This window comes from Acinonyx jubatus, unplaced genomic scaffold, assembly GCF_027475565.1.
Source record: "Acinonyx jubatus isolate Ajub_Pintada_27869175 unplaced genomic scaffold, VMU_Ajub_asm_v1.0 scaffold_22, whole genome shotgun sequence".
Lineage (NCBI taxonomy): Eukaryota > Metazoa > Chordata > Mammalia > Carnivora > Felidae > Acinonyx > Acinonyx jubatus.
Genome location: NW_026463941.1, coordinates 151,132 through 279,727, shown reverse-complemented (window position 1 = coordinate 279,727; position 128,596 = coordinate 151,132). Strand labels below are relative to the sequence as shown.

Sequence of the window (128,596 nt, the reverse complement as noted above, 5' to 3'; positions counted from 1 at the left end):
CCGAACCCTAACCCTAGCTAAGCCTCTCTCCCCATGGGGACTGAATTCCTACGTCTTACAACACCACTCGCCTGGGGTTCAGAAGCGGTGCAGGCTCACTAGGCATGGAACCTGGAAGCTCACCATGTCGTTTCCCAGGCCAGGCTGCAGCTGCCCGAGAAGATTCTGGATGCCTCCTAGGCCAGGGGCCCATCGACGTGTGTGGCCTTGGCAGCCAAAGACTGATCCTGACCTGCTCTTCCGTTGCCCTCAACTCAGCGCACAGTGTGTCGGAAATGTTATTTGGACTAACCTCTTGCTTCACCGAGTTAGAACTGTTGGAACAGAGAGGCGTAGCTTTATAACAAAAGTGCTGTGTAGTCAAGTTTCTAAAACAACACTTTAGAGAACACATCCTTCAACTCACGTGTTGTTTCACTATGGGCGGAAAGCTATGTAGGGAACTTTAAAGATTTCTGGTATATGACATACTGAACTCGGGGAAACAGAACCATTCTTTCAATTACCATCTTGTATCGCTTGGTTAGAGGTCTTTGAACACCTATTCAGGGATGTAAGGAAAGTGCCATATACTTCAATCTGAAACTCCACTGTGAAGAAACCGTCATTTAACCAATATCTTGTTTCGCTTTGTGAGAAGTGTTTGATACTCATGTGGGTAACCCGAGTTGAAAGATGATTTCCCCACCGTGTTTTTTCACAGAGATGAGTATGTGCCACTATCCTTATTGTTCTCCATCTGTGTCGGTAGGGTTTCAAGCACTTCTAAGTTAGTAAAACGAGAAGTCAGTTGAAAGATCGTTTCTCCTCAGTGTGGTTTCACAGAGTTGAGCAAATGTCAACTCTGTGACATTTAGGCACTCTGTGATGCTTCTAGGCCTAGGTTTTCCAACACTTCCTAGTTAATGAAATGATGCTTTGAGTCCATGCTGTTTCAGAGAGTTTAGTCCTTGGCTCTTTCCTTCCAGTTTGCCAGTAGGTTTTCAAACAATTGCAACTTAGGGAGAATGTAGGTTCGTTGAAAGATGCATTCTCCACAACGTTCCTTCACAGAGTTGAGGCTATGGACACTTCCTTAGGGTTCCCCGTCAGGTTTTCAAACACTTCCTATTTACTGAACCAAGATGTTACATGAATGCTGGTTTCCCCATGTTGTCATTTCACAGGGCTGAACACACGGGGATTTCATTAAAGTTATCTGCACAAGTTTTCAAAACAGTGAATGAAACAAGTTGTGCGTAGAAAGACAGTTTCTCCATACAGGGCGGTTTCAGAGTGAAGTGTATGGCACTTTCCTTTCTAGTCACCTGCATGGATCTCCAAACACTTCTACCTTAGTGATACAAGACGTTAGTTGAAAGACAGTTTCTCCAGAGTGTTTTCTCACTAAATTCAGTATAGGACACATTCCTCGTAGTTCCCTGCACAGATGTCCACACAGATTTCTTGTTTATTTGAGTGAAACAAGAAGTTAGTTGAAGGATGCCTTCTCCACGGTCTCGTTTCACACGAGTTGAGTTGATGACACGTTTCTTATACTTCTAGGCCTACGTTTTCTTCTGAGGGACGCAAGAAGTTAGTGAAAGATGGTTTCACCAGTGTGTTTTCACAGAGTTGAGTGTACAGAACTTCCATTACAGTTACCTGCAGCAGTTTTCAAACACTTCTGTTAGTGAAACAAGCTATTGTTTTCAAAAACGGTTTCTCCACAACGTTGTTTCAGAGTTGCGTATAAAGCACCTTCATTCCACTTCTAGGTCTAGGTTTTGAAACACTTCTCACTGAGTGAAACCAGCACTGAGTGGAAAGGTGGCTTCTCCACAGTGTTGCTTCAGTGTTGAGTCGACATCCCTTAAGGTTGCACTTCTAGGTATAGGTTTCCAAACCCTTCTAAGTGAAACTAGATGTCAGTTGAAAGATGTTTTCGTGACAGTGTTGTTTCATAGAGTTCAGCCTTCCTAGGGCAACGTCCCTCTGGTTCCCTGCTAGGTTGTCAAACACTTCTGACTTAGTGAAAATATATGTTCGTTGGAACATACATTCTCCAGCATGTATTTTCCCAGAGTTGCGTATATGCTAATTTCCTTATACTTCCCTGCATAGGTTTTCAAACATTTCCCTCTTACTGAAACAAGGTGTTACTGGGATGCTGGTTTCTCCACATTATTGTTTCACAGGGTCGAGTAAATGGGACTTTCCTTACAGTCCTTTCCTAACGTAGTGACACAAGATGTTAGGGGAAGGATGCTTTCTTCACAGTCTTGTTGCACTAGGGTTGAGTTGGTGACCCTTTCCTTACACTCCTAGGCTTACGTTTTTCCAAAGCTGCTGACTTAGTGAAGCAAGAAGTTACTGAAAGATGGTTTTGCCACAGTGTTGTTTGTTTGTTTGTTTGTTTTCTTTCACAGCGTTGAGTGTACGGAAGTTCCGTTACAGTTACCTGCATGAGTTTTGAAATACTTCTAAGTTAGTGAAACTAGCCATTAGTTTTTGTTTTTAACATAATTTATTGTGAAATTGGTTTCCATACAACACCCAGTGCTCATCCCAAAAAATGCCCTCCTCCCTGCCCATCTGCTATTTTTAAAACGGTTTCTCTACCATATTGTTTCAAAGAGTTGGGGATAGGGTACATTCGTTATAGGTCTAGGTTTTCAAACATTTCTAACTTAGTGAAAAAAAAATTACTTGAATGATGGTTGCTTCACAGTGTTACTTCAGAGTGAAATATATGGCACTTTATATCTATATCTATATCTATCTATATCTATATCTATATCTATATAGAGAGATAGATATATAGATATAGATATAGATATAGATCCTTGAATAGATTTTCAAAGATTGGTAACTTAGAGATATCAGATATTACTTGAAAGACAGTGTCTCCACTGTGTGTTTTTACAACGTTCAATACATGATACCTTCCACATAGTTCTCTGCATTGTTTGCTACACACTTTTCTGATTTAGTGAAACAAGATCTTAGCTTCAGGATGGTTTCTCCACTACCTGTGTTCACAGAGTTGATCATAGGACGCTTTCGTTCTATTTCTAGGCCTAAGTCTTCAAAATCTGTTACAAAAAGGAAAACAAAACAGTGCTTTTCAGAGTCGAATGTATTGAACTTTCATTACAGTTACTTGCATAGGTTTTCCAACAATTATACATTTGTGACACCAAAGTTCAGTTGAAAAATGTTTCCTCCATATTTTTCTTAATGAGTAGAGTACATAGCACTTTCCTCATGGTTCCCGTATAGGTCTTCAATCATTTCTATCATAGTGAAACAAGATTTTATGTGAACGATACTTCCTCCACTGTGTTCATTCCCAGAGTTCGGTTTCTGTCACTTTCCTTATAGTGTGCGCACATATTTTCAAACGCTTTTAACTTATTGAAAAGAGATGATAGTAGAAAGATGGTTTCCTCACATTGTTTCACAAAGGTGAGTATAGGGCAATTCCCTCTAGTCCCCACATGGGTTTTCAAACACTTCTTAGTGGAACCGGAGGTGAGTTGAAATATGGTTTACCCTGTGTTTATATCACTGAGTTGAGCGTATGGCACTTTCCGCAAGGGGCCCGCATAGTTTTCAAACATTGTATCTTAGTGAAACCAGATGTTAGTTGAAAGACGGTTCCCATACTGTGTTGTTTCACAGAGTTGAGTATATGGCACTTTCCATGTAGGCCCTACGTTTTCAAGCACTTCTAACTTAGTGAAACCCGATGTCAGCTGAAAGAAGGTTTCCTCAAAGTGTTGAGAATATGGCACTATCTGCACAGGTCCTGCAAGGTTTTCAAACACGTCTAACTCAGTGGAAGCAGATAGGAGTTGAAAGGTGGTTTTGCCACAGTGTCGTTTTACAGAATTGAGTATGGAGCACTTCTCTGACAGTTCCTCGCATCAGTTCTCAGGCACTTCTAAATTAGTGAAAGTGGATGTTAGGTGCAAGATGGTTTCTCCACAGTGCTTTTTCTCAAAGACGAATTTATGCCCCTTTCCTCACAGTTCACCGCTCGGGTTCGCGAACATGTCTAACTTGATGAAACAAGATGTTAGGTGAAAGACGGTTTCCCCACAGTGTTTCTTAGGGTTTGAGTGTATGGCGCACCTTCGCCTTAGGTCCCACATGCTTTTCAAACACTTCTGAATTAGTGAAACCAGGTGTACGTTGAAATATCGTTTCCCCACCGTGTTGTATCACTGCCTTGAGTGTATGGCACTCTCCGCATAGACCCTGCATGGTTTTCAGACACTTCTATCAGGGTGAGAGCAGAGGTTAGTGGAAAGCTGGTTTCCATACTGTGTGGTTTCCCAGAGTTGAGTCCATGGCCTTTCCATGTAGGCCCCTCATACGTTTTCGAACGCTTCTAACTTAGTGAAACCAGGTGTCAGTCGCAAGACGGTTTCCCCAAAGTGTTGTTTCCCTGAGTGGCACCTATGGTACTGTCTATCCCCATAGACCCCGCATGGGTTTGTCAAACCCTTCTATCTTAGCGAAACCAGATGTGAGTTGAGACATGGCTTCCCACAATGTTGTTTCCCAGGGATGAGTACATGGCACTTTTAATGGAGGACCCGCATGGGTTCACAAACGCTTCCAACTTAGTGAAACGAAATGTGAGTTGAAAGATGCTTTCACCACAGTGTTGTTCCACAAAACTGAGTGCGTGTCACTTTGTGCAGAAGCGCCACAGAGAATTTCAAACACTTGTAACTCTGTGAGAAAAGATGTTAGTGGAAACATGGGTTTTACCGCAGTGCTGTTTCACAGAGTTCAGTTTATGCCACTTTCCACTAGGCCCTGTATAATGCGTTTTCACAAACTTCTACCTTAGTGAACCAAGATGATGGTTGAAAGACCGTTTCTTCCCTGTGTCGTTTCATAGAGTTGAGTGTATGGCACTTTCCGCATAAGCCCCACAGGAGTTTTCAAACACGCCTAACTTAGTGAAATCATATGTTAGTTGGAAATTGGTTGTTTCAGAGCGCCGTGGTGTTTCAGAGAGTTGCGTATATGGCACTTCCGTGTACATACATACCTCTAGGCCTACTTCTAAAGTAGTGGAAGAAGAAAGTCATGGAAAAATGGTTTCTTCTCACGGTCCTTTGTCAGAGTTATAGCATACAGCACTTTCTTTATTTATAGGTCCACAAGTGTCTTCAAGCACTTCTCACTTTGAGAAACGAGACATTGTTTAAACGATGGTTTCTCCATATTATGCGTTCACAGAGTTGAGTGTCTGGCCCTTTCGTTTTATTCCTCTGGGCTTAGGTTTTCAAACGCTTCCAGTGAAACACGGGGTGAGTTGACAGATGGGTTCTTCACCGCGTTGTTTTAGAGAGTTGAAGACTTGTAACTGTCCTGACACTTCTACATCGACGTTTTCCAATACTTCCAACAGATGGAAACAAGAAGCTATATGAACAATGGTGTCTTCATGAGGTTGTTTTACAGCGTTGAGGGTGTGGCACTTTCCTTTTAGTTCCTCGCATACGTTTTCAGGTACTACTAACCCAGCGAAACAAGATGGTAGTTGAAAGACAGCCTCGCCACAGTTTTAACTCACAGAGTGGCCTAAAGGGCACTTTTCTCCTACTTCTCAGCTTAGGGTTTCACACACTTCTAACTTGCAGAAACAAGGTGCTGGTTGAAACATTGTTTCTCCACAGTGTTTCACGGATGTGAGCATACTGAGCTTTCCTTAGAGTTCCTCACAGAAGTTTTCAAACACTTCTCAGTGAAACAACATGCTTGTTGAGAAATTGATTCTTCACAGTGTTGTTGTACAGATATGAGTGAAATGCACTTTCCTTATTGTTCCCCGCCTAGATTTTCAAACCCTTGTAACCCGGTGAAAGATGGTGCCTGCAAGGTGGTTTTCCCGTGGTGTGGTCCGTGTCTGGCAGTATCATTGCACTTTGCGGCCAGGGGCGGCAAACACTTGCAATTCAATGAAACGAGACGTTAGTTGAAAAGGGGCTTTCACAGCGCACTGTGTTCTTTCACAGAGTTGAGGGAATGGGAATTTCGTTACCCTTGTCGGCCCAAGATTTCAAACACTTTTAGAGAATCAAGACGTTAGTTGAACAGTGGTTTCTCCCCAGCATTGTTTCACAGAGAGGAGTGTTTCGCACTTTCCTTCAGTTTCCTGCAAAGCTTTGCAAACACCGTTATCTTAGTTGACACAAAGGTGTTCGTTCAAAAGTGGTTTCCTTGCACAGAATTCTGTGTCCAGCATTTTGCTTCTACCTCCCAGCATATGTTTCCGAAATCTTCTAAATCAGCGACACAAGAGGAGTGTTGAACGATGGTGTCTCCAGTGTTTCACAGAGGTGATTTAATGGCACTTTAGCTCTACTACCAGGCCAAGGTTTCCAGACACTTCTTACCTACTGAAACAAGATGTGATTTGAAAGACGTCTTCTCCACAGTGCATTTTCTTCACAGAGGTGATTATATAAGACGTTCCTAATAGACTTTCCTGCACACGTTTTCTAGACCTTTTGACTGAGTTACAGGTTAATTCAAGAGGTTGCGGTTGAGAGATGTTTTCGCTGCAGTTTGTTTCACAGAGTACAGGACACAGCTTTCTCGTTCTCACTCTCAGCATTTCTCTTTTAGTGACACAAGATGTTGTTGGTGGAAACATGGTTTGTCCTCAGTGTCTTTTCACAGAGCTCGGTCTATGGCACTTTTCTTATGGCTCCCTGCAAATGTTTCCAGACGCTTCTAACTTAGTGAGTGAAATAAGATGTTACTCTGGTTTCTCCACAGAAGTCGAGTGGCTAGACCTTTCTGAAGCTTCTACGCCTAGGCTTTTTCAAATGCTGCTAAGCTAGTGACACGAGATGTTGAAAGTACATTTCTCAACAGGGTCCTTTCCCAGAGTTTAGCATAATGGCCCTTTCCGCAGCCTTCCCTGCAAGGTTTTCAAACACCTCAAACTTAGGGAAAGATGCTTGTGGAAAGAGGTTTCCTTAAAAGTGTTGCTTCACAGGACGAGTACATCGTTCTTTCTTCTAGTGCCCTGCATGGGTTTTCAAACAACCTTAACTAACTTAGTGACGCAAGATTTTGGTCAAAAGAGAGTTTCTCCACAGCTTCATTCCATAGAGGTGAGTATATGGCACTTTACTTATAGTTCCCCCATAGGTTTTCAAAGAATTCGAACTCGGTGACACAAGACGTTCACTGAAAGGTGCTTTCCCCACAGTGTTGTTTCACAGAGAAGTGAAGTGTTGGAAAACCTATGGCGTTAACTGTAGGTAAAGTGCCGTACACTCAACTCTGGGAAACGACACTGTGTCGAAAGCATCTTTTAACAAACTTCCTGTATTCCTAGGTTCGCACAGAAGTATCACAGAGGTTCTAGGTCATCAGCCCTGTGAAACGAACACATTGGAGAAACCATAATTGAAGAAACACCTTGTTTCCCTTAGTTACAAGTTCACCTCCGCCTAGGCCTAGAACTATACCGAAAGTTCAATACACTGAACTCTGTGAAACATCACTGCTAATGACCAACCTTTCCAGGAACATCTTGTTTCCCTTAGGTAGACATGTTTAAAAGCCAATGCAGGAACTATATAAGGAACGTGCCATACACACATCTCTGTGAAACGACACCGTAGAGCGCCAAGTCTAAAGAACCTCTTTCACAAAGTACCAAATGTTTGAACACCTATGCACGGAACTCTAAGTAAGGACGCTGCCGTATACTCAATTCTATAGAACCAACCTTGGGGAAACCACCTATGACCTGAAATCTTGTAACACAAAGCTAGGAAGGATACAAGACCTGTGCTAGGAGCCATAAGGAAAGTACTGTAGACTGAAATCTGTGGAACAACACTGTGGAGAAGCCACCTTTCAAGTAATGCCTTGTTTCACTAAGTTAGGCGTGTTTGAAAACCTACGCCTGGAATTATAATGAAAGTGCCATATGCTGACCTCTGGGAAACAATACTGTGAACAAACCACTTTGAAGCACCTTGTTTCCCTAAGTGAGAAGTGTTTGGAAACGTATGCAAGGAACTGAAAGGACAAGTACCCTAAGCTCAAATTTGTGGACCCACGCAGTGGAGAACGTATCTCTCAACTCACATCATGTGTCGCGAAGTTGGATGTGTCTGTCTGAAAACCTATCTGAAAAACTGTCAAAACAAAACAAAACAAAACCAAAACCAAAAACAGCGACATATATGCATCCCCGTGGGGAGAAATCACCGTGAAGAGAACAACTTTCAATGAACATTTAGTTACGTTAGAATTGCTTTGAAACGACGGGCGGGGTACTATATAGTAAGTCCTATATAATCATCTCTCAAAACAACACTATGGAGAAACGATCTTTGTAGGATTTTCTTGTGTCACTGTGGTAGAGTTGTTTGAAAACCTACTCACGGAACGATAAGGAAAGTGACATATACTCAACTTTGGGAAGAAACATGGCACGGGAACCGGCTATCAACGAACTACTTGTTTCACTCTGTTAGAAAACCTTTGCTGGGAACTGTAAGGAAATTGGTATCTACTGCCGAACAACACGGAGGAGAAACCATCTTTCAGCAAAATCTTGTTTCACTACCTCAGAAGCGCTTGAACGACTAGGCCTAGAAATATAAGGAAAGGGCCATATACTGAACTTCAGTGAAACAACAATGTGGGAAAACCATCGGTCAATTATCATCTCGCTCCACCGAGGTGAGAGCGTTTGAAACCTTTTGCACGAATTATAAGAAACACGTCGTGTACTGATATCTGTGAAGCAAGTGTGGGGAGAAACGATTTTACAACACACCTCTTTAACAGTCAGAAGTGTTTGAAAAACCTATGCAGGGAACTCTAAGGACGGTGCCATATACTGATCTCTGTGAAGCAGCAATGCAGCAAAACTTACTTTCGACTCACTTTTGGCGTCACTAAGTTAGAATTGTTGGAAAACCAAAAGTGCCATAGGGGGAAGTCTGTGAAATAACCCTGTGTAGCACAACGTGGTTTCATCAGGGTCTCATCTTTCAAGGATCATCTTGCATGACCAAGTTAGACGCGACTGAAAATTTTTGCAGGGAAGCTAGGAGGAAAGTGCACCGTACTCGTCGCTGTGGAAAAAACACCGTGGAGAATCCATCTTTCGGGTAACATCGTGTTTCGCTCAGTAGTGTTTGAAAGCTTCTGTGGGGAATGGCGAGGCAAGTACCACATACTCGCCTTTCTGAAACAACACTGCGAAGAAAGCTGCTTTCAACGAATATCTTTGGACACTCAGTGAGCAGGGTTTGCAAACTTACGCCAGTGACTGTAGGGGAAGTGTCATGAGCTCAGTTCCGTGAAGTAACACACAGAAACAAGCTTGTGACTTCTTGTTTCACAACGTTGGAAGTGTTGGGAAAGCTAGGCATAGACGCCTCACCAAAGTGCCGTATCATCGACTGTGTGAAATGAGACTGTGGAGAAACCATCCCTCAACTGACATCCTGGTTCGTGAAAACAGAAGCGTGTGGAAAAACCCGTGGAACTCCGTGTAACAACAAGGAAGAGAAACCCTCTTCCAAATAACAGCTTGGATGACGTAGTTAAGAGTCTTGGACAATCTTTGCGGGGAACAGGAAGGAAATTGCCATAACTCAACTCTGTGAAACAACACGTTGGAAAAGGCACCTTTTAGCTAACATGTTCTTTCACTAAGTTAGAAGGGTTTGAAAAACTAAGCGGGTAATTAATTATAAGAATACTCTATAGCCCTATCTTTGAAAACCGCCCTTCTCCTAAGTTTAACTGGGAGGCTTGAAAACTTATGCAGGGAACTCAAAGGAGAGTGCCGTATACTCAACTCTGTGATTAAGCGCACCATGGCATGCATAATCATCATTGAGGTAACGTCTGTTTCACGAAGTTAGAAGGGTCGGGAAAACTTCATGCAGAACTATCAAGAAAGTGCCATGTGCTCAAGTCGCCGAAGCAAAACCGTGGACAAACGGTCGATCACTCAGAAGTGTTTGAAAACGTATGCGGGGAAACAGAGTCAGTGCTATATACTCATCTCTGGTAAACAACATTGTGGAGACATGCTTTTTGAACCAATCGATTGTTTCACCGAGCTCGAGGTGTTTGAACACCTATGGGGGAAGGAAGGGTAAGGAAAGTGCCGTAAACTGACCTCTGTGAAATAACACAGTGGAAAAGCCATCGTTCAACTGATTTCTTGTTTCACTAAGTTAGAACTGTAGGGAGACAAAGGCCTACAAGTATAAGGAGACCGTGGCAGCTACTGAACTCCGTGAGAAACAGTGAGGAAAAAAAAAATCTTTCAACTATCATCTTGGATCACTAAGTTGGAAGTGTTTGCAAACCTATGCGGGGACTATAAGGAAAGTGACCTGTGAATCAACGCAGCGGGAAAAAAAAGTAGCTTTCAACTAACATACGGTTTCCCCATGCTAGAAGTGACTGAAGACGTATGCGTGGAACTATAAGGAACGTGCTGCTTATTCACCTCTGTCAAAGAACGCTGTGGAGAAAACATCTCTCAACTAATAACTTGTTTCACTAAGCTAGAACAGTTGAAAAACTTTGGCGGGTAACTCTAGTGAAAGTTCCATACACCCAACTCGGTGAAACAAGGCTGTGGAGAAACCATCCTTCGACTCACATCTTGTTTCATTGAATTGGAAACGTGTGGAAAGCTGAGCAGGGAACTATAAGGATGGTGTCCTATACTGAACTCTGTGTAAAGCAACCCTGTGAAAAAGTCGTCTTTCAAGTAACACCCTGTCTCAGAAGATTGAACCCTAAGGTGGGTGATGGCAACGAAAGTGCCATATATTCAACTCTGTGGAACAACAGTGTTGGAGAGACCACCATGCAAGTCACACTGGAATCAGTAGGTGGGAGGCGTTTGCAAACGTATGGGGGGGGGACGGTGAGCAAATGTCCATATACTCAACCCTGTGAGGCAACATTGTGGAAGAATGCCTCTTTCAGCAAACGTATTTCTTCCCTAGGTTAGAGGTGTATGAAAACCTAACAGGGAACTAGAAGCAACTTACCACATGCTAAACTCTGTGACACAGCCCTGTCATGAAACCATCTTTCAACTACCCTCTTGTGGTCTTGTGGCACTCAAGTTAAAAGGGCTTGAGACACTAGGCCTGTAAGAATAGCCAATACTCACTCTGGGACAAAACAGGGTGGAGAAACCATCCTCCAGTCAACATCCTGTTTCACTAAGACAGAAGGGTTTGAAAGCCTATGTGGGAAACCAAAAAGAAACGTGGAATGTGTATACTCAATACCGTGAAATAAAATTGTGGCGAAACCATCTTTAAACTAACATCTCGTACCAGTAAGGCAGAGGTCTAAAATCTGGAGGAAAGCATAAGAAAAAGTGCCATATCCTTCAATCTGCAACAACACTGTGGAGAACACGTCATCCACGTAACGTCGGGTTTCACTAGGAAGTGGTTGAAAACTTATGCGGGGACCTGTAACAAAAAGCCGCAAACTTAACGTTGTGAAGCCACAGTGTGTCGGAAATGTTATTGAACATCTAACTCTTGCTTCACCGAGTTAGAACTGTTGGGATAGAGAGGCGTAGCTTTATAACAAAAGGGCTGTTGTAGTCAAGTTTCTAAACCAACACTGTAGAGAACACGTCCTTCAACTCACGTCTTGTTTCACGACATTGGAAACGGGCGGAAAGCTATGTAGGGAACTTTAAAGATGGCTGGTATATGACATACTGAACTCGGGGAAACAGAACCATTCTTTCAATTACCATCTTGTATCACTAGGTTAGAGGTCTTTGAGCCCCTATTCAGGGACATAAGGAAAGTGCCATATACTTCAATCTGAAACTCCACTGTGAAGAAACCGTCATTTAACTAATATCTTCTTGTTTCGCTTGGTGAGAAGTGTTTGAAACTCATGTGCAGGTAACCCGAGTTGAGAGATGGTTTCCCCACCGTGTTGTTTCACAGAGATGAGTATGTGCCCCTATCCTTATAGTTCTCCATCTGTGTCGGTAGGTTTTTCAAGCACTTCTAAGTTAGTAAAACGAGAAGCCAGTTGAAAGATCGTTTCTCCTCAGAGTGGTTTCACAGAGTTGAGCAAAGGTCACTGAAGGGATACTTCTAGGCCTAGGTTTTCCAACACTTTCCGAGTTAACGAAACGATGCTTTGAGACCATGCTCTTTCAGAGTTTAGTCCTTGGCTCTTTCCTTCCAGTTCGCCACTAGGTTTTCAAACAATTGCAACTTAGGGAGACTGTAGGTTCATTGAAAGATGCATTCTCCACAACGTTGCTTCACAGAGTTGAGGCTCTGGACACTTCCTTAGGGTTCCCCGTCAGGTTTTCAAACACTTCCTACTTACTGAACCAAGATGTGACATGAATGCTGGTTTCCCCACGTTGTTGTTTCACAGAGTTGAACACACGGGACTTTCGTTACAGTTATCTGCACAAGTTTTCAAAACTTAGTGAATGAAACAAGTTGTGCGTAGAAGGACGGTTTCTCCACACAGGGCGGTTTCAGAGTGAAGTGTATGGCCCTTTCCTTTCTAGTCACCTGCATGGATCTCCAAACACTTCTACCTTAGTGATACAAGACATTAGTTGAAAGACAGTTTCTCCAGAGTGTTTTCTCACTCAAATCAGTGTAGGACATATTCCTCGTAGTTCCCTGCACAGATGTCCACAGAGATTTCTTGTTTATTTGAGTGAAACAAGAAGTTAGTTGAAGGATGCCTTCTCCACGGTCTCGTTTCACACGAGTTGAGTTGATGACACGTTTCTTATACTTCTAGGCCTAGGTTTTCTTCTGAGGGACGCAAGAAGTTAGTGAAAGATGGTTTCACCAGTGTGTTTTCACGGAGTTGAGTGTACAGAACTTCCATTACAGTTACCTGCAGCAGTTTTCAAACACTTCTGTTAGTGAAACAAGCTATTGTTTTCAAAAACCGTTTCTCCACAACGTTGTTTCAGAGAGTTGGGTATAAGGCACCTTCACTCCACTTCTAGGTCTAGGTTTTGAAACACTTCTGAGTGAAACCAGCACTGAGTGGAAAGGTGGCTTCTCCCACAGTGTTGTTTCAGTGTTGAGTCGACATCCCTCAAGGTTACACTTCTAGGTCTAGGTTTCCCAACCCTTCTAAGTGAAACTAGATGTAAGTTGAAAGATGTATTCGTGACAGTGTTGTTGTTTCATAGAGTTCAACCTGCCTAGGGCAACGTCCCTCTGGTTCCCTGCTGGGTTGTCAAACACTTCTGACTTAGTGAAATATATGTTCGTTGGAACATACATTCTCCAGCATGTATTTTCCCAGAGTTGCGTATATGCTAATTTCCTTATACTTCCTTGCATAGGTTTTCAAACATTTCCCTCTTACGGAAACAAGGTGTTCCTGGGATGATGGTTTCTCCACATTGTTGTTTCACAGGGTCGAGTAAATGGGACTTGCCTCACAGTCCTTTCCTAACGTAGTGACACAAGATGTAAGGGGAAGGAAGCTTTCTTCACAGTCTTGTTACACTCGAGTTGAGTTGGTGACCCTTTCCTTACACTCCTAGGCTTACGTTTTTCCAAAGCTGCTAAGAAGTTACCGACAGACGGTTTTGCCACAGTGCTGTTTGTTTCTTTGTTTGTTTGTTTTCTTTCACAGCGTTGAGTGTACGGAAGTTCCGTTACAGTTCCCTGCATGAGTTTTGAAATACTTCTTAGTGAAACTAGCCTTGTTTTTAACATAATTTATTGTGACATTGGTTTCCATACAACACCCAGTGCTCATCCCAAAAAGTGCCCTCCTCCCTGCCCATCCGCTATTTTTAAAACGGTTTCTCTACCATATTGTTTCAAAGAGTTGGGGATAGGGTACATTCGTTATAGGTCTAGGTTTTCAAACATTTCTAACTTAGTGGAAAAAAATTACTTGAATGATGGTTGCCTCACAGTGTTACTTCAGAGTGAAATATATGGCACTTCATATATAGATAGATAGATAGATCCCCGAATAGATTTTCAAAGATTGGTAACTTAGAGATATCAGATATTACTTGAAAGACAGTGTCTCCACTGTGTGTTTTTACAACGTTCCATACAGGATACCTTCCATTGTTTGCTACACACTTTTCTGATTTTGTGAAACAAGATCATAGCTGCAGGATGGTTTCTCCACTGCCTGTGTTCACAGAGTTGACCATAGGACGCTTTCGTTCTATTTCTAGGCCTAAGTTTTCAAAATCTGTTACAAAAAAGAAAACGAAACAGTGCTTTTCAGAGAAGAATGTATTGAACTTTAATTACAGTGACTTGCATAGGTTTTCCAACAATTATACATTTGTGACACCAAAGTTCAGTGGAAAAAGGTTTCCTCCATATTTTTCTTAATGAGTAGAGTACATAGCTTCAAACTTAATGAATAAGACGATGGGAGAAAGATATCCCTAGAGTGTTTTAGGTTATTGAGTATAAGGCACACTCGGTGTAGGTGCTGCATTTGCTTTGACACATTTTTAACGTGGTGAAACATGATGTTAGTGGAACGATGTTTCCCTCACACTTTTCTGTTTCACAGAGTTGAGTGCATGGCACTTTCCCCATAGGACCCACATGGGCTTTCCAATTGTACTTGGTGAAACAAGAGGTTAGTCACCAGCTGGATAGCCCACAGTGTTTTTTTTCACGGAGTTGAGTGTACGGGCCCTCTCCGCCCAGGCCCTGCAAGGGTTTTCAAACTTCTCACTCTGGGAAATCAGATAGATGTTACTTGAAAGTCGGTTTCCCCACGGTGTTGTTTCACGGAGGTGACTCTGTGGTCCTTACCCTGTAGGCCCCGCATAGGTTTTCAAAGAGTTCTCACTTACTGAAACCCAATGTTAGGTGAAAGACTCTTTCCCCGTAGCTGTTTCACAGAGCTGCGTGGAGGCGTTTCCGCCTAAGCCCCGCAGAGGTTTGCAAACGCTTCCAACCTACTGAAACAGGATTTTAGTTGGAAGGTAGTTCCCCCACAGTGTTTCATACACTTCAGCCGATGGCGCTCTCTGTTTCGTCCCCACATGGGTTTCCAAACACTTGAAAACCTATGCAGTGAAAGCAGATGTTAGTTGGTAAAAGGCATCACCACACTGGTGTTTCACAGCGCTGAGTACATGGCAGTGTCTTTGTGGCCCCGCAAGCATTTGCAAACATTTCCCACTGAGTTAAACCAGAAGTTCGTTGAAAAGTGTTTTTTCTACAGCGATCCTTGACAAAGTGAGTAAAGTGCACTTTCCTTGTTACTTCTATGTCTAGGATTCCAACATTTCTAACTTTGTGGAACAAGTTGTTAGTTCAAAGATGTTTCTGCACAGTGATTTTACACCGCGTTAAGTATGTGACACTTTTCATAAATAAGCCATTTATCAACTAACATCTTGCTTCGCTAAGTGCTTGAAAACCTATGAGGAAAACGAGATACACTCCACGCTGAAATCTTACCGTGGAGAAACAATCGTTCAACTACCATCAGATCTCACTATGTTAGAGGTATTCGACAACCTATGTGGGGCCTAGGAATAAAGTGTCATATACACGAGTCTGGCAAATAACACTGTGCGGAAACCATCTTTCAACCAGCATCCTGTTCCAGTACATTAGACCCCTCTTGGTTTGAAGACCCATGGGGGGCCTACAACGAATGTGCCTTGCAATCAACCCTGGGAAACAACCGTGTGGTGAAACCATCTATCCGCCAACGTCGGGTTTCACCAAGTTAGAAGTGTTTGAAGACCCCTGCGGGGCCAACACAGAAACTGCCGTAGGCACGACTGTAGGAAACATCTTTCAACTGACATCTGGTATCCCTACGGTTAAAAACATCTTTGAAACCTATGCGGAGCCTATGCGGAAAGTGCCATACACTCAACTCTGCACAAGAGTCTGCTCAAACCCTCAGTCAACTGACTTCTTGTTGCACAAGGTTGGAACAGTTTCAAAATTATGCGACACCTACAGGGAAAGTGCCTTATACTCAAATATGGGAAACAACATTTTGGGGAACCCTCTTTCAAGAAACATTCAGTTTCACTAATTTGGACGGGATGGAAATGTACGCGAGCAACGATGAGAGAAGCACCATAATCGCCACTCTGTGAGACAACACTGTGGTGAAACCATCTTTCAACTACCATTGGATGTCACTAATTTGTAACTGCTAGAAAACCCACGTGGGCAACTCTATGGAAAGCGCCATCACTCAGCTCTGTGAAACAACAGTGTGGTGAAACCATCCTTCAACGAACATCTTGTTTCACCGTTAGAAGTTTCCGTAAACATTTTCGGGGAATTACGATGAAAGTGGCATATACTGGATTGTGTGAAAGAGTATTATGGAGAAACGGTCTTTCAACTAATATCTTGTTTCACGAATAGAAGTACTTGAAACCCTATGCCGGGTCTATGAGGAAAGGGCCGTCTACTCAACTCTGTGAGACAACACGGAGGTGAAAACCTCTTTCAGCTACCATCTGATTTCAGAAATTTAGAAAAGCTTGAAAACTTATGAGGGACCTAGAGGAAGGTGCCATATACTCCACTCTGTGAAACAATATGGTGGGATAAAAATCTTTCCATTAACCACTTGTTTCACTGTTAGAACTGCTTTAAAACATACACTAGGGACTATGGGGAAAGTGACATACACCCGACTCTAAAAACCGCTGTGGGGAAACCATCTGTCAACTAAGGTAACGGTTTCACGTTGCTAGGCGTGTTCCAAAACCTATGCATAAAGCCTATGAATAAAGTGCCACATAGTCAACTCTGGCAAACAACACATCTTTCAACGAATGTCTTGTTTCACGACACTAGAAGTGGCGAAAAACTCATGCGGGGACTACAGCCAAAGTGCCCCGTATTCAACCCTGTGAAACGTGTGTGTGGTGCAAACATCTATCTGTTAACATCTGGTTTCGCTAACTTAGTGTGCTTGAACACCCATGCGGGGGGCGACATCAAAAGTGCCACATACACACCTGTCTGATATGTTGCGGGGGAAACCATCTTTCAAGTAACAGCCCATTACGCTAAGGTGGAAGTGTTTGAAAACCTATGAGGGGCCTAAGCGGAAGGTGCTAAATAGCCACCTCCTTGTGAAACAACACTGTGGGGCAACCGTCTTTCAACGAATACCTGGTTTCACAAAGTCTGAAGTGTTTAGAAACACTTGAGTGGCCTCGGCAAAGTGCCATATACACAACTCTGGGAGGAGACCACTGTTCGATTAACATCAGGTTTCACCAAGGTTCAAGTGTTTGGAAAACTGTGCTTGGGATACATGAAAGTGCCCTATACTCGATTCTGTAGAGCAGCAGTGTAAGGAAAACCATCGTTCAACAACCATCCTCTTTTGCGAGGTTCGAAGTGTTAGAAAATCAATGCAGGGCTTAGGGTGAAAGTGCCACATTCTCAACTCTGTCAAAAGGCACTTTGTGGAAAGAGTCTGTCAAGTAAGCTGTCGGGTGGCATAGATGTCTGTGAAGGTCTAAGTGGAGGTCAGCAGGGCATTTGCAAACACTGCTTCAGCTGCCCGAGAGGATTCCTGTGGCCTGCCTTACCAGGGAACCACCGATTCTTGTGGCATATGCAGCCAAAGTCTGAAGCTGACCGGCACTCTCCCTTGAGACCTCAGCTCAGGCTTTCGGGGAACAAGTGCCCTGCTGTGCGTGCAGCGCCTGGAGCCTCCTGGGACGTAACCCTAACCCTAACCCTAGCCCAAACCTGGACCCTCCTGGGGCAACCTAAGCCTGCCTCGAACCCTAACCCTGCACTTGAACGCCTGGTCGCACGGGCCCTAACTTCAGGCCTCAACGGATATCACGAGACCAGAGTAGGTTCGCCCTGGCGACGTCCCTGGGCTGAAACCTAACCCTAGCTAAGGCTGTCTCCCCGTGAGGTACCAATTCCAACGTGTGACAAAACCACGCGCCTGGGGTCCAGAAGAGGTGCAGTCTCACTCGGCATGGAACGGGAAAGCTCAGCATGTGGTTTCCCAGGCCCGGTTGCACCTGCCCGAGAGGATTCCAGAGGCCTCCTTGACCAGGGGCCAATCGACTTGTATGGGCTTGGCAGCCAAAGGCTGAATCTGATCTGCATTGTCCCTTCTGCCCTCCACTGAGCCCTTCGGGGAGACGACTGCCCGGCCGTGCGTTCGGCGCCTGGAGCCTCCTGGGACCTAACCCTAACCCTGTCCCCACCCGGAACTGGGAACCTTCACCGCACCTAAGCCTACCTCGAACCCTAACCCTGAACTTACGCCGCCAGGTCGCATGGGCCCTACCTTTAGCCCTGGTGGGAGGTCACGAGACCAGAGTCGCTTCGGCCCTGGCGACGTCCCTGGGCCGAACACGAACCCTCGCTAACGCTGTCTCCCCGTGCGGACCCAATTCCAACGTGTGACAACACCACGGGCCTGGGGTCCAGAAGCGGTGCAGGCTCACTCGGCATGGAACCTGGAAGCTCAGCATGTGGTTTCCCAGGCCCGACTGCAGCTGCCCGAGAGGATTCCGGAGGCCTGCTCGACCAGGGGCCCATCGACGTGTGTGGCCCTAACCCTAACCTTAGCTAAGGCTCTCTCCCCATGGGGACCCAATACAAACGTGTGACAACACCACGCACCTGGTGTCAAGAAGCGGTGCAGGCTCACTCGGCATGAAACCTGGAAGCTCAGCATGTGGTTTCCCAGGCCCCGGCTGCAGCTGCCGAGTACTTTCCGGAGGCATCCTCCACCGGGGGCCCATCGATGTGTGTGGCCTTAGCAGCCAAGATGGATTCTGACCGGCACTCTCCCTTGTGGCCTCTACTCGGCTCTTCGGAGAGACTTCTGCCCTGCTGTGCGTTCAGCGACTGGAGCCTACTAGGGACCTCACCCTAACCCTAACACTACCCCGAACCGGGACCTTCCAGGGAAACCTAAGACTGCCTCGAACCCTAACCCTGCACTTGAGCCGCCTTGTCGCATGGGCCCTCACGTCAGCCCTCGAGGTAGATCACGAGACAAGTGTCGCTTCGGCCCTGGCGACTTTCCTGGGCCGAACCCTACCCCTAGCTAAGGCTGTCTCCCCGTGGGGACCCAATTCCAACGTGTGACAACACCACGTGCCTGGGGTTTAGAAGCGGTGCAGGCTGACTCGGCATGGAACCTGGAAGCTCAGCATGTGGTTTCCCAGGCCCGGCTGCAGCTGTCCGAGAGGATTCCGGAGGCCTCCTCGAGCAGGGGCCCATCGACGTGTGTGGCCTTGGCAGCCAAAGACTGATCCTGACCGGCACCCTCCCTTGTGCCCTCCACTCAGCCCTTCAGGGATACGACTGCCCTGCTGTGCGTTCGGCGCCTGGAGCCTCCTGGGACCTAACCCTAACCCTAACACTACCCCGAACCAGGACCCTCCAGGGAATCCTATGCCTGCCTCGAACCCGTACCCTGCACTTGAGCCGCCTTGTCGCATGGGCCCTCACTTCAGCCCTCGACGGAGATCATGAGACCAGAATCGCTTCGGCCCGGGTGACGTCCCTGGCCCGAACCCTACCCCTCGCTAATGCTGTCTCCCTGTGAGGACCCAATACAAACCTGGCACAACACCACGCGCCTGGGTTCCATAAGCGGTGCAGGCTCACTCGGCCTGGAACCTGGAAGCTCAGCATGTGGTTACCCAGGCCCGACTAGAGCTGCCCACGAGGATTCCAGAGGCCTCCTCGACCAGGGGCCCAGCGACGTGTGTGGCCTTGGCAGCCAAAGACTGATCCTGACCGGCACCCTCCCTTGTGCCCTCCACTCAGCCCTTCCGGGGGACTACTGCCCTGCTGTGCGTTCGGCGCCTGGAGCCTCCTGGGACCTAACCCTAACCCTAACCCTACCCCGAACCGGGACCCTCCAGGGAAACCTAAGCCTGCCTCGAACCCGTACCCTGCACTTGAGCCGCCTTGTCGCACGGGCCCTCACGTCAGCCCTGATCTCGAGGGAGATCGGGAGACCAGAGTCTCTGCGGCCCTGGCGACGTCCCTGGGCCGAACCCTAATCCTAGCAAAGGCTCTCCCCGTGCGGACCCAATTCCAACGTGTGACAACACCACGCGCCTGGGGTTTAAGACGCTGTGCAGGCTGACTCGGCATGGAACCGGGAAGCTCAGCATGTGGTTTCCCAGGCCCGGCTGCAGCTGCCCCAGAGGATTCCGGAGGCCTCCTCGACCAGGGGCCCATCGACGTGTGTGGCCTTGGCAGCCAAAGACGGATCCTGACCGGCACCCTCCCTTGTGCCCTCAACGCGGAGACGAATTTATGCCACTTTCCTCACAGTTCACCACTCGGGTTCGCGAACATGTCTCACTTGATGAAACAAGATGTTAGGTGATAGACGGTTTCCCCACAGTGTTTCTTAGAGTTTGCGTGTATGGCGCACCTTCGCCTTAGGTCTCACATGCTTTCCAAACACTTCTGAATTAGTGAAACCAGGTGTACGTTGAAATATCGTTTCCCCACCGTGCTGTATCCCTGACTTGAGTGTATGGCACTCTCCGCACAGACCCTGCATAGTTTTCAGACACTTCTATCAGGGTGAGACCAGAGGTTAGTGGAAAGCTGGTTTCCATCCTGTGTGGTTTCCCAGAGTTGAGTCTATGGCCTTTCCATGTAGGCCCTTCATACGTTTTCAAATGCTTCTAACTTAGTGAAACCAGGTGTCAGTCGCAAGACGGTTTCCCCAAAGTGTTGTTTCCCAGAGTGGAACATAGGGTACTGTCTATCCCCATAGACCCCGCATGGGTTTTTCAAACACTTGTATCTTGGCGAAACCAGATGTGGACGGTTTGGACGGGATGGAAAATGTACGCGAGCAACGATGAGAGAAGCACCATAATCGCCACTCTGTGAGACAACACTGTGGTGAAACCATCTTTCAACTACCATTGGATGTCACTAATTTGTAACTGCTTAGAAAACCCACGCGGGCAACTCTATGGAAAGCGCCATCACTCAGCTCTATGAAACAACAGTGTGGTGAAACCATCCTTCAACGAACATCTTGTTTCACCGTTAGAAGTTTCCGTAAACATTTTCGGGGAATTACGATGAAAGTGGCATATACTGGATTGTGTGAAAGAGTCTTATGGAGAAACGGTCTTTCAACTAATATCTTGTTTCACGAACAGAAGTACTTGAAACCCTCTGCCGGGTCTATGAGGAAAGTGCCGTCTACTCAACTCTGTGAGACAACACGGAGGTGAAAACCTCTTTCAGCTACCATCTGATTTCAGAAATTTAGAAAAGCTTAAAAACCTATGAGGGACCTAGAGGAAGGTGCCATATACTCCACTCTGTGAAACCATATGGTGGGATAAAAATCTTTCCATTAACCACTTGTTTCACTGTTAGAACTGCTTTAAAACATACACTAGGGACTAGGGTATATGTCACTTTCCCCATAGTCCCTAGTGTATGTCACATTGTAGAACTGTAAACATTTGCCCACCACTCACGTACTTGACTGTGGTCTCTGGGCAGCTGTATCGCCCATGCCGGATGGGCTCTGCAGAACCGTTCAGAGGAAGAAATCAATATAGATGCAGAAGAGAAAAGACAGGAAGAAGCTGATGATGGTCCTAAAGAAAATACTATCCGCTTCACAATTGGTTTTCATGTAGGGACTCTGTGTGCCTGGCTTGGGGTGTGTCTTTCAATGTCACTAAGTTCAGCCTCTGAGAAAATCGATTAAATTTTGTTTAATGTTGGTTTATTTTTGACAGAGAGAGAGAGAGAGAGACAGGGCACGAGTGGGGTAGGGGTAGAGAGAGAGGGAGACAGAGAATCTGAAGCAGGCTCCAGGCTCCGAGCTGTCAGTACAGAGCCCGACATGGAGCTGGAACTCACGAACCGGGAGATCATGACCTGAGCCAAAGTTGGAAGCTTAACCTACTGAGCCACCCAGGTGCTCCCAAAATCCGTTAGATTTATGGCTAAGTGACCTTTATAATTTTGCCTTCCCAACAAGTCGTCACAGATGAAATCCACCCCTTCATCTGTGCATCTATGAGTCTGTCTATCCGTCCATCATCGATCCATGGATCTGTGTGTCAGCTTTTGGGCTGACAGTTCCAAACACTCCGTCCCTAGCCACCAACTCTGTTCAACAAATCAATCTTGTTTGATTGTGATTATACAATCATATCTTCTCCTCCTATCTTTTTTTTTAAGTAGGCTCCGCATGGGACTTGAACTCACAACCCTGAGTTCAAGACCTGAGGCAAGATCAAGAGTGGGATGCTTAACCGCATGAGCCACCCAGGCACCCCATCTTCTCCTCCTATCTTATTTCTAAGATAAGAAATATCTTAGGCTGGCCTGTTCCAGCCAGGCAGATTTCTTCACTTTTACCCACATATACCACGCTCCCCACACATGCAATACCATATTTCTCCTTCCTTGTGGAGACAAAACAAAGACTGCTTTTTAAAGACATTTCTAAAACAGTTCTTTCTTTTATTTTTTATTTTTTTATTCTTTATTTTTATTTTTTTAATGTTTATTTATTTTTGAGACAGAGAGAGACAGAGCATGAATGGGGGAGGGGCAGAGAGAGAGGGAGACACAGAATCGGAAGCAGGCTCCAGGCTCTGAGCCATCAGCCCAGAGCCTGACGCGGGGTTCGAACTCATGAACCGTGAGATCGTGACCTGAGCTGAAGTCGGACGCTCAACCGACTGAGCCACCCAGGCGCCCCTATTTTTTATTTTTATGTTTTTCAGTTTTTAGAGAGCGAGAGAGAGAGGCAGAGGGAGAGAGAATCTCAAGCAGCTTCCATGCTCAGCACAGAGCCTGACGCAGGTCTCTATCCCACACCCTGTAATCAGGACCTGAGCTAAAATCAAGAGAGAGATGCTCAACGGATGCTCAACCGACTGAGCCACCCAGGTGCCCCGAAACGGTTCTTTCTTTTTTTCCCCAGGTTTGAATTTTTTTAATTTTTTAAATTTGCATCCAAGTTAGTTAGCATATAGTGCAATAATGATCATGAGTAGATTCCTTAATGCCCCTTACCCATTTAGCCCATCCCCCCACAAGTCTTCCAGTAACCCTCTGTTTGTTCTCCATATTTAAGAGTCTCTTATGTTTTGTCCCCTTGCCTGTTTTTATATTATTTTTGCATTCCTTCCCTTGTGTTCCTTGTTCTGTGTCGTAAAGTCCTCGTATGAGTGAAGTCATATGATATATGATATTTGTCTTTCTCTGACTGACTAATTTCATTTAGCATAATACCCTCTAGTTCCATCCACATAGTTGCAAATGGCAAGATTTCATTCTTTTTGATTGCCGAGTAATGCTCCGTTGTGTGTATATATATATATATATATACACACACACACCACATTTTCTTTATCTATTCGTCCATCGATGGACATTTGGGCTCTTCCCATACTTTGGCTATTGTTGATAGCGCTGCTACAAACATTGGGGTGCATGTGCCCCTTCGAAACAGCATACCTGTATCCCTTGGATAAATACCTAGTAGTGCAATTGCTGGGTCGTAGGGTAGTTCTATTTTTAACTTTGTGAGGAACCTCCATACTGTTTTGCAGAGTGGCTGCACCAGTTTACATTCCCACCAGCAGTGCAAAAGAGATCCTCTTTCTCTGCATCCTCACCAACATCTCTTGTTGCCTGAGTTGTTAATTGAAATGGTTATTTCCTATCCTACTTCCTTCATGAGAATTTCTCCAGCAGCCATCCCCCACCCCAGTCATTGTTTATCTAACATTTTTAAAGCCGTTAACAGGTTTTAGCACTTCAGGGTATGTCATCTTCGACCATACACTAAATTGGGTTGGCTTGGGTTGCGTTAGGTTCTTTGACTTGAAGACTGGGTCAATATCTTCTCTTCTTTCTTTTGTCTATCAGTGATCCACAGGAAGACTGGCCTATAGTTCTTTCTTCTACTTAGTTTTTGTCTGATTTTGGTATTAACATCACAGTGTTCTCATCGGATGGATTGGAAAGTAGCCCTTTTCACCACTCATTGAAATATTGCCATAAGATTACAATGACATCTCAATGAAATTTTGGTATTTAGCCAATAATAGCAATAAGGACTGGTGTGTGTGTGTGTGTGTGTGTGTGTGTGTGTGTGTGTCTGGGTGTGTGTGTGTGTGTGAGAGAGAGAGAGAGAGAGAGAAACAGAAAAAAAAAGCTTTTAAACTATGATTACATTTATTCAATGGCTATAAGACTACTTAGAGGTTACATTTCTCTAAGTATCAGTTTTGGGGGCGCCTGGGTGGTGCAGTGGGTTAAGCCTCCGACTTCAGGTCAGGTCATGATCTCACAGTCCGTGAGCTCGAGCCCCGTGTCAGGCTCTGTGCTGACAGCTCAGAACCTGGAGCCTGCTTCAGATTCTGGGTCTCCCTCTCTCTCTGTCTGCCCCTCCCCCCCGTCAAAAATAAACGTTATGCAAAAAGAATCCATTTGGGAAATTTGTGTTTTTCAAAGACTCTGTATATTTGGTACACATTTTTCAAATGTATTGGCATAAATGTATTCATAAGATCCATTTGTTGTCTTTTCTACCTCTGCTGTACCTATAATGATGTCTTCTTTTTAATTCTTAATTTTTTAACGTTTATTTATTATTGAGAGACACATTGGTATCAGTTATGTACTATTATCAATAATACTGAATGGGACATAACCTATATATTCATTGGTTGTTACATAAGCTATATTTTTTTCTTCAATGATTGATCTTAGAAATAAAATACTAAGGAAAAGGTGTGGATATTTAATATTTTGGTAAAAACGAAAGATTGGCGTTCCAAAAAGAAGTCACCGATTTAGGGTATCACCATCAGTATATGAGAATTCCTATTTACCCACAGCCTTGATTGCAGACAATATGATCAATCATAATTAGTCAATTTGGTGACTGAGAAATAATTTTTCCTTTTAACTTCTTTTCCCCAAATTATTAGTGAGATTGCATATATTTGCACATATTTAATAGCCATTTGTATTTGATTCTTCTGTCACTTGATCTGTAATCATTTCCTATTTATAGAGAAATGTTATTTATATAGTCTGTGGGCTTATTTGCATATGAGTTACAAATGTTTTTCCTTAAAGTCTGTGTCTTTTAACTTTGTGTTGTCTTTTGTGGTACTGCTGTGTTCATTTTTTAAATTGTGCTAAAATATGCATAATATGAAATTTACCGTCTTAATCCTTTCTAAAATGTATTTATTTATTTTGGTGGGGGAGGTCTCAGTGGGGGGGCGGGGCAGAGAGACAGAGACAGAGACAGAGACAGAGAGAGAGAGAGAGAGAGAATCCCAAGCAGGCTCCGTGCTGTGTGGGGCTGATGACCTGAGCCAAAATCAAGAGTCGGATGTTTAATCCACTGAGTCACCCAGGCGCTCCTGAATTAACTTCTGCCTTGAGTGTGAGGGGAAGGTCCAACTTCATTCTGGATTCCGTGAACATTTATGGCCTTTGCCTCTGCTTGGGCCTCGGCCTTGGCGGATGCACAAGGTTCCCACTCATTTTTGCTGCTCAGGAGCGGCCTGTCTGAAGCCTGAATGAAAGGACACTGAGTGGCACTGTTGCCCGTAAATGACAACAAAGGCAACTGCCAGCTGCAGTAGTTTAAGCTTGTGGCTGATTAGATTGCTTCATCCTCCCAAGGACCTGGAGCAGGCAGTGAGGCACAGAGAGGCCAGGTTACTTACCCAAGGTCACACAGCTAGGAGGTAATGGCACAAGACTGAAATCCATAAACCAGTGTTACAAGTTACCAACTGTCCCTGCCTGGAAAGGGCTATGGTTCGTTTTTTCTAAAGTTATGTCCTTCTTACTTTGTGTGCTAAGATGGCCTCCCTTTTAGGAAATGATGGAGAAAATGGATATGTAGTGTGTGTGTGTGTGTGTGTGTGTGTGTGTGTGTGTGTGTCCTTAATCACCAAGGGAACACATTTCCTATCCAATATCTTTTTGCCACAGTTTTCAGGCCCCGAATACTCAGGATTGAACTTTTTCCTTAATGAACAAGTTGGAGTGCTCAGTTAGGACATATTGAGCCAACAGAATTATGCTGGTATCCATTCCTACTGGAATAAACTCAGTGCAGCATATATCGTTATCAATGCACCAAACAATGAGGATTCTAACACAAAGTTTTTCATATCAAAACTCACCATTCATGAAGAGGAAGAGATAAATTTCAAATAGAGTCAAAGATTAGGCTCTTGGATTATTTGATAATCAAATTAAGAAAGTGGAGTAAATCTTAACCTATTGAAGGAATAGAAAAAGTTCTGACTGACTGGTTTCCCACAAAATCAAGATAATGGAAAACTCTTTACAAATTTACATTGATGACCAATTAGTTACTAACTGTGATTACCTCAAAGAGTATTAACAGTTAATCAGTTCACAAAGAACACTCAAAATGCTCAGATCATGGACATTATCACAGAATGATAGAAGTTCAGGAAAGTCCTTCCCAAATTTGACAACAATCTCAAAAATTTAGATGGTGTTACAAATGATGACATTGTTTGTTTTTCAGTTTATTTATTTTGAGAGAGACAGAGCACTAGCAGCGAAGGGGCAGAGACAGACAGAGAGAGAGGGAGAGAGAGAGAAAGAGAGAGAGAGAGAGAGAGAGAGAGAGAGAGAGAAAATCCCAAGCAGTCTCCGCAGGGTCAGCGCAGAGCCCAATATGGGGCTCGATCGGACGAAACTGTGAGATCATGACCTGAGCCGAAATCAGAATCAGGAGTCGAATGCTTAACTGACTGAGCCACCCAGGCACCCCAACACTGACATTGCTTTCTAAACTAAGAAAGAACAAGGTGGTATCTCCTATGTTAGAAGAAAGACTGCAATCCTAGCTTACTTGTTCTTTAGAACGTATCAGAAAAAGGGTTGCCCTATGGAGAAGCGATCAAAAACCATGACACCAAAGTAAATTTTTTTAAATTAAAAAAAAAAAAAGAGAAGTGTTGTACGTTTGGCAGGCAATACAGGAAAGCATTATTTTCTGGGTTTTGTAATGTCGCCAATATTTAGACTTTTTCTTAACGCCACAGTTTGCCACTTTTGAACCGACATTTGTTTTTGCAGTTTTAATTTTTTCCTCAAAGCGGTCTTCAAATTTGTGGCAGTTTCAGACCCCGTGAAATGTAGATTGGCACTTGTGGCCAGGCATCAACTCATCCTGTCCCCACCCCTACCCCTCAGCCACCTGGGCACCTGGGATCTTGTGGGCCCCATAGTCCCAGGTGCCCCCAAAAGGGCAATACACATGTGCCCAATGAATGGATAAATGTTTTGTTATTATTGGTGGTTGTCATTATTACTGTTAGCAACAAAAAGGAGAGGAAGAGGTTCCTGACATTTTGTTGAGGAAGTTAGGACGAGGGTGGCTTTGAACTTGTAACACTAAGTTGGAAGCTGAACTTGCACACCTGTGGGATATACTCTGGAGCAGAAGCACTAAAGACAGTGCCTACATTCCGAATCGTCCACCTTCATCTTTGGATAAGCCTGCTCCCGAGGACTCTGATGGAGAGGGCCAGGAGGGAGAAAAGTCACAGGCGCCTCAGGGATGTGGGAATCTCCGGAAGCCACTGGAGGCCACTCTGTAGGTGTGGCCTGGGAGCCCAGAGGCTGCTGACTGGATTCCTGCTTCCCAGGAGCTGCCTCCTGACTCCCCTGGATGCTGCAGCTGTCCCCTGAGGTCCCCAGAACCCATCATGATACACAGCGCATGGCGGGAATTTGATACGAATTTGCTGATTGAATCCATGGCACCCTTTGAGATGCGGTTCTGTTGGTTTTGAATGTCTGTGGTCTTCAAGATCCGCTACAACCGAGACTCTTCACCGAGGGTCTAGGAAGCCCCTGAAACTGGATGTAAACTACAGGCTCACGTGTGCTTTTCAGGGGGAGGCATCTACAGAACTCACCATATTCTCTATACTGTTTAAGGCCCCCAAGAAATCGAGAAACACTGGGAAAAACGAAGAAGCATGTGCCACTGGGAAAGTCATCCTAAACCACTGTTTTACAGAGAGCGGCACTCCAGGGGCGGGAGGAGCCTTGGGATGGTCCAGTGGGGCTAAGCCGACAGACCCAAACAGATGCCTGAGGACCCAGACAGATGCCTGGATGGGAAAAACGTGAGGTCCCAGGACATCGTCTGTCCTGCACTTTCCCTGGGATGGACCACAAAAAGTCTTCAGACTTAAGTGCTTATTGTATAACCAATACCTGTTCATTTATCCGTCACTGACTGAGGGCTCAGTCTGTGCCAAGCTCTGTGCTAGATGCTGGGGACATGTGGGGGCTAGGTTCCCAGGAGAGGGGACACAGTGAGTCTGTCTTATTTATCTCCATTCTCTCAGCTCTGGCTGCTGTCCAGCACATAGAAGGCACTCAATCATTAGCCACTGCCTTAGACAATGGGACAGAAAAGTGGTTCAGTCTCTGGTGTTTGGAACCTAGGAACCTCGGTTCGAATCACAGCCTGTCCACTCACGTGCCGTGTGACTCTGGGCAGGTCGCGTCACCTCTCTGAGGTTCAGTTTCCTGGAATGTAGGGCAGGAACTAACTTCAGGGGGCCTGGGGGTGGTTAAGAAGCTGACGGGCGAAAAGAGCCTGACTCAGGCTGAGCGCCTTTCCAGCTCTAGCTCTTGGAGTTAATATTGTCATCTTGATGTCAGGGAGCCCAGGCAAACACTCGGATCTCCACTCACCTTGCAGGGAATGGGGAGGACTCCCCAGATCACCTCCATGCCTCGTCCACACGAGGACCTAGGGATCAGAAATGGGGGTGTTGTAAGGGACGGTAGAGCAGCATCTAGTGGAAGGGAAGGACATTTGGAAGAGAAAGTTTCAGAGGCTGGGACAGAGGTTGGCACAGAAGCCAGGAATGTGACCAGCATGAGCTGGTGGCCTCAGCACAGGAGGTTAGACAAGGTCCCCTTAACGGGACCCAAGACTCAGGGCCAGTGCCGGAACAGCCTTCTCCCGGCCTCCCTCCCTCCTGGCCTCCCCAGGTGCTGGGTCTCCGGGTCCGCGGGCTCAGAGGCCCATCTGCCCTGTTCTGCTCCGTCTGTACTGTGTCCAGCTAAGGGCACTGCCTCCGCTGCCCCCACGTCCCCAGCGCTCAGGATGCCCGGGCAGGAGAGGGCTCTGTGCAGGGCGCAACTGGGCGTCTCCATGGCTCTGGGCCGCCCGTCAGCAGCTGGGCCTGCGTCCCTCTGGACACCAGGTCCTTCCTTGGGGTTCTGGCTCTGCTGGTCTCTGCAGGAATGTTCAAGAATGCTGTCCCTTCCCCTTTCCCCACCACCCCCTGCCCTCCCTCACACCCCTGCCCACAGCCCTTCCCCTCTGCCTTCTGCCAAAAGAATGCAGAACGAAGCAGCGTTCTCTCCTGGCCTGGTCTGCCTGGGAGAGTGGTGAGAAGAGACAGTTCTCTCAGGTTCATGAAGTAAACATTTGGTAGCAGAGGTCGTGAGGGTCTGGGGCTCCTTCGGGAAATCCTGGAGTGGGGTCACAGGCTGTGGGTAAGGAGTGGACCGTCTAGGAGGCGATGGGACTCTGTCCCCTGTCCCTGCAGGGTCTAGGGACGGATGAGGAGTCCTAGAGCCCGGATTTGGGGGAAAAGGAAGGAGCAGGGAAGGTGCCCCCTCAGAGCCAGTACAACCCCTCCCTGAGTCAGGCGGGCCTTAGCCCAGACTGCTTGGATGGTTACTCAGACCAACAGTCAGTGAAACACTGAGAGTCCCAGACTTCATTCGATAAACCACCAAAGCACCAGCCCAACAGGCCACGTTCCCAGTTGACTCACATTAGCTGCTCAGCCAGGGGTGGCCAGTTGAAGGGAACCTAATTCTTGGTAGAGCCGTCGTGTGACGGTTGGTTTGGGACGTCCTGGCTTCTGAGTCAGCTTGGGAGCCAAGCAGACGCCTGGCCACTGACGGTGCTCAGCTGGCCATTGGGGAAGGCTCCACACGAGGTGGCTTATGGTGTGAAGGTGTGGGTAAGGATGTGCACGGCTGGGCTCCTTCCCCTGCTCCTTCAGTGGGGCTTGGTTTGGGGAAAACAGTGTCATGTTTTGGGTCAGGGATTGATAGACCCAGAGAAGAGGCTGAGCTGCGATTCAGGCCGCTGTTCTGGCTCAGACGCCTCCTCCAGGAGGAACGTTGGGGCAGGAGGAGTTGAGGATTGGAGGGAGGGAAGCCCTTGGTTCAGGAGTCAAGGGCATGATCCAATGGACTTGCTTGGGGCTTCAGGGATCTCTGTCTCCGGGAACCCGTTGCATTCCTGTCCCAGATCCATCACTCATCGGTGTTGTGAATCTCTGAAGGTCTCTAAGGTTCCATGCCGGCAACTGTAAGATAGGGGTCCCCGGGCCCTGCTCTGAAGCAGGCTCCAGGCTCTGAGCTGTCAGCCCAGAGCCTGACGCGGGGCTCAAACCTAGGCATTGTGAGATCACGACCTGAGCTGAAGTCAGGACACTTAACCGACTGAGCCACCCAGGCACCCGTATCTGCTGGGTTTTTTAAGTGCACACTGCGAGATCCTGGAGCGCACGATCAGCTGGTGGACAGGAGATCAACAGTTTGAACTGTGAATAAGTCATTACTACTTTCGCTGTGATCTTCTGCCGGCCAGGTGCCCACTAGCTCTTATTGTGTGAATGCATTTCCCAGAGTGGTGTGAGATGGATGTGGAAGGACAATGTGTTCCTCATCTAAGAAGACACACACCTCACCCCCAGCAGCGGGTAGCAAAAACAGCATCCTGCCGCACCCCAGGGTGCACCCCGCAAACAAACCAATGGAAGGTGCTGTGGAAATTCAATCATCAAGCAAATTCAATACTGATGGAAGTTTATTCAGTGTACCCGTATAACGGAAAAGGGTAAGGTGCTGCGCCATATGCTTTTTTATTCCACCTGTGAAAAGTTCTCATTGACTGCAACAGACAGACCTTAAGGCTATGACCATGGAAGTAAACGTGGGTTAACAACTCAGCCTTGTTGACATTTCATGGGAAACGATGTCTCAAGCTAATGTTTGCACATTCACTGGCTGCTGAACAGGAGTGGAGCTAGATCTCTCCTTGAAACAGGGCTGGCAGATTATTTTCAAATTAATAAACCAGGTGCTTTTAAAGTAGTTCTTAATTAATAAACATAAAGTATTTAATTAATTAAATTATTCTGTAACTACTAAAGCTCTTCGGATTAACATAAAAATGGAGCAGATAACAGAGAAAGTTCTCCTACACCCTATCCTCTCCCCCCATCCTATTTCTTCTATTACTCGCCCCTAATCGTTTTGTGCTATGCTTGTCACTATTAGTGAACCAATATGGATGTATACTTGACATTGACGTTCACTCCTTGTGTTGTACATTTCTATGTTTTTTAAAGATTTATTTTGGAAAGAGAGCGTGCACACGTGCAAGTGGGGGAGGGGCAGAGAGAGAGGGGGAGAGAGAATCCCAAGCTGTCAGTGCAGAGCCTGACGCAGGGCTCCAACCCACGCACTGTGAGGTCGTGACCTGAGCCTAAATCAAGAGTCGGGTGCTTCATAATCAACTAAGCCACCCAGGTGCCCCAATTTCTATGTCCTTTTTTTGGAAAAAATATTGGATATCTGGTACCAACCAACCAGAAGAGTCTCACTGCTCTAATGAGCCCCTGGTTTCACCTGTTCACCCCTTCCTCTTTCCTTGAAACCCCTGGTCTTCTTAGTGTCTCTCCAGATCTGCCCTTTCCAAAATGTCACACCGTTGCAATCATGAACATGTCACGGTGACTTAGATGGCCTTTACTGGAAAGTCTAAAGGCTCTGTTTCTCATTTCTCTTCTGCTTCTTCCCATTGCCTTCCTTTTGCACCAAGGAAAACCCTGGTCATGGTTATTAACTAACCGGCTCCATAAGCCCCCTTCCGTGACCAGTCGACCAAAGCTGCCTAAGTGCCAAGTAGCACCACTCGTGACTGGCACGTCGTTCTAGATCCCCCCCAGGGCCTATCGAGGAAATTCCTCATGACACAGCAGACGAAGAGGCTCCATCTAATGCCAGGGTAAGGTCTCCTGTCTTTGTCTGAGATTGATATGTTGCTTTGGCGGTTTATTTCAGGATTGATGGATTTCACGCAGGATGATCTGACAGTGTATATCATGGATGGCACATGCAGTTTCCACGGTGGGGAGAGTGTCAGTTGGGAGTTTGTTACCAACAGATACCTGAGTCAAGAGGGCACTCAAAAATGACAGCATCCATTCCAAACTGGACAGCAGTGAACATCTTGGCATTTCTCTTCCTTGGAAAAGAATTTTATAATTGCCAATCAAAATGGACCTGAGACCTACCGTCCAGGAAAAGTTGGTGCCTTTTGGCATAAGTACACTTGCTCTACTCTTGCTTTTGGGTTCCCTTGAGTCGACTGCCTTTTCCCATCTGGTTTTCTAGACTCACCAAGAGAACAAAAGCCCCATGCAAGCAGAATACAGTATGACCTGACTCTCACTGTGTTTTCATTTCTGCGATTGCAGGGGGACTCAAGGCCCCGTGAAAATGGTACGTGTTTTAAAATCATTTACCCATGGAGGAAAAATCCTCAAGAAAGGAAAGGTGGGGCTTTCTTGCTGGTTTCAGTCTGGAAGGTTACCCTATTTCCAGCTTCCTGTTGGGAAAGGGGACATTTCTGGAAGGACCGATTTTCCAGATAAGAACCATGGCCAGTGCTCCAGTCCCTGGGAACAGCCACGCTCCCTTATACGGTGCGCGTCTGTGTGTACGGGCTTTAGGGGCAGGGTCTCTGTGTGCGTCTGCGTGGTGTGAACGTGTGGTGTGGGCAGTGCCTGTGGGTAAGAGCATGTGTTTCCCCGGGAGATATATGCCCCATGTACACGTCCCAATGCTGGGTCCTTTTTGTCCGAAAGAACCCCATCGCCCCACACGCTTTGCATACATTGTCTTGTTCAGCCCTCGCCACAGCTGTGCTGGCATTGGCTTTCTCTCCCCGCCCCTCGGAGAGAGGGGCAGAGGTGCAGAGATGAAGGGCCCAAGCTCAGGAGCTACCATGCGGCCCCCAGGCACGTGGCTGCAGCTCTGAACTCTGACCTGCACTCCTCACGCGCACTCGACGTGGGGCGAGGGAGTTACGGCATCGCATCTGGGAACATGCCTGGAGCGCCAGAGTCTACCCAGGTCCCAGATCCTGCCAGCCTTACAAGGTGGCCTCATCGGTCACGCAGCCCCCCCGCAGCCACACGTGCATTCAGCTGACTTTGGCACGGCCATTAGTGTGAAATGCACGTAGGAAGCCCTGTGCTCCCGGTCGGCCCACGGTTTCTGAGAAGTGTGAGGCCACCTCGGACAATGTAGGACAACACCTGTCAGTGCTGGGGGTCACTCCTCAGCCTCTGGCCCAAAGCAGATAAGACTCAGGGAGATACTTTAGGGCATTTAATAACAGGATCACCACAAGCCCTGGAAGCGTTGGGTTGTGTGAGCCTAATGGCCGGGGACAGTGACAAACAGGAACTCAATATGCGCTTTGTTATCAGCCCGGACTCTGCCTCTCTCTCCCTTCCCGTCCCTCTCCTTTGCCTCCTTCCTTCACCGAGACGGGTGGCCCGGAACAGCTCAGTTCTTGCTTGTTAACCCGTTGCTGCCGGGCAGGCTGGGCCCGTGTCATGTCAAGCAGAACCCCCTACGTCAGCACAGCAGCACCACCATTGAGTGATAGTTACCCTGTGTCCTCCTGGCTGCCTCCCGAGGGCCTGGCGGAGCAGCAACCTGGGACAGGGCCGAGGCCAAGGCCCCGTCCAGTGCCACGGTGAGCTGACCTGCCTGTGTCTGAGACACATACCCTGCTTTCTAGGTTTCTTTCTTTCAGTTGAATTCATGTGTGAAAATGTGGGCATGCCCATCAGAGACGATATTGATCAGTTCCTTGTTGGGGATGGGTGTCGAGTCCTACCAGTGACATCTGGTTCATGCGGCTGTTTGCGAAGGGTTGCACCAGCTCGTAGACTGTGTGTGTGTGTGGGGGGGGGTGGGGGTAGAGGGGGGCAGGACTTTCCTTAGCAGAAATCCCCCCTCATCAGACTAAGAATCTCATGACTGGCAACCGACATGGACTTGAGAGGACGTGATCCAGGAATTTTCAGCAGCGTTCTCTACTCTGGCCTTTGGGGCTTCTACTGGATGGTCTCCCGGCTAGGTCTCTAAAGTCACCCAGAGAACACATGGGAGCGATCTGATCCTCATGCTTGTCTGTCATTGCAGGTGGTCTCGGGAGTAAGTGAAAATAGTAAGTTCCATGGAGTCCCACACTTGCTGGGGAAAGATCTAGGTGGTGAGAGACCCGGGGCTTTCCTGCTGGCTTTCATTGGGAGCACCACCCCAATTCTGGGTGCCTGCTGGGAACGGGGGCTGGGGATGTGGGGAACGAGGCTGACACGACAGGGAAAGAACAGTGGTCATTTCTTCACAAGCACTTTTGCTCCCTTTGGGTGGTGAGGGTTTGTGTGTGTGGTGGTGGGCTCTTCCCTGTGTGAATCTAGGTGGTGTGGCTCTGAGTGTGAGTGTGAGTGTGTGTGCGTGTGTCTCCCTAGACTCCAAAAACACAGTTGACAACGTCAGCTTCTAAGTGAAACCTCCCATCACCATTGTTTCATGCAATTGTATGTACTTCAAACTTGATCAAATTCTGCACTTTGAGTGTATACAGTTCGTTGTATGCTAATAAACTTGGGGGGAAATCCCACTGCCAGCTAGAAAGGGTTCCCAGCATTCTAAGTGGACAAAACTGTTTCAGAATCACCATTATTGGGTCAATAACCACGTCATTTAATGATAGATCTCACCTCTGAGCAGGCTGTTTCCTTAACCCCATGGCAGGTGGATCAATCCTAATTTAAGAGAAGGAGCCCTAATGGTATCTAATTGGCCTCTGGGACAAGGGAGGCCAGAGAGGGTGATGGATTACGGGGAATAGCACAGCCTGTGGATGGGGAGCCAGGCACTGCGATGAGGCCCTCGGCCCTAAGCCCCATGGACTGTCTCTCACGCATCCCCTGCCTGGGGACCACTTATGAGCAGGGATGAGGCAGGACGAGCCGGGGTGCCGGGTGAGAGCACCACATAGACATCGTCCTAAAAGCCCGGGGAGAGGGCCTTCCTTCCTGTCCCAGCCTCTTCTCCATCTACCAGACTCTTTCCTTCATTGACACTGGGGAGGGGCAGACAGTGGAGTCAGGCCTCCTGTTCTCCCACCCAGGACATATCACAGGGATGGAACCAGAGCCAGGCCAGGCACAAGGAGGTTCCCAGGCCTGATCCACTGGGGGACGGGTGGGGGGGGCAGCTTGTACTCTTCCCCTGCTTCTGGGGGTCACCTGACAACCAGGCCTTGTCTACACACTGTTGGCCAAGAGTTATTTGGCTGGAAACACATTCATACAAAAGGATCTCACCCCATGTGACCAGGGCAGCTGTAGAACATTCTAGTTGTAGAGGAGGTGAGAGGGGCCCAGGCTCCAGTGCACAGGGAGTTGAGCAAAGTGGTGGGGGCTGATCCCAGGGTTAAGGTAGTCCTCGCTGTACCTTTCCCTGGCTCTGAGGACATCAGTTGGAGAGTTTGTCTGACAGGTATTGGAATTCTCGGTTCTAAACCCTATCCATTCTAACCCTTCCTTCCACTCGTGGGCACAGGAGCCCTAGCCCTGGGTGGTCACTACAAGGGCACTGACAGCATCTCCCTCACTCTTGTCTCACACAGTGCTCAGCACTGGGAAGCGCCTCTTGTAAAACCTCTGGGCTGGGATCTAGTTCAGGAGTGGAAAGTTTCCTCCTCAGTTTGTCCCAGCCTGTCGGGCCCCACACTATGTTGGGTATGTGCCCTGGCTCTGGTCCAGACCCGAGAGAGGGGGGGTGGTTTCCTGAGGACAGTGAGGTGCCCTCCCGCCCTGCTGCGCTGATTACATCCAGCACAGGTGTGGGGGGTGATGCTCTTCACTCTGCTTACAAGTGGGCCCCGGCTGGGATTCCTCGAGGGCTTGGGGGGTGGCCGTCCTCTCTGAGTGCTCCCAGGGACTCATGGAGTGCCTGGCACATGTGTATGAGCCCTAAGAACCTATTAATGGAAGATCGTGTCAGGCCAGCAAATCCTCTGCAGGCACCCCCAGGGCAGGCATGTCACGTCTTCTGCATCTTTGGATCCTACAGCTGCACTATCCAGGGGGGAAGCCACTAGCCAGATGTGCCGGCTCATGTTTAAATTAATTAAAGTAAATGAAGTTAAACATTCCATCCCTCATCACACTAGCCACAGTTCAGGTACCCAGCAGGTGCATGTTTACAACACAGAGCATTTCCATCCCGACAGACGGCTCTCCTGGGCAGCTGCTCGGAGCCTGGCCCAGGGTGTGCTCATGGAACCCACCGAACCCAACATGTGTCCGTCACAGTGGGAAGGTCAGGTTGGTTCGTGCCCAGGTGAGAGCTATCACCATCCAGTGCAGCTGGGGAAGTGCCAGGTGAAGGTGGATCCTTTCTCTCATTTGCAGGTTTGCAAGGGTGGTCAATGCCTCCTTGAAGGACTCTGACTCCACCGAGCCCAGGGAAGGTCTGAGGACCCAGAGGAAGGACAGCTGATGCCGAGTGGGCCAGCATGGCCTCAGCTGGGGCAGCAGGAACAGGGGAGACCCTCTCTCTAGTACGCTGCTTGCTCATGCTTGTGTCTGTAAAGGCTGGATTGTCCACTGAAGATATGATTCGAGCAGCGAGGATGAAGAACCCCCAGGCAGGGAGGGAACAGCCCTCAGGTGTATCAGGAAATGGTTTCTGGGAGCCGTCAGGTTCTACCTGCAGCTTTGGAGACTGAGGGAGGTGGGTATGAAATCAGAGAGAAAAGGAAATGTGCGTCCTTCTCATATTTTAATGCTGAAGGAATAAGAGCTGTTATGTCTGTTGGCTTAGGGTGTACTGTTCGCAATCTTTTCTTGCTTTGTTATTTAAAGTCTCTCTTTCCGCTAAGACCTGCTCTCTTCTGCTCTGCCTCTGCCAAGCATCAAAGCCTTGGTTACCGTAGGTTCCCACGTCTTGGGACTTGAGCAGGGGCAGTTTACTGGGTCGGATTTGGTGTGATCTGTGACAGAGGTGGTCTGATGAGGCATGTTGTGGCATGCACACTTGAAACGGAGACAAAGTGCTTCCATGTGAGCTGGGTGCTGGGGACCCGGGGACCCTCTCCCTCTGCACCTTCAGGTCACGGAGCAGCACCTGTACGGGCTACCTTCAGCTCTGCCCCTGGGTGAAAGGGTGCTCCCTGGGTGGGCATCGCAGAGAACGTTTCCTCTCCAGCTGCTGCAAGTGCTCCTGGGACCGTCTGAAGAAGTGAGGTGGGAGGTGCTCCCTGGAGCAAGTTCTCTCCTCCTCTCCTCACCCAAATCCTGGGTCCCTGGAGCCGAATAAATCCTGTACTTGCCTCCACGTGGAAGGGACCTCTGTGCACCTCCCCCCACCCCCACGCTGATACCCTCCCTGGTTGGCAGGATTTCTAGAGGCCTGTGTGAATGCCGCTGGGCCCTCGCACACACTGGGTCTCCACGCCCCGCTGAGCTGTCTCCTGGGAGTGAACAGCCCCAGGAAAGAGGCTCTTGGCAGTGGGGCTGGGCTTCCTGCCCCTGTCAGATCCCACTCCTCCAGCCACACAGCAATGGGCCTGCTCCCCACACCACGGTTATAGCCCTCCGTGTGATCTTTCTTGTGCCTGCCTGGGTCCTCCCCCACTCCTTCCAGTGCTCGGGGCAGAGGCTGGCAGGCACAGGGGTTTCTACGGCTGCACCTGTTGATGTTTTCCCCTCGCTTCACCTCTAGACTGGGGACTTTGGGCAAGTTATGTTACCTCTAATGTCACGGTCACTGTCCCTAAGGGGCTGGGACTTATGTGGAGGAAAGGGCTGTGGGAACGCCCAGTGTCCCTCAGGTACCCAAGGTCAGAGCAGGCACAGGCCAGCCACACGGTATGGGGAATGGATTGTCTTCTCCAACGGCCCAGCACAACCATGAAGGTGCCCCTGGATTTGGCTGGATTGATTAATTGATGGATTGCTCGGTTAGGGAAGGTGGCAGCATAGCCATGGCATGCACACTTGGGTTCCACTCTCCCCATATTGGAGGAAAATACAAAGGTGGAGGCTGACCAGGAGACGGGAAATGGACAGGAATCTGGAGGGAGGAAGGAGTCCAGGTGGTCATTGGGGAGGGAACTTGGGAGGCGGGCAGTGTATTGCACACAAAGTCCTAGGGACAGTGACTGCCTCTTGGAGGGACGGGGTGGCTCAGGTGCTGCTTCCTGGTCCCAGGCATGGAATCTGAGGACTAGGAAGGGCCTGGAGTCCCTGGACCTGCTCCTCATCACATTGGAGAAAGGTGGGAAGAGGGCCCCAGGGGGATTGTAGTGTGAGGGCACAGTTGCCATCTGGGGTCAGGGATGTAATCCCAGAAGCAGCAGCCTGAGTTCTCACCTCCCCTGACCTCATCCTCTCTTTCCCACGGCCACCCCATCACTGTCGCTGCCCTTGTGCCCGCAGAAGTCTGTTTTACAGATCCGGAGGGTTAGGATTCAGACACTAGCCATCTGCATATAATTTCCTTCCTACTTCTGGCTCTTTTCTATTTACTTCTGGCGCTTAAGTCTCCTGTGTGACTCTTCCCTGCTCCCTCTTTGGATGATTCCCATCCTGAAGGACCCAGTCCCATCCAGGCCCAGGAGGGCCTAGCATCTCCAGTGTCTATATAATCTCCCCAGCATCCCGTCACCAGCTTTCCCAGCAGCACCCTGTTCCCAGGGCTGAGCAGCCCTGTGTGGTGGCTTGGGCACCAGGCTGGAATGAGGAGGGCTGGGATCGCTCTGCTGGAGGGCCCCCTGGGAGCCTGTGTCTGCCCTGGCCGAGCCCGTCTTGGTGCTCTCCTGCCCCAGAGACGGGGATGGGGGCCTCTGCAATCACATGACTGTCTTCTGCCTTACAGCTACCAAGATCACAGAATTTTAAAACAAGAATTATTCCATCAGGAGTCTGATTCCAGAAATCCTCCTGTCGTGGATGAAAGAGAATGTGTCAGGAAAGAAGGGGCATGGAGTGGAACGGGAGGAGGAAATGGAGTGCAGAGAGGCAGGAGGAAGTGCAGAAGGCAAACAAGTGCCCTTCAGGGAACCTGAATGCCCAGGAGCTCGCTGGGGCAGCCCACAATGCACGTGACCTTGCAGGAGGACATGAAGGTTATGGCCACGTGCCACAAGTGAAGGGTGTACTGACAACATAGCCCAGGGAGCAGATAGCCATGCCCTGCCCAGCCCTAACTTTGTTGGGCCACTGACTCCTGACTCCACTGACTCCTGCATTTGGACGACAGGGCTGGAGGCCCCTGCGGGGCCACATGGAGCAGGTCACATTGTGTTCTTTGGGAAAGGTGTCCCTGGAGGGTTCAACATCTCAGTCCTGCAGGACCCTATGCTGCCCAACCCTCTCAAGGGAAACAGCGAGCACATCTGCCACTCAACAAGGTGAGATAGTGCAGGGTGGGCTGGGTTTTTCCCAGTTCAGGCTCCCAGGGAAAGAGGGAGGAGGACAGAGGCCGGGGGTCTCCCTGTGAATCAAGTAAGGTGGTTCCCCGGGCTCAGCTCCGCATCCTCATGGGCATAGAGCAGCCTGTCTTTAGATAGGGGCCACAGCAGCCTCCAGTCCGGCCTGGGAGTGTCCCAAGGCCAGTCATGCCCTCAAACCCTTCAGAGTCCTCTGGACGCCCTGGGTCACCTTGTGGCACCATTTCTCAGACTGGGATTCTATAGATTTGTCATATATGCAGAAAAACCAAAGAGAGCAGACAATTTTGAAGCAAATTCAATGCAGTGCTAACTTGGAATATGTTAAGGACTAAGGTTTTCCAGTTACTTACATTTCTCTTTCCAATTTTGTAAATAAATATAAGAAATAGAACTTGTATTATATTTTAAAAATCAGTGTCTTCTGTGACCTTACCTTGCTGGAATATGCTAAAGACATATAATTCATGATTTCGATAGGACGCGTACTGATTGTGTTTTAATTGAAAGCTGTAGGCAAAGTTTGATGGGGTGTTAGGAAGAAGGATTATGAGTGAGGCAAAGAGGGGAGAGTTTCACAGTCCATTGTCACTGTGCAGGGGTCATGATAGTCTGTATTGCATGTGGGATGGGGAGCAGGGTCACCACTCTCACCACCCTGTATCATTAGACCTCTTGTTCCTCACAGGGCCCAGAGGGTGGGACTTGGGCTTTTCCTCTTGTAATTCTTTTCGTTAGCTTCCCCAATTGGAGCTTTGTGTAGAGAGGAGCTGGTCTGTTTCCCCCTGGGAGAGTGGTAAAGCTTTCCTTGCCCATAGGAAAGGATCCGGTCTATAAGGGCCACCTATGCTTGCTTGGACCTTGTGTTTCAACATCTAACTTAGCCAAGGCCAATTCCTACCTCCTGTCCCCAGACGTGAGTCAGAGGACCTGGGACAGGACAGTTGCCTCACCTTGGTGTTTCAGCATCCTTCTGTGAAAAGGATGAGAATAGGTCTCCAAGGCCACTCCAGTTCCTCCATCTCAGACACCAGCTTCCCCAGCTGACCACCTGTCTTGATCTTATCTTTCTGAATGAGCACAGACAAAATGGGCACAACAAACCATCCTCACAGGGCTCCTTCTGGCATGAATTGACACACTGGAGGCAGCGGACATCACCACATTTTAGGAACATGGGTTTTTCTTTTTTTTTCTTTTTTTTTTTTTAATTTGCATGGTATTTATTTATTTAATATTATTTTTTGTTACTATTTATTTATTTATTTTTTCAATATATGAAATTTATTGTCAAAATGGTTTCCATACAACACCCAGTGCTCAGCCCAAAAGGTGCCCTCCTCAATACCCATCACCCACCCTTCCCTCCCTCCCACCTCCCATCAACCCTCAGTTTGTTCTCAGTTTTTAAGAGTCTCATGCTTTGGCTCTCTCTCCCACTCTAACCTCTTTTTGTTTTTTTCCTTCCCCTCCCCCATGGGTTTCTGTTAAGTCTCAGGATCCACATAAGAGTGACAACATATGGTATCTGTCTTTCTCTGTATGGCTTATTTCACTTAGCATCACACTCTCCAGTTCCATCCACGTTGCTACAAAGGGCCATGTTTCATTCTTTCTCATTGCCACGTAGTACTCCATTGTGTATATAAACCACAATTTCTTTATCCATTCATCAGTTGATGGACATTTAGGCTCTTTCCACAATTTGGCTATTGTTGAGAGTGCTGCTATAAAGATTGGGGTACAAGTGCCCCTATGCATCAGTACTCCTGTGTCCCTTGGGTAAATTCTTAGCAGTGCTATTGCTGGGTCATAGGGTAGGTCTATTTTTAATTTTCTGGGGAACCTCCACACTGTTTTCCAGAGTGGCCGCACCAATTTGCATTCCCACCAATAGTGCAAGAGGGTTCCCGTTTCTCCACGTCCTCTCCAGCATCTATAGCCTCCTGATTTGTTCATTCTGGCGACTCTGACTGGCGTGAGGTGATATCTGAGTATGGTTTTGATTTGTATTTCCCTGATAAGGAGCGACGTTGAGCATCTTTTCATGTGCCCTTGGCCATCCGGATGTCCTCTTTAGAGAAGTGTCTATTCATGTTTTCTGCCCATTTCTTCACTGGGTTATTTGTTTTTCGGGTGTGGAGTTTGGTGAGCTCTTTATAGATTTTGGATACTAGCCCTTTGTCTGATATGTCATTTGCAAATATCTTTTCCCATTCCGTTGGTTGCCTTTTAGTTTTGTTGGTTGTTTCCTTTGCAGTGCAGAAGCTTTTTATCTTCCTAAGGTCTCAGTAATTCATTTTTGCTTTTAATTCCCTTGCCTTTGGGGATGTGCCGAGTAAGAGATTGCTACGGCTGAGGTCAGAGAGGTCTTTTCCTGCTTTCTCCTCTAGGCTTTTGATGGTTTCCTGTCTCACATTCAGGTCCTTTTTCCATTTTGAGTTTATTTTTGTGAATGGTGTGAGGAAGTGGTCTAGTTTCAACCTTCTGCATGTTGCTGTCCAGTTCTCCCAGCACCATTTGTTAAAGAGACTGTCTTTTTTCCATTGGATGTTCTTTCCTGCTTTGTCAAAGATGAGTTGGCCATACGTTTGTGGGTCTAGTTCTGGGGTTTCTATTCTATTCCATTGGTCTATGTGTCTGTTTTTGTGCCAGGAACATGGGTTTTTCAGGATAACTGAGGCAGATGAGACATCTCCTTCCTTCTTTAAAATGTTCAGCCATACCCACTCTCTGTGGAAAAATGAGCATGATAGTTGAGTTTCCTAAGGACCTAAAGGAACAGGACTGCGTGGGGTTTTTATCCTCTTTGCTTGCATAGACGTGTCACATACCTACTACGTGTCCTCCCTCTACTAGGAAATGCCACGCACTACAAATATAAACATAAGTGACTCTTGGTGCTGCTCTTCTCATATTTGAGATGCTAGGTAGAATTAAAGTCTCAGTTGGTCATTCAGCTTTGACCTGAGCTGGTACAATAGATCAGACCTGGGGTGTCCAATATTGTAGCCACCAACCACCTGTGGAAATCGAGCCCCTGGAATTCAGCTCCTCTGAATTGAGCCGTGCTCTGAGTGTGACATGCACACTGATTCTGAGGACAGAATAAGAAAAAAAAAAAAAAGAAGAAGAAACTTTCCTGTTGAGGTTTTAAAAACAATGTATTTTTGAAATCAAATACACGTTCAAGTGGTACCATTTTGCCCATTACAATGATTTGATTTTTGACTTGTTTCTTTTTACCATAGAGCTACTAGACAATCTGTAGTTGACATGGGTGGGTCCCATTCTATTTCTGCCTGCGACTGCCAGTCTAGGCTGAGAGATCCTCCCAACTCGCAGAACCACTCCAACCTGGCCGTGGCTCAGACCCACAGCAGCAGCTGAGAGGTTGAACCAATCAATGGGAGAAACTCAATTCAACATCTCGTACAACAGTCCAAGTCATGATCTGTTCAGGGAAAAGAAAGAATATGTCATCTCTCAAACCTGGGTACTGAAAATCTACTCCCACCCACAGCCCCTAGACCAGAGAGCCCAGGCGTATACAGTATCCCTAGGGGCACACACTGTGTTTGTGATGGAGGTGGCCTCAATAACACTTGCTGTATTCATAGAAGGATTCGTCCCCTGCACTTTGCTGTCTCACATGTGCCTTTTGTAGAACACTGACCAGCAAAAAGGAGGTTGCAGAAGAGTGGACTCCTCCTCTAGGAGATTCTTCTCTGGTTTCCAACTCCTTTCAAAGGGGGCTCAGTTCTGAAATGAGATTGATTCAGAAGGGGCTCCTTATGTTAAAGGGTCCTCTTGCCACCCTACCATACCAGGACTCACCTATTTCATCATCCGATTATGTTTCAATTTAATTCTGGGAGGACTGAGATTTCCTGATGACAGAAATGGTGCCACATGTGTTTTTATTCCACATGGAACCGAACTTTCAAAAGAAAAGCAGTTTCAGACATTTTGCATGTGAGGATTGATAAATGTGAAGAATTATCTGTGGTCAATAAATATCATGTTTTCCTTGTCTTGTGGACAAAACCAGACATGAACATTTAATTTCATTAATATTACTCTCTCTATACAATCCTCCATAGTTATGTTGCTTACACAAATATGCTTCATCTGTCAAGCACATAATGTGTCATAAAATTCCCATTTCAATTTGACTCACTGTTTAAAATTAAAACCTTCTGGTTTACGACTTAATACACTTAGCTTCTATAGGATATGAATTCTCACTCACATTAGCTCAGCGATTTGAAACATGTGGGCCCAGACCCTAGTTTTGAGGAACCGTGGGGTACCAAGTTGAGGAGGGGATGGAAATTGGCTGTGCTTGATTCCAATCCTGGGAGATAAGTTCTTCACTTTGATTTTGTTGCCACTCAGTGACTAGAAAGTAGAAATCTCTTACTGCCATCACGTTTTCCTGCACAGTAAAATATAAGATTATCGGTGCATCAAAGCCCACGAAGCATATTTTAAACAGATTTGAGCTTCAAAATATGGGAAGGTCATAACAACAATTGGTAAATTACACGCATTTTAAATATCTTTATTAGTGATCTGTCGATGAAATTTGAGGAGTTTTTGTTGTGTCTCACTTATTTGGGTCTTTATTCTTCAACTGTAGAAAAGCAGAGGGATTGTAGTTCTTGAGTGACTTTGGCAGACACACGAAGAAGGTTGGGTGAACCGAGTGGTAGTAAACACGGCTGGCCGCTAGGTGGAGCTATGTCAAAGACGATGGAAACACTTCCCTGTTCCCTGGCCTCATGCAGGCTTAAGGCATCCACTCTTCTGAAATGCCCACCGGAAGGCAAACACCCACCTGATCCTGCAGTCGCTCCGTTCAGTAAACATTTCTGTCTCCTGATAACCAGGGGTAGCCTCACCCCATGCTTCTTCGCAGGACGATTAAAAACTGTAGCCGTTTCAATTCGTAGGTACGTGTTCAGCCTTCCCATTTTCCGGGGAACTTTGATCCATCCTTTCTGTGTGGCCAAACTCCGCTACACCCAATGTCCCCTCAATTGTTCCTACCTGTTCCTTCCTGTAGAAACCTTTCCTTTTGTCCCAAGACAAATGATGTTTGTACTTTGCACTCTCAGGACAACTTGGGGCTTCTGATAGAGGGTGTGGTCTTAAATTTTCTTTAATGACACAAATTTAGAAGAGAGCTGGGCCTGTGGTCTTGATTTTGATATCAAATACAAGGAGAAAAGTAGACGACAAATAATGACTCTTGGATTGATCTATGACTTAATACTTTGAAATCCATCAGATTTCCCATATATTGTCTCCTGACAATATATGTCTCCCTACACTTTCCTGGTTATCTAGGAGTAATACGAACAACAGAACATAATGGAAAGGAGAAAACTTGATTGCACACTATATAAAGAATAAATCAAAGGAAACTTACCTGAATTGTGGCACGACATCAAGAAGGGGAAATATTAAGATTATCTAAGAATTATTTCTAATTTCCTACCTCAGAAGTCAAGTGCTTCTCAATTCTCGTGCTTCTTGTACATTTTCACACATTTCCAAACTTGAGCTGAACAAAGGAAAGCAAACATGAAACTCATACAATGCCAATATTGAGAAGTGGTGGTTGTTTTTGACTTTGAGAGACACTGTTCTAAATGGACTATAAATGCTCTGAGTTCACACCTTTGTCAGCCACCAACAGATTTAAACCTCATACACTTTACTAGGATTACCAAGGGGTGGAAATGCTGTGAGATGGCTAATCAATAATAGTTTTGATGTGAATGTTGGTTTAGATAGAAGATGCAGGATAGGATTTATTGTAACATTAGTAGTCTCATTTCTGTGACAGTCGGTAGCAGAAGTTTCAAAACAGAAACGTTGTTGTCCAATTTCCTGTGATTTTGCACACACTCCAGTTTGCTTCACAAATCCTTGAGAATACATATTTGCAATCACAGAGAGAAATATCTGGGGAGAAATGATGGTGTCCACGGAGTGAGCTTTTACAGTACACTTCTCGAAACAATGATTGCTACATTTCATTAAAACATTTTAGTTTTTAACAGGGCCCCTGGGTAGCCCAGGCAGTTAAGCATCCGACTTTGGCTCAGGTCATGATTTGTTGTTTTACACGTTCAAGCCCCACATCAGCTCTGTGCTGACAGCTCAGAGCCTGGAGCCTGCTTAGGATTCTGTGCTCTCCCTCTCTCTCTGCCCCTCCCCCACTCACACTCTGTCTGTCTGTCTCCCTCTCAAAAACAAGTAAACATTAAAAAAATTGTATGTTTGGGGCGCCTGGGTGGCTCAGTCAGTTGAGCATCCGACTTCGGCCCAGCTCATGATCCCGCGCCTCGTGAGTCTGAGCCGTGTGTTGGGCTCTGTGCTGACTGGCTCAGAGCCTGGAGCCTGCTTTGGATTTTGTGTCTCCCTCTCTCTCTCTGCCCCTCCCCTACTCTGTCTCTTTGTCTCCCAAAAATAAATAAACCTTAAAATTTTCTTTTTAATTTTCCTTTTAAGTAATCTCTGCACCCATTTGGGGCTCAACTTCACGACTCCCAGATCAAGAGTCACACACTCCATGGATCGAGCCAGCCAGGCGAGCCCTCATTACTTTTTACAAAATCTAACTATGAGAATATATTTATTGCATTCACACCAGTGGGGTCTGTGCCTAATTCCTTATAGAGATAGATAGATATCGACCCTTTAACATTGGGTTCAAAGAGATTGGGAGGAATCCTCCTTTTTCTTAGAGAGACTTAATAGACATGGCTTAAGACAGGGTTTCTTAAACTGGGCTCTGTCGACATTTTGTGCAAGGTAAATCTTGTGAGGAGCTGCAGGATGCCTTACAAAATGTTTAGCTGCATCCCTGGCCTCAGCCTGCCAAATGCCAGCCGTGCCTTCCCCACTGTTGACACCTTAAATGTACCCAGAATTTGCCAGATGTCCCCTGGGGGCCCAATTTCTCCCTGATCGGGGACCACCAGAAGCCAATATCATGTGTCCCAGAGAACTGGGAAGGTACTCTCTCCAGGTACAATAATCTAGTATGTACCTGAATTAAGTAACAGTAATATTGGACTAATGGGGCATTGAGAGGGTGTGAATACAGTGAGTGAGAGAGGGAAACTCCAATGTAAGTCTGGAGGCCAGGATTCAAGGGGAGGTGAGGGGAGCGCTGAATTCTTTTAGTTAGTTTAAATGATGCCTATACGGTCATTAAATTAATTGGTTTCTCACATTTTAAAGGAGATGGCCAAGGAGATAGCAAGATGGAGAATTTAGATGATTAAACCATTACAGAGTGCCTACCATCCAATCCATGCCTGGCAACACGGATGTGGTTTCGTCACACACTGACTCTGGGTCTGGAGATTCCAGGCAGAGATGTGATTCTCAGGACTCAGTCTGACAAAGTGGATTATTTCATTATGTTCCTAAAGGATAGCCTAGGAGATCCTGAACGTACCGTCCACTCTATTGCTGTGCTGTGAATGATCTCTATCTCCACTCTCCTCTATGGTAGCAACCAGCTCTGAGAGGTTCTTGAGCCCTTGAAATGTGGTCGCGTTTCATGTGTCACAGTGGCAATCTTAACATTTTGGATATATTGGATCAAAACTATATTACTCACATTAGCTTCACTGTTTTTGATTTTCCTTTTTCCAGTGTGTTTACTGGCAAAGCCAAAACTATGTATGTGCTTTGCATAATTTTTATCAGAGAACAGTGACCTAGAAGGTGGAGAGTTGTGCCCTGTTGGAATCCTGAAAGTCACCCTTGTCCTGGGTTCATGTCTAGGCCAGGTAGTACATGCAGACAGAACGGGGGATCCTGCTAAGTCTGGGTGCTCCTTGCATCTCAGCTCAAAGCCCTGGACATTTTTTTTTTCTTTTTTTGCAATGTAAATACATATCTTTATTACTTAATTTTGTACCTTTATAACATTTATATTAATTTAATACCTTTCCTATTGTTTTTCTGATTAAAACATACATACAATGGCAGAGTAGAAAATCTTAAGACTTAGAACATATAAAATTAATAGAAGTCTGATTCTACCATTCAAAAAGAACACGATAACATTTCTGTTCACCTTTCCCATATTGACACAAGAAAATTTTACCTTAGTTTTAGTTGAAATTTTTCTTTTTGTTATATTTTCTTAATGTAAATATTATTTTAATTACTATTTTTCATTTTATGACTTTTTCTATATGTACCATCCCGGATTCTAAACTTCTAGGCTAATTTGGTAGAGAAAAAACATGTAATTAATGTAGCTGTTAGTTTTTTATCAAAAACACAGGCATGTGTGTTTCAGTGAAGAGCTAAAGGTAAACTCCCTGTCCCACACCTTTGCTAAGAAAATGAATATGCCTTCTATGTAATTACTCTACATCAAATTGTGTTTATAATTAATGGGTCTATAACCTGACTAAATTACTTTAAGATATAATGATTACTTCTAATATTTCATCTGGGACAAATTTTAAACTTCATTCTAGAGGTGTCCTTGGACTGAGGTTGGTAGAAATGGGTATGGATTGTGTTTTAAATTAAAAAAATGGGACCTCTCTCTATTCTCAAAATATTCTCTTTCTCCCTCTTCACCCTGAAATTTTGACTAGTGATTATACGTCAGGTCATTTCCCTTCATGTAATTTATTTTCAAAACAGAGAATGACAATGTGTGAGACCAGGATTCAGCTTTTGAAACACAAGCACTTAAACTCCAATGGTGCCCCTGTCTCTGTAGAGATGCACCTGTCCACACAGCAGAAGTTGGACGGTGTGCACCTGCATTCCCCATGCAAGCTCTGTTGCCATGGCGATGAAATGATGTAAGATGCCCGTTTTTTCCAACTGTACCTAGTGTCTTCGAAGATGGGCAATCTGATTTGTGGCTGCGGTGGTATGTTCATAAAGACCTTCTTAACACTGTCTGCTACTAACTGGACAGTTAGCTGTTGCTCAAAATATTTTTCCATGGTTTAAAATCTCCTCTCTCTATCTGGTCGTACGGAGTTATGAATATGTTTTATAGTTTTGTTTTATCTCTTGATTTTAGGTTATTCTATCAAGATAGCTCCCTTGATATTTTTTCTCCATTGAGAAAAATGGACTATACCCTGCACCCCTTTCTTGTCACCACTAGGTATTCCTAGGAGAAAACATACGGCAATGTCTATTGTAATGTAGGATCTTTTAAAACTCCAAAAGTATGTATTCAAATTATTCATTACAGAAATGTAGAGTGAATCCAGAATGGTTGATATGGAAGGTATCCATCATTGTTTTTAACATGCTTTCCCTATACTCTTTATACCAAAAAGGGGTATTGGGTTCAGTACTTGGGGAGATGTGTTCCTTCATTCACATAAAGAGTTGTCCAAAGAGACCCTAACAATATGAGAGTTTCAACAATTTGTGGCCCCCAAACACACATTTACTTTTATCCTTTGGGTGTTATCCAGAATTACACTGTATACATTGGATCATTCTGGAGAACAATCATGAATATTTCTGGTCAAGGGCCACAGAGAGTGGGATCCAGGGGTCACCAACAGCTTTTTTTTACTTTTTTCTTTTCTTTTGTGTTCCTTTTTTTTAATGCCTCTGATTCTGTCAAAACTAAATTATGTTGAGGTAAAATGATAGTTTTTAGGCAAAGCAAAGCAGCTGTGTGTCATAGAACAATGGTCTGGGAACTCAGAGTCCCAGGTTTGAATCCACCTCTGGAACTTGCAAAATTGTAAGGTCTCATTTAATATCTATACCCTCTAATGAATCTTTCTGACCACTTGTCATACACCGCACACTTTACATGCAATAATTCATTCAATGCCATCACAAACATATGTGATGGTTTGTTACTCTTCCTACTTCTCAGGAGGAGAAACTGAGGCACAGAGATTCTTGTGTCCAGGAGCATGAACTCCTAAGAGTCAGGATGTGAACCCAGGCCTGTAGTCCCAATGCTCATGCTTTAACTACTGAACTGCACTTCTACTTAGCCATGGGATCACTGGCTGTGCAAAGGAATTCCAGCATGTGTGTGTATGTCAGGAATCACCTGGACCAAGGAAAATCCCACATGCTATCTATTATTATGAGGTAGTCTCTGTGGTCCCATAGCCCAGGGAAACTCTCAAGCCAGATTATTATAGAACTTGCCATAGTCACTAATATGAAAAGGATCTAGAAATCTTACATGGTTCTGGTCAGTTCAAAGATTCTGAAAGTTCGGAGGCACAAGTTAGGAAAACCTGGTCAAATTCTGCCAGTGCTGAGCTACTCCTCAGCACTTGGCCTGAGTCCAGTAAGGACTGAGGAGATCCTTTAGAGGTGTTGGATGGCATTTTCAATATGAGTGAGCCCTAGTAATGCTGACGTTCTGTGAGCCTACCCGTGAGACAACGAAAATGAAGCCTCAAAGTACCAATTCACAATGAACCTTGTGCCATCACCCTCATCGCTGCTCCCTTGTACAGCTGAGTTAGAGAACTGGTCAGCGCCTGCTCAGTCAGTTTCATGGTGTGGTCATTCTTCAGGACATGGCACAAATCTGATTAAGAATCGGGAACATGACGGGCTGGTGCCTTACTCAGCTGCTGGAGCATGCATCTCTTGCTCCCTGGGTGATGAGTTCAGGCCCCGTTGCATGTGGTGTGTGAAGACTCATTCAGGAAAAAAGATCCAGGGACATAATGTAGTATATTCGGTAACATTATCAGCATGAGCCCTAAAAACAGCTTGATTCCCAAGAACTACACACTGTAGGGGCCATGACCAATAAGAACTCAAACATTTGATGACTAGCCCGGTATCCATCCTCCTTGTTTTGACACTCTCACCCATGCTCCAGTGGGGCCTTTGCTCCTTAATGAACTATCCCATTGCTTGCTAGTAAATGAAAGCCAATAGCTGACATGCTTAATGAATATATATCCGGGTAGCATCGCAAGGCAAGACTAGAAGAAAAATAGCACATAATTAATAATACTGTTTGGTTTTCAATGGTGGGCTTTCCTTATGTACAATTTGTTAGTCATTCACGAGCTTCATAACAAAGGATTTATGATTAAACAACACAGACTGCTGTGCCTAGATTTGAATCTAGTCTCTCAGTAAAGGGTTGGTTATAATCACCTGCAAAACAGTAAACAGCAGATGAAAGATCAATGCAGGTCTGGGTGATCCTTAGGGAGAGTCATGGCGGTGGAGGGCGAGGAGCCTTCTCCAGGCCGTGGGTATGGAGGGGTCCACCTAAAAGGAGATGGGACATGGGCCCCTGCCACTGCAGGGTCTCAAGAAGGTTGAGGAGTCCATACAGATCAGACTTTGGGGAAGGAGGAGGAACTGGGAAGGGGCCCACTCAGAGCCAGTACAGCCCCTGCCCTCCACCAGCCAGGCCTTAGTCCTGGCTGCTCAGATGGTTCCACAGACCAATAGTCAGTGCCACGTTAAGCGTCCCAGCCTACACTCAATAAACCATCAAAGCACCAGCCCGATGGGCCAATTTCGCAGTTAATTCACAGTAGCTGCTCAGCCAGGCTTAGTCAACTGAAGGGAAGCTAATTCTGGGCAGAGCCGTCACGTGACAGTTGGTTTGGAATGTCGTGGCTTCGGAGTCAGCTTGGGAGCTGAGCAGACCACTGGCCACTGAAGGTGGCCAAGTGGCCATTGGGGAAGGCTCCTTGTGAGAGCCCTGGTAGTGTGGACGCCGGGTGAGGATGGCCACTGTTGGGCTTCCCCTGCTCCTTCAGAAGGGCTTCACTTGGTGGTAACTGCATCGTGCCTTGGGTCAGGGGTTGAAACCTAGAGGTGGGAGGCTGAGTTAGGATTTGCACTTTTCTCCTAGCTTAGGCACCTCCTCCAGGGCATCAACTGTCTTCCACAGAGACCTTGGGGAGGAAGATTTGATAAAGAGACTGGGGGAGCCCCTGGCTCAGGGGCTCAAGGCATGATCTCAGGTGCCCTGGGAAGGTCCCAGATTTTCAGGGATCTCTGTCCCCGGGCAACATCTACATTCCTATCCTGGACCTCCCACTCTTCAGAATAGTGAATCTTGGTGAGTCACTTAATCTCTCACAGAAAATATGGGTCACGGGCCCTGCCCTCTCTGCCCCACGGGGTTGATATGGGGATCCCAGGAGGTGGTAACAGGACTTCCCCATGAGCTGTAAAGCATCCTAGCCATGGACAGGATGAAAAGGAAGCTTCCATCCTCCTTTGTCCTGTAGCCATCCAAGTCCCCACTCTAGATTCAACCACTACCAAGTGTTTAGGTTAATGTTCCAGACATTTAGTGACTGAACACTTACACACTGCTTCTGAACCATCGGTCATTTTTTCCCGAAGACTTTTCCTGCATTTAATCACTTTCAACTTCACACCGTAGCACTAATAAGCAGCCCCTAAGAAAGTATCCATTGTGCAGTACAGGGAACTTAGGCACAGCCCAACAGGCACCAACCCCATGCTCTCAATGACTGGATTGTTCTGATTTCTATACTGTCTCACCCAGATAAAGGTATTTGCCCACACAGTGTCTGTTGGGGCTTTTCTTCTTTTTCTTTCGTGGTAAGGGTACTCACCCTACAAACTCACTCTTACTGATTTTCAAGCAGTTCATCACAGGCCCGATGTGGCAAGGTAGGTTTCCAGAACTGACTTCTTTTGTATAAATGAAACTTGGTGCCCCGAACACCAGCATTTCCTCCCTTTCCCCTCCCTCCAGCTCCTATTCTATTCTCTGTTCCTATGCATTTGACTATTTTAGGTTCCACATGTAAGTGTCATCCTGCAGTATTTGTCTTTCTGTGTCTGGCTTATTTCGCTTAACACCAAGTCCCCCAGGGCCATCCATGTTGTCACAAATGACAGGATTCCCTTCCTTTTTAAGGCTGAATAGTCACCCATTGTATGGACACACCACATTGTCTTTGAGCATTTGTTCATCAATGGACCTTCAGTTGTTTCGCTATATTAGCTTTTGTGAATGCAGAACACGGGAGTGTAGTTATCATTCAGAAGACCAGATTTCAATACTTTTGGATGTGTTAGCCCAAAGTGGGATTGCTGGATCAAATGGTACTTCTTTTTCAAATGTCTTGAAGCACTGCCATATTGTTTTTTCATATTGACTACATCAGTTTACATACTCTGTTGGGCAACTTTTAAAAGGTCATTGATTGATTGATTGATTGACTGAGGGAGCGAGGTGGAATCCCAGTCAGGGATTTGATCCCAGACACCTTGAGATCATGACCTGGGTCAAAATCAAGAGAGGGACACTTAACCAACTGATGAAATAATCAATATGGTCAGGAAGATCGGGCATTCCTGCTGGAATCAGTGTGGAAGCTACCCTGAACCCAGGTTCCTTGCAGGACAGAGGCTTGAGGGTGTGGAGAAAAGACAGATTTCCGAGGGGAAAACCTGTGTCTATGTTTACAGTGAGAGAAGACAATGTATTCACGGTGCTGTGTTGGGTGTGTGTGTGTGTGTGTGTGTGTGTGTGTGTGTGTGTGTGTTTGAGACAGGCAAAAACTGAGGGACAGGGAAACACACAAAGAGAATGAGACACACTCATAAGAGAGAGAGAGAGACAGGTAAGAGAGAGAGGAGAGATGTGTGATTTCCCAGGAGACACGAACCACTGACACTGCACATGACGAATGTCTACACTCTCAAAAAACTACTGATACTGCACACTTCAAGAAATACACTTGAGCGTGGCTCAGCAGTAACATTCAGTCCATGCAGATAACCAAAGCCTCTGTATGCTCTGGCCAATGATCATTTGAGGAACAGTCCCTGAATTACTCTGGAGCAGCACCAACAATATACTGAGGTATATTCTATGTCCTTCTAGGTGTCCCAAAGGAGGAAACACTGCGCGCCAATCATGCAAGGAGGTACGACGTTGCTGCTGAGGTGAGCTTGCCAGTCTTTCCCTGAGAAACGCAAGTGCTACGTTAGAGTGTTTCCAATCAACTTCTGTGGTAAATATGACAATGCACATTTTCGATGATATTGTTACTATCCCTGATGGGGAGAGTGGTGAGTGGTTTCCTCTTGCCAATGGTCACCTTGGTCAGGAAGACATTGACCACTGGCAGTGCCAAACCTGGTAACAAACAGTGTCCTAGGGTCTTTTTTGTCAGCAGCAATGTGTCCTGCTTGGGTGAAGAATTTTGTAGTAGGCATCCTCAGTGGTCTTGAGAGAAACATCCCCAGGAAAAACAACGTCTGACAGGCATCCTATTCATTTGTTTTTGGGGACCTTTGGCTCAACCATTGTGTCCCATTTTGTACCCTAAAGTCACCAAGAGAACTGAAGAGTTGTGCAAATACTATATATCATAATCTCATCCTGATGGTGTTTTCTTTCCTAACATTCAGGTGGCCGTAGGAGCACAGGACAAAGGTATGTATCCTGGAAACTGTTTCTTGCTGAGAAAAATGTTTACATGGTAATGTAGGTGGGCATTGTTGTTGTCTTCAGTCTGGAGAGCTACCCTAATTCCAGAGGCCTGGGAGGACTGGTGCTTGTGAGTGGGGGGAAGAACCTACGTTCCAGGTGAAAAACTATGTGATACTTCTACAGTAGGAGAAAGATAATGTATTCCTCGAGTGTGGTGTGTGAGTCCTGGGGTGGTTCTGTGTGTGTGTGTGTGTCTCGTGATTGTGACTGTGAATGTGTGTTGAGTGTGTTTTCTTGGGAGACACACAGACTAAGCCACACAAAATGAGACAGACACACTGCAAGAGAGACACACAGAGAAAGATACATGTGGGTTTGCCCAGAGAATAGGTGTCACTGACACTGCACAATGATTAATGTCTACATTCTCACACACTCCTCCTCCTGCACACCTCAAGGGATACTGCTGTGCATGGCTCAGCAGTTACATTTAGTCCATGCAGGTCACCAAAGCCTCAATATGCTCTGGCCCATGTTCACAGCAAGGAACAGTCCCTGAGGTATACTTGAGCAGCACCAAGATGGTACTGACAGGGATTGTGGTCTTTCTAGGTGTCCCCGAGGAGGAAAGACGGCGGCCCCATCCTGTCCTGAGTCACCAGGCTGTTGCTGAGGTGAGCTTCCTGTCTTTCCTTGAGGAACACAAGTGCTTGCTTAGAGTCTTTGCAATCAACATCTGTTGTAAAGGTGACAATGTATCGTTGAGATGATAATGTTATTTTCCCTGAGGGGAGACACATATTGTCAATTTCCATGGTTGTTTCTTGCCAACTGTCACCTTGGTCAGGGGGACATGTACCACTGGCAGGGCCAAACCTGGTAATAAACAGCGTCCTAGGATCTTTTTCGGCAGCCGCACTTTCTCCTTCTGGGTGAACAATTTTGTAGTCTGCATCCTCAGTGTTCTTTAGAGACACATCTCCAGGAAAAATGACTTCTGACAGGCATATTATCTTTGCTTTTGTGACCTGTGACTCAAACACTGTGTCCCATCCTGAATCCCAAAGTCACCAAGCAAACTGAAGAATGGTACACATACTGTACATCATGATGTCACCCTGATGGTGTTTTCTTTTCTAACATTCAGGTGGCCGTAGGAGCACGAGAAGAAGGTATGTGTCCTGGAAACTGTTTCTTGCTGAGGAAAATGTTTCGGATGAGGTGTAGGTGGGGCATTCTTGCTGTCTTCAGTCTGGAGAGTACCCGGATATCAGGGTCCTGGGGGGACTGGTGCTTGAGTGTGGGGGCGAAAGACTGACATCCCAGGTGAAATCGGTGTCCATGTTTCTATAGTATGAGAAAGACAATGGATTCCTTCTGTGCGGTGTGATTGTGTGTGCATGAGTCTTGGGGTTGTTCTGTATCTCTGTATGTTGCATGAGTGTGTGTATGCGTGCGTGCGTGCGCACGTGCGTTTTCTTGAGAGTGGGGGGGAAAAGACCGACATCCCAGGTGAAATCTATGTCCATGTTTCTACAGAGGAGATAATTCATTCCTCCTGTGCAGTGTGATTCTGTGTGCACGAGTCTTGGGGTTGTTCTGTATGTGTCTGTATGTCGCATGATTGTGAGTGTGTATGCGTATGTGTGTGTGTGTATGTGTCTGTGTGTTTTCCTAGGAGACTCAGAGACAGAGAGACAGAGCCACACACAGAAAGAGACAGACACATTAGAAGAGAGGGAGAGAGAGAGACAGAGATGTGGGTGTGCCCAGAGATATAGGCCATTGACACAGGAAAATGACCAACATCTACAATGCAGTGTCCTGGGAGGACTAATGGAAAGACCGACGTCCTAGGTGACAAACTAGGTCATGTTTCTACAGTAGAAGAAAGCAACTGTATTCCTTGTGCGCGGTGTAATTTTTTTGTTGACTCTGGGGGTTGTACTGTATGTGTGTGTATGTCACGGGATCGTGACTGTGTATGTTGTGTCTGTTTGTGTCTTTTCTTGAGAGACTCAGAGACAAAGCCACATACAGAAAGAGGCAGATACATTGAGAGAGAGAGAGAGAGAGAGAGAGAGATGTGGGTTTGCCCATGAGATATGTGCCAATGACACTGAAAAATGACCAAAGTCTACATTCTCAAAAATGTCTGCATACCGCACACTTCAAGGAATACTGCTGAGTGTGGCTCAGCAGTAATACTCAGTCCCTACAGGTAACAAAAACCTCCGTATGCTCTGGCCCATGTTCATGTAAGGAAGAGTCCCGGAGGTAATCTTGAGCAGCACCAAGAAGATACTGACATGTGATCTGTTTCCTTCTAGATGTCCCTAAGGTGGAAATGCTGAGGGCCCTTCGTCAAATGAGGCAGCAGGCTTTTGCTGAGGTGAGCTTGCCTGTCTTTCCCTGAGGAACACAAGTGCTTTCTCAGAGTCTTTCCAATCACCTTCTGTTGTAAATATGACAATGTACATTTTAGTTGGTATTGCTACTTTCCCTGCTGGGGAGAATGGTGAGTGGGTGGCTCGTGCCATTTTTAACATTGGTCAGGGGGCATTTACCACTGGCCATGCCAAAGCTTGTAAGAAAGAGTGTTATCAGCACTTTTTCATCAGCAGCAATTTTTCCTACTTGGGTGAAGAATTTTGTACTCGGCATCCAAAGTGTTCACGAGAGACACATCCACAGGAAAAACAACTTCTGACAGGCATCCTATTCATTTGCTTTTGGGGCCCTTGACTCAAGCACTGTGCGCCATCTGGTTTCCTAAAGTCAAGAGGAGAACCAAAGAGCAGTGCTATGAGTGTACCTCATGGTCTCACCCTGATGGTGTTTCTTTTCTCTACATTCAGGTCCTGGCAAGAGCAATGGAATGTGGTATGTATTTTGGAATCAGTCTCTTGCTGATGAAATAATCTATATGCTCAGGACGCTGGGGCATTCCTGCTGGCCTCGTTCTGGAGAGCTACCCTGACTCTAGGTTCCTTGTAGGACCAAGGCTTTAGGAGGTAGAGAAAAGACAGATTTCCCAGGGGAAAAGCTATGCCCATGTTTACAGTGTGAGAAGACAATGTATTCACTATGTGTTGTGTGTGTGCGTGTGTGTGTGTGTGTGTGTTTGTGTATGCCCGTGTGTGTGTTTGATAGAGACAGAAATGAGAGTCAGGGAAACACACAGAGAACAAGACACACTCATAATAGATAGAGAGAGTGAGGTGAGAGGGACAGAGATGTGTTTTCCCCAAGAGACATGTGCCACTGACACTGCACAAGACGAATGTTTACATTCTCAAAAAACTCCTCTTATTGCACATGTCAAGGAATTAATTCTGACGGTAGCTCAGCAGTAACATTCAGTCCATGCAGGTGACCAAAGACTCAATATGCTCTGGCCCATGTTCATATCAAGCAACAGTCCATGAATTATTCTTGAGCAGCACCAACAAGGTACTGAGGTGCATTCTCTGTCCTTTTAGAAGTCCCTAAGGAGGAAACGCTGCAGGAACTTCCTGAAAGGAGACAGCAGGCTGTTGCTGAGGTGAGCTTGCCTGTTTTCCCCTGAGGAATACATGTGCTTTCTTAGATATTTCCCATCACTTCTGTTGTAAATGTGACAATGTACGTTTTAGATGATATGGTTACTTCCCTGGTGGGGAGACTGGTGAGTGGCTGCCTCTTGCCAACTGTCACCTTGGTCAGGGGGACATTGACCACTGGCAGTGCCAAACCTGGTAAGAAACAGTGTCAAAGGATGTTTTTCCTCAGCAGCAATTTTTCCTGCTTGATGAAGAAATTTGTAGTCGCCACCCTAGTGGTCTTGGAAGACACATCTCCAGGAAAAACAACTTCTGACAGGCATCCTATTCATTTGCTTTCGGGGACCTTTGACTCAACCACTGTGTCCCATCTTCTATCCTTGAGTCACCAAGAGAACTGAAGAGTGGTGCAAATAATGTATATCATGATCTCACCCTGATGGTGTTTTCTTTCCTAACATTCAGGTTGCCGCAGGAGTACAGGAGAAAGGTATGTATTCTGGAAAAAAATTTCCTGCTGAGGAAAATGTTTAGATGGTGATGTAGGTGGGGAATTCTTGTTGTCTTCAGTCTGGAGAGTTACACTGATTCCAGAGTCCTGAGAGGACTTAGTCTAAGTTGGGGGGTGGGGGGGAAGACCGATGTCCCAGGTGAAAAACTATGTCCATGTTTCTACACTATGAGAAAGATAATGTATTCTTTGAGTGTGGAGTGATTTTGTGTGCATGAATCTTGGGGTTGTTCTCTATGTGTCTGTGTAGCATGACTGTTAGCGTGTGTGTGTGTGTGTGTGTGTGTGTGTGTGTGTGTGTGTTTCAGAGAGTCAGAAACGAGACAGACACATTGAGAGAGAGAGAGAGGAGAGATAGCAAGAGATGTGTCCTTCCCCAGGAGATATGTGCCACTGACACTGCACAATGGCCAATGTCTACATTCTCCAAACACTCCTCATACTGCACACTTCAAGGAATACAGCTGAGCGTGGCTCAGCAGTAACACTCAGTCCATGCAGGTAACAAAAGCCTCCATCAACTCTGGCCCATGTTCATATCAAGGAACAGTCCCTGAGTTATTCTTGAGCAGCATCAACAAGGTCCTGACGTGTATTCTGTGTCCTTTTAGATGTCCCTAAGGAAGAAAAGCTGCTTGCCCTTCCTGAAAGGAAGCAGAAGGCTGTGGCTGAGGTGAGCTTGCCTGTCTTTCCCTGAGGAACACAAGTGCGTTCTTAGTGTCCTTCCAATCATCTTCTGTTGTAAATATGACAATGTACATGGTAGATGATATTGTTACTTTCCCTGGCGGGGAGAGTGGTGAGTGGTTGCCTCTTGCCAACTGTCACCTTGGTCAGGGGGACATTTACCCCGGCAGAGCCAAACCTGGTAAGAAACAGCATCCTAAGATCTTTTTCATCGGCAACAATTTTTCCTACTTGGGTGAAGAATTTTGTACTCGGCATTCTATGTGCTCATGAGAGACACATCCACAGGAAAAACAACTTCTGACAGGCATCCTATTCATTTGCTTTTGGGGCCCTTGACTCAAGCACTGTGCGCCATCTGGTTTCCTAAAGTCAAGAGGAGAACCAAAGAGCAGTGCTATGAGTGTACCTCATGGTCTCACCCTGATGGTGTTTCTTTTCTCTACATTCAGGTCTTGGCAAGAGCAATGGAATGTGGTATGTATTTTGGAATCAGTCTCTTGCTGATGAAATAATCTATATGCTCAGGAAGCTGGGGCATTCCTGCTGGCCTCGTTCTGGAGAGCTACCCTGACTCTAGGTTCCTTGTAGGACCGAGGCTTTAGGGTGTGGAGACAAGACATATTTCCCAGGGGAAAACCTATTTCCATGTTCACAATGTGAGAAGGCAATGTATTCACTGTGTGGTGTGTGTGTGTATGTGTGTGTGTGTGTTTGTGTGTGCACACGTGTTTGAGAGAGACAGAAAATGAGGTACAGGGAAACACACAAAGAGAATGAGACACACTCATAACAGAGAGAGTGAGGTGAGAGAGAGAGAGATGTGTTTTTCCCCCGGAGATCTGTGCCACTGACACCTCACAAGACGAATATCTACATTCTCAAAAAAATCCTCATACTGCACACTTCAAGGAATAGAGCTACAGGTCGCTCAGCAGTAACATTCAGTCCATGCAGGTAACCAGAGCGTCCATATGCTCTGGCCCATGTTCATATCAAGGAAGTCCCTGAGTTACTCTTGAGCAGCACCAACAAGGTACTGAGGTGCATTCTGTGTCCTTCTAGGTGTCCCTAAGGAGAAAAAGCTGCAGGCCATTCCTGAAAGGAGGCAGCAGGCTGTTGCTGAGGTGAGCTTGCCTGTCTTTCCCTGACGAACACAATTGCTTTCTTAGAGCCTTTCCAATCAACTTCTGTTGTATATGTGACAATGTACATTTTAGATGATATTGTTACTTTTGCTGGTGGGGAGAGTGGTGAGTGGCTGCCTCTTACCAACTATAACCCTGGTCAGGGGGACATGTACCACTGGCAGTGCCAAACCTGGTAAGAAACAGTGTTATTGGATATTTTTCGTCAGCAGCAATTTTTCCTACATAGGTGAAGAATTTGGTAGTTGGCATCCTAATTGGTCTTGAGATACATCCCAGGGAAAAACAACTTCTGACAGGCATCCTATTCATTGGGTTTTGTGGCCTTTGACTCAACCACTGTGTCCCATCTTGTATCCGAAAGTCACCAAGAGAACCGAAGAGTGGTGCAAATACTGTATATCATGATCTCACCCTGATGGTGTTTTCCTTCCTAACATTCAGGTGGCCGTAGGAGCATGGGAGAAAGGTATGTATTCTGCAAACAGTTTCTTGCTGAGGAAAATGTTTAGATGGTGATTAGGTGGGCATTCTTGTTGTCTTCAGTCTGGAGACCTACCCTGATTCCAGAGTCCTGGGAGGACTTAGTCCAAGGATGGGGGGGAAAGACCAATGTGCCAGGTGAAAAACTATGTCCATGTTTCTACACTATGAGAAAGATAATGTATTCCTTGAGTGCGGAGTGATTCTGTGTGCATGAGTCTTGGGGTTGTTCTGTTTGTGTACCTATGTCGCGTGATTGTGTGTTTGTGTGTGTGTGTGTGTGTGTGTGTGTGTGTGTGTGTGTGTTTGCTTCAGAGACTCAGAGACAGAGAGACAGAAACACACACAGAAAGAGACAGTAACATTAAAAGAGAGAGAGAGAGAGATGTGGGTTTGCCCAGGAAATATGTGACACTGACACTGCACAATGACCAGTATCTACATTCTCAAAAAACTCCTCATACTGCACACTTCAAGGAATACAGCTGAGTGTGGCTCAGCAGTCACATTCAGTCTATGCAGGTAACCAAAGCCTCCGTATGCTCTGGCCCATGTTCATATCAAGCAACAGTCCTTGAGTTATTCTTGAGGAGGACCAACAAGGTACTGACGTGTATTCTGTGTCCTTCTAGGTGTCCCTAAGGAGGAAAAGAAGTGGGCCCTTCCTGGAAGGAGGCAGCAGGCTGTGGCTGAGGTGAGCTTGCCTGTCTTTCCCTGAGGAACACAAGTGCTGTCTTAGAGGCTTTCCAATCAACTTCTGTTGTAAATATGACAGTCTACATTTTCGATGATACTGTTACTTTCCCTGATGGGGACAGTGGTGAGTGGTTGCCTCTTGCCAACTGAAACCTTGGTCAGGGGACATTTACCACTGGCAGTGGCAAACCTGGTAACAAACAGTGTCCTGGGATCTTTTTTGGCAGCAGCAACTTTTCCAGCTTGGGTGAAGAATTTTGTAGTCACCATTCTAAGTGGTCTTGGCACATACATCCCAGGGGGAAAAAAAAACTTTTTACAGGCATACTATTCATTTTCTTTTGGGGACCTTTGACTCAAGCACTGTGTGCTATTTGGTTTCCTAAAATCAAGGGGAGAACCAATGTGCAGTGCTGTAAGTTTATATCATGATCTCACCCTGGTGTTGTTTCCTTTCTCTACATTCAGGTCATCAAGAGAGCAATGGAATATGGTATGTATTTTGGAATCTGTCTCCTGCTGATGAAAGAATCTATATGTTCAGGAAGCTGGGGCATTCCTGATGGCATCAGTCTGGAGAGCTACACTGACGCCAGGGTTCTGGTAGGACAGAGGCTTGAGGGTGTGGAGAGAAGACAGATTTCCCAGGGGAAAACTTATGTCCATGTTTACAGTGTGAGGAAGACAATGTATTCAGTTTGTGGTGTGTGTGTGTGTGTGTGTGTGTGTGTGTGTACGTACACAGGTGTGAGTTTGAGAGAGACAGAAAATGAGGGACAGAAAAAGAGACAGGGAAAATCACAAGAAGAATGAGACACAATCATTCCTGAGAGAGAGAGAGAGAGAGAGAGAGAGAGAGAGAGAGAGAGAAGTGAGAGCGAGAGAAATGTGTGTTTCCCCAGGAGATATGTGCCACTGACTCTGCACAATGGCCAACGTCTACTATTAAAAAAAAAAAAACTCTTCATACTGCACACTTCAAGGATTATTGCTGAGGGTGGCTAATAAGTCCCATTCAGTCCATGCAGGTAACCAAAGCCTCCATATTCTCTGGACCATGTTCATATCAAGGAACAGTCCCTGAAGTATTCCTGTGCAACACCAACAATGTAGTGATGTGTTTCTGTGTCTTTCTAGGTGTCTCCAAGGAGGAAAACCTGAGGTCTGTTGCAGTAAGGAGGCAAAAGACTATTGCAGAGGTGAGCTTGCCCGTCGTTCCCTGAGACATACAAGTGCTTTCTTAGTGTCTTTCCAATCAACTTGTTGTAAATATGATAATGTACATTTTAGATGATATTGTTACTTTCCCTGGTGGGGAGAGTGGGGAGTGCTTGCCTCTTGCCAACTGTAACCTTGGTCAGGGGGACATTGACCACTGGCAGTGCCAAGCATGGTAAGAAACAGTGTCAAAGGATCTTTTTCGTCAGCAGCAATATTCCCTCCTTGGGGGAAGAATTTTGTACTCTGCATCTTAAGTGTTCTTTAGACACATCCCCAGGGAAAACAACATCATACAGGCATCTTATTCGTTTGCCTTTGTGGCCTTTGACTCAACCACTGTGTCCCATCATGTATCCTAAAGTCACGAAGAGAACTCAAGAGTGGTGCAAATACTGTATATCGTGATCTCACCCTGATGGTGTTTTCTTTCCTAACGTTCAGGTGGCCATAGGAGCACGAGAAGAAGGTACGTATTCTGGAAACAGTTTCTTGCTGAGGAAAACGTTTAGATGTTGATGTAGGTGGGACATTCTTGTTGTGTTCAATCTGGAGAGCCACCCTGATTCCAGAGACCTGGGACGTCTTAGGCCAAGTGTGGGGGGGGTGTGACCGAAGTCCTAGGTGAAAAACTATGTCCATGTTTCCACAGTATGAGAAAGAGAATGTATTCCTTGATTGCAGAGTGATGCTCTGTGCATGAGTCTTGGTGTTGTTCTGTATGTGTCTGTATACAGTGTAACTGTGAGTGTGTACATGTGTGTGTGCGCGTGTGCGTGCGTGTGTTTACTTGAGAGCCTCACAGACAGAGAGACAGAGGCACATACAGAAAGAGACAGACATATTGAAAAAAGTGAGAGAGAGAGAGAGAGAGAGATGTGAGTTTTCCCAGGTGATAGGTGCCACTGACACTGCACAATGGCCAATGTCGACTTTCTCCAAAAGCTCCTCATAGTGCACACTTCAAGAAATACAGCTGAGTGTGGTCAGCAGTGACATTCAGTCCATGCAGGCAACCAAAGCCTCCATATGCTGTGGCGCATTTTCTTATCAAGGATCACTCCCTGCGGTATTCTTGAGCATTACCGACAACGTACTGACATATATTCTGTATGTTTCTAGGTGTCCCTAAGGAGGAAAATATGTGGGCCGTTCCTGTCAGGAGACACCAAGGTGTTGCTGAGGTGAACTTGCCTGTCTTTGCCTATGGAAGACAAGTTGATTACTTAGTGTATCTCCAGTCATATTCGGTGACATAGGACTATGTACATTTTACATGATAGCATTCAATCCCGTGGTAGGGAGATTGGTGAGTGGTTGTCTCTTGCCAACTGTAACTTGATCAAGAGGACATTAACCACTGGCAATGCCAATCCTGCTAAGAAACAGTGTCATACGATCTTTTCCTGGGTAGCAATATTTCCTGCTTGGGTGAGGAAGTTTGTAGTTGGCACCCTAAATGGTCTTCAGAGACACATCCCCAGGAAAAACAACTTCAGATAGGCATCCTATTCATTTGTTTTTGGGGACCTTTGACTCAAGCACTGTGTGCATCTGGTTTCCTAAAGTCCAGAGGAGAACCAGAGACCAGTGCACTGCGTGTTCATCATGATCTGACCCTGATGGTGTTTCTTTTCTCTACAATCAGGTGGCAACGGGAGCAACGGAATATGGTATGTACTTTGGAATCAGTCCCCTGCTGATGAAATAATCTATGTGGTCAGGAAGTTGGGATATTCCTGCTGGCATCAGTCTGGAGAGCTACGCTGACTCCAGGTTCCCTGTAGGACAGAGGCTTGAGGGTGAGAAGAAAAGACAGGTTTCCCAGGGGAAAACCTGTGTCCATGTTTACAGTGTGAGGAAGACAATGTATTCCCTGTGTGTGTGTGTGTGTGTGTGTGTGTGTGTGTGTTTGCGCATGTATGTTTGAGTCAGACAGAAACTCAGGGACAGGGAAGGAGACAGGGAAACACACCAAGAGAAAGAGACACACACATTCATTAGAGAGATGGAGAGAGAGACAGAGAGAGAGGAGAGACAGCGAGAGGTGTGCCCTTCCCTAGGAGATATGTGCCACTGACACTGCACAATAACCAATGTCTACATTCTCAAACAACTCCTCTAACTGCACACTTCAAGGAATACTGCTGAGCGTGGCTCAGCAGCAACCTTCAGTCCACGCAGTTGACAAAAGCCTCCGTACGCTCTGGCCCATGTTCATATCACGGAACAGTCCCTGAGTTTCCTTGAGCTGCACCAACAATGTACTGACGTGTGTTCTGTGTCCTTCTAGGTGTCCCTGAGGAGGAAAAGATGTGGGCCGTTCCTGTCAGGAGGCAGCAGGATGTTGCTGAGGTGAGCTTGCCTGTCTTTCCCTGAGGAACACAAGTCATTTCTTAGTGTCTTTCCAATCAACGTCTGTTGTAAATCGGACAATGTACTTTTTAGATGATATCGTTACTTTCCGGGGTGTGGAGTGTGGAGTATGGGTGTCTCTTGCCAAATGTAACCTTGGCAGGGGGACATTCACCACTGGCAGTGCTAAACCTGGTCATAAACAGTGTCAAAGGATCTTTTTCGTCAGCAGCAATTTTTCCTGCTTGGGTGAGGAATTTTGTCGTCAGCATCCTCAGTGGTCTTCAGAGACACATCCCCAGGAAACAACAACTTCTGACGGGCATGCTATTCATTTGCTACTGGGGACCTTTGACTCAAGCACTGTGTGCCATCTGGTTCCTAAAATCCAGAGGAGAATGAAAGCCCAGTGCAATGAGAGTTCATCATGATCTGACCCTGATGGTGTTTCTTTTCTCTACAATCAGGTGGCCGCGGGAGCAACGAAATATGGTATGTATTTTGGAATCAGTCCCCTGCTGATGAAATAATCTATGTGGTCAGGAAGTTGGGATATTCCTGCTGGCATCAGTCTGGAGAGCTACCCTGACTCTAGGTTCCCTGTAGGACAGAGGCTTGAGGGTGTGGAGAAAAGATAGATTTCCCAGGGGACAACCTGTGTCCATGTTTACAGTGTGAGGAAGACAATGTATTCACTGTGTGTGTGTGTGTGTGTGTGTGTGTGTGTGTGTGTGTGTATGTTTGAGTCAGACAGAAACTGAGAGACAGGGAAGGAGACAGGGAAACACACAAAGAGAATGAGACACACACATTCATTAGAGAGACGGAGAGAGAGACACAGAGAGAGGAGAGACAGCGAGAGATGTGTCTTGCCCCAGGAGATATGTGCCATTGACACTGCACAATGACCAATGTCTATATTCTGCAAAAACCCCTCCTACTGCACATTTCAATGATTATTGCTGAGTGTGGCTCAGCAGTAGCCTTCCGTCCAGGCAGGTAAGGAAATCCGCCGTATGCTCTGCCCACGTTCCTATCAAGGAAAAGTCCCTGAGCTTTCTTGAGCAGTACTAACAATGTCCTGATGTGTGTACTGTGTCCTTCTAGGTGTCCCTGTGGAGGAAAAGATGTGGGCTTTTCCGGTAAGGACGCACCAGGCTGTTGGTGAGGTGAGCTGGCCTGTCTTCCCCTGAGGAACACAATTACTTTCTTAGTGTCTTTCCAATCAACTTCTGTTGTAAATTTGACAATATACATGGTAGATGATATTGTTACTTTCCTTGGCGGGGAGAGTGGTGAGTGCTTGTCTCTTGCCAACTGCTACCTTGGTGAGGGGGACATTTACCAGTGGCAGTGCCAAACCTGGTGATAAATAGTGTGTTAGGATTAATTTTATCAGAAGCAATTTTCCCTGCTTGGGTGAAGAATTTTAGAGTCTCTACACTAAGTGAACTTGAGAGACACATCCCCCAGAATATACAACTTCTGACAGGCATCCTATTCATTTGCTTTTGTGGCCTTTGACTCAACCACTGTGTTCCCTATTGGATCCTAGTATCACCAAGATCTAAAGAGTGGTGCAATCAGTGTGCCTCACCTTCTTACCCTTATGCTGTTTTCTTTTCTATAGTTTCCTGTGGTCTCTGGAACCATGGAGAATGGTAGGTATTCAGGAATCAATCATTTGCTGTCTTTAGTCAGGGGAGTGCTTCTGATTTTGGGTTTCCATTGAAAGGAGGATCACAGACGTAGTGACAAAGCGATTTGTCGAAGGGTAAACCATGTTCATGTGTTTACAGGCACTCATGTGGCATTCAGGTAGTGAGTTTGTGTGCGTGGAGACTGGGTGAGTCTCTTTGTGAACGGACAAGTGTGTGAAGTGAGCAGGTACGTGCTTGTATGTGGTCTCTGTGTGAGAAGTTTATGTTCCTCTAGATTAACGTGTCCCTAAAGAGCACAGTTGCTGGTGTGAACTTTGCCATTCATAAGAAAAATCCCATCACCGAGCTTCATGATGTGTGTCTGTATGTCAAAGGATATAAATATGGACAATTTAAATATAGTTAGTATATTATACACCAAATATAGCTTGTTTAGGCTGAAAAAAGTCCTATTAAGAGCCAGGAAAACATTCACAGGATTCTGAACGGGAAATATGTTTTCAGAATCCATAGGATTCTGTGAATCACGACTTCAGTTCAAGGTAGACCTCAACTCTGAGGAGGCTGTTTCATTGCCTTCCGGGCACTTGGATCGATCCTGATTAAGGAGAAGGAGCCCTAATGGTATCTAATTGGCCTCTGAGGAAAGGAAGCTTATGGAAGTGATGAATTATGGAGGGGTTGGCACGGGCTGTGGGGATGGGGGCTGGACGGGGAGACGAGGCCCTTTAACCCCCAATTCCTAGTACTTTCTCTCACGCCTCTACTTTCTGAGGCAGACCCTGAATTTCTAGGCTGAGGTTGTCATCAGTAATAATTGCAGTCCTTGCTCCTGATCCTCCTTGGGTGGGGCACCCGCCAGTGCTGAGACTAGAGTGATCCCAGAGTCCTTGCTCCATCATACTTCAGCAGTAAAGGGATAATTGCCCCAGGGTTACTGCCTTCCTGCCCCTCCTATCCTTTCTAAAAAGGAGATTCAAGGAACCTGAGAAGGAATCCTCCCCCTCTTAGCTGGAGGGCTGGGGCAGGTGGCCCCTGGTGCAGGCATATGCCACACCCAGCTCTGGAGGGCATCTGAGAAGAGGATCCTCCAGCTTCTAGAAATCCTTTCTCTCAAGATCTTAGTGTCCCAGGGGTGTGGAAGAGAATGCCTGCTGTGTGTGGTCAAATGCAGGAATGAAACCAGCAGCCAGGCTCTAAGGGTCCTTGCTCCTTCAAATACGTCAGCTTGAAAGGGTGAGAGCACGGTCCAGGGTCTTGGACTAGATGTTAAGCGGGAAATATTGAGGGGTTGCAGAGGGAAGACACGAAGGACATCCAGGCTATGTGAGGGTGGGAGGGGACACCACGGTGGCAGGATTATTTGAATCAGTGTTATTTGAATCAGTGTAGCATCAGCACCTGGGCTCAGCCTTGTCCTCACCGAGGATGACATTTGGGCTCCTTCTGGGTGGGATGAGGCAGGACGAGCCGGCATGCCGGGTGAGGGTACCGTATGGACATCTTCCTAAAAGCCTGGGGAGAGGGGCGTCCTTCCTGTGCCAGCCTCTTCTCCATCTACCAGACACTTTCATTGGTGGACACTGGGGAGGAGCAGACAATGGAGTCAGGTCTCCTGTTCTCCCACCTGGGACACGCCAGCAGGGATGGAACCAGGGTCAGGCCAGACACAAGTACGTTTCCAGGCCTGATCCACCTGGGCCAGGAGGGACCAGTTTTCACTTTTCACCTGCTTCTGGCCGTCACCTGACAGCCAGTCCTTGTCTACACACTGTTGGCCAAGGGTTGTCTGGCGGGAAACACATTCATACAAAAGGGATCTCATCCCATGTGACCGGGGCAGCTGTAGAACATTCTAGTTGCAGAAGAGGTGAGAGGGGCACAGGCTCCAGTGCACAGGGAGCTCAGCAAAGTGGTGGGGGCTGATCCCAGAGTGGAGGTGGTCCTTGCTGTGCTCTTTCCTGGCCCGAGGACATCAGTGTGAGAGTTTGTCTGAAAGGTGTGGGAACTGACAGGTCCAAATACTGTCTCTGACCTTCCTTCCACTCACGGGCACAGGAGCCATAGCTCTGGATGGTCACTGCAAGGGCACCGACAGCCTCTCCGTCATTGCTCGTCCCCCAGGGGCTCAGCCCTAGGCAGCCCATGTTTGGCGCCAATAAACGCCTGCTGTTCACAGCCTTGGGCTGGGAACTAGTTTATGGGTAGAAAGGTCCCTCCTCAGCTCACCCAGGCCTGTTGGGCCCCACACTATGCTAGCTGTCTGCCCAGGCACTGGTCCAGATCAGAACGAGAAGGGTGGGCTCCTGAAGACAGTGAGGTACTCCCCCTCTGACCCGCTGCTCTGATTACATCCAGCATGAGTGTGGGGGTGTCATGCTCTTCACTCTGTTTATAATGTGCCCCTGCTGGGATTCCCCTAAGACCTGGGTGTTGACCTTCCATTCTAAGTGTCCCCAGGGCCTCACGCAGTGGCTGCCACATATGCATGAGCCCAGGGAGAACCTACAAAGGAATGGTCAGATCAGGCCAGGAAACTCCTCTGCAGAAACCTCCAGGACTGGGAGGTCACGTCTTCCTCATGTGTACATCCTAAAGCTGTGCTATCCAGGGCAGCAGCCACTTGCCACATAGCCATTAGCCACACTAGCCACGTTTCTGGTGCCTGGCAGACGCATGTTTACAACGCAGAACATTTCCACCCTCACAGAGGGTTCTTCTGGGCAGCTGCTCTGAGCCGGGCACAGGGTCTGCTCGTGGAACCCGCCAAACCCTATGTCTGTCTGTAACAGTTGGAATGTCAGGTTGCGCAGGTGGCACCTTCTTGCGCGGGTGAGAGCTATCATGATCCAGTGCAGCTGGGGAAGTACCAGATGAAGGGGGATCCTTTCTCTTGCTTGAAGGTTTGCAACTGTGGTCAATGCCTTGTGGAAGGGCTCTGCCTTTGCCAAGCAGAGGGAAGGTCTGAGGACCCAGAGGAAGGGCAAGTGATGCCGGCTGAGCCAGCACGGCCTCACAGGGAGTTGCAGGAATGGTGGAGCCCCTGTCTCTAATAACCTGCTTGCTCATGCTTGTGTCTCTAAAGATTGGGTGTTGGAGAGCCTGTCTGACTCTGGAACCGATGATGAATAGTCGTCAGATAGGGAACTGCACTCAGGTAGGAATCAATGGGAGAGGATTTCTGGGAACAGCTGGCTTATACCTGCTGCTTTGTAGACTTAGAGTGGGAGGTATGAAATCAGAAAGACAAAGCAAGGATGTGCGAAGCCTTGTTTTGTTCTTTTAATATAATAGTAGCGTCTTTTAATAGGATAGATGTGTTCTCCCTCTGGGCTTTGAATGTACTCTGTCTGTAACCATCTTTTTAAAGTTTTTTTTTTTTTTAATCAAGTTGGTTAACATATAGTGTAATAATGGTTTCAGTAATAGCATTTAGTGATTTATCACTTCCATAGAACACCCAGTGGTCATCCGCACCAAGTGCCCTCCCTAATGCTCATCACCTATTTAGTACATCCCTCTACCCAACACCCTTCCAACAGTCCTCAGTGTGTGAAGAGTTAATCAGTCACTTATGGACTGTCTTCATCTCTGTTTTTACCTTATTTTTCCTTCCATTCTCCTATGTTCATCTATTTTGTTAGATTCCACACATGAGTGAAATAATATGATATTTGTCTTTCTCTGACTGACTTAATTTGCTTACCATAACACATTCTAGTTGCATCCACGTTGTTGCAAAAGGCAAGATTTCATTCTTTTGGATCATGGAATAATATTCTATTCTATGTACATAGGTAGATAGATAGATAGGTAGGTAGATATAGATATATATAGATATAGATATAAAAATAGGTATCTATATATAGACAGATATATATATCTATATATTCCTTATCCATTCATCAGTCACTGGACACCTTGGCTCCTTCCATAATTTGGCTATTATTGACAGTGCCATTATAAACACTGGGGTGCATGTGCCCCTTTGAGTCAGCACTCCTGTATCCTTTGGATAAATATCTAATCATGCAATTGTTAGGACGTAGGGTAGCTCTCTTTTTAATTTTTTTGCAGACCTCCATACTATTTTCCGGAGTGGCTGCACTAGTTTGCATTCCCACCAACAGGGCAAAAGTGTTGCCCCTTCTCTGCATCCTCGCCAACATCTACTGTTACCTGCGTTGTTAATTTGAGCCATGCTGACAGGTGTGAGGTGGTATCTCATTCTGCTTTTGATTGGTATTTCCCTGATGATGACTGCTGTTGAGCCTCTTTTCATGTGTCTGTTAGCCATCTGGTTGTCTTCTTGGGAAAAACGTCTGTTCATGTCTTTTGACCATTTCTTCCCTGAATTCTTTGTTTTTTGGGTGTTGAGTCTGGTAGTTCTTTACAGATGTTGGAAACTAACCCTTTATCTGATATGTCCCTTGCAAATACCTTCTCTGATTCCACCAGTTCTGTTGGTTGTTTCCGTTGCCGTGCAGAAGCTTTTTTTATCTTGATGAGGTGCCAAGAGTTTTGTTTTTGTTTGTTTGTTTTGTTTTTGTTTTTTGGCTTTTGTTTCCTTTCTCTCCTGAAACATGTCTATTAAGATGCTGCTGTGGCTGAGGTCAAGAGGTTGTTGCCTGTTTTCTCCTCTAGGATTGTGATGGTTTTCTGTCTCACATGTAGCTCTTTCATCCATTTTGAGTTCATTTTTGTGTATAGTAGGTAAGCGGTCCCATTTCATTCTTCTGCATGTCACTATCCTGTTTTCCCAATACCATTTGCTGAAGAGACTGTCTTTTTCCATTGGATATTCTTTCCTCTTTTGTCAAAGATGACTTGGCTCTCCACTTGTGAGTCCATTTCTGGGTTCTCTATTCTGTTCCATTCATGTATGTCTCTGTGTTCGTGCCAGTACCATACTCTCTTAGTGATTATAGCTTTGTAACATAGCTTGAGGTCTGGAATTGTGATGCTTCCATGTTTGGTTTTCTTTTTCAACATCACTTGAACTATTCGGGGTCTTCTCTGGTTCCATACATATTTTAGAATTGTTTGTTCTAGCTCTGTGGAGAATGCTAATGTTACTTGATAGGGACTGCATTGAGGCTGTAGATTGCTTTGGGGAGTATCAACGTTTGAACAGTATTTTTTCTTCCAATCCATGAGCGTGGAATGTCATTCCAATTCTTTGTGTCTTCTTCAATTTCTTCATCAGCTCTCAATACTTTTTAGTGTACAGATCTTTTACCTCCTTGGATACGTTTATTCCTATGTATCTTATGGTTTGGGATGCAATTGTTAATGGGATAGATTCCTTAATTTCTCTTCCTTCTGCTTCATTATTGGTGTATAGAATGCAATTGATTTCTGGACATTGGTTTCATATCCTGTGACTTTGCTGAATTCATGTAACAGTTCTAGCAGTTGTTTGGTGGAGTCTTTTCTTTTTTAAATATGAAATTCATTGTCAAATTGGTTTCCATACAACACCCAGTGCTCATCCCAAAAGGTGCCCTCCTCAAAGCCCATCACCCACTTTCCCCTCCCTCCCACCCTCCATCAACTCTCAGTTTATCCTGTTTTTTTTTTTTAATTTTTTTTTCAACGTTTATTTATTTTTGGGACAGAGAGAGACAGAGCATGAACGGGGGAGGGGCAGAGAGAGAGGGAGACACAGAATCGGAAACAGGCTCCAGGCTCTGAGCCATCAGCCCAGAGCCCAACACGGGGCTCGAACTCACGGACCGTGAGATCTTGACCTGGCTGAAGTCGGACGCTTAACCGACTGCGCCACCCAGGCGCCCCTATCCTCAGTTTTAAAGGGTCTCTTATGGTATGACTCCCTCCCTCTCTAACTTTTTTTTCCTTCCCCTCCCCCATAGTCTTCTGTTAAGTTTCTCAGGATCCACATAAGAGTAAAACATATGGTATCTTTCTTTCTCTGGCTAACTTATTTCACTTAGCGTAACACTCTCCAGTTCCATCCACGTTGCTACAAAAGGTCATATTTCATTCTTTCTCATTGCCAAGTAGTATTCCACTGTGTATATAAACCACAGTTTCTTTATCCATTCATCAGTTGATGGACATTTAGGCTCTTTCCATAATTTGGCTATTGTTCAAAGTGCTGCTAGAAACATCAGGGTACAAGTGCCCCTATGCATCAGCACTCCTGTATCCCTTGGGTAATTCCTAGCAGTGTTCTTCCTGGGTCATAGGGTAGATCTATCTTTACGTTTTTGAGGAACCTCCACACTGTTTTCCAGAGTGGCTGCACCAGTTTGCATTCCCACCAACAGTGCAAAAGGATTCCCATTTCCCCGCATCCTGTCCAGCATCTATAGTCTCCGGATGTGTTCACTTTAGCCACTCTGACTGTCGTGAGGTGGTATCTCAGTGTGGTTTTGATTTGTATTTCCCTGATGAGGAGTGGCATTGAGTATCTTTTCATGTGCCTGTTGGCCATCTGGATGTCTTCTTTGGAAAAGTGTCTATTCATGTCTTCTGCCCATTTCTTCACTGGAGAATGTGTTTTTTGGGTGTAGAGTTTGGTGAGTTCTTTATGGATTTTGGAAACTAGCCCTTTGTCTAATATGTCATTTGCAAATATCTTTTCCATTCCATCGGTTGCCTTTTAGTTTTGTTGACTGTTTCCTTTGCAGTGTAGAAGCTTTTCATCTTGATGAGGCCCCAATAGTTCATTTGTGCTTTTAATTCCCTTGCCTTTGGAGATGTGTCAAGGAAGAAACTGCTGCAGCTAAGTTCAGAGCGGTTTTTTCCTGCCTTCTCCTCTAGGGTTTTGACGGTTTCCTGTCTCACATTCAGGTCCTTTATCCATTCTGAGTTTATTTTTGTGAATGGTGTAAGACAGTTCTCTAGTTTCATTCTTCTGCATGTTGCTGTCCAGTTCTCCCAGCACCATTTGTTAAAGAGACTGTCTTTTTTCCATTGGATATTCTTTCCTGCTTTGTCAAAGATGAGTTGGCCATACGTTTGTGGGTCCAATTCTGGAGCCTCTATTCTATTCCATCGGTCTATGTGTCTGTTTCCGTGCCAATACCATACTGTCTTGATGATGACAGTTTTGTAGTAGAGGCTACAGTCTGGGATTGTGATGCCTCCCGCTTTGGTTTTTTTCTTCAATATTACTTTGGCTATTCGGGGTCTTTTGTGGTTCCATACAAATTTTAGGATTGCTTGTTCTAGCTTGGAGAAGAATGCTGGTGCAATTTTGATTGGAATTGATTTGAATATGTAGATTGCTTTGGGTAGTATTGACATTTTAACAATTTTATTCTTCCAATCCATGAGCATGGAATGTTTTTCCATTTCTTTGTATCGTCTTCAATTTCCTTCATAAGCATTCCATAGTTTTCAGCATACAGATCTTTGACATCTTTGGTTAGGTTAATTCCTAGGAATTTTATGATTCTTGGTGCCATTGTGAAAGAAATCAGTCACTTTATTTGTCTTTCTGTTGCTTCATTATTAGTGTATAACAATGCAACTGATTTGTGTACATTAATTTTCTATCCTGCGACTTGGCTGAATTCATGTGTCAGTTCTAGCAGACTTTTGGTGGAGTCTGTTGGGTTTTCCATGTAGAATATCATGTCATCTGCAAAAAGTGAAAGCTTGACTTCATCTTTGCCAATTTCGATGCCTTTGATTTCCTTTTGTTGTCTGATTGCTGATGCTAGCACTTCCAACACTATTAAACGACAGTGGTGAGAGTGGACATCCCTGTGGTGTTCCCGATCTCAGGGGGAAAGCTCTCAGTTTTTCCCCATCGAGGATGATATTAGCTGTCGGCTTTTCATAAATGGCTTTTAGGATGTTTAAGTATGTTCCAACTTTCTCAACGTTTATTTATTAAGAAAGCATGCTGGTTTTGTCAAATGCTTGTTCTGCGTCGATTGACAGGACCATATGGTTCGTATCTTTCCTTTTATTAATGTGATGTATCCCATTGACTCATTTGCAAATGTTGACCCAGCCCTGCAGCCCAGGAATGAATGCCACTTGATCATGGTGAATAATTCTTTTTATATGCTGTTGAATTCGATTTGCTAGTATCCTGTTGAGAATTTTTGCATCCATATTCATCAGGGATATTGGCCTGTAGTTCTCTTTGTTTGCTGCGTCTCTGTCTGGTTTGGGAATCAAAGTGATGCTGGCTTCATAGAATGAGTCTGGAAGCTTTCCTTCCCTTTCTATATTTTGGGACAGCTTGAGAAGGATAGATATTATCTCTGCTTTAAATGGCTGATAGAATTCCCCAAGGGAAGCCATCTGGTCCTGGACTCTTCTTTGTTGGGAGATTTTTGATAACTGATCCAATTTCTTCACTGGTTACGGGTCTGTTCAAGTTTTCTATTTCTTCCTGTTTGAGTTTTGGAAGTGTGTGGGTGCTGAGGAATTTGTCCATTTCTTCCAGGTTGTCCCGTTTGTTGGCCTATAATTTTTCGTAGTATTCCCTGATAATTGCTTGTATTTCAGAAGGATTGGTTGCTGATCGCTTAGATTCCACCCACATCTGCCTAATTTACCCCAATAACCACCAGAGGCCTAGCAGAACAGACTCTCCGGAGCCAAGCATAGACGAGAGGCCCACGGAAGAGGGTAGGAAGGGTGGAGAGGCTGTGCGCGCTACACGGACTGGTGGGAGGGAGCCAGGGCAGTGGAGGGGCAGCCAGCCCACCCGGCAAGGCAGAGCCCCCGACTCTGGCTTGCAAAAGCGGAGGGGCCGGATGGAGTGTGTTCTGACAGCCAGTGGGACTTAACCTCTGGAACGTTATAAGTCAACTGCTGTGCTCGGAGAGTGGGAGGGAGAGTTGTTGAGCCCCGGACAACAGAGCTCAGCTTGGCGGGGAACAAAGGCGCTGGAAGCGCCGTCTCCCTCGCCCACCCCCCAGCCAAAATCCCAAAGGGGGCCAGTTCGTGTCACGGAACTTGCTTGCACCCGCAAACACCCAACGCTGTGCTTATGCGGATCCGTCCCTCCGACAGGTCTGCCTCCCTCCCGTTGCCACTAGGCCCCTCCAAAGCGGACCACCGAAGGCAAAGCGAGCTGAGCCTGCCCCTCCCGCCCCTGGGCACCTTGCAGACCCACCCTGGCTAATACGCCAGATCCCATCGAAGCAGCATCACAAGCCTGGCAGTGTGCAAGTAGCCCAGACAGAAGCCACACCACTCCACAGTGAGTCCTGCTCCTGGGAGAGGGGGAGATAAGGTACAGGCCAGTCTGACTGTGGCCTCAGCGGTGGGCTGGGGGCAGACATCAGGTCTGACTGCGGCCCCGCCCACCAACTCAAGTTACTCCAGACAGCACAGAGGAAGAGCCCTGCAGTTCCGCGCCACTCCAGGGACTATCCAAAATGACGAAACGGAGGAATTCTCCTCAAAAGAAACTCCAGGAAGTAGCGACAGCTTACGAACTGATCAAAAACGATGTAAGCAATATAGCAGAAAATGAATTCAAAATAATGGCCATAAAATTAATTGCTGGGCTTGACAAAAGTATAGAGGCCAGCAGAGAATCTATTACTACAGAGATCAAGGGACTAAGAAACAGTCAGGAGGAGCTAAAAAATGCTACAAGTGAGCTGCAAAATAAAATGGAGGGGACTACAGCTCGGATTGAAGAGGCAGAGGAGAGAATAGGTGAATTAGAAGATAAAATTATGGAAAAAGAAGAAGCTGAGAAAAAGAGAGAGAAAGAAACATGGCCACTTGGAAACGGTCTTACCGCTCTGCTTCTTTGAAGAATTCTTACTTCTTTCATAATTCTTCCTGAGAAGGACACGAAGTTGGGGTCAAATTTCAAATCCCAAAGTTGGAGTTCCTTTTGTGCACTCTTACTTCTGAAAGTTAAAATTTCCACCAATCAATCCAAATGAAATAAGCAGAGGCAATGATCCACTTATAAAATTCTCCTCTAATCTAACGATGTCTCCTATTGTCCTCTGTGCTGACATGGTACCCTGAAATCATGATGTCTTCGCTCTGACATTTGCGCAGGGTCTTAGGATCTTTCTGTATCATTCTCCCCCTCCAGACTTCCCCTAACTTTGCACTGACAGAAAAAAACAGAGTTGTTTCCTCCAAGATATCATTTTCGTCCCAACTGTCACATTTTAGTTGGAGCATCTGAGATGCCAGGGGTTCTACGCAGTCTCCACTTCAGGACACACACACACACACACACACACACACACATACACACACACACAGAAAAATAACACTTACTTTTGTACAATATTCATGAATCTTCGTAACTCATGCTGCCTTTTTTTCTGGATCCAACCTTGTATGCATAGCCATGTCTCTCTTCAGTCTGTAGTCATTATGCATTTTATCTGTTAGACCTTTACAAAAAAAAAAGTTTAGAAAAGATATAGCTAAAGAAGCAAGAAGAGTGTAAACTCTCTCGTGTAAACGAGAGAAGCCTTGACCACTGCACCTGCAAGAGGAAGAACCAGCAGAGAGAATGCAGCTCTGGGCCATATGGAGTATTATGAAAAGCCGGTACTTCTACATCCTAACACCTGGGGCTCAAAAGGGGTGGACCTCTCTGAAGACTGCATAAATCTGTAGTACCCGTCAGGTAGCATAGCTCAGGAACCAGCATTATAGGCTCATGGGGCGTGTCCTGTTGGCTCTTTTTCCATTTGCCTTTGCTGACCAAAAGTGGCTGAGTTAGGTCAGTGACCACTAGACCATGTTGCTGCTCAACAGAAACAAGAAAGAACACTGCTGTAACTATCAGTGAAGCCTCAGCAAAGTCACATAAATATGTACAGAAGTGCATTTTGGGGTCACCAACAGAGGCCTGGGGGTGTGCTGGTGATACCGTTTCCTCAAGTTTAAGAACGCATTAAAGATACTCTTAATATTCTCTTAGTTAGACGTCCCGCAGATGGCCTCTTTTTTCGGTCAACACACGTAGCCAAGGAGAGCGGGATTCTCACAGACATTATATTGGGGGTCATTGTACGATCCTTTCACTACATATAAGTAAACGTATGACAGACTCTTAGGATCTGTATTTCTCACTACAGCACTGTCTTAAAGATTCCTCAAACATACTTGAGAACTTTCAAGAGGATTCCCAGACGAAGGGGTGGGCAACAAACCCCGTCAACTTTTTAGAGTTGCAATTCCACATCTATTCCCAACATGCCTCCTGCATCATTTCTCCTAAACTCTCAGTCCCTGCTTCCAGGAGGAAGAGATATTTGCCAAGACATCCTACCCCTGGGCTGCAATTTCCGTGCCACAAACTGCCTTTACTCTCCAACACACAGCAATGGTTCTTCATAGATCCTTCCATGCCGACCAGCAAGGTCCTCATCAGTAGGAATTTAGCCACATGAATTCTGGTATTATCTGCCTGCTAAACATCCCGAGAACTTCAAAGGAGTTCCTACCCACGACAAAACTTCACATCCCGTGTTCATGGCTCTTTTTCTCTTAAGCTGAACGATTAGTTTTAATTCGTATGACCTCACTGCAGACTATACGTGGTTTTTTTTCACCCTTAGAGTGGTCTTTAGTTATTTGAAAGACAGCTGGGATTCACCCCCATTTTCCTGGTTCTAGAGTCTTAAGGCCCAAGCTTGTGCAGGTGTCTACATGTGTGTAGAATCATGGCATCCTTTTAGGGCCTCATCTATCAAAACCTTTGGACGAGCTATTCTTCCTGTCAAAAACTTTGGGAAACACGCCTCTTATTTCCCATAGCTGCCATGCAACATCCTAGAAGGATCTCCTCCTCCAACATCAACTTCTGCACCTAAACAGGAGTTCTGAGGTCCTTCTTTGCAGCATTATGAAATCTTTTTTGAAGGCCAGGATTGTACTTTCCTTCTAAGGGCTCATCGATCGATTCCAGGATTTTTCTAGATCTCATGACAACAGGACAACTAAATTGCCATCTGTCATTAGACTGAGTTCCCACCAGGGCATCCCAAGACGACCCAAATCGTTTCAAATATTTCAGCCCATCTGTTTTTTTCTCTCAATTAAACCTGCTGAAACCACAGTCTTAGGTTTCTTTTACATCCAAGGCTCCTGCCTATCAACTCGTGCCAAGAAGGTAGTTTGTCTTCATGTGACAAATCGTCTAATTATCCCCAAACCCACTGCTCTGTGATGCCAGCATGTGTGAATTTACTACAACCTATATATATTTGAACTTCTATGTGCTAGTCATGGTATCAGACAGAAGAGGTATTTACAAGGAGCAAAACCAACATTGTCATGCCCTGGTGGAACTCTGTCTACAGAGAGGGGAGAGATTTATAAAATAACCACTCAAATACAGAATTCTGAATTGGGATAGATGCTATGAAATGCAAGAGCACAACAGAACAGGGGGACCCCACAGAGGCCTGAGGTTGCAGGTTGGTGTGGGGGTGGGGCGGATGTACTCTGGATACCCAGCACGGTTCTTCTCAGTCAAGGACATTTGAGGTCAATTTGGAGAATGAACAAGCAAATATCAGCCTGGTATCTCCATCTACCACCTCCATCAGAGCCTAAGTCAACCCCAAAGTCCCTAATCTTCTCACACCGACTCCCCCGTTGTAGTAAATAACTCTGGCATCCACTCACTTCCTACCTCTCCCACCCTAATCCCGGTCACCATTATCATTGACCTAAAGTGACTTAGCCACCTCCTCACTGATGTCTCTGCCTCCTTTTTTACCCACATACAGCCCGTTCCTTGTAATTAGACACATATCTGTAAAATAAAATATATCACTTCATCCATCTGTATAACATCTGACAATATCTCATTTGTCTCAGTGGACAGAACTTTATACAACGTGGCCCCCACTTCATCCTCTGATTTCGTATCCTACAACCCAAGGATGTCCTCCCCGAAACCATGTGCACTTCTTCACAGAATAATCTAGCCTTGTTTGGGATCTGGATACATCTCGCCCATCTGGAAAGTGGGGTCTTTCCTCTTCTCCCTCATTTGCACACAGCTTGCTCCTTTCAGACATTCACATACCAGATTCTCAGAGCTTTCCATGACCACCTACTCTGAACCACCAGACACCGTCCATAATACCTCTCAATTTTAATTATCTGGATATATCCCTCATAACCCTCAGAACAGTCTTGTCTGCCATATCTCCTCCTGCTGTAAGGATGCAAGTTCCTTAAGAACAGACAACTCAGTAGTCTTACCAATGTATACCCAAGATGTGTAATGGGCACTCATTAAGTGCTTTTTTGGATTGAATGAACAAGAACTAAGTATGAAGCACAAGTGAGGATAATGTAAGAGCACCATCCCCTTGAAGGGATGCCAGAAGGCTGTGTAGCCTTGGTGGTTCCAAGTAGCCATGGTTTGGATCCAGTATAAAAATACAAGCTGTTTTTTTAAAAAAAATATTTATAAGTTCTTTCCATTTGTTACAGATATCTGTAATTCCTTTCTCTCATCTGCCAAAGCTAGAAAACTAATCTCGTCAACTAGTGTATCTTTGTGCACCAAGCTAAGTTTACTTATGAACAGAGATTGAGGAATCCATGAGTTCTGAGATTCAGCACACAGCTGACATCTTCCAGATGGTAATTGGTCATTTGTTTCTTCTTTTCAAACCAAATTCTATAGGGCTTAATTTCTATATAAGGAAAGTGTTCACCTATGAAGTCTTGCCATATTTTCTACCCAATGATCCATCAACATGTTTCAAACTACCATAGCCTCCTCTTAGGCCAACGGGAGAGGCCACACTGGAGCCATTCTAATCATGTGACATTACCCTATATATGAGGTACTCGAATGCATGGATAATAGATCTGTCAAGTTACAATACCACTAAGGAGAAATTTTATAATAGATTATATATATGTTATAGGTTAATAGATGATGTTATATTATTAGAATCTAACACACAGGACTCTATATTGCACATGTATTTTTATGAGACATATATTTGACTACATAATAACAAAACGAGATTTAAATACATTGAAAGACAGGAGATTTCCTACCTCCTTGTAGTAGTCTACGAAGGTGATTTCCTCACCACCTGATTTCTTAAACGTACTTCTGGGAGTCTCCTCCCAATTAATAGTATCCACTTGATAGGTTCTATTTTTATACCTGTGGAATGGTCACAACACATAGTATTATTCCTAACATATTTATGGCATAGGATCATGTAAGAAGTGAGAAGCTTTAAATCCTACAAGAAATTTCAGGATATATCCACTTTAGTAAATTCATATGACATATAATTCACCTATGTAAGGCTACAATCCAATGGTTTGAGTATATTCACAGAGGTGTAAATCCTATACATTTGCCTACCCACCCTATTTCACATGAATTGAATGATACAGTGTGTGACCTTTCCTGACAGCCTTCTTCCACTTAGTGTACTACTTTTCAAGGTTTATCTATGCTGTAGCATGTACTGGTATTTCATTCCTTTTTGTTGCTAAATGACACACTATTTTATGGATATACATTTTTATTTTTCCATTTATCAGTTGATGAACATTTGAGTTGTTAACACCTTTGAGCTATTAAGAATAATGAGGTTATGAACATTCATGTATCAATTCTGGTAGACATAGGTGTTCGTTTCTCTTGGGTATAAAACTACGAATAGATTGCTGGCTCATATGGTGACACTATATTTAGCATATTGAGAAGGGCCATCCTGTTTTCCAAAGAGACCACACCATTTTTACTTCTACCAGCAGTATTTGACGGGTGGTTCCAACTTTTTCACATCCTTGCTAACACTTAATCTCTGCCTTTTCAAATTTAGCCATCATACTATGAAGGGGTATTTCTCTGTGGTTTGACTTTGCATTTCCCTGATGGCCAATAATATTGAGTATCTTTTCATGTGATTATTGGCCATTTGTATATTTTCTTTGGAAGCCTGTCTATTCAGATCCTTTGCCCATTTTTTGAAAGTTGGGTTGAAGAAATAAGTAAAAGTTAGGTTCTCTTTTAATTATTGACTTGTAAACATTTCTTACATATGTAGAAGAAGCAAGTTGTTCCGGAGATATGTGATTTCAAATGTTCTCTCATTCTGTTCCTTTTTTTACCTTTCTTTTTCTTAACTTTAAATTTTTTGTAACGTTTATTTATTTTTGAGACAGAGAGAGACAGAGCATGAACAGGGGAGGGGCAGAGAGAGAGGAAGACACAGAATCTGAAGCAGGCTCCAGGCTCCTAGCCATCAGCCCAGAGCCCGACGTGGACTTCGAGATCGTGACCTGAGTTGAAGTCGGACGCTTAACCGACTGAGCCACCCAGGCGCCCCCCCCCTTTTTTTTTACTTCAAAGAAAGAAAGTTTTCAATTTGGTGAAGTCCAATTTATGTTTTCCTTCTGTCATCCCTTCTCTGTTGGCATTTTATTTTATAAGGTTTTCTCTAAGCCAAAGTCAAGAAAATTTACTCCTAGATTTGCTTCTAGGAATTTTATAGAGTTTTAACGCTTACATTTAGGTCTATTTTTAGTTAATTTGGGGGATAAATTGGAGTTAATTTTGTATCTTCTGTGAGGAACGGCCAGGTGGATATCCAGTGGTCCCAGCAATATTTGAGGAAACGAGTATTCCTTCCCCAAGAAAGCGGTCTTGAAACTCTTGCTGAAAAAAAAAATCAATGGACTATAAATGTGAGGGTTCACTCCAGGATTCCCAATTCTATTCCATTGATTTTTAGGTCTATCTTCATACCAGTATCCCACTGTCCTGATTCCTAGAGCTTTGTCGTAAATTTTGAAATTGGGAAGCAAGAATAAAGTTGAGGACTCCTAAGATGATGCTGGCCAAGCAGCTTTACATCCACGCTCTTCAGCTTAAGATATCTGGTCTAGAAGAAGATTAAAAGTAAAACACTTCCGTCAAGTGGACATTTGCTAATGGATGATAATTAAGCCCTGATTTTTAAAAATAGTTAGACACAAAGCAAGAGAAAAGAAATTTGGAAGGAGCATATTCTGTTACATGTGAGAGAAGGTTCAGAGCAGGTGACTGGATCAACATCAGGAATCACAAGAACAGCAAAATCTACAACTGAAACTTATCTTTCTCTCATGCTGTAGAGCCAGATGAGAAAAGCGTGGATGGATTCTCACCATTCCCATGCTATTTCTGACTCTGACCTTTATGTTTATTGATTCGAAAACTATAGGACCATCTCTTATGGGGGGAAAAGGTTCTCAAAGTGATTGGATAGGTTTTTAAAAAGCAGACTCACAGGACACCTGGGTGGCGCAGTTGGTCAAGTGTCCGACTTCAGCTCAGGTCATGATCTCATGGTTCGTGGGTTCGAGCCCCACATCAGACTCTGTGCTGACAGTGCAGAGCCTGGAACCTGCTTCGGATTCTGTGTCTCCCTCTCTGTCTCTGTCTCTGTCTCTCTCTCTGCCCCTCCCCCACACTCTCCCTGCTTCTCTAAAAAAAAAATAATAAACATTAAAAAAGTTAATGAACACAGATGGAAAAACAATTGATCCAACTAATTCTTTAAAATTTCCATAGCATCTTTCCTTTGGGATTTGTTATCAACATGCATTATTAGATCATAAGCAGTTTGCATTCGGAGCAGTTTGTGGTTCACATCAGCACAGAGGGTAATGCTGGTTTCATACTCAAGAATAGAAGCACTATATCCAGGCCAGATTACCAGCCTGCAAACAGAAGACATTAAATGTAAGGGTCAAAGTCCAAGCTCTGAACAAGGAAGCAAGCGTCCCAGGGTTGGAACTTGGGGTCTAAAATTGGTGCTTAGGAGCCAAGCAGTTTCAATTTCTTATTTTTAGTAAGAACTGATCTTTTGAAGGACCTTTCCAATAGAGATTTACCTGATGGGCTAGTTATACCTCTGACACTCTCTTTGTTAAACCATATTGTTACCACCCACAGGCTCACACACCTATAGCCACACACATGCGTATGTATGTATGTATGTGAGAATATATAGGATATAGGTGTATAAATTATAAACATACACACAATATTACACATACATACATGTAGCTATAATTACTATGATTGAAAGTATTTAAGGGAAATTTATTATCCAAATTTTAGAAGATTTAGACTTCTTATGAGGTTTACATAACTACCGAATACCTCAAGGTTTATGCTTATCATTCTAGGACTGTAAGAGTGAATCTTTTCACTTCGTTTCAAATTTACATGAAATTCTAACTGAATCGTTCATGGCCAGTGGGTACCACTGAAAAGACCATCACTTATAAATCCTACTGCTTCAAATGAGAGTCACTTTCTCAAATGCTTCTATGGTCAGGTCTGTAGAATGTGAAACTTTCCACTGTGTATTTACGATTGAGGAACTCCATGGCCTCACTCTCGTTGTAATAGTTGTGACCAACTTGCTTCAAATCCCTCATCTTCAAAATTCTAGAAATTGGAAGAATGGATTTCATGGCAACGGCAGTGAATATTATTAAGATTTACTAACAAACACGGAGATACACTGGGGGAAAGAAATCGATCAGTGACTTTGTTTTACAAACGATTAACAGGAAGTGCCTGATACAACAAGGAAATGACATTGTAAGGTAGATATTAAGGCCCCTTGAACCTCCATTTTTCCCTCCTTTACATAATCTACAACAAAGGGTCATGGGAAGGTCATCAGAAGGTCTTTCATCCCCAGAAATGAACTGAAACCTCTTTTGCAGACTACGTGCCTCTAATTCTCATTTTCACTATTTGTGCATCACCGTAAGTGTAGACCACCAAACAAATGTAGGGGTGCCTGCTTGGCTGAGTCGGTTAAGCACCAGACTTTGGCTCAGGGCATGATCTTGCACTGAGGGCTCAAGCCCCGCACTGGGCTCTGTGCCGACAGCTCGGAGCCTGGATCCTGCTTCAGATTTTGTGTCTCCCTCTCTCTGCCCCTCCCCTGCTTGTGCTCTTTCTCTCTCTCTTACAAAAATAAAAAAACATTAAGAAAAGAAAACAAATGCACATTTACTCCAGGAGAAAGAGGCATCGCTGTGCACAGTTGACATCTGCCCCTCCCTAGACAGGGAGCAGGCATGGGATGTGGGGGTAGGCAGGAAGAACAATGTCAACAATAAGCCACAGAACTCAAGCACATCTAGGTGAGGTTCAAGTGCCGATGCATCTCAAAATCGCTTGCCCTCCCAGAACATGAGGAGACCTCAAGAACACAAATTCTAGGACCAAACAGCTATGTACAGTGCCACTGACACACTAACATACAACCAAATCTCAAGCAAATGAAATCTCACAAACACACTTGCTAGAGAGAGTGTTGTAATAACGTAAGCAGTCCAGTGAGGTGGGTTTGAGTCACTGAAGAATTCAGTGATGACCTTCACAATCTTGTTGCCCCACCGGCTGAGCAGTTCTGTTTTCTGAGGTAAAGAAACAACAAAAAGGTCTAGTGCTCCTTCCAAGGAGAGGACGCTCACTACTGGACCACAAATCAACAGGTCACTTGGGTGTCTGGCAGGAGCAATCTTAACCCCCAGAGACACAGGCAGGTAGAATATACGATTTAGGAGACCCAAATGAAGGTCCGAATTGAATATTTACAATGATTTTTTTTTTAACCTAAACAAGCTCCTGTAAATTATGCACTTGCTAAATAAATACAGAAATTTATTGAAGTGGGGTGTCTGGGTGGCTCAGTCGGTGAAATGTCTGACTTCAGCTCAGATCATGATCTCACATTTTATGGGCTCTAGCCCTATATCGGGCTTTGTGCTGACAGCTCAGAGCCTGGCGCCAGCTTCAGATTCTGTGGCTCACACTCTGTCTGTCTGTCTGTCTCTCTCTCTCTCTCTCTCTCTCTCTCAAAAATAAACGTTTTAAAAAAATAGTTTTTAAAGTTTACTGAAGAGGGTCAGCTGGGTGGCTCAGTCAGTTAAGCCTCTGACTCTTGATTTCAGCTCAGGTTATGATCTCATGGTTCAGGGGTTTGAGCCTCACTTCAGGCTCTGTGCTGTGTCAAACCTGCTTAAGATTCTTTCTCTCTGCCCCTCCCCCAATTGCTCACTCTCAAAAATATTAAATTAAGGAAAAGAAATGGAATATTAAGTCCTTCCAGTTCTGTGTGTGTATGCGTGTGTGTGTGTGAAGTTTTGGAACAAGAAATAAAAACTTTTTCAATACTTCGTCAGCATTTGAGCCCTTTTTGCCATTGGAAAGGTAAAAAATATAGATTTTGTTCTTAAATTCATTTTAACCACCAAAATGAGGCATGAGGGAACATCAGTGATAGCCAAACACGGCATGTGGGTTTTGTTACAAATCCTATGGGCAAGAGATCAAGAGGTGTCCATGAACCATTGTACGAAAAAGGTATATTTGCTATAATACAGGGAGAATGTGAGAGAAAGAAAGAACAAAGGTCAAGAAAATGTCCACTAACAGGAGTGCCTGCATGGCTCAGTTGGTTAAGTGCCCAACTCTTGACTTCAGCACAGGTCACGATCTTGTGGTTTGTGGGTTCAAGCCCTGTGGCCCTGCACAATCAGTGCAGAGCCTGCTTGGGATTCTCTCGCCCTTGCTCTCTGCTCCTCCCCTACATGTGCTTTCTCTCTCTCAAAATAAGTCAATAAACTGAAAGAAAAAGAAAATGTCCAATCACATTACTTACCCTGCTTTTGTAGTTTATGAGGCAGTAATAAAGAGTTCCCATCAAATGTGGGACACTCTCCAATTACATGTTTATGCTGGCAGAGCAAATCTGTACGAACTTTTCCATCTTCAACCTCTGGCATGTAATCAATGTTGTACTTATACGTGAGGAGTTCAGGGCGAGAGGTCACTCGGAAATGGTTGGTGAATAGCTTCACCACTCTACCTTGCATTCCTGCAAAAACCGAGGCACATGTCAATAATGAAACAAGTTGACCAATCGCTCCCAAAACAATGGAGACACCACAATCTTGAGAGCTTAAGTTAGGTCAAACCAAGACATGAACAAGTAACGAACACTTATACACACCTGATGCCCAGAATATGTACCGGCCTTTTAGAGGAATCCTCACACAAACATACATTTAGAGTTAAAACAGGAGATTAAAATATTAAATTAACAGTAACAAGAAATCAAAAGAAAACCTCTTGTAACACAAAGCTTCCAAAAGGGGAGGGCGAGTGGGGAGCCACTGTTTGTAATAGTGTTTAGCATTAAAAAAAAAAAAAAGGCTCAGCACAACCAAAGAACTGGGTCATTTGACTTTAGTTGCTATAAAAGGAAAAGAAAACTGGCGAGTACATCCAGGTCCCTAAAATAGGTCTCTATTTCTGCAAAGGTGGAGGTTATTACAACATGAGAGGGTGGGAAGGTACCTTCACTCACAGTGATGGGGTGAAGCTCTAAGATTCTCAAACACAAATGAACCTCAGAACAAGATCAACACGAGAAATTCCATAACGCTAGGTTGTTAAAGGCCACCACACCTGTTGTGGAGTCTTTCACATGTTCCAAGTACTGTCGGGTATTCACCACCTGGTCTTGAAAAATGGCTCCAAGACCCCTTTTCCCCTTCAGCGACAGTGCCTGCAATCCAGCCCCCCGCTGAAGTTCCTCTGCACAGAAACAAATGCAAAAACCATGAATTTTATAGGATAAAAAACAAATGGAAACGTAAACAAAGGACAATGTTAAGTACAACTTAAGTTGAGGTGGTTGGAGGTAGAAAAGAGGGTTGTCCAAGGATCCAAACAACAGTAGTTCGGTAATGGATCACCAGAGAAGGTGAATGTTACCCAGAAGCCTTTGTCAACAAGACCCCATTCCGTGTCAGCGGCTACCCGAGCACCACATTCATTGCTGCTATGGCCTTTGCCTCCTTTCATCCGGTATTTGTTCAGAGTGCAAGCTTCTTCTAATCAGAAACTTTGTCCTTTCTCTACCTTCTTTATAGGCTAATCACCTGGTACCAGAGTGCCCCCTAGTGGACATCAGAAAATGCTGACTAAATAAACACCTTTCAAAAAAAAAATGCATGAGAGGTGTTTCAGGGGCCTCAATGGATGAAGCTGAGGACTCTTGGTTGCAGCTCAGGTCATTATTTCACAGTTCCTGAATTCGAGCCCTGCATCAGAACTCTGTGCTGACAGTATGGAGTCTGCTTGGGATTCTCTCTCTGCCCCTCCCCTCCTCTTGCTCTCTCGGTCTCTCTACATAAACAAACTGAAAAAAAAAATTATCAAAAGCCAGTTTCATGATTTTCTTTTAAAACAACTGATCAATGTTTTTTTTAACAGCAACTGGGAAAGGCTCTCATGTTATTTTTATCACATTGTAATATTCATCTAATTTAACTATTTTACAAGGTGACTATTTGAGCACAGTGCAATGCAACCTTTCACAGATTTATGAAAGAAACCTCCGTAAATGGGTAATACAGTCCATGCCTTGGGTTGCACAAACTGGTTTTCTTCAAAATGTTACTTCTGGAAGCTATTATCCCTAGCTTATGATGCTCTTATAAAAACACAGTCTGAATTTCCATAATAGAAAATCATTTCATTTTACACATAAGTTTTTAAATGATTTTTATCAAACTCTCAACTAATTCCTGACACACCCAGCAATCAAATTTATCATATTCAAACTTCAGTGAAAGAAAACACCAAGCATCATTCATTAGTACTTGCTACATACGGTGTACTTACATAAAATATTAAAAACCCCTGAGATGTGACATAGGTGATAAAAATAGGTGTCTTAATATTGTATATTCATGTTTATCAGGTCGTCTTATGGGGTCTGGATTTTGTCTCAGTTTATTATAAAAGTATCTACAACAGAGGATACCAAAAGCAGAGGAAACAGGAGCAAAATAGACAAGTGGGAATTCAACCTAAAAACTTTCTGTACAGCAAATGAATCAATCAACCGAATGAAAAGCAACTTACGGAATGGGAGAAAGTATTTGCAAACCATGTATCTGATAAGGGGTTAATTTAAAAAATATAAGGAACTCCTGCTACTCAATAGCCAAAAAAACCTAATAACCCATTTTTTTTAATGGGGAAAGGACCTGAATCGGCATCTCTCCAAAGAGGACATGTAAATGGCAAACAGACATATGAATGTAGAACCAAGCAAAGTACAGAAAACTGGGTATTACCAGAAGGTGGGATGTGAGGGGGCTGGTTGAATTCATGGGGGACAAAGCAGACCCTCAGTGAGAAGTCGCCGCTGAATCAAAGACCGGAAAGAGGAGACTGAGTTACAAGGTTATACGAGCCATAGGTAGAGGAAAGAGCAAATCTTCTAATGTAGAAATGTGCAAGAAAGAACAAGGTGGCCGATGTGACTGCTGCAAGGTGAGCACGAGGTAGAGAAGCTTAGGTCAGAAAGGTGGTGGGAGAGAGACCATTTTTTTCAATGTTTATTTTTCAGAGAGAGAGGGAGGGAGGGAGGGAGAGAGAACAAGCAGGGGAGGGTGAGAGGGTGTGAGAGAGAGAGAGAGAGAGAGAGAGAGAGAGAGAAAGACAGAGGATCCAAAGCGGGCTCTGCACAGTCACACTTGGGGCTCAAACCTACAAACCGTGAGATCGTGACTTGAGCTGAAGTCAGGGCTTAATGGAATGAGCCACCGGTGCACCCCAGGAGGAAAGCCATCTCAAAGAATGTGCCTCTGACTGAGAAAATGGGAACCTTTACCGGATGTCGGGCAGAGGAACTGCATGGACCGATTTATACGGTTCTGTGTGCTGGGAAACAGGCAGAAGGAAAGACCAGGGTGGAAGCAAGAAGACTAGTTTGGAGACCACTTGCCATGTGCAGCAAGGGATGCTGGTGGCTTGGACCAGAGGGTAGGAACAGAGGTGGTGACACATTGTCAGATGCCAGGTATCTTTTGGAAAATTGGGAGACGACAGTGTTTCCTGGATGTTGGTGTGCAGGAAGAGTTTGGGGTCGAGAGAGGAATCTAGGGCGGATGCAAAGACTTTCGCCTGAGCACCTGGAAGAACGGAGCTTCTTCAAAGGACAAGTCTGGGAGGGAGAATCAGGAGCTCAGAGATGTCTGTGGGGTGTTAGTTGCCTGTTTTGAAGTCACTTTCAAAGAGGGATCATTGGCTACGGCCAAGCTCTTTAGAAACCTTTCCATCCACTTGGGTTGAAGGGAAGTCTATTCGCCTATGAGAAAACGCATGAGAAGGAAGTAGTAGGGGAAGAAGATAAAGCATCCTTTGCACCAAGGAGACTGAACAGGCTGTGGAGGCTCCAGGCGGCGGAGGTGGGGCGGCTCCCTGCAGCGGGGCGCCTTGAAAGGGCGCCCGACCTCGCCCGCGGCCTCGGGTCCTGGCCCGACCTGACATTGCTGCCCAGAAGGGGACAGCCCTGGAAGGGGGCACAGTTATGTCCGACTTCTCTAGGTAGTTGTCTGGTCACCTTTTACAAACCAGGACTTTGAAGAAGGCATCAGGTTGCTAACTACACGTGTTTTCCAATCACGCCCCAAACACTGCTAACTGCCAAGTTGTCAGAGAAGGATCCTGTGGTAACAGGGAACCTGGTAAAACATTCTTGGAGATGTGCAGAAAATTATCGACTAGGATTCTTTCCCCCCACACCAAGTGACAGGTCACTGTGGGTTACCCTGCTTGCTTGTAGGAGTCCGGTGTGCATGGAGTTCACACCTACCACCTATCCCCATGGTGCGCACGCACACACACACACACCCCCCACACCCACAGGCACACACACCCAGGGCTACCCCCACCCGAACGGGTCACCCACCCCTGACTCCGCTGACACAACTCACCTTCGTTCCTGCCTCCTGAAGCATTAGTCTGATCTGTGGGGGTTTAGTTGCCTTCTTTCATGCCCTGTAGCCTAGGGTTCCTCTTCCAGCCCCGCAGCGCCTGAGCACTGACATCCGCGGGGTCAGAGGGGCAAAGCTCCTCTCTGAAAGGGCCAGCCTTTCCCGGGACTGGCCCTGTACCTGTACCTCACCGCGGTCACCGAGGGGCAGTAGGACTAGCCTGGCCTCCTTGCGGGATGCTCCCACAGTCAGCAAGGCTGGCCCCGACCAGCCCCCACCCTCATTTCTAGTTCAACCCTGCTGGCCCAGCCCCTTCAGGCACCGCCTCCATCCGGGCCCAAATGAGGCCTACCTAGTAGTGCACCTGGCGGTTTCAAAGGTGCTCTTGAGTCTCAGGGGGATGGGCGTGGGTGGTTCTGTCTGCTCTCCTGCCCCGCCCAACCTCCCCCACCAACCATCCCCCGATTAACCTGCCAGTGACTTCACCCAACGAAGTGCACACGGAGCTCCAGAAACTTTGGCCCTTACCACTTAATATTTTAACCAGTTCCCCACGGCTCCCAATAAAACTACATTGTAACCACTGTGACTATCCTTGGATCCAAATCTAGGCTCCTTCATCATCCTCTCCTTGGCCTAGATCCCTACAAGTGGGCTTGCAGTGATTTGTAAGCTTTTAAGCATTGGTGTAATTAAAAAAAAAATTTGTTGTTGTTGTTGTTGAATCAGGCTTTTTTTGCCCATTGCTTCCGAGTTTCTGTCACTCTTTGACTTTGCCACTTAATATTGTTTTTTTAATTCACTAATTCTTTAATTGTTGTAATTGCATTGTCTTGCATTTAAATCCTTGATGCACACACTGGATACCCATTTCATGGTTTAACTTTTTTAGTTTAATTCCAGTTAGCGTAACAGCATTGCATTAGTTTCCAATGGACACTCATTTTAACTCAGAGAGTTATCTGACACCATTTCTAAAATAATCCTAACCTTGCCCCTGCTTTGAAGTCCCATCGTAATTCTGCAGAAACCTGTGTGTTCCTTTGGCTCTAACTGCAAACTCAGTTCTGCTTTGTCTGGTGTACCAGTAACACGATGTTTTGTTCCTTGATCTTGAAAGTATTCTGAGCACTAGAAAAGCCTAAATTGGCTAAGCACTTGAAAATCCCTGGCTGTTCCTTCAAATGAGTTTTCGAGTCAGTGCATTAAGTTCCAGAATATAATAAACACTATTGCCTGGTGACCTGAGGTTGGATTGAATTTAGACATCGATTTAGTTCTTCTGAGTTGCAGAGTCTTCACTAAGGTTTTCCTGGAAAATCCTTGTGCTCATAAGTGATTCCAAGGAAGATGTTTGGGGGTATCCAGGTGGATGTACAGAGAGCACCCTGGAAACTTCCTCCCAGGTGCCCTCTGGGTGGGGGCCATATGTACTGAGTGTTCTGGTTTCAGATTCTGGTTTGTCTGGTGGAGGGTAACCTGTGAGAGGGTGTAGGGAGAAGAAGAGGAGAAAACTCTGGAATATCGAATTGGATGAGACTCCCAGACATCACTTAGGATTTGGTGTCCTGCCCTGAGTCCAGCCCAGTCCTTGGGTATAACAGGTTTCTAGTATTAAGCACACCTGAGATGCATCTTTCAGTAAGGATCTGCCTCTTCAAGGCACTTGGGACACTTCCCAGTAAGTCTTCTCTCATGCCTTTCAGAAAAGTTGTACCATTTTCTGCCCATTGGAATTGACGGGTCATGCACTGAATTTGTCCTGAGCTCCATAGAGTCTACATCACTACTTATGACTGGCCTTTCACCAACAGAATAGAAGGGCCTCAAGGGAAGGATCTATTCTTTCTCTTCTCTTTCTCCAATAGAGATAACAGTACCTGACCAGGACTAGGCACTCAATTCATATGTTAAGAGAGAATCCATGCATGCATGAATGATTGATTATATTTAATGATGAATTCCTGGGAAATCTGACTTATAAGTCTTTTGTTTTCTTCAAAGTTTACTTATTTTGGACACAGAGGGAGAGAGACAGACAGACAGATATTGAGTTGGGGAGGGTCAGAGAGAGGAAGACAGAGAATCTGAAACAGGCTCCAGGCTCTAAGCTGTCAGCACAGAGCCTGATGCGAGGCTAGAACTCACGGACCGTGAGATCATGACCTGAGCCGAAGTTGGACGCTCAACCAACTGAGCCACCCAGGCACCCCCATAACTCTTGAACATTTACTGCATAGGTGGGCTCAGGCAAAGCAACGGGCTCCCAGTGATTATGGGCAATTCAACTGGGAAGAGGATGGGCTTGCCAGTGTTCATCTAAGAGCTGGTGGTCGGACGCTCAACTGACTGAGCCACCCAGGCGCCCCTGACTTATAACTCATAAACAACCCCAATTGCCACCGAGTTGATCTGATTATCATAACCTTCCTGATGACATGCAGGAATCTGGCAGCGTTCTTTCTGGGCAAAAAAAAAAAAAAGGAGTGGAGGGCAGTGGGAGAGAAGGTGGTATTTATGTTGGAAAACTGGGGACACACAGTCAAAAAGCGGTAGACGACTAAATGCAATTTGGATATACAGTCTGTACATATACTGGATCTACACACACATTCTTGCATGAACTTATGTATGTATAGATTTATTTACACCTGAAATGAGAAAACACAATCACACACCAAAATAAACCTAATGGAAGAGGCTGGCAAAATGGAGGGTGAAAAAACTAATGTGGTTCTTTAAGAAATCAAGATAGCAGCTAAGCGGCCAAACCACCAAGAAGCCTAATTAAGACAAAAAGAAAGTGCCGAGAATCTGTGCAAAGATAATGAAGAAAGGATCACAGAGAGGGAAAGGATGAGAAGAGGAATAATTAGCAGGCCTCTGCAAAGTGATGGAGAAACGTGGGTAAAAGGGATGGCTGTCTACACCACCTTGCATAAAATCACATCAAGTGCTCCCTCTCTGCTTCCTTCATGTTTCCCTCCCACACCTTGTTCCCACGCCTCTGCTTCTAGGAGAGAGATCACATGCTACACGTTCCTACCCAAATAAACAAATAGCCAGGAAAGAACACACATCCATTTCTGGAGGTGATGAATATGTTTAGTACCTTCGTTATAGTGATGGTATCACAGGGGGGTGCATAGGAGAAAATGCATCAAGATGTATACAATCAATGTGTGCAATTTGTTGTAAAAAGAGGGAGACAGAGAACATCAAGTTAACGCAGCAAATGCTAACAGTTGATGAATCGCAGTTAACAACTGATGAATTCAGTTGATCAATGTATCAAGATGCTTTGTGCTGTGCTTGAATTCCTCCGCCCACCACCCCCACAGGTTTCAAATTGTATCAAAATTAAGAGGCCTAGAAGCTGTGAAGAAAGCATTTGTGCATTCCTACTTAGCAAATGCAGGATGTAATCTGTCAACTGAGAGAAGTCCCATATTTCAGCAGAGCTGAAATAAAAACAAAGTTATTTATTTGGGGTCTCAGAATTGCAGTTTGGGAGAGACACATGTGGGCAGCAACGAAAAGAGTGCCTCTACCCTCCCCACCCCCATCCAGGGAATAAAAGTAAGAGGTTTTTGAAGACAAAAGGGAATGCTTGTATATGTCATTTACTGAGAATTCTGATGACCAAGATGGGTGTTGGTGGCAGGAAACTAAACTTGGTGACCGTACCTGGTTTCTAAGGCTATCACTAAGCGGGGTCTCTCACTATAGCAAGCTGCAGGTGTTTGGCCCGGTTCCAACATTTGTGCTTCTCCTACCGGTGAGGATGTGCCTAAGGCCCATCTCCTTACTGGCCTCTGGCTCCATGGGAAAACCGGTTGACATAAGTGACTCTTTCATTTCACCTTTCACAATGTAATATATGGAAGAAGATAATATTAAGAGGCCAAAAGTGAAGCTTGGGCTCATGTCCGTGTTGTGGTGAAAGCAGGCAACCCAAACCCTAAAGCCCTTAATGCAGTGGCTGGCACACAGTAGGTCCTCAATATATGGTTCTAGTATATGGGGGGGGTGTTGGTTACCAAGCAACCATTTCACATTCTCTGGGCTCCCCGGGGACTCTCACTGGAGATAGTGGGGTGGTGGGATTGTGGCTGAGACTCCCCTTGCCCAGCAAGAAGCAGGCGTAGGTCTCAGGCCAGGCCAGTAGGATGCTCCCTCCTTGGAACGGGAACCTCCAACAGCTGGAGCTCCTTCCACCTGAGTGGTGGCACCCTAACCACTCTGTCCTTGCCAGGCGACTATTCCCAAGGGTCTCTCTTTCCGGAGCTACCTTGCTTTCAGCCCAGTCCTCCAGGCCCCCCTTGGACTCGGGGAATGCCCATGATCCTTCCAGCTTTTCTTTTCCCTAGGCTAGTCAAAATCATCTTCTCTGGCTTATGACACTGACAAATGGAGACAAGGGACCCTGAATCTCCTCAGCAAGAGGGCTGCTCTGAGCTGTCCCCAGTCCTAGTGACCGGAGGGCTGAAACCCGTGGGGGCTCTTGAGGGCAGGATGCAAGTCCTTTAAGTGGACTTCAAACCCTTAACAGGACCTTGGAAGACTGCCAATCCTTCTTGTTCATGCCACTCCAGCCCCACTGGCCTCCTAGCTGTTTGTCCCACTCAGTGGCACCCTTCTACCTCAGGGCCTTTGCACTTGCTGTTCCCTTTGCCTGGAATGCTCTTCCTCCAGAAATCCCCCAATCTACTCTTCTCTTCTTTGCTCAATGGCATCTCCTCATGGGGCCTCCCTCAAGCACCCTACTTCAAAAATACACCTGTCTCCTTTGCCTACTTCAGTTTTCTCCACAAACTTCCAACATCCCACATCATCTGCTTATTTATTTTTCTGTCTACCTCCTACGCCCCGTGAGGGCAGGCTTTTGCCCAACTTGCTCACTTCCGTATCGTCAGTACAGTAACCTGGCCTGTGGTAGGTGTCAATAAACATTTGTAAACCCGAGTTGCCCTCTGGGTGGACGCGGTCAGGAACCTGGTGGAAGGAGCGTTGGTCGCAAAGGGTCTTGGCTGACTCCGTCCTGGCAGACAAGTGCCCTATTGGGGTCCTGGAAGGATCCCTCTCTGCCACTCTCCCAGTGACCTGCGTGCGGGGGAGGGAGCCACGCAAGGCCTGGCCAATCTGGGTGGAGAGCCACTGTGTCTTGGAAGACTCAATAATAATGATGATGATGATGATGATGATGATGATGGCAGCTTTTATGGTTGCGGGTGTTTTTTCCTAGGTCTCTGTTAAGTGCTTTATATTCACTATCTCGTTTACGTCTGGTATCGTTCCGAAGAGGTGGTCCTATTACATCCATTTGATACATACACGTATATTTTAATGTTTGTTTATTTTAGAGACAGACAAAGCACAAGCGGAGTCGGGGCACAGACAGAGGGAGACAGAATCGGAAACAGGTTCCAGGCTCTCAGCAGTCAGCACAGAGCCCGACGCGGGGCTCGAACCCGCGAACCGTGAGATCATGCCCTGAGCCAAGTCGGACACTCAACCGACTGAGCCACCCAGGCGCCCCTATTACATCCATTTGAAAGATGGGAACCATGGGGCTTGGAGCGTGTAACAGTCTCCACCGCCTCAGGCCACTTCCCTGCAGCCCGGCCAGGAGCTGTCCTGGGAATGAACGATACATTTCCGCCCTGCCCAAAGGACGGGGAGTGGGAGCTGGGCCGCCGGGCGTGGGAGGCGGGGCTTCCCGCGGAGGCGGGGCTGCTGGTGGTAGGGGCCCAGAGCGTGCGTCGCCCCGAGAACCTTCCCGCCCGGGGCCAGGCTGCGCGGCGGCGGCGGCGGCGGCGGCGGCGGCGGCGGCGGCGGCGGCGGCGGCGGCTCCTCCTCCTCACCGGAAGCGCGGCGGCGGCGGCGAGGGCGGCGGCGGCTCCTCCTCCTCACCGGAAGCGCGGCGGCGGCGGCTCCTCAACGGAAGCGCGGCGGCGGCGGCGGCGGCGGCTCACCGGAGGCGCGGCGCGGCCCGAGGTAACCGGGCGCTCGGCCCCGCCGAACGCGGCTGACGCTGCGCAGCCAGAGAGCAGGCACCGCCGCCGCCTGGGCTTGGAACGCAGCGCGCGCGGCCATGGCCTCCGGCGCCGCAGCTAAGCGGGCGCAGGGCGAGCGGGCGGCGGGACGGCAGCCCCGGCCCCGGCCCCGTCCCCAGCGCTGGGCTGACCGCGTGCCCCCTCGTCTCGTCCCACAGAGGCGGACCCTCGACAGAGGCTGCTGCGCACCGTCAAGAAGGAGGTGGGTGCCGGAGGCGGGGGCGGGGGCTCGGGCGCGATCCTGGGGGAGGGGGCTTCCAAAGATCGAGCAGACAGCGTTTGGATCATTAAGGTGCTCATAACAGAATAGAGCTGTCCCTGCGGTGTTTGAAACAGAAAAGTTTCTGTGGCTTTTAAAAATAATTTTCAAAGGAATTTATTTTTATTCATGTCCATTTGTTCACTTCCCAAGTAATTCTTAAGTGCCTGTTAGCTACTAAGTGTTACCCTGTTGTTGTAGAATACAAACGTTCCAAAACCAGGCTCTGCACCCCAGGAGTTTGTTGTTAGCACTGTCCTTTGTATTATTTACTCTATTTAGTGCTTACTAGGTGCCAGAGTCTCGTAGAGCTTATAATGATCATGTTATTTTGTCTTGGCATTTGTTCCAGTTACCGTAAGTTCCCGGTGAGGAATCCGAGTTTTCAAAGAGTCGGTAGAATCTACGGTAAGCGTGCAGAGTGAGTAGTTCGTTTTCCAGGTAGAGAGGCAGAAGGACCAACATTTGTGCGTTTGTCAGTGTTTGTAAACTGTCACGATTACGTGCTTGGCGGAGTACACAGCAGTGCAGAGGCGAAGGTGTACGAGTGACCTTAGCAGGATTTATGAGCAGCTGGGTTTTGCTGGTAGAAAACGTGTGCTATGACAATGGTCGGGAATGAGGTGAATGCCTAGGTAAGACAAGCTTATGGAAGTTTCTTAGTGCTATAGAAAGGAGTAGATCTTACCCGATAGGCCTTGGGAAACTTCTCCGGTAGAATGCTTTTAGCGGCAAATGATAGGTGACGTCTACCAGTGACTACAACAGTAGGAACCAGACATGTTTTGATGGTTCAGTGATGTCATCAGGATGCCAGTCGTCTCTTGTTCCGTTTTGGAGCTGGTGGTATTTTTATTTCTCCTTTCCGGGGTGGCTAACTAGCAACGGCTCCAGGTATCATAGTCTCGCATGGCAACACCCAGTGGGTGGGAAGGACTGCTTTTCTTGAGGTGTTGCTTTTCACTAGGAAGAGGCTTGCAGCAGACTTCCTCTAACATCTTACAGACTGGGTTAGGTCACACACTCATTCCGCAACTGGTCCCTGGTAAATCAGGTACTGTGATTAGCTTAGAATCATCCTTTCTCTTTGGGAAGCCAGGGTGAGGCCACCTTCTCTGTGTATGGAGACAATAAATATCCAAATAAAGTTGTGATTCTCTAGCAAGAATGAGGAATATGGAATGGCTCTTAGGGAGGGAGCCAGCAGTATGTGATGCAGGGATTTTGGAGAATTTGAAGCAGAAGACTAATAAGATTAGATTTCAGTCAGGACACTCTGGTTGATGCATAAAATACAGATCACCAAGCCTTTTTCCTAAAGAGCCAGTGAATATTTTAGGTGATGTGGTGTCTCAGCTCTGCCCTTGTAGTGTGAAAGCAGCCATAGCAGTATGTAAGTGAAGACATGGGACTATGCCCCAATAAAACACTGTTTACAGAACCAGATGGCAGGTAGGATTTGGCCTGTGGCCGTAGTTTGCTGAAGCCTCATATGGAGGATAGGTTATAGGAAACCACTTAGAGAGACTGGGAGGCAAAGGAAGCTCCTGTTTTCTGAGCCTAGTATTAGGCCATTATGAAACTTTCAGCTGTGTAGATTGAAAACGTCAGGGGGTTCCATTTATTCCATTAATTTTTCTTTCTGGGCCTTGTGTCTTTGTCATTTGTTTTGGTTAACTTTTTTTTAATCATTTAAGAAATAAGAATAATATTTGGTGCCTTTTTTTTTCCCTGCGAAAATCATCAGTTAAGAACTCATGTTTGACTAGGGCAGTGGCAGGGGGAAGATAAAGCAGAGACCGAAACAGTATAGTTAATACGAATTTGTGATTCCTGACTATAAAAAGTTAGGGGGTGAGAGAGAACTCTCAGAAGATTCAGAGGTTTCCAGGTTGTGTGCAGGCATTTAAATTGGACATGAAGAATGAGTAGGACTTTATCGGATGAACAGCGGAGAGCAGCAGGAATGAGGACACAGTAATTATGACTTTGGATTATCTTGGCAATAACTGCCTTTAATAGGTGAACTATTTTTTAATTTTCTAAGAAATTAAGGAAAGGAAACAAACAAACAAAAAACTATAATCAGTAGTATGTTTTTATACTGGGTCTGATAGTTCTGTTTTTTCTAGAACGATCCTTGTTACTTCTCTTGATTCCTATCTGCCAGAAAAAATGAACTATGTCCTAGTGTGTGGCAGAAAGTTAACTGATTTTTGATATTTGAGAGGAACTTGTATATGGTAGAACATAGTGGCAACCACCAGGATTCTCTTTTTTTTTTTCCTGAGTAAAATAGGATTGTTGCTTGTGGCACGCTTTCTGACATCAAGATTTCATCTATTCCTTTTAAACCTTTCTTCAAATGGATATATAGGAATGTAGGACTTTTCAAGGCAAATACCAAGAAAAAGAGTTTCCAGGAAAGGTATTCTGTGACATAACCTTCTGACTGTAACCACGTGTAAGACATCAACCCAAATAATAAAAATTTCATATAACACAGTTGTGTTGGAGGCACCCCAACGACACCCAGATTTGATGATTGACTAGAAGAGCTCACAGGAGTCAGCACATCGTTGTAGTCATGCCTGTGGTTTGGTATGGGGACAGGCTAGAAAGGCCAATCAGCACCGAGCAATGTGGTGCATGGGGTGAAATCCAGAGGAGACCAAGCGCAGGCTTCCAGGAATCCTTTCTCTATGGAGTTAGCAGGATGTGCTAAATTCCTCCGGCATGAAATTAGGACAGCACAAGTGAAATGTTGTCGGCCAGTATGAGGCTTATGGATACTCAGTGCCCGAGGTTTCATCAAATGCTAATCACATAGGCATCTTCTCCTTAGCATGTCCCCGAATTCCAGGTTTCCAGAAGGAAATCAAGTGTGCGGCCTGAAGCACATTGATTGTACCAGCACTTAGGCAGAGTGAGCCACTCTTAACCAGCTAGGGAATGGTGGGAACCCTCCTGAAATCCAAGATCCCAGGGAACCACCAAGGGCCAGTCATTCAAGTAGGATGTTCTGAGGGTAGCCATCTTTGGCCCGCTGGATGAAATCTGTTCTGCATAGGAATTATAGCCCTGACTTAATTTTTGGTGCTGTCTTAAGATTTTATTTTACTAGCAAGTAATATGATGGTTACCATGGTACTGGTTTCAGTTTCATCATCCATATGAAGTAGGTATTTGCACAAAAATTACTAGAGCAATATTCATTATAATCATTTTTTATGTGGCTAAGCTTTCATTATGATTCTTAGATATGAAAAACATAATGATTTTCGACTTAAAATTAGAATAAAATCTCTTAATTATAAGGAAAACCCAGGTTTGATTCCTATAGTGCTGAATCCCTGTTTATAGTTATAATATTTGATCACATTCACCAATTGTTTTCTTGCCTAAGTGTACAAATAACTTTTGTATTTTTGCATTTTGCTTTATGTATTTTCATATACTTCCATATGGGAAACAGTCCCCCTACTGTGTTACTTTGATCTCTGTCTTAATTTTCAAGGTGACTGTATCATGCGTTAATATACGCTAAGAGAGGCTTCAATGGATACCATGTTTGTTGTTGCTGTTGTTTTATACATTTAATAAGCCATAAGCCTTACTTTTTACGGTCGTTTTAAGTTCACAGCAAAATATAATAGAAAGTACAGAGAGTCTCCATATACCATACCCCCGTACACGCCTAGCCTCCCCTGTTGTCAACATCTTGCACGACAGTGGTCCATTTTTTGTAGTATATTTTTTTCAGTTCCTTTGTTTGGTTTTGAGCGAGAGAGCATGCATGTGTGTGAGCAGCCAAGGGGCAGAGGGAGAGGGGAGAAAGAATCCTGTGCTGTCAGCACAGAGCCTGATGCAGGACTTGATCCCATGAACTGTGAGATCACGACCTGAGCTCAGATCCAGACTTGGACGCTGAACCAACTGAGCCACCCAGGCACCCTGAGAACAGTGGTGCATTTTATATGGACACTACCTCATCATTTTCAGGCAAAATCTCTAATTTGCATTAGTGTTCATCCTTGGTGCTCTACATTCTATGAGTTTTCACAAATGTGTAATGATGTGAATCCACCTTTGTGGTATCGTGTGAAAGAGTTTCACTGCCTTGAAAGTCCTGTGTGCTGTGCCCCTTTATCCCTACATTCACCCCAACCCTTACCTCCATAGCCCAGCTCTTTCCAGAGTGTCATATAGTTAGAATCATACAGTGGATATCTTTGAATTTTTAGAAAGTTAAAATTCCCTGGTAATTGAAGGTCGGCATTCAAGACATTCTTTGCCCTTTGTTTTGTTTTGTTGCTCTTCAGCAGAGGTTCCGATGACCTATGCCTTCCATGAAAAAAAGCATGATTTCTCTAGATGTGTGTCACCTAATGGGGAGGGTTGAGAAAAATGACATCGTGAACCACTACATAGCACTCACATTGGGATCATCCTCCTCTGTGATGTGCGGTGGGTGTAGATAGACTCTCTAGCAATGGAAGGAGACAGTCCCAAGAGGTTAGAACTTTATCAAAGTGGAATGCCAAATCCTTCTTACTTACCTTGCCATTGCAAATAAGGTCAGGGAGAGCCTGTTTGCTATGGTGTGGCCATGCTGCAAAGGACAATAGCTATAGAGCCCACTTTGTGAGGGGGTGTTTCATCCTAAAACTGAAGAGTCTCTACTGAAGGGCCGGGGAAGTTCTGCCATGTTACAGCAAAATAATCATACTCTCTTTTAACTCCTCTAGTAGTGGAAGTCCAGAAAAATCATGCTAGTTTCAGATTGACATTGTCAGCTCCTGATAATCATTCTCCTAACAATACCATTTTCCTCCAGTGTCTTAGAGTCGGTCAGTGATGGTCAATGTAAACATCAGTTCACCTGTAGGTGTCAAATTCCGATAAAACCTATTTTTGCTTTTGGTCTTAATAAAGAGGAGAAAGTAAGATTTCTTAGTGCTTTAACCCTACCAATCGTATAATTACCATTCAGTGTAGTGTGGTTTCCAGGTGTGGTCCCAAAGGAATACTTTTTAACACATCACAAGCCATACACTTGTAATTTCCTCTATTTTTTGATTGTTGATATAACATGTATTTTGCTTTCTTCTTCAGGAGCAGATAAGAATCCTGAGGAAGACTCTATAACCAGGTAGGATTTTTATGGATTTTAAAAATGACATTTGCTGGGGCACCTGGGAGATCAGTAGGTTAAGAGGGTGACTCTTGATTTCCACTCAGGTTTGTGAGTTCAAGCCCCACGTCGGGTTTTGCGCTGACAGGCTCCTTGGGATATCTTTCCCTCTTTCTGTGTGCACTCACTGTCAAAGTATAAAGGAATGAAATGAAATGAAATGGAAAATGAAAGGAAAGGAAATGGAATGAATGAACTGAAAATTATGTGTTTCCTAAGGGAACCAGAGAACAAAAGCAGTTGTTGAGTGGTCTACCCTGGACTAGACACTATATCTTATGGGTAACATCTGTTCAGTTATATAGTCACTGCATAGCTTTGCAAAGTAGCTGTGTTATTGTAGCCTACTTTTTATTACTTTGGCAAATGCGGTTCAGGGAGGTGGATTACTTGCCTCATGATCGCATAGTTAATGAGTAGCTGAAGGCTTTGCCCATCAGCCCGTGAAGCTTCCACATCCATTCTCTGGTTCCTCGGCAGCTCTGAGATGAAGATACAGATCCTAGTGCAGATCAACTCAGAATGTCAAAGGTAATGATGTCGGAACTCTAATTGAGGGTTTTCTTAAGAATCCAGGTTAGTCCAAGGATTTGCCCTTATATATTTGACCACTAGTGCTAACAAAAGTCATTAGTGCAGTGGTAACTAGTCCCTTGCTTTTCCCATCAGAGATTTTAGGGTGGATGTCAGCTATGGCCATGGTGTCACGGCTTTTACATAATAAGCAAGATCTTGTCAGGCAGCACCTTAGATGTGGTGATATCTCCTCTTTTGAGCCAAATGATTTTTCTGTAAGGGAAGGATATCTAGTTGTAGACCATGGTACGTTAATTAAATTCAGCCTCTCTTTCGAGGATTTTGCTATATGATTCTCTGTTGCCTAAGTTCCCAGTCTGGTTTCCCTTTGGGCTAGTACCCTTGACTAGTTCTAGGAAGCTTTTTCTTTGTTTGGAGATGTGTTTCCCCATAACTTTTCTGTACTGTGTTTTTGCCTTTTCACTTTCTTCTCTGGTTTTCTTGGTATTTTTTTCCATTAGTTTTTCCACTTGTGCCAGCTAAGGACTCTCCATTTTTCCAGAGGCCAAATCAAAAGCACTTAGAATCTCACGATTTAGGGAACTTCAGAGATTAATTCATCAAAATACCCTCTGGTACTTCAACCTCTGTTTAACCTCCTTGCCCAATGGTTGTTTCCATGGAGAACTTGAAACTCAAAAGAGATTGAAGTGACCTATTTGGATATGATAAGTGACAGAAATGAGATTTCAATTCGGGTTCTTTTCTTGGTTTCTTTCTTTCCTTTCCTTCTTTGTTTTTTGTCTTCATTGTGCAGGCAAATGTTTTAATAATAGAAAGCTGGAGAGTGGGTCTAATGAATACAATGAAGGAGAGTAAGAATCGAATTAACAGAGGAGAGCAGGTTTCAAGAAGAACAACACTGAGTTTGATAGAAACAAGAGTTTTAGGAAAGATGTCAGAATATGGGGGTTTATGCCCAGTGAGATAAAGGTGAATGACAGGAATGAAGGACCCAGGATTAGGGGAGTTGTTTAGAAAGGCATATTCAACTAGAGTGTTCAAGAGGGTCCTGACCAGGTTTCTGGTTTTGTGTGTGTTGGGTTCATTGAAGGTGTGAGCATACCTCAGATTTTCTGATGAGAGAGATTAAAAATCATTTGAGCTGCTGGGAAGAGTCTGTTTACAGCAAGTAGAAATAGGATATCATCTACTTCCACCCCAACTTAGGGAGGATGGCTTAGATCCTCTGAAGGAATTGGGGGTGGGGCGTGGAGATTCCGAACATCAGAGATGTATGGCCCAAGGCAAGGTGTCTCCTTACTCCACCTCTTTTCCTAAATCTGTGATGCCTTTCCCATGTACCTGTAGGGCTGGGCAGGGGTAGGACTGACTTGTCAAATCAGTTAGGGAGCTTCATCTGGATCGGTGATAACATGCCTATGTTGAGGGGACTGTGTGGATCACTGAGACTCTCAATTAGCATGTTCTCCGGGAGCAGGACATGGCTCCTACCCTCGGTCATTTGAGCCCATTCTTGTACGAGTCTGTGCCTTCATAGGCTACAGATTGAAAGCTTGAAGAATGCCACTGAACCATGCCGAAGAGTGATATAGCAGTGGGAGCTCATTGGGAAGAAAATATTCAGGCAGCATATAGAGAAGTAGAGGCACAAGTACCAGGACTACCTCCACACTTTCCCGCGGTCCAGGCACGGGCTGCCAGGCCGCACCCTGCGACGCAGAGCGTCGCAGAGCGTGGGCGGTCCCCCCGGGAGGGGCGTGTGGGACGAGAGGGGTGCGAAGGCGAGGCCTGAGTGCAGCAAGCAGAGGTGCCAGCTCCCGCCTGGCATGGAGGGTCCGGACCCCGCCCCACCCCCCACCGGAGACCCCTCCCCTCCGTTCGCAGTGCCCAGCTGGGCCTGGAGGGGACATCGGAGCCCAATAGTCTCCCTGGCATCCAGCCCCCACCTTCCTGTCTCGACGCCCCCAACCCCTGGCCCGGGGCTCCCGCTCATGCCCCTAGGGTCACTTTCAGGGAAGGAGGGAGCTGTGGGAGCCCTGAATGCTGGGGGTGGGGGGTTGTGCCTGGAGCTCGGAGATGGAGGCAGCGGGCCAGGAGTGCTTAGATGGAGGGGCTGCGGCTCGGGTCCCCCCGTTAACCAGGGTCAACTCCCCCCATCTCCAGCCTGTTCTCAGTAGCTCAGGCAACAGCAGCGGCGGCGGCGGCGGGGATGGCTGCGCGGCCCTTGAGGCCCCGGCGGGCAGATGCTGGCGTCTGCTGCAGCCTCTCACCCCATTTCAGGCTCTGGCGGAGGCTGAGGCATGCGCCCGGCATCTCGGGCCTCGCGCCCCGCGCCCGGCCCACATCCCAGCCTCACGCCCCCACCTCCACCCCTTCTGCCTTCCAGGCAGGGCCGCCAGGCTGCACCCTGGGACGCGGCGCGGGGGAGGGGCCCCCCCCAGGAAGGGTGTGTGGGGCGAGAGGGGTGTCAAGGGGAGGCCGAGCTAGGCGAGAAGAGGTGCCGGCTCCCGCCAGGCTCCCCGGCTCCGGACCCCACCCCATTCCCCACCGGAGCCCCCTGCCCTTTGTTCGCAGTTCCCCTGTAGGCCTGGAGGGGGGGCGTCGGAGCCCAATAGTCTCCCTGGCATCCGGCCCTCACCTCTCTGTCTCCACGCCCCCAACCCCCGGCCCGGGGCTCCCACTCCTGCCCCAAGGGTCACGCTCAGGGAGGGAGTGGACTGTGGGAGCCCTGACGCCGTGGGAGGGTGGTTGTGCCTGGAGCGCAGAGATGCAGGCGGAGGGCCAGGAGGAGGGCGTGGATGGAGGGGCTGCGTTTCCTGGAGATTTCACAGGTTAGGAGAGGTCCAGGCCAAATAGAGAACAGAAAGCTTTTTTTTAAAACAGGGTCCAAATTGTGAAAGACTTGTACTCTGGAAACCGTAAAACACCGATGAAAGAAATTGAAGGTGACGGAAAGAAAGAGAAAGACATCCATGCTCACAGAATGGAAGATTAATTTTGTTAAAATGTCTACACTACCAAAGCAATCTACAGATGTAATGCAATCCCTGTCAACATACCAACAGCATTTGCCACAGAGCTAGACAAACAATCCTAAACATTGTATAGAACCACAAAAGACCTTGAATGGCAAAAGCAATCTTGAAAACGAGAACCCTGAGTATCGCAATCTCAGCTTTCAAGTTTCTATTCCAAAGCCTGTAGTAGATCCAAACAGCATGGTGGGTAGTGGCGTACAAAATAGCCTTAGAGCTGCAGTGGAATAGACCGCCAACCCAGACATAATCCACCACTGTATGGTCAGTTTCCGCTTCTACAAACGGCTAGGAAAGACTATCCAGTTGGGGAATAGCATTCTCTTCACCAAATGGTGTTGGAAAACTGAACAAGCCACATGCCAAAGAATGAACCTGGACCAATTTCTGTACCATACACACAAATAAACTCAACATGAATTAAACACCTAAGTGGGAGACTTGAAACCATAAAAAAAAAAAAAAAAATCCTTGAAGAGAGCACAGGCCGTCATTTCTCTGACTTTGGCTGTAGCCACATTTTACTAGTTATGTCTCTTGAGCCAAGGGAAATAAAGCAAGAATAAGGTTTGGGGACTATATCAACCTACGAAGCTTTTGCACAGTGAAGGAATCCGTCAAACCTGAAAGGCAACCTCTGGAATGGAGAACAAATTTGGAAATGTTTTGCAAATCCAGTAAAGGGTTAGTATCCACAATGTCTAAAAAATGGATACATGTCAACATCACCCCCGTCCAAAAAAGCCCAGTTTACACATGAGCAGTAGACATAACCAGACACTTTTCCAAAGACAACATACAGATGGCCAACAGACACATGAAACGATGCTCCCCCCAAACTACAATGAGATATCACCTCCACACCTGTCAGAATGGCTAAATTCAAAAACACAAGAAACAAGTGTTTGCAGATGTGGAGAAAAAGGAAACTCTGCGCCGTTGTGAAATGCAAATGGGGGTGGCCACTGTGGAAAACAGTATGGAGGTTCCTCAAAAAGTTAAAAACAGAACTCTCCTATGATCCAGTAATTGCACTACTGGATACTACCCAAGAGAATACAAAAACACGAATTCCACGGGACACACACACTCCTGTGTTTATTGCAGCATTATTTCCAACAGCCAGCGCAAGCGTCCTTTGACAGCTGAGTGAACCAAGAAGAAGCCCTATATGAATGTATGTGTGTGTGTGTATCGGTATACCACACACGACACACACAAGCTCACACACACACACATCACACACACACACTGTAATTTCACATCATAACACATTGAAATCTGGCAATTTGCAATCACCTGGATGGAGCCTGAAGTGTAGTTATGGATAAGCCAAAGTCAGGGAATGACAAATGCCATATGATTTGTACTCAGTAGCACTTAAGAAAACAAAACAACAGCAAAGGAGGAAACAAAAGGGGAGACAAACCAAGAATTAGGCTCTTAACTGCAGAGAAGAAACGCTGTTCTGGATGTAGGTGAGTGGTTGGGGAGGGGCTGAAAGAGTCGAGGGGAGTGAAGGAGCTCCCTCGTCATAGATGAGGCACGGGTGAGTATGGGAGTGTGGTGAATCACTATATTGTACAACTTAAACTAATATAACTCTGGATGTTGCTATTCCTGGCATTAAAATGAAACTCAGTGAAAACCCAGAAGTAAAATTTTAATGATACCAAGAAACTTTGTGGAAGAAAGAGATAGGCGACCTTTTCCCTAACTTTTTAAAATTTTTGATTGTAAATGATGAACCATGCTTTTCTTGTATATGTTTGCTCTCAAGGCTTTCCGACAAACCTGGTCCTGATGATTCATGGTCTACATCATCTAGCCAAGTCTTAGATTTTGGTACCAAGGTAAAGCACCCTCCTGTGAAACTCACTTTCCTGCTCTGAATTGAGTTTTCTCCCTTATTTACTCTGAAAATTTAAGAGGAGCCTGTGTATCATCATTTCATGTGTGTCATGGAAAATTAGCAAGAGAAACCACTTTACAGATACAGGACGCGTTGAATGTTTTGTTTGTTTTGTTGTACTTTTGGTAAATCCAATCCTACAGGTGGAGTCTGATCAAAGAATGGGCCGGAAATATATTAATGACCGTCATATGAATATTGGAAATTGCTTTCCAATCATGGAGGCAATGTGACATTTGCTTAATGGATAAGGATTCCACTGATTATAGTAACATGACTGATACTACTCATGGCCTAATATGAAACCTGATGGGTCCAAGATCCATTGTAGGTTGCCCCCACTCCGCCCCCCCACCCCCCTAGGCCCCGTCAAGTTTATTTTGTGACATACAGGATTTTCCTTTGGCTCTATCCTTTGTTCTACATTTAGACTAAAATAATATTAGAAAATGTAGAAATTTAGATGCTTACATTATTTCTCAACATTTACCTTACAAAGGTGTTCTCCTGTAGTTTTCAAATAACTGCATGAAGAGTAAGTTAAAATTGTGCATCTCCCCGAAGAATACGTATTTTGCTGAAAAGAGTAGCTCTATGAGCAGAGGCTCTTCATAGCCAAGTTGTCAAATTTCTGATTTCAGAAATCTTTCGTATTCTAGCTTTGAACACTATCTCCTCCTAGTCCTTGTGTCAGATTCTAAAATTTAAAGTTTCAGACATCTGATATTTATTTCAGTATTCATATTCAAGCCCGTCAGGCATGAAAGCTCCTGGAGGTTAGGAAACACACTTGGCCAGACTCTGAGCTCCTAGAATAACGCTTGCTGAAAGAAGATTTGTCCATGGTTTTTGAATGGGAATAAATGAGTAGGAAATGGAATTCCGTATAATGGAGTTGAAAAGTAACAAAATACGCATGATATATCACAATAATATGTGAATGTGAAAAGTCAGGCTTCAGTTTTTGATGCCGTTTTAGAGTGTTTCACATGTATAAACGCAAATGAATTCTATTGAGGAAATCAGGAGTTACACAAGAAAGAAGGTTACAGTATATTTTTAGTATCCTCCTATTGTGAGCTTAAATTTGCAGAGAAAAAGTCCTCAGCCTTTGTTTGTGTAACCCCATCTGTGTCCCATTACACACATCCTTTGAAGGTTCCCATTTCTTCCTAGAATTCTCATTCCCAATTCTTTCTCCATAGTGAAAGTTGATGTGTTAGGAACCTCTCTTTTTCTGTTCTTTTGTTAGTCTAGTAAGAATTTATAGCTTTTAGGAAGCGATAGATGCCAGTAATTGAACAATTTATTTTATAGTGAAAAAACGTAAATTCTTTATTACAGTATATATAACCAGATAACTTAGAGGGATAAGGTAGTCAGGTATTATTAGGGATGTACTGTGAATCAAAGCCTCTCTTTTACATAAATATTAGATAGAGAGATAGGTAGATAGATATAGATATAGATAGATAGGTATAGATAGATAGAGATAGATATATAGATAGATAGATAATGTACAGTTACATACACATGTATATTTACACTTACATATATACACACACATATATGTATACATATATATGTACACACACACACACACAAACACACATATATATATACACACACACATATATAGAGACATATATCTTTGAAAGGTTTAAAAGAGACTATTGTTCATAGTATATTCCCAATCCTACTTATGTACCTGTTGCCAAATGTATGTTGTTTCCACTTAGCTTCTTTTGCTCACATTTTTCCTTTTCTGTTTTGTCTTAAGCTCATGCTTGATTGATTGGTCATGTGTTGGTTTTTTTTTTCTTTTTCCCTCTTCTCCCCCCATGCTTTTTATGGTATTTTTAAAAATGTTTTTTAAAGTTTTATTTATTTTGAGACAGAGAGAGACACAGAGTGCAAGCGGGGTAGGGCAGAGACAGAGGGAGACACAGAATCCAAAGCAGGCTGCAGGCTCCGAGCTGTCAACACAGAGCTCAACGTGGGGCTGAAACCCACAACCCGTGAGATCATGACTCAAGAGCTGAAGGTGGATGCTGAACTGACTGTGCCACATACGTGTTCCCCGCACCAGGCTCTTTTTTAATGGTTTACCCCTACCCTAATTTGTCCTTGCAGAAACTATTTCTTTAGTGTCTGTTCTTTTAGTACATCACTTTCTGTCAACCTCCATTGTCAACATATTGTTTATGGAATTCTACTGTCTGTGTGTTGGTTTTTCCATCCAGGACTCATTTCCCACAAGGTTTATTATGCTGTTTTTTCTCTTCTTGGAAGGGCTGAGCTAAATGTTGTTTGAAATGTTTTGTATTTTCATCTTGGAACGCGAGGAGAGAGAGAAAGACAATGAGCAGTGCTTCGTTGTTGTGATCTGAAAATATGCATGGTATGATCTCATTCTTTTTGTACTTGTTGAGGCCTGATTTGTGACCCAGTATGTAATCTATTCTGGAGAATGTTCTGTGTGCACTTAAGAGAATGTGATATTCTGCTGCTTTAGGATGAAAAGTTCTAAATATATTCGGGGTTTTGATATCCATGTATATAAATGTATATATTAAGTCAATATATATCTATGTATATCTGAATACATCTGGTCCAATGACACATTGGATCTGTGTTTCCTTACTGATTTTCTGCCTTGACGATCCGCCTATTGCCATGAGTGGAGTCTTAAAGTCGTCTACAATCAGGGTATTTGTATGTATACATTTAATCATGTTTGTGATTAATCGATTCATATGTGTGGGCGTTTCACTTTGGGGCATAAACATTTACAATTGTTAGCTCCTCTTGATGGATAGACCCCTTAATTATGATATAATGCCCTTCTGAATCTGTTACTACAGTCTTTGGTTTAAAATCTAGTCTGTCTGATAGAAGTATGGCTACTCCAGCTTTCTTTTGACATCCAGTAGCATGATAGATGATTCTCCATTCCCTCACTTTTAATACTGAGTGTCCTGGGTCTAAAATCATGTCTTGTTGACTAACAATACTAGATGGATCTTGTTCTTGGTTTTGTTGGTGTTTTTAACCATTCTGATACCCTATGTCTTTTGATTGGGGCATTTAGTTCATTTACATTCAGAGTGTTATTTAAAGATATGGATTTAGTGTCATTGTGTTATCTGTAGGTTTTCATGCTTGTGGTGATGTCTCTGGTCCTTTGTAGTCTTTGCTGCTTTCCACTCACAGAGTCCCCCTTAGGATCTCCTGCAGGGCTGGTTTAGTGGTCATGAACTCCTTTAGGGTTTGTTTGTCTGGGAAAGCATTATCTCTCTTTCTATTCTAAATGACAACCTTGCTGGGGAAGGGATTCTTCGCCGCAGATGTTCCCATTCAGCACATTGACCGTTTCCTACCCCTCCCTTCGTGACCCTGCCACGGTTCTTTGGTACAGTCCTGCCGCACCCTTATGTGTCTTCCCTTGTCGAATAAGACCCGTTTGTCCCTAGCTGCTTTCAGAATTCTCCCTTATCTTTGTAGTGTTTCCAGTTTCGCTATGGCATGTCGTGGTGTTGACCTGGGTTTGTTGATTTGGAAAGGAATTTTCTGTGCCGCCAGGGCTTGCATGCCCGTTTCCTTCCCCAGATGAGGGAAGCTCTCAGCTATAAGTTGTTCAAATAAACCTTCTGCCCCTTTCTCTCACTCTTCTTCTTCTGGGACTCCTATGATGTGGCTATTATTTCATCTCACCGAATCACTTAGGTCTCTGGTACCTGCCTCGTAGTCTAGTAATTTCCTTTCTTTCCTTTCTCTGCTTCATCTTTGTCCACCAATGGATCTGTGGTTCACTCGATTAGAATTTTTCGCTTTCTGCTGCTACTCCCGTCCTGCTGTCACTTGCATCTAGGTTACTTTGTATCTCCTTTAACACCATTTCATTTTCAGCGTGCACGTGACGATTCCCTTAGGTCCTTGATTCTGCTGAGCAGTAGATTGTCAAGCTGTCTTCTGGCGTGGTTTTCAAACGCCACTATGCGTCTTATGAGTGTCTTTCCCAACCTATGGCTCACATATATTGTGTCTTTGTCTTTTGAGCCCTTCTCTGGCTGTCCTTTCTCCCGGAATTTTTGTTTGTTTTTTTTTTTTTTTTTTTTTGTGGAGAGTTCTTCGATTTCGTCATGTTGGCTAGATTCCTGCCCTTTATGTGTGTTAGTAGCTTCTTCTGTGCCCCACACCTGTGAGTACTACTGTATTAAAAAGAGCTCCTACACAGTCCAGGGCCTGGCAGTTGAACAAATGTTTTTGGAGTGTGTTGTGTGCACTCTTTCGGTGCGTCTTTGGCTGCTTTTCTCGCTACTTGGAAAGGTGGTTTGGGCCTTCCACCAGGTGTGCTTTGATTTGTTTGTTGAAGTAATCCTGGAAAAAAGGAGAAGAAGGTGGTGAAGTAATCCTTAGCCCAAACAAAAAGAGAAATGACAGGAGTGGAAAAAAAGACCAGGCAGAGAATCAAAGGAGCTCTGATGGCTTAATCCAGAAAGAGAGGGAGGAAAATGAAGAAGGACATCCAGAAAAGTATAGAGAATATGCGCAATCCAACACACAAAGAACCAGAACAGAGGAACAAAGGAAAAAAATATATAGATCTATCTATATATATCTATGTATAGATATACAGGTATATATTAAGATATATAGACAAATGTAGATATAAAATTAACTTTGACTCAAAGTCAACTTGATACTACTAGGGTGATTTCAAAGGGAGAAGAGGAAATAGAGTAGAAAGAGAAAAAAGGGAAAAGAGAAGAAAGGGAAATCAAAGGTAAGAAAAGATGGGGGCCTGGGTGGCTCAGTTAGTGAAGCGTCCGACTCTTGAATTTGGCTCAGGTCATGTTGCTGTTGATGGGTTCGACACCCTCATCAGGTTCTGCAGTGAGAGCATGGAACCTGCTCAGTCTCTCTCTCTCCCTCTCTCTGTCTGTCTTCTGCTTGATCACTCACTCTCTCTCTCTCCAAAAAAGAAATAAACTTAAAAAAGAAAAAGGAAAGACAAAAGTATAAACTGAAAATACAAACAAACAAACAAACAAAGAACTAAGATAGAAAACTGAGGAGAGTTAGTCGTCTTGGTGGCCCGGGACTCATGGCTGTGCTGGTCTAGACGTGGGGCTGTCTGGTCCATCAGTGTCAGTCTCACTCCTATAGAGAAGCAGTTACGAGGCACAGAGAGTCAGGGTTTGGTGTAAAGGGCCTGCCTCCACGGAGGCTCACTGTCCATTCCCTGAAGCCCCATGATGTGGGTCACGGGGGGAGAAATGGCGACGCCCCAATCTCTCCTGCCCACACGAGGTGTCTCAAAACTCACTGTTTAGGCTATCCTCACGGAATAGCCTGGGGAACCGGCTTGCCTTGCTGCACAGTCCCCTGTGCCACCTGAGCACTGAGCTGGGATTCAAACCCCTGTAGGATCCCGCTTTGCGCGGTACCTGGTTAGCCGGAGTTGCGTACCACTTCGCCACAGTGGACAGAGGGCCCTAAGCTGCGTGCCTGCAACGGGGTCTTTTCCCTTGGCAGGCAATACCTCCCCTTTTTTTTTTTTTTTTTCTTTGACCACCATACAGCAAGTGTTTCTAACCCATTGTAGCCCTGAATTGCTACCAAAAAAAAAGCCCTAGGGCGGCTCCCCCCCACCAGGCATGGGAGAGGTGGTAGCGTCTGGTCAGGAGAAAGTTCTGGCCACCTTGAAAATTCCTGTTTGTCTTGGCCTCAAGCGGTTTTGCAAAGTAGAAACTGGCTCTCTGGACTCTCCTTGGTCTGTGGTCCGGACAGGCTTTCTCATATCCAAAGGCCCTTCCCACAGCCTCTCTCTCTCCTTTCCTTTCGTTTCTCCACCAAAGGGCTTCCCCCACTCCATGCCTGTGCTGCCCATTTTATTTCTCCCAATTCGCATACACACCCTTCTGTCACCGCCAAGCGTCACTCTGCACCTGTTGGAAATTTTTTCTGTCCCTTCTGCAGCCTGTATTCCCTGGGCATTCAAGTGTTGTGTCCTCAATACTGCTGTGTTTGAGAGGACAGAGGAAATGCTGATCCCCGCCCCTGCCATCTTAACATCCTCCCTCCACCTTTTACTTTGCTTTATCGCAATTTCAAAAGTTGGTGCCTAATCGACTAGTCGACCCAGGCCCCCCGAAGAATGCTTTTTTCATGGGAAGAGGTTCGAAGGCCAACAAAATGGCCCTAGTGTCCAGAAAAGAATGGCAAAGTTAGAATGGGTTTTTGATTTTCTAATGTGGGGCTATAAGAAGTTCCAGTAAACTCTTAGTGGAGACCTCATATAGGTATACATTGGACCCTTGAACAAGATGGGTTTGGACTGTGGGAGTCCACATACATATAGAGATTTTTTTCAATAAATACAGTACCATCCTGTATTTTCTCTTCCTTATGATTGTCTTTTTCGTCTTATTCTTTTTTTTTTTTAATTATTTATTTTGGCAGAGAGAGAGAGGACAGAGCACGTGAGTAGGGAAGCGGGGGCAGAGAGAGAATCTCCATCAGGCTCCAGACTGCCAGCGTTGAACTCAGGAAATCTAGATCATGACCTGAGCCAAAGTCAAGAGCCTGACCCTCAACCGACAGCGCCACCCAGCACCCCTTCCTTACGATTTTCTTAGTAACGTTTTCTCGTTTGTAGTGTTGAGAATACAGTTATGTAATACATATAACAGTGAAAACATCATTAATCGGACTGTGTGTATAGTTGGTATGCTCAGCATTCCGTTATCCTAACCCTGACCTCCCAGTGCTCAGTGTACAGATCTATGGCCAAATAGGCGTAAAAGGTAGATATTAGACCCTAGAGAGCCGTATACAAGCGCTTCTGCTTAATGTTCTGGATTTCATACATATATACTTGTTTGATTTCTAATGTAATTGCTTTTAAAGTAGGAAATCCAGTAGGAATTTTTGTTTTTTTTTGAATTGTTGTGAGGTTTCAAAAGCTATTTTGTGATTCTCGATGCATGGCCATCAAGCCCGTAACCCTTGCTTGTTCAATGGGTCAACGTATAGGATTTGGTACTTTTGAGGATCTTCTCAGTGAATTAGTGAAAAGTTTTGACCTTAATTACTTGGTCCTTGTATGCTGAGTACGTACCAAGGGAGTTAGCTACCGTGTTGTTACCAAGGTGAGGTGTAGGTTTGTTGTGTGGTCGGAGCAGAAAATAAGTCAACAGCAATCCTTATAAGCCACTAGAAAGGCTTCATCGATAGGAAATGGACAATGTTAGTTGAGAGAATATTGGTGGCGTTGTAGTGAGGATGAAGGATGAGAGTGGGAGTGGGAATTTTGGTATCGGAAAAAAGATCTGAGAGTGCAAAAGGTGCCAAGTTAAAGATTGAGAAGGACCAATTCGATGTAGACCGTGTGCTGGCGAGGAACATTCTGGACAGAGAGGTACCACGGGATCGTCATTTTACTCCATGTTCCAGGATCACCAAGAAGAATGAAGGCTCACTCGATCATCGTCATCATTAGTATTGTTGTGTGTAGTAAAAAAAGAAGAGTGTGCCTTAGGGAAAGAGTGCTTGCACATTTAGGTGACGAAGACATACATTGTTCGTATACTTGCCCGTTTGAATGCTTACTACACATTGTGAAGAGTTCCTACCTAGGTATCTACATGTTTCTGGCTACTTAGTTCACCATAAATTTTTTTTAAGAAAAGTTTTTTCTTACTATTTGCCATTCGATCCAACCCTCTTTCGTCAAAGAAAAGGTCAAGCCTTTGTTACCTAAACGACGCAGCAGCTACAACCAGAGGTTTTTGTTTGATACTCAACATGATATACTGCCAAGTTTATCATGTGAGGTATGAATTGACACTGAAACAAATGTCTGCCATGTTATTAGAAGCAGTTTAAATTTATAGCAAGTACACTTTTAAAGAGTTAGTTTCAAATGTCCTTTTATTTTGGTCGGGAATGCAAAGGAAGGTGTTTGGAGTTATGTTCGCTTTTTGAAATCTGCAAACATAGCCAGGCTTCTGCCCTTTGAATAGTATGTATTCTGGCCTTCCAAAGACAGTTTAGAGAGTCAATAGCCAAATTAAGATTCAAAAGGGACGCTGAATCAAGAGAGCATATATGAGGTGTTGTATTTAAATGTTTTGGTGGTCAATAAAACGTTTTACTGATTAGGTAAGTCGATTGTTATTAAAAGTCATAAATTCCAAAATTTTATCTTGGAAAAGGCTTTAGGAAGTTTCACTGCAACTCATTACTGATGCTACTTTTAAACAAGTATGTCTGAGAAGCCCAAGAAATAGTTGTGCCTCCTGCATCTGGAGCTCTGGAGAAGAAAGGCAAAGTAAATATTAAAGTGGACAAGTAAGAAGGTAAGAACTGTATTGTATTCAAAGGTCATTTGACAAGTGTTGATTTAAAACAGGAATACTGATATATTCTAATATCTAAAGAAAACGGCCTGTTAAGTGCATAGGAAAGAGAAAGAGATGTGAAAAAGGAGGTAAGTTGCATATCGTATGTGGTGTCAGCAGCAGATGAAATTGAGAGTGCCACGAAAGGAGCTAAATGACTAGTTCCCTTTCAAGACCCTGGAAGGCCCAAGGAACCTCAGGAAAGAAGAGAAGAGCCAAAGAGGGAATCATGTGAATGGCGGAGACTACAGGGAATAAATGAAGGAAAGTAAGCCGGTGTGTATGGTGTTTCTACTGGAAGGTGGTAAAATACACTAGTTCTTGAAAGGGAAGAGCAGACTATTGGAAATGCAGCCACACTATCAGGTGAGCTTCTCGTACCAGAATTTGTCAGAGTAGTATCCCCAAGTGTTCCCACTCTTGCTGTTATCCTCACTGTTGGCAAGACATTAAGGACTGACCTAGCTGATGATGCAGAGTTATGTCCTAACTACCATGGGTGAACATAAGCGTTTGTAGTCAGCGATACATGTATATACGTTAATGCCATATAAAATGGGGGTACTTCGTACGGTAGTATCCTTTAGGGCAAAATAAGAGAATTGGAAGGAGGGTCACATAAGGAGACATCATGATAACGCATCTGACATTTTGGATGCCGTGTTTGTGACTTTTGATTATTTTGGCAAGAACTGCCTTTACTAGGTGAACTATATTTTTAATGTTCTAGGAAAATAAGGAAAAGAAACAAAAGCACACTATAATCAGTAGTATGTTTTCGTATTCTGTCTGACAGTTCTGATTGTTGTGGAATGATCCCTGTTACTTCTTTGATTCCTATCTGCCAGAAAAATGAACTAAGTCCTAGGTAGTTGGAGGAAATTAACTGATTTTTCATATTTCAGAGAAGTTTTATATGGTAGAACATAGGGGCAATCACCAGGATTTGCGCGCGCGCTCTCTCTCTCTCTCTCTCTCTCTCTCTCTTTTCGGAGTAAAATAAGATTGTTGCTTGTTTCACACTTTCTGACATCATGATTTCATGTATTCCTTTTAAACCTTTCTTCAAATGGATATATAGGGATGTAGGAATTTTCAAGTCAAATACCAAGAAAAGAGATTCCAGGAAAGGTATTCTGTGACATAACCTTCTGACTGTAACCACGTGTAAGACATCAACCCAAATAATAAAATTTCACATAATGCAGTTGTGTTAGAGGCATCCCAGTGACACCCAGATTTGATTACTCACTAGAAGAGCTCACAGGACTCAGCATATAGTTGTAGTCATGCGTGTGGATTGGTATGGGGACAGGCTAGAAAGGCGAATCAGCACCGAGCAATGGTGCACGGGGTGAAGGCCAGAGGAAACCAAGCGCAGGCTTCCAGGAATCCTTTCTCTATGGAGTTGGCAGGATGTGCTAAATTCCTCCAGCATGAAATTAGGACAGCACAAGTGAAATGTTGTGGGCCAGTACGAGGCTTATGGATACTCAGTGCCCGAGGTTTTCATCAAATGCTAATCACATAGGCATCTTCTCCTTAGCATGTCCCAAAATTCCAGGTTTCCAGAAAGGAAATCAAGTGTACGGCCTTAAGCACATGGAGTGTAGCAGCACTTAGGCACAGTGAACCACTCTTAACCAGCTAGGGAATGGTGGGAACCCTCCTTAAATCCAAGATCCCAGGGAACAACCAAGGGCCAGTCATTCAAGTAGGGTGTTCTGAAGGTAGCCATCTTCGGCCTGCTGGATGAAATCTGTTCTGCATAGGAATTATAGCCCTGACGTCATTTTTGGTGGTGTCTTCAAATTTTGTTTTACTAGCAAGTAACATGACGGTTACCATGGTACTGGTTTCAGTGTCATCATCCATATGAAGCAGGTATTTGTGTAAAAATTACTAGGGCAATATTAGGTCATTATAATCTTTTTTTATGTGATTAAGCTTTCATTATGATTCTGAGGTATGATCAACATAATGATATTTGATTTAAAATTTGAATGAAAATCTCTTAATTATATGGAAAACCCAGGTTCGATTCCTATGGTGCTGAACCCCTGTTTATAGGTATAAGATTTCGCATCATATTCATCAATTGTTTTCTTGCCTAAGTATACAAATAACTGTTGTATTTTTGTGTTTTGTTTATGCATTTTCACATACTTCCAAATGGGAGACAGTACCCCTATTGTGTTACTTTGATCTCTATGTTAATGTTCAAGGTGACTGTATCATGAGTTAGTATATGCTAAGAGTAGCTTCAATGGATACCATATTTTGTTGTTTTTGTTGTTTCATACATTTAATAAGCCTGATTTTTCACATCAGTTTTAAGTTCACAGCAAAATATATTAGGAAGTACAGAGAGTCTCCATATACCATACCACGCTCCCGTACACGCCTAGCCTCCCCTGTTGTTAACATCTTGCACGACAGTGGTCCATTTTTAGTAGGATTTTTTTTTTTCAGTTCCTTGGATTAGTTTTGAGCGAGAGAGCATGCATGCGTGTGAGCCGCCAAGGGGCAGAGGGAGAGGGGGGAAAGCATCCTGTGCTGTCAGCACAGAACCTGATGCAGGACTTGATCCCATGAACTGTGAGATCATGACCTGAGCTCAGATCCAGACATGGACGCTGAACCAACTGAGCCACCCCGGCACGCTGACAACAGTGGTGCATTCTCTACGGACACGAACTCTTCATTTGGTGGCCAAGTCTCTAATGTGCATTAGTGTTCAGCCTTGGTGTTATACATTCTATGAGTCTTAACAAAAGTGTAATGATGGGAATCCATCTTTGTGGTATCGTGTGAAAGGGTTCCACTGCCTTAAAAGTCCTCTGTGCTGTGCCCGTTTATCCCTACGTTCACCCCAACCCTTAGCTCCATAGCCTTGCTCTTTCCAGGTGTCCTATTAGAGTTAGAATCATAGAGTGCATGTCTTTGGATGTTTAGAAAGTGAAAATATCCTGGTAATTGAATGTAGGCATTCAAGCTATTCTTTGCCCTTTGTTTCGTTTAGTTGCTCATCAGTAGAGGATCTGATGAGCTCTGCCTTCCATGAAAAAGTATGATTTCTCTAGATGTGTGTCACCTAATGGGGAGGGTTGAGAAAAATGACATCATGAACCACTACAGAGCACTCACATTGGGATCATCCTCCTCTGTGATGTGCGGTGGGTCTGGATAGACTCTCTAGCAATGGAAGGAGACAGCCTCAAGAGGTTAGAACGATATCAAACTGGAATGCCAAATCTTTCCTTCTTACCTTGGCAATGGAAATAAGGCCAGGGAGAGTCTGTTTGCTATGGTTTGGCCATGCTGCAAAGTCCAGTGTCTATAGAGCACACTTTGTGAGGGGGCGTTTCCTCCTAAAACTGAGGAGTGTCTGCTGAAGAGCTGGGGACGTTCTGCCGTGTTACCGCAAAATAAAGATACTCTCTTTCAACTCCTCTAGGAGTGGAAGTCCAGAAAAATCATGCTAGTTTCAGTCTGCCATTGTCCGCTCATGATAATCATTCTCCTAACGATACCAGTTTCCTCCAGTGCCATAGAGTCGGTCAGTGATGGCCATTGTCAACATCAGTTCCCCTGTAGGTGTCAAATTCTGATAAAACCCATTCTTGCTTTTGGTCAATATAGAGGAGAAAGTAAGATTTCTTAGTGCTTTAAGCCTACGAATGGGATAATTACCATTCAGTGTAGTCTGGTTTCCAGGTGTGGTCCCAAAGCAACACTGTTCACAAATCATAAGCCGTACACTTGTAATTTCCTCTATTTTTCGATTGTTGATTTCACATGTATTTTGCTTTCTTCTTTAGGAGCAGATAAGAAGGCTGAGGAAGATTCTATATCCAGGTAGGGTTGTTATGGATTTGTAAAAATGACATTTGCTGGGGCACCCGGGTGGCTCAGTCGGTTAAGGGTATGACTCTTGACTTCAACTCGGGTTTGTGAGTTCAAGCCCCACGTCGGGTTTTGCGCAGACAGCCTCCTTGGGATATCTTTCCCGATTTCTGTGTGCACTCCCTCTCAAAGTATAAAGGAATGAAATGAAATGAAACGGATAATGAAAGGAAAGGAAGGGGAATGAATGAACTGAAAATTATGTGTCTCCTAAGGGAACGCAGAGAACAAAACCGGTTGTTGCGTGTTCTACACTGGACCAGACACTATATCCTATGGGTACCATCTGTTCAGTTATATAGTCATTGTACAGCTTTGCAAAGTAGCTGTGTTATTGTAGCCTACTTTTTATTACTTTGGCGACTGTGGTTCAGGGAGGTTGATGACTCGACCATGATTCCATAGTTAACGGGTAGCTGAGGGGCTTTGCCCGTCAGCCCTTGAGGCTTCCGCATCCATTCTCTGGTTCCTCAGCAGCACTGAGATGAAGATACAGATCCTAGGGCAGATCAACTCAGAATGTCAAAGATAATGATGTGGGAACACCAATTTAGGGTTTGCTTAAGAACCCAGGTTAGTCCAAGCATTTGGCCTCATATATTTGACCACTAGTGCTAACAAAAGTCACTAGTGCAGTGGTAACTAGTCCCTTGTTTTTCCCATCTGAGATTTTAGGGTGGACGTCAGCTATGGCCATGGTGTCAAGGCTTTTACATAATAAGCAAGATGTCATCAGGCAAGTCCTTAGATGTAGTGATATCCCCTCTTCTTGAGACAAATGAGTTTTCTGTAAGGGAAGGATATCTAGTTGCAGACCATGTTACATTAATTAAACTCACTCTCTATTTTGAGGATATTGCTAGATGATTCTCTGTTGCCTAAGCTCTCAGGCTGGTTTCGCTTTGGGCTAGTACCCTTGTGTAGTTTTAGGAAGCTTTTTGGGTTTTTTGGAGTTGTTTTTTTTTTTCCCCCATGACCTTTTGTACTGTGTTTTTCCTTTTGACTTTCTTCTCTGGATTCCTTGGTATTTCTTTTTTTTTTTTCCCAATAATTTCCCCCCTTCTGCCAGCTAAGGACTCTCCATTTTTCCAGAGGCCAAATCAAAAGCACTTAGGGTCTCGAGATTTAGGGAACCTCAGACATTGATTCCTCAAAACACGCTCTGGTACGTCAACCTATGTTTCACCTCCTTGCCCCATGGTTGTTTCCCTGGAGAATTTGAAACTCAAAGGAGATTGAAGTGACCTATTTGGGTATGATAAGTGACAGAAATGCGATTTAAATTCTGGTTTTCTTTCTTTCCTTCCTTCCTTCCTTCTTTTTTGTCTTCATCTTGCAGGCATCTGTTTTAATAATAGAAAGCTGGGGAGTGGGTCTAAGGAATACAAAGAAGGAGGGTAAGAATCGAATTATCAGAGGAGACCAGGTGTCAAGGAGAACAACACTGAGTTGGTTAGGAATACGAGTTTGAGGAAAGATGTCAGAATATGGGGGTTTATGCCAAGGGAGATAAAGGTGAATGACAGGAATGAAGGACCCAGGATTAGGGGAGTTGTTTAGTAAGGCATATTCAAATAGAGAGTTCAAGAGGGTCGTGACCAGGTTTCTGCTTTTGTGTGTGTTGGTTTCATTGAAGGTGCGAGCATACCTCAGATTTTCTGATGAGAGAGATTAAAAATCATTTGAGCTGCTGGGAAGAGTCTGTTTACAGCAAATAGAAATATGATATCCCCTACTTCCACCCCAACTGAGGGAGGATAGCTTCGATCCTCTCAAGGAATTGGGGGTGGGTGTTGGAGTTTCCGAACATCAGGGATGTATGGCCCAAGGCAAGCTGTCTCCTCACTCCACCTCTTTTCCTAAATCTGTGATGCCCTTCCCAGGTACTTGTAGGGCTGGGCTGGGCAGGGGTAGGACTGACTTGTCAAATCAGTAAGGGAGCTTCATCTGGATCGGTGATAACATGCCTATGTTGAGGGGACTGTGTGGATGACTGAGACTCCCAGTTCGCTTGTTCTCCAGGAGCAGGACACGGTTCCTACCCTCGGTCATTTGAGCCCATCCTTGTTGTAGGAGTGTATGGCTTCATTGGCTAAAGATTGAAAGGTTGGGGGATGCCACAGAACCGTGCCGAAGAGTGATGTAGGAGTGGGAGCTCATAGGGAAGAAAATAGTCAGGCAGCGTATAGAGAAACAGAGGCACAACTCCCAGGACCCTTTGGATCACAGTCTCCGTCCTTGGGTAGCTGAATGCCCCTGAAGGCTTGGAATGTCGTGCTAGTTATTATGGACCTAAATAAGGCAAGACCAGTGTGGGAACAAAGTTGGCCTTGGGAACTTTGAATCTTTCAATCTCTAGTTAGTACTACCACTCATAACATAGAAACCTAAACTTTGATACGTTTACTTAACCGGAGGTCTACCTGACACACAATGTAATATGTGATGCAACAACTCTGGATGTTTCCCCGTGATCGCCATAAGCGTAGCTCCCATCTGTTAATGTATGATGCTGTTACGATACCACTGACTAGATTCCCTATGCTGTACCTTTGAGCCTTGTGATTTATTCATTCTATAACTGGAACCCTGAACTCCCCTCTCCCCTTCACCCATTTTGCCATCCCCCCACCTCCCCTCCCTTCTGGCAGGAGTCAAAGCTCTGCATTTATGGGTCTGTTTCTGCTTTTGCTCTGTTTGTTCATTTATTCCCCTTTTTACATTCTACACAGAAGTGAAATCATATAGGATTTGTCTTTCTCTGTCTGACTTATTTCACTTACCCTCATACCATCTAGGTACATCCATGATGTTGCAGATGGCAGGATCTCATTCTCATTTATAGCTGTGTAATATTTCAGTGTGTGTGTGTGTGTGTGTGTGTGTGTGTGCGTGCGTGTGTTTGTGTGTGTGTGTGTGTGTGCTTGTGTGTGTGTGGTCTCTTCATGTATTGGTGCACACTTGGGTTGCTTCCGTATCTTGTCTATTGTAAATAATGCTATAATAAAGATAGGGGTGCATATATCTTTTCAAATTAGTATTTCCATTTGCCTTGGGTAAATAAATACCCAGTAGTGGAATCACTGGATCCTATGGTATTTGCGTTTTTAATTCGTTGAGGCCCCTCCATAGTGGCTTTCGCTGTGGCGATACCAATTTATATCCCATGACCGGTGCACAAGGGTTGTTTTTCCTCCACACCCTGAGCAACCCTTGTTGTTTCCTGTGTGTTGAAACTGAGCCATTCTGACAGATGTGAGGTGAGAAGTCATTGTGGTAACGTTTACACATTTCATTTTCAACCATTTCAGAGCATTGTCTGCCTGTCACATTTGGTTATGGAAACTCAGACTGGGTCTTTCCTGGAGATTTCACAGGTTAGGAGAGGTCCAGGCCAAATAGAGAACAGAAAGCTTTTTTTTAAAACAGGGTCCAAATTGTGAAAGACTTGTACTCTGGAAACCGTAAAACACCGATGAAAGAAATTGAAGGTGACGGAAAGAAAGAGAAAGACATCCGATGCTCACAGATGGGAAGAATACATATTTTTAAAGTGTCTACACTACCCAAAGCCATCTACAGATGTCATGCAATCCCTGTCACCATACCAACAGCATTTGTCACAGAGCTAGACAAACAAGCCTAAACGTTGTATACAACCACAAAAGACCTTGAATGGCCAAAGCAATATTGAAAACGAGGAACCCTGGAGGTATCGCAATCTCAGCTTTCAAGTTCTATTCCAAAGCTGTAGTAATCCAAACAGCATGGTGGGTAGTGGCGTACAAAATAGCCTTAGAGCTCAGTGGAATAGAACCGCCAACCCAGACATAAATCCACCACTGTATGGTCAGTTCGTCTTCTACAAACAGGAAAGACTATCCAGTGGGGAAAAGGCATTCTCTTCACCAAATGGTGTTGGGAAAACTGGACAAGCCACATGCCAAAGAATGAACCTGGACCAATTTCTGTACCATACACACAAATAAACTCAACATGAATTAAACACCTAAGTGGGAGACTTGAAACCATAAAAAAAAAAAAAAAAAATCCTTGAAGAGAGCACAGGCCGTCATTTCTCTGACTTTGGCTGTAGCCACATTTTACTAGTTATGTCTCTTGAGCCAAGGGAAATAAAGCAAGAATAAGGTTTGGGGACTATATCAACCTACGAAGCTTTTGCACAGTGAAGGAATCCGTCAAACCTGAAAGGCAACCTCTGGAATGGAGAACAAATTTGGAAATGTTTTGCAAATCCAGTAAAGGGTTAGTATCCACAATGTCTAAAAAATGGATACATGTCAACATCACCCCCGTCCAAAAAAGCCCAGTTTACACATGAGCAGTAGACATAACCAGACACTTTTCCAAAGACAACATACAGACGGTCAACAGACACATGAAAAGATGCTCCCCCAAACTACAACGAGATACCACGTCACACCTGTCAGAATGGCTACACTCCAAGACACAAGAAGCAAGTGTTTGCGAGGATGTGGAGACTAAGGAAACCTCTTGCGCCGTTGGTGGAAATGCAAATGGGGGTGGCCCCTGTGGAAAACAGTATGGAGGTTCCTCAAAAAGTTAAAACCAGAACTCTCCTATGATCCAGTAATTGCACTACTGGATACTACCCAAGAGAATACAAAAACACGAATTCCACGGGACACACACACTCCTGTGTTTATTGCAGCATTATTTCCAACAGCCAGCGCAAGCGTCCTTTGACAGCTGAGTGAACCAAGAAGAAGCCCTATATGAATGTATGTGTGTGTGTGTATGTATATCCACACACACACACACACACACACACACACACACACACACTGTAATTTTAATCATAAAACAATGAAATCTTGGCATTTGCAATCACCTGGATGGAGCCTGAGTGTAGTATGATAAGCAAAGTCAGGGAAAGACAAATGCCATATGATTTTACTCATGTAGCACTTAAGAAACAACAAACGAGCAAAGGGAGGAAACAAAAGGGGAGACAAACCAAGAATTAGGCTCTTAACTGCAGAGAAGAAACGGCTGGTTGCGGAGTGGAGGTGAGTGGTGGGAGGGCTGAAAGAGACGATGGGGATGAAGGAGCGCCCTCGTCATGATGAGCACGGGGTGAGTATGGAGTTGGTGAATCACTATATTGTACAACTTAAACTAATATAACTCTGGATGTTGCTATTCCTGGCATTAAAATGAAACTCAGTGAAAACCCAGAAGTAAAATTTTAATGATACCAAGAAACTTTGTGGAAGAAAGAGATAGGCGACCTTTCCCTGAACTTTTTAAAATTTTGTTTGTAAATGAATGAACATGCTTTTCTTGTATTGTTTTGCTCTCAAGGCTTTCCGACAAACCTGGTCCTGATGATTCATGGTCTACATCATCTAGCCAAGTCTTAGATTTTGGTACCAAGGTAAAGCACCCTCCTGTGAAACTCACTTTCCTGCTCTGAATTGAGTTTTCTCCCTTATTTACTCTGAAAATTTAAGAGGAGCCTGTGTATCATCATTTCATGTGTGTCATGGAAAATTAGCAAGAAGAAACCACTTTACAGATACAGGACGCGTTGAATGTTTTGTTTTGTTTTGTTGTACTTTGGTAAATCCTACAGGTGGAGGCTGATCAAAGAATGGGCTGGAAAATATATAATGACCGTCATATGATATTGGGAAAAGCTTTCCCATCATGGAGGCAATGTGACATTTGCTTAAGGATAAGGATTCTCACTGTGATAGTAACATGACTGATACTACTCATGCCTAAATGAAACCTGAGTGGGTCCAAGTATCTATTGTAGGTTGCCCCCACCCGCCCCCCCACCCCCGGCCCCGGGCAAGTTTTATTTTGGTGACATACAGGATTTTCCTTTGGCTCTATCCTTTGTTCTACATTTAGACTAAAATAATATTAGAAAATGTAGAAATTTAGATGCTTACATTATTTCTCAACATTTACCTTACAAAGGTGTTCTCCTGTAGTTTTCAAATAACTGCATGAAGAGTAAGTTAAAATTGTGCATCTCCCCGAAGAATACGTATTTTGCTGAAAAGAGTAGCTCTATGAGCAGAGGCTCTTCATAGCCAAGTTGTCAAATTTCTGATTTCAGAAATCTTTCGTATTCTAGCTTTGAACACTATCTCCTCCTAGTCCTTGTGTCAGATTCTAAAATTTAAAGTTTCAGACATCTGATATTTATTTCAGTATTCATTTCAAAGCCCGTCAGTCATGATAAGCTCCTGGAGGTTAGGAAACACACTTGCCAGACTCCTGGAGCTCCTAGAATAACGTCTTGCTTGGAAGAAGCAATGTCATGGTTTTTGAATGGGAATAAATGAGTAGGGAAATGGAATTCCGTAGAATGGAGTTTGAAAAGTAACAAAATACGCATGATATATCACAATTAAATATGTGAATTGAAAAAGTCAGGCTTCAGTTTATATGCCGTTTTAGTGTTTAACATGTATAAACGCAAATGAATTCTATTGAGGAAATCAGGAGTTACACAAGAAAGAAGGTTACAGTATATTTTTAGTATCCTCCTATTGTGAGCTTAAATTTGCAGAGAAAAAGTCCTCAGCCTTTGTTTGTGTAACCCCATCTGTGTCCCATTACACACATCCTTTGAAGGTTCCCATTTCTTCCTAGAATTCTCATTCCCAATTCTTTCTCCATAGTGAATGTTGACGTATTAGAAACCTCTCTTTGTCTGTTCTTTTGTTAGTCTAGTAATAATTTCTAGCTTTTCGGAAGCGATAGATGCCAGGAATTCAACAGTTTATTTATAGTGAAAAAACTTAAATTCTTTATTACAGCATTTATAACCAGATAACTGTAGAGGGATAAGAGTCAGTATTATTAGGGATATACTGTGAATCAAAGCCTCTCTTTTACATAAATATTAGATAGAGAGATAGGTAGATAGATATAGATATAGATAGATAGGTATAGATAGATAGAGATAGATAGATAGATAGATAATGTACAGTTACATACACATGTATATTTACACTTACATATATACACACACATATATGTATACATATATATGTACACACACACACACACACACACATATATATATACACACACACATATATAGAGACATATATCTTTGAAAGGTTTAAAAGAGACTATTGTTCATAGTATATTCCCAATCCTACTTATGTACCTGTTGCCAAATGTATGTTGTTTCCACTTAGCTTCTTTTGCTCACATTTTTCCTTTTCTGTTTTGTCTTAAGCTCATGCTTGATTGATTGGTCATGTGTTGGTTTTTTTTTTCTTTTTCCCTCTTCTCCCCCCATGCTTTTTATGGTATTTTTAAAATTTTTTTAAAGTTTATTTATTTTTGAGACAGAGAGAGACACAGAGTGCAAGCGGGGTAGGGGCAGAGACAGAGGGAGACACAGAATCCAAAGCAGGCTGCAGGCTCCGAGCTGTCAACACAGAGCTCAACGTGGGGCTGAAACCCACAACCCGTGAGATCATGACTCAAGAGCTGAAGGTGGATGCTGAACTGACTGTGCCACATACGTGTTCCCCGCACCAGGCTCTTTTTTAATGGTTTACCCCTACCCTAATTTGTCCTTGCAGAAACTATTTCTTTAGTGTCTGTTCTTTTAGTACATCACTTTCTGTCAACTCCATTGTCAACATATTGGTTATGGAATTCTACTGTCTGTGTGTGGTTTCCATCCAGGACTCATTGCCCCACAAGGTTTATTATGCTTGTTTTTCTCTTTCTTGGAAGGGGCTGAGCTAAATGTTTTTGAAATGTTTGTATTTCTCTTGGAACGGGAGGGAGAGAGAGAAAGAATGAGCAAGTGCTCGTTGTTGTGATCTGACAATATGCAAGGTATGATCTCAGGCCTTTTATATTTGTGGAGGGCTGTTTTGTGACCCAGGATGTCACTTGGAGTCATTGGAGAATGTTCTGTGTGCACTTAAGAAGAATGTGCGTTCTACTGCCGTTGGATGAAAAGATCTTAATATATCGGTGTTGATATCCATGTATATAAATGCATATCTATTAGGCCAATCTATATCTATGTATATCTGAATACATCTGGTCCAATGACACGTTGGATCTGTGTTTCCGTACTGATTTTCTGCCTTGACGATACGCCTATTGCCATGAGTGGAGTCTTAAAGTCGTCTACAATCAGGGTATTTGTATGTATACATTTAATCATGTTTGTGATTAATCGATTCATATGTGTGGGCGTTTCACTTTGGGGGCATAAACATTTGCAAGTGTTAGCTCCTCTTGATGGATAGACCCCTTAATTATTACCCAATGCCCTTCTGAATCTGTTACTACAGTCTCTGGTTCAAAATCTAGTCTTTCTGATGGAAGTGTGGCGACGCCAGGTTTCTTTTGACTTCTAGTAGCATGATAGGTGGTTCCCCATACTTTCACTTTGAATCTGGAGGTGTCCTGGGGTCTAAAATCAGTGTCTTGTTGACAACATATAGATGGATCTTGTTCTTTGGTTTTGTTTTGTGTTTTACCCATTCTGATTCCCTGTGTCTTTTGATTGGGGCATTGAGTCCATTCACATTCAGAGTGATTCGTTAAACATACGGATTTAGTGTCATTGTGTTATCTAAAGGTTTCATGCTTTTGGTGAGGCCTCTGTTCCTTTGTAGTCTCTGCTGCTTTCCCTCACAGAGTCGCCCCTTGGGATCTCCTGTAGGGCTGGTTTAGTGGTCATGAACTCCATTAGGGTTTGTGTGTCTGGGAAAGCATTTCTCTCTCTTTCTATTCTAAATGACAACCTTGCTGGGGAAGGGATTCTTCGCCGCAGATGTTCCCATTCAGCACATTGACCGTTTCCTACCCCTCCCTTCTGCCCTGCCAAGGTTCTTTGGACAGGTCTGCCGCTACCCTTATGTGTCTTCCCTTGTCGAATAAGACCCGTTTGTCCCTAGCTGCTTTCAGAATCCTCTCCTTATCTTTGTAGTGTTCCAGTTTCGCTATGGCATGTCGTGGTGTTGACCTGGGTTTGTTGATTTGGAAAGGAATTCTCTGTGCCGCCAGGACTTGCATGCCCGTTTCCTTCCCCAGATGAGGGAAGCTCTCAGCTATAAGTTAGTTGTTCAAAAAAACCT

The 128,596-nt window shown here is 45.1% G+C and overlaps 2 protein-coding genes and 2 long non-coding RNA genes across 12 annotated transcripts in view; 3 read left to right on the top strand and 1 right to left on the bottom strand.

Moving 5' to 3' along the window:
- The first annotated feature begins 26,694 nt into the window (after positions 1 to 26,694).
- On the top strand, positions 26,695 to 32,565 carry LOC128313748 (uncharacterized). The gene is made up of 2 exons (XR_008294794.1): positions 26,695 to 30,951; positions 32,181 to 32,565. It is a non-coding gene; the product is annotated as an uncharacterized LOC128313748 (long non-coding RNA).
- An 8,315-nt stretch (positions 32,566 to 40,880) lies between these two features.
- On the bottom strand, positions 40,881 to 91,533 carry LOC106987613 (uncharacterized). The gene is made up of 14 exons (XR_008294791.1): positions 90,174 to 91,533; positions 86,851 to 86,979; positions 86,042 to 86,257; positions 83,732 to 83,884; positions 82,117 to 82,252; positions 81,878 to 82,026; positions 80,406 to 80,517; positions 76,641 to 76,759; positions 76,141 to 76,255; positions 45,164 to 45,229; positions 43,913 to 44,098; positions 43,498 to 43,600; positions 43,337 to 43,422; positions 40,881 to 43,114 (listed from the first exon to the last, which is right to left on the bottom strand). It is a non-coding gene; the product is annotated as an uncharacterized LOC106987613 (long non-coding RNA).
- On the top strand, positions 48,541 to 82,876 carry LOC106987612 (uncharacterized). Of its 9 annotated transcripts, none has more exons than XM_053213930.1 (14): positions 48,541 to 48,583; positions 53,549 to 53,610; positions 55,248 to 55,272; positions 59,906 to 59,967; positions 62,830 to 62,854; positions 63,508 to 63,569; positions 64,034 to 64,058; positions 64,679 to 64,740; positions 65,208 to 65,232; positions 65,848 to 65,909; positions 66,371 to 66,401; positions 69,487 to 69,558; positions 74,892 to 75,014; positions 75,402 to 75,538. In XM_053213930.1, the coding sequence occupies exons 1-12, from the start codon at positions 48,556 to 48,558 to the stop codon at positions 69,531 to 69,533; spliced, it is 516 nt and encodes a 171-aa protein (XP_053069905.1). In that variant the 5' UTR covers positions 48,541 to 48,555; the 3' UTR covers positions 69,534 to 69,558; positions 74,892 to 75,014; positions 75,402 to 75,538. The 9 variants fall into 9 exon arrangements, with proteins under 9 accessions (XP_053069905.1, XP_053069898.1, XP_053069901.1 ...); XM_053213923.1 differs by lacking the exons at positions 48,541 to 48,583; positions 53,549 to 53,610 and adding exons at positions 54,326 to 54,774; positions 82,103 to 82,876 and having other exon boundaries at positions 75,402 to 75,591; XM_053213926.1 differs by lacking the exons at positions 48,541 to 48,583; positions 53,549 to 53,610 and adding an exon at positions 54,326 to 54,774 and having other exon boundaries at positions 74,895 to 75,014; positions 75,428 to 75,538.
- Positions 91,534 to 119,264: 27,731 nt separating the features above from the next.
- LOC106987592 (ankyrin repeat domain-containing protein 26-like) overlaps positions 119,265 to 128,596 on the top strand; it is a 139,715-nt gene continuing 130,383 nt past the window's right edge. Inside the window, exons 1-2 of the mRNA XM_053213931.1 lie at positions 119,265 to 119,432; positions 124,827 to 124,899. The gene's annotated coding sequence lies outside the window, so the exon portion shown is untranslated. The remainder of the gene's footprint in view (positions 119,433 to 124,826; positions 124,900 to 128,596) is intronic.

What these genes read in the sequence shown, in the direction of transcription:
- LOC106987612 (XM_053213923.1), top strand. Translation starts at nt 54,598, where the DNA reads ATGCAGGTCACCAAAGCCTCAATATGCTCTGGCCCATGTTCACAGCAA. An exon ending in CGCGGGAGCAACGAAATATG is followed by an intron (nt 65,233 to 65,847) that starts GTATGTATTTTG and finishes GTGTCCTTCTAG; the next exon opens with GTGTCCCTGTGGAGGAAAAG. An exon ending in CGCACCAGGCTGTTGGTGAG is followed by an intron (nt 65,910 to 66,370) that starts GTGAGCTGGCCT and finishes TCTTTTCTATAG; the next exon opens with TTTCCTGTGGTCTCTGGAAC.